Below are 144179 nucleotides of genomic sequence, written 5' to 3' on the forward strand. Positions count from 1 at the left end.
TATAGGACAGATAGATTATTTTGGCTCAGTTCAAGTCAGTCTTATTTCGATACCAGTGAAATACAGTCGTGTTCAACAAACGTACCCCTGAGTTTTCGATAGTTTCGCGAGTGAGAGAAAGACCGTAGAGTTTGTTCGAAAGTGGTGTCCCTCCCCACGTGTTCACTGGTAAAACGTGGTCGCCGTCGTTCCTAAGTGGTTTGCTGCTTCTGTTCCTGCTGTTGCTGGTGGCCGTTTTCTCTCGACCGTGTTCTTCTGTCGACGTAGCCAGGTTTGCCTACAAGATAAATACACCCTGAACATGTTTTATGTTGTCGAGCATACACGCAAAGCATGGTAAATTCAAAAATATTTGAGGTAAATTCAAATAAATTGTCAATTTGTTCAAGCCACAAAAATAAAACTGTTTGAATCAAATCGAACGTCACATTTAAAGCTAATGCAATCCATGTTTGAAACAAAAATGCATTTTTGACAGGTTATGTTAGAACTACAGTAGACGTTCGTTCGGTGCAAACGGTTTAACTGCTATGCTTTTTAACTGCAAGTCCGCTAAGTGCAACAATTTTTGCAGTTATCGCACCGCTATCTGTCAAAAACAAAACGTCAACAGCAGGCCCCTGACACGGCCTATATCAATGCATTGGAATCGTGGTAGACAGGATGTCCTGGGCGCTAATCAAGGGGAATGACATATCCTTTTCTAACTTTGGAGATGAACCAGCCGCGGGCTGAAAATCTCCTTAATAAAGCTAATAATAATAATAATTTTCTAACCGGAATATCCGCATTTATCCGTTTCTAGCCGTCGCTAACCGCGTCTAACTTCTGCTCACTTAGCAGCTCGCTTAGCAACGGTTAGCGACGGTTAGAAACGGATAAATGCGGATATTCCGGTTAGAAAAGGATATGTCATTCCCCTTGGCGCTAATAAATAGCGCCCACTGTCGAATGCGAAAACATCAACAATATTTTGTTTAACGTTTATTTTGGTTTGTTGATCAGTTTTTGGAATCATTTTTTCCACCTCTTATGATCACAAAACACTTCAAACTCGCATTAATATTAATGTACGGTAAGAGGAGCATGCGATTAGTTGAATAAAGCAACCCAACAAACACGCATTGTGAATGTGATTTCGTGTGTGGCTCACAACATCAAACAAAAGCTGCGTTTGTTGATTGCACGCTTGTTTCAATTTGCACGAATATGAGTATAAGGCAGTTAGATGTTGGCTACGATAAATTTCATTCATGCCAGGGGCCAGGTCAACAGAGATGCGATGTTTTTCGGATGCGTTACAGCTGAGTTTCGATGTTTTTCAGTGCATTCTGGCTGCGTCCAACAGCAATTGACAACTGTTTGACGGATGTCAGTCGTTGCAGTTAGCGAATTTCATTCGGTAACTGAAACTTAAACATGTTGCACTTATCGAACGTCTACCGTAAATGAAATTTTGTTTTTGTTTTTTTTTATGGCAGGTTGGCCCTACGGAAATATTTGCTTTCCCATTACATTTACAAAGTCATTTCCTTCGTTTGGAAAACCCACATCCCACGTGGCTTTTCCAATGCCAACATCATGTAAATAACATATGCTCACGAATACAACGGGATTTCGGGGAAACTTTTGATGAAACTTGACTTTTTTACAGGATGCAATCTTGTTTGGTGTTGCAGCTGGAGCTAGTGAGTTTTGTTTATGTTCTCGACGATGGAACGGGGAGCTCCTCAATGGGTATTGTAGAAATCAATATGCAAGTGAGTTAGTTTTAAAAATTCAAATTTTAGTTTTAAATATTTTAACAGTTTACCGAATAAACATGGATATTTTTGTTTCAAACGAACGACATTTGTCTCCGTGTAAGGTACTGCAAGCACCTGATCTAACCTCACTTTGTCTGACAGTTCAGCGAGCTTGTTTACAACAACCCCCCCTACAACTTGACAGATGAGCTCAGTTCCGCGTACCTACTTGCAAATCGCAGATGTCGCTATTGTACGTAAACAACGGGCCCATCCTTCACTGACGCAACAATTTTTGTTCATGCGAAAACATCTTTTTGTTTCGTGGTGAGTGGATGCCAACAAGCAGCTAGCGTTTGGTATCAAAAGGACGTATTCAACAGAAGCGCAAAAATTAGTGTTTATTAAATTCAAATCATTTTGATTTGTTGCTGTAAGAAATGTAACAAATGCACTTGTTTAAACGGTATTGCATATTAATTTGTACTTGCGCATGCTAGATTAAACCGAGGATCAAACTAAAAAAAAATTACCTGATTTTTTTAACTTCCATTTTGCATTTGCCACCAGATATGCAGCTGTAAAATGTTAGCATAAGTAGTAATTTATTATTTGCATGTGCTTAATAACCGCTCCAGAAGAAAACATGAGTTTCTGATTAATAGTATGAAAGTCGACTATTTTGCCCGTTTTATAGATATAATTTTCACTTCTAGTAAACAAATTCATCATACCGCACTTAAATTGCAGTTTCCTGCGCCAGAGAAGCAGAAACGACACATTAAGATTCTTGTTTTGTATTTTAATTTGTTTTGTGTGGTTTGTTATTCTTGATTTTCATTATTTTCAAAAGTAGCGCTTGCCGCTTTGAATCTGACAGTACCACCCGGACCAAAATTTCTAGGTACGCTGACGTTGTTCGGCAGCTGTCAAGAAGCTCCCGGGTAGGTTTACAAGGTGTTAGAGTTTTTAACGAGCGACGAAAATTAAATTTACGTTTTCCGTCCCGAAACCATTATGATTCGAAAACATCGATTATATTCAACTCTACTAGTACAAAAGCAATCGTCTTATTACCGTTTTACTGAAATTGTATCGAAAAACAGTTTTGCCGGATCTTCGCCAGAGGCTAAGTCCATGTAAACAAGCTCGCTGAACTGTCAGTGCATGGCTTTGTGACCAAGGGGAATGACATATCCTTTTCTAACCGGAATATCCGCATTTATCCGTTTCTAACCGTCGCTAACCGTTGCTAAGCGAGCTGCTAAGTGAGCAGAAGTTAGACGCGGTTAGCGACGGCTAGAAACGGATAAATGCGGATATTCCGGTTAGAAAAGGATATGTCATTCCCCTTGTTTGTGACGTCATCTTGCAGTATCCTATTGTTATATTGTTTATACTTGAGAATTATTACTTATTATTATTGTTTATATTATGTTTCCAGTTCAAAACCGAATTAGCGACATTTTTTCCTTGACTTCCGCTGCTTTTGTCTTGCGTTAAACACAATGTCGGAAGTGGGGCGCTGTATAGAGCACCAGGTGTACAATACAGCGCCCCACTTCCGACATTGTGTTTAACGCAAGGCAAAAGCAGCGGAAGTCAAAGAAAAAATGTCGCTAATTCGGTTTTGAACTGGAAACATAATACTTGAGAATGTAAATAGCAGCGGGGCAGCACGGACGTCAACCACGAATAGATGAGCCGTAGTCCACATGAATTTGACATGTTTAGGATACTCACACTTTTGGGCACTCTGACAGATCTGGGATGTACACGACATTTGCGAATTAGTCATTACCATAAGTTATTACTTGAGTAAAACGTGTAAAACTAGCAAGAGGTTATCAAAATTTTAGCGTGCAATCGTTCCAAATTACACGACAACGCGGAGATAGCAAATAAATCAGTAAGAAATTGTGTAATGCATAAATTTTCAGCACAAACAATTTTGAACGTGTTTTTGTTGTGAGCTACGGGGATTTTGCCTTTCGCTGGCCCCCTGTCAAATATTAATGAGCCATTTTACGAAGTGACAACAATATTGATGATGATATTGATTTTCACGGGTTATTGGACGCTACCTCCTGTCAAAATTCATTCATAAAATCGGCTCGTAAAATGGACTATTGGTTTCAGGTATTCCTATTACAGTAGATGTTCGCTCGGTGCAAACGGTTTAACTGCAATGCTTTTTAACTGCAAGTCCGCTAAGTGCAACAATTTTGCAGTTATCGCACCGCTATCTGTCAAAAACGAGACGTCAACAGAGTTGCGATGTTTTTCAGATGCACTAAAGCTGCATCGCGATGTTTTTGAGTGCATTCTGGCTGCGTCCAACAGCAATCGACAACTGTTTGGCGGCTGTCAGTCGTTGCAGTTAGCGAATTTCATTCGGTAACTGATACGTAAACATGTTGCACTTATCGAACGTCTACTGTACCAAAGTGTCAAAATAGTGTGCTACGGTAAGCAAAATTCCACAAACACTAGATTCGAACTTTTGCCCCAGTGGTGGGGCAAGAGTTCGAATAAGACGCACACATACCTACATAAAGTGTTGTAACACAAAATTGAAAAGACATTTGACGTTGCTTTGTTCAGCAAAAGTTTAGCTCATGGATGGCCGAATCACAACACGGTATTCAATTATTTTTATCTGTTTCGATTTTATGAGAAAAACTGCATTTTCAACTAGAGTCGAACAATTGCCCCACCTTACTCTATGTCGCGATGGCCGGTTTGTTGAGCTTCAGGAGGAGATACCTGCGCCGGCTGGTCAGTAAGCGGCTGAAGATCAGCATTTTGTTGAGGTAGATGGCTCATCTAGGAAACCGAAGGAACATGCAGAAGCAGGTAACCCAGGGCAGCCCCAGAACCAGAAAGATTCTGAGGAAGAAGCTTACTTCGACTGGGATGATAGGACAGGACCAGCCCGACCAAACGGAAGTGACAGGACGATATCAGTCAGAAGCGGAGCATCCGCAGCGTGTTGCCAAAGCTATTGGAGGACTACGTCGTGAACGCGGTGATGCCGGCACAGGAGCAGCCAGCGACCTACGAGGAAGCAGTGTCTGGAGCCGAGCAGGGCTTATGGAAACAGGCGATGACGGAGGAATATCACTCGCTGATGAAAAACCGACCAAACGTGGAAGCTTGTGGAACTACCTGCTGGACGTACACCAATCAGCTGTAAGTAAGCGTATAACAAAAAGCACAAGGGGCTGTTCTCAGAGGTTCGGAGCAGATTATGATGCCGTCTTCGCACCGGTGGCGACTCAGACAACTTTGAGGTTTCGCCTATCGGTCGCCGGTCAAAGGAAGATGCATGTGCACCTCCTCGATTGTGGCTCCGGAGGAGATCCAGAATGTCGAAGAAGAGTTGCAGAAGAAGATTTCGTTGATGTCACTTGGTGAAATTAACCAATTTCTGGGTGTGAGAGTGAGGCGAGACGAAGAAGGATACTGCAGCCTAGATCAGAACGTGTTGTTGCGCAACGGTTTGGCTCACAAGACGCCAAAGGTTTGAGTATCCTTCTCGATCCTGGATATTACCGCAGCCGGGAGAACAGCCGGCCTCTGGAATCGAACGAGCTCTGCCAAAGCCTGGTGAGAGCTCTTCTTTATATAGCGGTGAATACAAGGCCGGACGTAGCCACAAGCGTGTCCAGGCAGATCATCAGTCCCACAGAGACCGACTGGGTCGAACTCAAACGGGTCGTACGATACTTGTTGAAGATCGCCAACTATAAGTTAAAGTTGTCGGCTGCCAGGGATGATCAACTGGATCTCCTCGAGTATTGCGACGCGGATTGGAGTGGGTACTCGTCGTACCGGAAGTCGAATTCCACCTTTTTATTTCAACTGGCTCTATCGGAAGAGTGCCGTGAACTGTTCTGACAATAACTGGCAGAAGTAGGCGATTGGCAAATGAAGCCAACCAGCATTCTAGAAGACAACCATGGGTGCATCGAGTTCGTGGAGACCGATCGGAAGTCAAGAAGGTCGAAGCAAGCGAGGTCGATTTCTTGTTCCCAGCGAGAATCGATTGCCCGTTTCCAAGATGAGCCCATCCTGTCGGTGTAACGCCGTCACTGCATCGCGAATAATCGGTCCCGCCTCCGCGTGTTTAAAGGTTTTCTTGTATCACCGGAGCGCATTGTCCGGAGGATTCATGTTTTCTTAAGGTGAAACGAGAGCGCATAACTCACATTTTCAAAACCACGGATCACATCATCAAAAAAATCGCCCGAGCTTTAACCGCTAGCTCTCAGTGAAACCATCGCCAGAGACGTCGCCAACCAATCATCAATCGGGAGTCTGACGTTTCTCCGATTTCACTAACACAAGCTCCAGTAGAGGTGCCTAGTTCGTACAGTTAAGTTCGACGAATAACTTAACTGTTACCGAAGGACACGCTATCACTTACCGTCGTTTTCGTTGTGGATCATACCGATCGTACCACCGGTATGGAGGACCAGTACTTCGGCAGGAGACTGTCTCTGTTGGGCCATTTTAACGCACTTCTATTATCACGTTCACTGTTTTGGGTTATTTAATTGGGATGTTTTTTTTTTTGGTAAAATCTTTCTCCGTAGATTATTAACCGTTCAGTTTGAAGTCTAGCGATTGAATAAATGAAGGTTGCAGTGAAAGTCGATTTAATATATCATAGAATAGAAGGATGAATCATAATTAATATGTAGAGTTCGCCTAGATTTGCCCGAATTCCTTCTATAGCACGTAATGCATTTTTGTTTACCGCGAGTGTTGCAGTTCTGGGAATCTTTTTCTTTCTATCTTTCAGTTTCGTCGATGCAGAGTGGGAAAACCCAATCTGCTCGTCTGATACAGACCAAACCGTATTCGATCTTGATATTCGTCAGGAGCTAGCCAACCAATCAGCGAGGTTTGCTAGTTGATTTTTTCTTGTGTGCGAGAGAGTCACGTATGGGTTTGCGCCTCTGATTTTATTAAACATTTTATTAACTGTTCATCTCGAATTTATCCACCTATGGTGAACAGAACCCTTCTTACACTCATTTAAATTATTGATTTGGTCATTCAACAAAATATTGTGGGTTTAACACTAAAGCTGAGTTGATTGGTATATGAGATTCGGCCATCCGAGCCTCGGATCGAAAGTCGTTCTTTCGAGTGATATGTTCACCCGTCTTATGAGTGTAAGAAGGATAAAAACAATGTAAAAAGATGTTGAAGTGTGAATAGGAAGACCATATAATCGGAAGACGGAAATATGTGAAGACAGGTTGGAAAGATAGAAAATATAAATAAATGATGATAAGAAGACAAGAAGATTGGGACAAAATTTAAAAGAGGAAAACAGAACAAGTACAGTAAACTTAAAAAGAAAAAGGATAGGGAAATAAGTAGATAACACCTGATGAGACGATTGGAAAACACAAAAACAAAAGGATATAATAACTCACCATCATCGGTTCGCTTAACCGATCTTTTCCGAATGGATTTCCTCCATCTTGCTTCAGAAGTATCAATTCTCCAGCGCAGTCGGTCAGTGGCTGATCCATAATCAGGTGCCGTCGATTGCCAGCCTGGCGTATAACTGAGCTACAAACTTGCACTTATTGCTATTTTAAACTAGAGGAAAAAATAGGTATAAATCGCAGCAAATGTTCATTTACCAGCAGGCTAATCGGTGTCGGTACTGCGGTTTCCAACGGATTTAGATTTCGGTGAAAGGGGTTCGATTCTGAGAATGGGGCTGCTTATCAGCCACCATTCTCAGAATCGAACCTCTTTCACCGAAATCTATTTCCGTTAGAAACCGCAGCACCGACACCGATTATCAGTAAAAACACGTCTGCCATTATCGCGATTTTTCTATTCTAGCGAGCGATATAATCTTTCGAAGAGATTCGCTAAATTTAAATTCAGCAACTTAAATTAAAAAAAAAAAAGGCGCAAAAGACATCGACACGATTCGATGTGAAATCGCAGCTTTATCTACGATCCCGCACTTATGCTAACTGCAAAAGGGGTCCAATGGGGTGGGAAATGCGCAATACATTAGATCTCCTTTGCATCAGTAGTGGTAAATAGTTTTGCACAAAGCTGAAATGGGATTTCATAACTATTTTTCATATATGGGTAAAACAAAATTGGCGATCCATCATACCTTAGAAGCTGTCATCTATACTTGGGCCGATGTGTGCCGGACGTACTGGAGCTGTTTTGTTTGTGCTATTTGTGGGGTGTGAACAAAGATTAGTGACATTCCCCTTGGGTGTCCTTCCCCTAGCAAGCGTTGTCGATGACAGCAAGCATCATGATGAGGTGAGCATATAAATAGACACTACAGATTCCATAGACTCGCGGAGACCACTAATGCAGTTGCATTTAGTTGGTAATGAGGTACAAAAGTAACCATTATTGTAGCACTTAAAGATCAGTAGGTCGGCTCTAGAGGCACGTTCTCCTCCATTCGGGAAATTTGTGCCATAAGCACTTAAAGATACTCGATGTACTACAGCGTGAACCTATACAGTAGACGTTCGATAAGTGCAACATGTTTACGTTTCAGTTACCGAATGAAATTCGCTAACTGCAACGACTGACAGCCGTCAAACAGTTGTCAATAAAAAGAAAATCGCGTTAAGTACTGTTCCTTTGAATTCCACTAAGAATTTGCATCCAGCCAGAATGCACTAAAAACATCGCAATGCAGCTATAGTGCATCCGAAAAACATCGCAACTCTGTTGACGTTTTGGTTTTGACAGATAGCGGTGCGATAACTGAAAAATTGTTGCACTTTGCGGACTTGCAGCGAAAAAGCACTGCAGTTAAACCGTTTGCACCGAGCGAACGTCTACAGTATTAGAAGATTGTTCGAATCGTTCAAATGCTATAGATGATTCTAATCATATGTTACATAAGTGCGTCATTTTGAGACTCGTTTCCCCAAAATGCCATACAAATGATCGCACAGATTAAGTTCGTTAAATTTTATCTGCACAAGCTTTTGTTGCTTGAAAAGTTCTTCAAATATTCGGATCACTCATGTTGAAGTTCAAGCACAAACAGACGTATACTTGGGACAAATTGCGATGAAAATCATCGTCATGAAAACAAAATCGCCCAATGCCAATCAGGCTGTGTTACGCAAACCACTCAGTAGGTGGCGGTAGTGAGCAAACGTCAAACAGGAGCAAAAACGATGCGAGCGCCGTGACCGAGCGATTTGCGAGGTACAAAATATTTGAACTAACGGTTAAAAAGAGTGACGATGAGAAGTGAGTAGAGTAAGACGTCTGTTTGTCTGTGGTTCAAGTAACGTCTAATTGCAGTAATGGTTGAAGCTTAGGCTCCCATGCCCTACCAGCCAGATAACTGGGTTTAGCAAACCAAGCAATACATGTGGCAACACTTTAAGCGGCATGATGTAACTTTGCCGAGCACTCTTTTTTTTTCCTTCTAAACCATAGGGGGATAAATCTGCTCATCAGACACCCTAACAGGAAGGTTAGGGTAGTGTGGGGATGAGGCCGTCTTCTACAATGCCGGTAGAAGCCAGGACTACTCTCTCCTCGACCCACTAAAACACATTCCTATGGTCGCCAAACCCTACGTCTCTCCGGAACCACCAAGAAGGTATTGCTTCAGAGAGGGGCTAGTGCATATCGCACCCTCAAGGTTAGCTGCCGTAGCCTAGCAGCAACGAACATCGATGACTCGCTCTGGAGAGTCCATCACGATAGCATGCTGGCGCTTAGCCAGTTTCCCGAGTGGTCCTCGCCACTCCCTTTGTCCTCGGAAGGCGGGCAGGGTCAACCCCGCCCGCGCCCTACTGCTGAGCGAACATCAAGAACTGATGCCCACATGCAACCCGATCTGACCTGCTGAAGGCAAGGGTATCACTACCCTTCAGGCTTTATCAGCTGCATCCGTAGGTTGCAGACAGCAGGGTCTCACCTACCCCGACCCTTGCCGGGGACCCCTTTCCAACCGCGGGCTCAGATCCAACCCAGTAGACTGACGCCACGACAGCACCGCTACCGGGACTTCCTCTCCGCGGCCACTTAATCGCTGTAAGGGTCGATCTCGACCGCAGGGCACCGGTATGACCTACGAAGCCGACTTCGAACCCCTGGACCACCTCTTGTACTGCATCTGGACTAGCCATTCTCCGAGTCCACGCGCCACCTCCTTTGTAGCTCCCAGACGATATGGGTGATAGCCGTTGAAACGGCATTCCAGCTAATCTCATCCCTACACATTCTCTGGACCAAGTTGTCCGGAGTTGTGTCCTCCCCGCATGTGGCAAGCATGCGGTCACGCATTGTGCGAAAACGCGGGCACACGAACAAAACGTGTTCCGCCGTTTCCTCTAAACCATTGCACACTGGGCATTCGGGAGAATCCGCATGCCCGAAACGGTGTAGATACTGTCGGAAGCAACCATGACCTGTAAGGACCTGTGTCAGGTGGAATGAAACTTCCCCATGGCGCCTATTAATCCAACTATCTACCCTCGGTATCAACCTATGAGTCCACCTTCCTTTGGTGGAACTGTCCCACGCGCGCTGCCATTTGACCATAGAGGCCATCCTGACAGTCTTGCGTATGCCTCTTGTGCCGCGCATTTCGAAGCACTCCATATCCTCACTGATAAGAATGCTGATGGGCACCATACCAGTAATGACACAGAGAGCGTCGTGTGACACGGTACGGTACGCGCTTGCAACCCTCAGACACATAAGCCTGTAAGTACTTTCCAGCTTCCGTCGGTAGCATTCAGTACTTAGCGCGGTACCCCACGCCGGGCCGCCATACCTAAGTATGGACGTAGCAACACTAGCCAGAAGCTTGCGCTTACTGGCGTACACCGCTGAGCTATTGGACATCATCCGGGACAGTGCCGCAATAGCTGTGGAGGCTCTTTTACAGGCATAATCGACGTGGCTACCGAAGGTAAGCTTATCGTCGATCATCACGCCCAAGTGCTTGACAGAACGCTTCGACAGGATAGTGCACTCTCCTACACTGATCTCCGTCTGCTGCGCCGACTGCATGTTGTTAACAACCGTCACCTCTGTCTTGTGGTGAGCCAGCTCCAGTTTTCTGGACCGCATCCACGCCTCCACAACCTTGATCGAGTGGTTGGTAGTCAACTTTACCTCCTCGATCGTTTCACCGTAGATTTCGAGCGTAATATCGTCGGCAAATCCGACTCCCACTGGGTACTCTAACCTCAACACCTCGTCGTACATGACATTCCATAACACCGGACCCAGGATGGAACCTTGCGGGACTCTTGAGGTTATGTGAAAGCACTTCCGACCCACCTCTGTGTCGTATACTAGTACGCGATTCTGGAAGTAGCTTCCGAGAATCTTGTACAAGTACTCCGGTATCCCCAGACGTAGGAGCGCATCGGCAATAGCAGCCCAACTGGCGCTATTAAATGCATTCCTTACATCCAGAGTCACTACCCCGCAGAAGCGAATTCCCCTCCTCTTAGGCTCGAGTGCTTTCTCGGCGGTTTTGGTAACCGACAAGATAGCGTCTACGGTGGACCTCCCCTTCCGGAAGCCATACTGGTTGCTCGAGAGACCATTTACGCCCTCAGTGAACTTCAACATTCTCTTGAGGATGATCTTTTCGAGCACCTTCCCCGCCGTGTCAATCAAGCATATTGGTCTATATGCCGACGGGTCTCCGGGTGGTTTCCCCGCCTTTGGCAATAGTACCAGGCTCTGCCTCTTCCAAGCTTCTGGGAAAACTCCCTCGTCCAGGCATATCTGCATAGCAGACCTGAACATCTCGGGAGCTTCTGCAATAGCTACTTTTAAGGCCAGGTTCGGAACTCCGTCCGGTCCTGGGGCCTTACCTACGCTAAGGGACTTAGCTATCCCCGCAAGTTCCACATCGGTGACCCTTTCCTCATCGCCAGCCCCATTCCCCGGCTGTCCTACGAAAGGAGGCCAAGGAATAGGATCATGACGCGGAAAAAGTCCTCCAATGATCCCCTCCAACATCTCTGGAGATTGCTCTGTAGGAGCCATCACACCTCTCGTCTTGGCCATAACGATCCTGTAGGCATCACCCCACGGGTTCGTATTGGCACTCTGACAGAGACCCTCAAAGCAGGCCTTTTTGCTTGCTCTTATCTCGGTCTTGAGCGCGGCTTTTGCAGCGGCGAACACCACCCGCCGTTCGTTTCGCTCTTCCTCTGATCGTGCTCGCTGCATCCGCCGCCTAGCCCGTAGGCAGGCGCGGCGCAGGTCCGCAATCGCGTCGGTCCACCAGTAAGCCGGTGGCCTCCCATTTCTAGGGTGGACTCGCCTAGGCATGGTCGCATCACACGCACGTGAGAGCACCGCTACCAGCTCGTCGCCGTCCAAACCGAGTAAGTTTCGCTCACGGCGGAGCGCTTCCCTAAATACCTCTTCGTCGAAGTATGATGTCTTCCACCTACGAGGGCTTGGCCTTGGCCTAGCCGCCTCTTCTTCTATCCGCTGTCTGCTGTTGTTGTAGTCGATACTGTAGCGAACCGCCAGGTGGTCGCTGTGAGTGTAGCCATCATCTACTCTCCAGTTCGAACTACTTGTTAGGCCAGGACTACAAAAGGTCACGTCAATAATTGACTCCGCTCCATTTCGACTATAGGTACTCTTGGTACCGACGTTAGCCAAGTCGACATCTAAGATGGCCAGTGTTTCTAGCAGGATCTGACCCCGCTGGTTCGTGAAACGGCTTCCCCATTCCACAGCCCAGGCATTAAAGTCACCCGCTATTACCACCGGCCTTCGCCCTGTTAGCACGGTCGTTAAGCAGTCCAGCATTTGCGTGAACCGCTCGATCGGCCACCGCGGAGGCGCATAACAGCTACAGAAGAAGACCCCGTTTACTTTGGCGACCACGAAGCCCTCATAGGTAGTAGACACCAACTCCTGCACGGGGTATTTACCCGTCGTCCATATCGCCGCCATTTTCCTGGTCCCATCCGAGGCCCAGTTGCCGTTGCCGGCGGGTACTCGGTATGGGTCCGAAATGATGGCGATATCCGTCTCCCACTCAGAAACCGCCTGACAAAGCAGTTGCTGAGCCGCATCACAGTGGTTCAGGTTCAGCTGCGTTACCTGCACTGTGATTTGTTGCTCACTGCGGCTTTCTTAAAGGCCGGGCACCCTGGACCACCCATCGCATGTCTGTTTTTCGAGGTTTTCCCGGTACAGATCATGCATATGGGCGGACTCGTGCAGCTTTGGGCCTTATGACCTTCAGCGCCGCATCGCCTACACAGTTTGCGCCTGTCGGGGCCTTTGCAGTCCCACGACTTGTGTCCTGGTTCCAGACACCTAAAGCAAACCTCTGGTGGCTCGTGGAATGTCAAAGGACATACGCACCAGCCCACCTTTATCCGCCCTACTTTAACGGACTTTTTAACGTCCGCCACAGGTAGCTGAACCAGAGCTATCTGTGTCCCTGCTGGCCCCTTCCGCAGCCACGGTGCTCCCCAGACCGTTATTATAAAATAAAAATCTCCATCCAATCGGTGCCCACCATTCGTTTTCTATGGCTATCCTGCATGTCTGGACAAAATTTGAAAAAAATCGTAGGGCTCATTTTTGAGTTACGCCCTTTTAAAGGGCGTAAAGCCCAAAATTCAAAGAAAAAATCGAAACATTTAGTACTTAATCATTTTTTAACGATTTTGATGAAATAGTTTCTTGAAGAATTGTATTGCATTGAGTGTTAGATTAGGCTGTCCCAAAAAAAAATCGATGTTCGAAAAGTCAAGGTGCTCAACCCTTAAATGAAAGATATGCATATTTGAAGCATTTTTGTAGAACATTTCGATTTTCTAAAAAATCATTTAGAGGTTCCGCTAGGGCGATTTTTAAAAAATGGCCTTTTTTCATGAAAAGTCTCAAAAAAAATAATTTTTTCGTAATATTTTTTGAACTTCTGATTTTTTTCAGTATTTTTGTATTTTTCTATGGACCTCTAGGCATTCTTGAAGGGGATAAGTTTTTGAAATATTGTATTTATATTGACGGCAGAACCGTTTTTGTGTTGATAAAAAAACTATTTTTTGCGAATTTTTCATCTAAATTTAAGAAAAAAATACATGCACGATTTTTTATTTTCAACTTTGAAAATTTTATCTGATAGTACTATTTGCATGCGTCATTTCTCTAAAAAAAGATTTAAAATATCTTGTCTAGAAGCTGAGATATTAGGATTTTAGTAAATAGACAATATTTCAAATTTTTGCAAAACTTTGTTAAGTTAAGTCAAGACTGATTTTAAAAAACTTAGAAAATAATAGGCTTTTGAGGAAATACGCGATCTTATGATTGCTAAACGTTTATTTCTTTGATGAATTGAGCTAATATTTTGACACGAAATTGCAAATATGCTGAATTTTGCATATACGAAAAACAAATCTGTGTCTGATCATAAGCTTAGGCACGATAGGGCAACCAAAATGTGTCAAAGTGATCGGTCAACGGTAGTCTTTTGATTTACACGTGTGTTGCTGTTCGAACAGTTTTGAACTTACGCCCACACATGTGATCAGAAATGATTTGTATTTCTTATACGCAAAACTCTTCATCGTGTCGGTTTCGTATCAAAATTTGAGTTTAATTCATCAAAGGAAATATAGTTAAACCATCTCAAAGTTGGCAATTTTGTATGACAATCGGCGTTTGTCCGATTAACTATGCACCCCCGTTGCCAAGTTTCATACCAAATTTTACATAACATTTCAAGTTCAAGTCTTCAGTAGAAATCATGACTTAACTATTGTTAGCCGCAACAGCTCCTCGTACGGAACACCCTGTAGCGAGCCAATGTGAACCACTACCTAGACCCAACGAACTGTCACGAACGACGGTCGATGGTCGGTACTGTCATGAATGAGGGTCGACGATGACAAACGAAATTGAAGTCAAAGTAATAAGTAATCGTGAATTGGAAACTCTTGTTTTGCTAAATAGTGGATTATTGTGAATTATCAAGGTAGCCTTATGAGAGTATAATAGAGTGTAGATGTTATTTCATTCATGTCTTAATTTGTAGTATTCGAAATACAGTTTGAATTTCTCTGTGCGAATTGATTGTGAGTGAACTATATAGGAGACTAAAATGTAAGTCATAAGATTAGGGAGCTAATAATATCCAACTAATAAAAACATTACTTACAGCTTGAGCTGAACACACTCGAAACAACGAGTTTCTGCTTCGAGACCTCCGAAATATCTCTTCGCAACAACTATGTTTTTTTATTGATTTTATCAATGTACATAATCTCTGCATGGAATGGTCGTTCCTATTTCATAAAAAAATGGGCGCAGTAGTCGGAAAATCCACGACGTAATCTCGTACTAAATGCGCTGCTACCAGTAATCACGATACCCGTCATATTTGTAGTTATTCAGATAAAAGCTCTTCATAAATCTACTGCCCAGAATAAAAGATCCATGTTTAAACTAGCTTGACCATACAATAAGAAAATCAGTTTTTTAACTTCTTTTAATATACGAACATTGGAGTGTCACAAAAACCTTACAATATTCCAAATATACAAAGTTTTGCAAAATTTTAAATATTGTCTATTTACTAAAATCCTAATATCTCAGCTTCAAGGCAAAATATTTTAAATCTTTTTTTAGAGAAATGACGCATACAAATAGTACTATCAGATGAAATTTTTAAAATTGGAAATAAAAAATCGTGCATATATTTTTTTCTCAAATTTTGATGAAAAATTCTCAAAAAATGATCTTTTTATCAACATAAAAACGGTTCTACCATCAATATAAATACAATATTCCAAAAACTTATCCCCTTCAAAAATGCCTAGAGTTCCATAGAAAAATACAAAAATATTGAAAAAATTCAGAAGTTGAAATAATATTACGAAAAAATGATTTTTTTGAGATTTTTCATGTAAAAAGGACATTTTTCAAAAATCGCCCTAGCGGAACCTCTAAATGATTTTTTAGAAAATCGAAATGTTCTACAAAAATGCTTCAAATATGCATATCTTTCATTTGAGGGTTGAGCACCTTGACTTTTCGAACATCGATTTTTTTTTGGGACAGTCTAGTGTTAGATTTGTTTAGCATAGTTTTTTGTTGAAATAATTGAAGTAAATATGACGTTTTTGTGAGTTGACATAAATAAAAGTGTATTTATATGAAAATATTTCAATAATATTTGTAACTTCTCAGGTTCAAATACGGTAACAAAAACGTGATTGTATATAAACAAAAAAATAAAGTAAATGAAAGGAAAGCTCTTAAAAAGAGAAATTTAGCATAACATGTGAAAAGGGCCTAAGTACTTTTTGTAAACAAACACGTTTTGATCGCTGTAGGGCCCAACTGTACTCACGAATATCTGCACCCTTTACCGAGAGCCCGAAGATTGCACTTTCTGAAACAAGTTTGTTTACAAAAAGCACTCAGGCCCTTTTCACATGTTATGCTAGAAACTATATTATGTGTGTTTGAATAAATGGAAGAAGAGCTGTTGTTTTAAGCCCATACTAGTTTTATTCGCACAAGACAAAAAAAAACTAATCGATTCGGTATGAAACATGAACACCAATATGTGATGATTTATAAATTTTTAATGATAATTACATCTAATCAGATATGTATTTATTGTATTTGAAAACGTAATATTTTGAATAAGAATGTAGTGTATTACAAAAAATAATACCTACACTGAATGCCGCTTTACGGTGATAAAGACCACAAAAATGTGTTTAAATTTACTATCGGCGCCGAACCCAATCGCGCGCTATTCGTACGGGCGGTTGCACAGGTGCTGCGGTGACTTTCGCTCACTGTTGAAAACAACTCAAGGCTACTCGACTATGTTTTAACAAAATAGCAAGGTTGGTTTTAAGTACTATGATACCTTACGTAGATTATGGACAGCGCCTAAGTTGAAATGAGCCCCGCAAATATATAGATATTACTTTAAAAAAATGAGATATAAACAGACTTGCTTCAGCATTATCGTTTATCTAAGTCTCTTCAATTGCATCTCATGTCCACATAGTTTTTAAAAAATAAGACAACACGCTGCCAGGAAGTGATAATCATGTTTTCCAACAGTAAATTTACACACGTTTTTGTAGTCTTTATCACCGTAAAACGGCATTCAGTGTAGGTATTATTATTTATAATACACCACATTCTTATTCAAAATATAAGGTTTTCAAATACAATACATATCTGATAAGATGTAATTATTTTTAAAAATTTATACCGTGAGGTCGTCATTCACCGCTCATTTTGGGTCAATCATACAAAAATGATCAAATGTTATTAAAGTATCGTAACAAAAGTGAATGTAACATGCTGTCACATCAAAAAACTTTAATTTCACTAAGTTTTTATATGGGTGTACCTGAAATCACGTTCTCAAAAAATATTTCTCACACTGCGCTGCAGGACAACATGGGAACTGTTCAGGGCAAACAGCAGAAGAAATATCCAACAGGTGAAACCCGTTGAAGATTCCATTTTGACAAAAAAGGATTAACTGAACGTCATGAATCATCAATACTTTGGTGAATAAAAGTTATTTTGTTTTTATAAATGAATAGTTTCTATGATTCCATGAAAAAATAATCCAGTGAGCGGTGAATGGATCCATTATGAGCGGTGAATGGATGCATGAGCGGTAATAGGAGTCAAGAGATAATACATTTGAATTTTTATTTTTTCGAATGTAAACATATTTTACAATCGTTTTATATTTTTTCTATAATAACAACATAATTGTTGAGTTGTTAACGTAAATTAAAGTGCAATATTCGCAAACGTCGATTTTTAATGTCATATACTTTACGAAAATGCCGTTAACCGTTATGTGGCCGGCAAACTTTTTGCTTTTTTCTACACCGTGTATTATAAATGGGTGCTGCACGCTATGTCTGAACTAGCAGATTATAAAAATTGAATGTACATCGGGTTTCTTTCCACAGAATGTCAGAATTCATGCTATATTATCATATGCAGAAGGTTTTAAAATATTTCATCGGGGAAAATTTGATTTTTTCAACTTCTTAACTGTTTTTCATACTAATTTGCATGAAATTCACGTTTTCGGCCAATTTCTCTCCCATACAAAATGTATGGACAAATTTTTCATCGACAGAATATTTTGAAACCTTCTGCAAATGAAAATATAGCTTGAATAGTGATGTTTGGTGGAGAGAAACCCGATGTACATTCAAGTTTTATAATCTGGTGGTTCGGGCATGGCGTGTGCTGGGTACCCGGGTACCCTGCCGGCCACATAAGGGTTAAATGAGCGATGAATGGCGACCTCACGGTAAATGTTCATGATTTCATACAGAATTAATTCGTTTTTTTGTCTTGTGCGATAAAAACTAGTATGTAAAGGGCTTAAAACAACAGCTCTTCTTCCATTTATTCAAACACACATTATATCGTTTCTAGCATAACATGTGAAAAGGGCCTAAGTGCTTTTTGTAAACATATTTCACATTGGCGTAGCTAGTTTTTTCTTTTCTCTCACTCACTCTCCTAAACAACCTCGAGAAAGAGAAGGATCAAAGAGGGAGCACATGCCCCCTCTTGCATCCCGCTCTTTCTCATGTTTATTTAGGAGAGTGAGTAAGAAAAAAAGAAAAAGCTAGCTACGCCAATGATATTTCCGAAAGTGCAATCTTCGGGCTAACGGTAAAGGGTGCAGATATTCGTGGATACAGTTGGGCCCTACAGCGATCGAAACGTGTTTGTTTACAAAAAGCACTTAGGCCCTTTTCACATGTTATGCTAAGTTTCTCTTTTTAAGAGCTTTCCTTTCATTTACTTTATTTTTTGTTTATATACATTCACGTTTTTCTTACCGTATTTGAACCTGAGAAGTTACAAATATTATTGAAATATTTTCATATAAATACACTTTTATTTATGTCAACTCACAAAAACGTCAAATTTACTTCAATTATTTCAACAAAAACTATGCTAAACAAATCTAATACTCAATGCAATACAATTCTTCAAGAAAATGTTTCATCAAAATCGTTAAAAAATGGTTGAGTATTAAATATTTCGGTTTTTTCTTTGAATATTGGGCTTTACGCCCTTTAAAAGGGCGTAACTCAAAAATGGGCCCTACGATTTTTTTCAAATTTTATCCAGACATGCAGGATAGTCATAGAAAACGAACGGTGGGCACCGATTGGATGGAGATTTTTATTTTATAATAACGGTCTGGGGAGCACCGTGGCAGCTTGACGGCTGTGGCGGCCACCTGAACATCGCACTTTTGCCGCAGTGCCGTGACGAGCTCTTCCGCTTCGGTGATCTCGTCTAGGTCTTTGACCTTCAGAGTCGCCTCATGCGTAAGCGCCCTCACCTCCACTCCATCACCAAGGACCTCTTCTGCCAGCCTCTTGTAGGCGGCGCCCTTGTGATCCTTCTCGCGCTTAAGCTCCAGGATCATTTTGCCCGTACGAGTACGTCTGATACTGCGTACGTCGGCTCCAAGACCCTCAAGCTTGGCGTCGCACCTCATCGCCTTCAAGACGTCCGAGTATTTCGACTGTTCGGTCTTGATGACGATAGCGTCACCTTTTTCGCGCCTGGCACCTGCCTTCCTACGCCTTGGCTTGGCGACCTGCACTTCTGCCTGCGGATTCACCTTCTTCTTCCTTAGTCCAAGGAGGGTCTTCTCCTTGGATCGCCCTGCTCTGTGGCTGCTGAGGGCCCACCATTGGTCGCAACCCCTTGTTCCCATCATCCCGGGACGGGCCGACCTTTTCAGGCCCACCCTTCCCAGCTTTCCGGGAACCCTGGCTGGGGTCCGACTTTCCGGCCATAATACCGACTTTAGGGGTTATTATACGCCTGGCCTTGCGGGCACCGCCAGACAGCTCCTCACCTGACGGCTGCCTCGCCCGCTTCTGCGAATGCTTGTCACGTTTGTCACGAGCATTCGCTTCCACACTCTTAGGACTACCCGCGAAGGAGAAGGCCTCCGTTTGTGTAAACTTAGACGCTTTCTCCTTTGCGGGTTCCGCCGCTGCTGCAGCCAGCAACGCAACCGCGTGCTCCTGCTTGGCATCATCGACAGACGCTCTAAGCCGAAGCAAGGCCGTTTTCAGGTCCTTGCTTATATTCGACTTAGTTGTCGCGAAGTCGATAATTTTGCCAAGCTGCTGCTCAGCTACCTCCAATGCGGGCCGTCCTTTTTCTGCTACTTGGCTGATGGCCCTCAGCAACCATGCTCCGTCCATAACCTCCGCCGGCTGGCTTGCCGTGGAGTGGACCGGGGCTCCCACGCTTGAGCTGCTTAAGCAGCTTCCAGCACCTGACTCCTCGCTTCTCCTTGTTGGAGACCGCATCAACCCGCTTCTTGCGAAGGGGTTGATCGCACCACTACTACCTGTTGCACTTGTTTTAGAAATTTGTTTACTCATATTTGATTCCCACGAGTCGCACGAGAAAGAATGTCCACCACGCCAGAGCTCTGCATTAACGCGGTAAGGGACAGCTTACTGTGGGGGGTGCCCAGGTGCCCCACAGGCTCCGTTAAAGATCGAGCATCTTTTTCACCCCCTCGATCACTCATTCCTCGGCACGGGTCGCTTGACACCTTGAATTGGGGTTAGTAGTCCTATTCTTAGCCGGCAACTACGCGGCTGACTCGCAAGCGGGGGGGTGCGTCAGGCCCCAGGACATCCGTCCCTGCTGCCGAGCACTCTGACAGGTTAAAAATGTCCTTCGAATCATGAAATGCTTTCTGTCTGTCTGTCTGTCTGTCTGTCTGTCTGTCTGTCTGTCTGTCTGTCTGTCTGTCTGTCTGTCTGTCTGTCTGTCTGTCTGTCTGTCTGTCTGTCTGTCTGTCTGTCTGTCTGTCTGTCTGTCTGTCTGTCTGTCTGTCTGTCTGTCTGTCTGTCTGTCTGTCTGTCTGTCTGTCTGTCTGTCTGTCTGTCTGTCTGTCTGTCTGTCTGTCTGTCTGTCTGTCTGTCTGTCTGTCTGTCTGTCTGTCTGTCTGTCTGTCTGTCTGTCTGTCTGTCTGTCTGTCTGTCTGTCTGTCTGTCTGTCTGTCTGTCTGTCTGTCTGTCTGTCTGTCTGTCTGTCTGTCTGTCTGTCTGTCTGTCTGTCTGTCTGTCTGTCTGTCTGTCTGTCTGTCTGTCTGTCTGTCTGTCTGTCTGTCTGTCTGTCTGTCTGTCTGTCTGTCTGTCTGTCTGTCTGTCTGTCTGTCTGTCTGTCTGTCTGTCTGTCTGTCTGTCTGTCTGTCTGTCTGTCTGTCTGTCTGTCTGTCTGTCTGTCTGTCTGTCTGTCTGTCTGTCTGTCTGTCTGTCTGTCTGTCTGTCTGTCTGTCTGTCTGTCTGTCTGTCTGTCTGTCTGTCTGTCTGTCTGTCTGTCTGTCTGTCTGTCTGTCTGTCTGTCTGTCTGTCTGTCTGTCTGTCTGTCTGTCTGTCTGTCTGTCTGTCTGTCTGTCTGTCTGTCTGTCTGTCTGTCTGTCTGTCTGTCTGTCTGTCTGTCTGTCTGTCTGTCTGTCTGTCTGTCTGTCTGTCTGTCTGTCTGTCTGTCTGTCTGTCTGTCTGTCTGTCTGTCTGTCTGTCTGTCTGTCTGTCTGTCTGTCTGTCTGTCTGTCTGTCTGTCTGTCTGTCTGTCTGTCTGTCTGTCTGTCTGTCTGTCTGTCTGTCTGTCTGTCTGTCTGTCTGTCTGTCTGTCTGTCTGTCTGTCTGTCTGTCTGTCTGTCTGTCTGTCTGTCTGTCTGTCTGTCTGTCTGTCTGTCTGTCTGTCTGTCTGTCTGTCTGTCTGTCTGTCTGTCTGTCTGTCTGTCTGTCTGTCTGTCTGTCTGTCTGTCTGTCTGTCTGTCTGTCTGTCTGTCTGTCTGTCTGTCTGTCTGTCTGTCTGTCTGTCTGTCTGTCTGTCTGTCTGTCTGTCTGTCTGTCTGTCTGTCTGTCTGTCTGTCTGTCTGTCTGTCTGTCTGTCTGTCTGTCTGTCTGTCTGTCTGTCTGTCTGTCTGTCTGTCTGTCTGTCTGTCTGTCTGTCTGTCTGTCTGTCTGTCTGTCTGTCTGTCTGTCTGTCTGTCTGTCTGTCTGTCTGTCTGTCTGTCTGTCTGTCTGTCTGTCTGTCTGTCTGTCTGTCTGTCTGTCTGTCTGTCTGTCTGTCTGTCTGTCTGTCTGTCTGTCTGTCTGTCTGTCTGTCTGTCTGTCTGTCTGTCTGTCTGTCTGTCTGTCTGTCTGTCTGTCTGTCTGTCTGTCTGACGAGATTCTTGGAGCCACAAAATATGATGCAAGAGTGCATTTTTACTCATTCTTTGACGTGTTCCTTGGCCGTCGTTAAAAATACATAATTTTTATTTTAAAATCTTTTGTCCTGCCCCTGGCTTATAACAGTGAGTGATTCTTTTTCACTTTGTGTGGATCATTTTTGAATCCCCAGTGCGAAAAATGTTGAGTTCCATCACGTCAAGGCCGACCTCAAATGACAAACTAGAACTATTTACAATTCACTCATTTCGAATTTTCTCATTATTCCTTCGTTTCTCGAGTTCGAGTAAAGTACAATTGTACGTTTACAATAAATACCGTGCTTGATCATATTATTCAATGAGAGCGCGAGATCTCGTCTTTAAATAAATACCCTATTCGTTCGGCTTTTCAGTTGGGCTAACTTGGCGCACCGTTTTGACGAATAGTGGTGCGATAACTGCAAATGTGTTCTATTTACCGAGACTATTTACCGAAGTTAAACGGTTTGCACCGACCGAACATTTGCTGTACTTCCAATCCGAGGGAAGGCGTAAACAGATTTTTTTTTCTCAGAAATACCGACGGCGTCGACGAGGCTTGAACCTAGACTGGCTAGGATAAACTTACCACTACATCACCAACACCGCTCAAAGTTTGCTTCGATCATCGATTCATCATATACTAATAAGCTGGACGGCGTAGCGCCATCAAAGGTTTCACGATTTGTGGAATCTATCAAAAACGTGTCAGCTATCTTTAGTAGTCCCAAATAAGCACAGTCTATCTGCGACGTCTCTTTTCTCTTTTTCTCCCGATTGCTGTGATTAATTTTTGTAGTTGTTCAAACTTATGCGTGACTTTTGTGGCAATAATAAAACGTGTTTGCGTAGCCAGCTAAGTTGAAATTTGATTTTGAGAATGCAAAAACTTCCCTGATTGCTACGAAATGCATCATACAGTTTAATCCATGGGGTCATCCACCTGCTATGAATCATTTTTTTTAATCTGTATTAACGAGATTTTTAGCTCTATTATGAATCATTTCTAAAAACTGATCAGGCAACATTGTTGGAAACACACTCTAATAATGAAGCCAAATGAAATCAAACTTTTGTAATCTAGGTACTGTTTACGTCTATTACCGAAGTCAATCAAAACAACATACGATTCGCAGACAGATTAAACGTTTGACGTAATAGCAACAACAACCGAGGGGTGATCTATGAAATAGGCTCTCCGCTCTTGATTTCACGTTTCCGATAGTGATGGGTGGTGGCAATCGGGTCACGGACACGTGCTTCTGGCGCTAGTCCTCCTCGGGGGAGATAACGAGTGATGCGCCGCCACTGCACTGCGCGGAATGAGTGATCATTTTCACGCGAAAAGAAAATTGTAAACATTGGCCATTGATCGGATGCGAGAGGAATACTTTTGAACCTACTCAGTATGTGGCTTGGGTTAGATTTGTTGCTACGCCAGATCTTCGGAGATTCGAAGACCTGTTCTAGTCGTTAGCTGTGCCTTGATCATGAGTAACCTAAACTAAATCTCCCGTATTTCTTCCCGTTTTCTTCTTCCAGTTCGTCTGCATGGGTGGCACTCCGAAGCGTATGGAAAACTTTGCACACTTCATCATGGACGAAATAGGCTACAAACTGCCCGCCGGCACTCAGCTCCAGGACATTAGCGCCTTCTCCTATCGGTATTCCATGTACAAGGTAAGTAGTGATCGTGGTGACGTGATCGATCAATCGATCATGACCACCAGTACCTCCGCCTCTTTTTCCATCTTTGCAGGTCGGACCAGTGCTGTCGATCAGCCACGGAATGGGAGTGCCTTCGCTCGGCATCTTGCTGCACGAGATGATCAAGCTGATGTACCACGCCAAGTGCAAGGATCCGATCTTCATCCGGATTGGGACGTGCGGTGGAATCGGTGTTGAAGGTGGTACCGTAGTCATTACCGAGGATGCCGTCGATGGACTGCTCAGGAGTACCCATGAACTTGTAAGTGAGGGTTGTTTAAGTGGTTTGAAGATCAACAGTAATTGATCGGGGGTTCTTTTTTCGTAGGCCATTTTGGGTAAGATCGTTCACCGTCCAGCGATCCTCGATAAGCGGTTAGTTCGGGAGCTGAAATCCCTGGCGTCTCAGGATGATCCATACGACACGATCGTCGGCAAGACGATGTGCACAGCGGACTTCTATGAAGGTGAGAAAAAAAAATACAAACTTTTTTATCCAAGGTTGGAAAGTGTGCGATTTGTGCATCCCTAAAATGAAATTTTAACTGAAAAAGCCTAGCAAAAGCCTAGAAAAAGCCAAGCCAGAGCCAAGCAAATACTACCAAAGCCTAGCCTAAGTAAAGTCAAAGCCTAGCCAAACCCTAGCCAAATCCTAGCCAAAGTCTCGCCAAAGTCAAGCCAAAGCCTAGCTAAAGTCTAGCCAAAGTCTAGCCAATGTCTAGCTAAAACAGTCAAAGCCTAGTCAAAGACTAGCCAAAGCCTGGCCAAATCCTAGCCAAATTCTAGTCAAAGTCTAGCAAATACTAACCAAAGCATAGCCTAAGTATAGCCAAAGCCTAGCCAAAGCCTAGCCAAAGCTTAGCCAAAGCCTAGCCAAAGTCAAGCCAAAGCCTAGCCAAAGCCTAGCCAAAGTCTAGTCAATATCTAGCTAAAGCAGTCAAAGCCTAGCCAAAGCTTGGCCAAATCCTAGCCAAATTCTAGTCAAAGTCTAGCAAATACTAACCAAAACATAGCCTAAGTATAGCCAAAGCCTGGCCAAAGCCTAGCTAAAGTCTAACCAAAGTCTAGCCAAAGTCAAACCAAAACCTAGCCAAAGTCAAGCCAAAGCCTAGCCAAAGTCTAGCCAAAGCCTAGCCAAAGTCTAAAACAGTCAAAGCCTAGCCAAACCCTAGCCAAATCCTAGCCAAAGTCTCGCCAAAGTCAAGCCAAAGCCTAGCTAAAGTCTAGCCAATGTCTAGCTAAAGCAGTCAAAGCCTAGTCAAAGACTAGCCAAAGCCTGGCCAAAATCTAGCCAAATTCTAGTCAAAGTCTAGCAAATACTAACCAAAGCATAGCCTAAGTATAGCCAAAGCCTAGCCAAAGCTTAGCCAAAGTCAAGCCAAAGTTAAGCCAAAGCCTAGCCAAAGTCAAGCCAAAGCCTAGCCAAAGTCTATCAAAAGCCTAGCCAAAGTCTAGTCAATGTCTAGCTAAAGCAGTCAAAGTCTAGCCAAAGCATGGCCAAATCCTAGCCAAATTCTAGTCAAAGTCTAGCAAATACTAACCAAAACTTAGCCTAAGTATAGCCAAAGCCTAGCAAAAGTCTAGCCAAAATTTAGCTAAATCCTAGCCAAAGCCTAGCATACCCCTAGCCAAAGCCTAGCCAAGGTTTAGCCAAAGCCTAGCCAAAGCCTAGCCAAAGTCCAGCCAAAGTCTAGCCAAAGCCTAACCAAAGCCTAGCCAAAGCATAGCCTAAGCCTAGCCAAAGCCTAGCCAAAATCTAGCCAAAGTCTAGCCAAAATCTAGCCATAGTCTAGTCAAAATCTAGCCAATGCCTAGCCAAAGCCTAGCCAAAGTCTAGCCAAAGTCTAGCCAAAGTCTAGCCAAAGCCTAGCCAAAGCCTGGCCAAAGCCCTGCCAAACTGTTTTCAAAAAATTGACAAAAGCCAACTTTTTAAGAATGAGTTGTTAGGGGTTAGAGTCGTGTAGATTAACACCTATACTGATCGCTGATCATTCCCTTCCTCCCCGTAGGTCAAGGCCGCCTGGACGGCGCCTTCTGCGAGTACACCGAACAGGACAAGATGGACTACCTGGAGAAGCTGCACGACTTTGGCGTGGTGAACATCGAGATGGAGTGTACGATCTTCGCCGCACTCACGCATTACGCCGGCATCAAGGCCGCGATCGTGTGCGTCACTCTGCTCGATCGGCTCAAGGGCGACCAGGTCATGTCGCCGAAGGAGGTGATGAACGAGTGGCAGCAGCGACCGCAGATCCTGGTTTCCCGGCTGATCCGCAAACACCTGGCCCAGGCGGGCCACCTGAAGAATCTGTCGTCGATCCCGAGTGCGATCAAGTCGCCGCGGCGCTTCAAGCTGGTCCAGCAGGAGTCGGAAGCGCACGAGTAAGCCGGAGCGATCGTAGGCCAAGATCGCAACGCGTACTTAGGGGCAAGTATGACTTATATGTATAATTTTCGTGACGAGGATGAGGAGGTAGAGTAATGATCGCGGAAACGTGGTGATCTGTGTGCATAGGACAAGTTAGACAAGTTTTAGACACAAGTTAGACGCAAACACACATTCCATTATCGAATAGCGACTTCGCGACGGTAGTCCGTACTATCTGAAAGGGAACGGAGACGGAGGCAAAGTGATATAGCAAAGCTGGTGTTTTTTTTTTTGGTTGTAATGATCCTTCTAAAGAGGAGGTTCCACTACCTATCAGTACATGACATTTTAAGGGCTAAACGTTATGTTGTAGTTGCGCGGACATGGTTGCAACGGATTTTGGCAGGTAAACTACCAAAAATGTTTCTTTTTGGTAATTTTCGGATTTTTCATGGATCGTCGTTTCGTGCTTCACACTAAACTTCACAGTTCTGTGAATTTCATATATTTTACGTGAATCAGATATTTATCGTGACTTTAAATGGTTCCTATGAGATGGAATCTCGATGCTTTCATTTGAAACATGTGTTCAATCATAAGTGTTGTATTTGTTTCTTGTTTTATAAGCATAATAGCACAGTCTATGGTTATGAGCTAAAATTTCTTGCTGCTTCGATCGAAACTGTTGCAATTTGAGCATCCCTGAAATGAACTTTTCCATTTGAAAAGTTCATATCTAGGGATGCTCAATTTGTATAAGTTACAAAAGTGTCGAAGAAATTTCTGAAGTTTAATTTTGTTCCACAAAATCAAGAGCGAATATCAAACAAATCTAAACTGACACATTCGTTGTTTTTCTTTCCAAATTTACATTCCCAATGCTAAAAAATTCATTGTTAAAAATTCCCACAACAAAATGACGAAAATGCCGTTCGAAATGACAATATTTTTATTTGCGATACGTGAGTAATCTCGCAGCCCGCACGTTTCATTGGCTTGCAACGGCGATCAAAGTAGGCGCTGTTAATGAACACTTTCGCTGTACGGCCATTCCGAGCGATACCTTTGGTTTGCTCCAACGACAACTTATGCTGATACAATAAAACGAAAAAAAAAGTCAAAGAAACAAGAATAAGAACCAAAAAAATACTTAGACAACGATTAAATAAAATGGACGCGCGTTGCGTGAAGCAAGCATATACACTATAATATGAATAACCATATTGTTTTCCCGTTGTTCCGTTGATCCGTTAGCAGAAGCGGTAAACATTAAGTAGCTGTGTAATATTGATGATCCCCGCATCGCGGTACGCTGCGGTGCAGATGCAATGCTAGAAAGTAACGAATATACATATTAATAGCCTTCGATTCTATTTAAACAAAGGAAAATGTTGCAAACACTTAAAGACAAACGGTACTACCATAAGACAACTGGCGTTGACGCCTGCGTCTTAATATTGTTGCATGTAATCAAACATCCGTACTAGAGAAGCTCTTCTGTTCGGACTCGGACATCTTCAAAACAATAGAGATCGTGGCTCTGAAAAAAAGCATTTAATTGTTACCATATCATTTTATTTCAAGCAGTCACAGATGACGTTAGAACAAACATGAACATGGAAATTTGATATTTCGATTCGTATTTGAGTTTTTGAACGTTTTTCTCTATGAAAGCAAGTTATACAAGTTCTAATCTATTTGATAAACAAAATACTGCAAGTACATCGTTGTCGTTACTATTGAATCATAAAGCAAGAACAAACTATCCTGAATGTAGAACCCTGACTAGAGAATCCCTCTTACTCACACCAAACCACCATTAGATGGTAAAGTAGGTTCTCTTTCTCTCTCTCAAACACACTCAAACAACCTAGCGCATTGCACACATACAGATCAAACTACCTACACTAAATAACGCACTTTTTCCGACAATGTTTGATTGTACACTAGGCCGTCCCTTATTTTGCAAAATTTAGAAATGTTATAAGTTCGTTAGTGGAAAATGATCGTTTTAGCTAAAAAATGATCGTGTCAAAATTTGAAGTCCGTATCTCAAGGCTAAGTGGTCCCTCAAGGGGCCTAAAGTTGTCAAAAATTGTATGGGACCAAAAAAACATGAAATTTTTTTCGACAAAAAAATACGCTATTCTACTAAAACCGGTGATTTTAGGACCCTAAAGGGCCAAAAATGTGCTTAGATTTGCGATATCTCTACGCGTTTCCAAGATATTGACACAAAACAACTGCAAAATCAGCATTTTTGACCATTTTTTATAGATTCCGAAGGAAACTTACCTTATTTTGTTCAATAACTCAAAAACGAGCAGAGATATCGCAAATCTAAGCACATTTTTGGCCCTTTAGGGTCCTAAAATCACCGGTTTTAGTAGAATAGCGTATTTTTTTGTCGAAAAAAAATTCATGTTTTTTTGGTCCCATACAATTTTTGACAACTTTAGGCCCCTTGAGGGACCACTTAGCCTTGAGATACGGACTTCAAATTTTGACACGATCATTTTTTAGCTAAAACGATCATTTTCCACTAACGAACTTATAACATTTCTAAATTTTGCAAAATAAGGGACGGCCTATTGTACACACACACACACTTCTTACCTATACATAGAACAATCTAATCCTAAACAATAGCGAATTGCAAATCGCGGACATAGTTTCCGCGATTGCAATCGGTGATAAAATCATCAGAGAGAGACATTGTGAGTAGGCCGTCACGTTGAAAAGTTCAGAGAGAGATATTGTCAAAACGTGTCGTTGTGTGTACAAACCGAATCCAGAGTAAAAATGGAAGCACGCTGCGTGGAAGGCAACAGTTTATTATTATTATATATTATACGATAAAATATACCTATTGAATAATTTGAGCGAAGTGGAGCTGGCGCACCACCATTTTGTGTCTAAAATGTTCCGAAAGTCCTTTCACGTTATGATTTGTTGGAAGCTCAAAATCTTCAACCACTTTAGAATATCCCCGTTCTCCGTAATCTTAGCACCAACACTACTAAATCTGCCAGTGTCCCTACCTGCAAATCTTGGTACTTCGTCTTGGTCGAGTTTATTGTTAAGCCATTTTTCTGTATTCCTCTTCCGGAGAACCCAAAGTGATAGCCTAATAAAATTAACCGGAAAACCATGTACTGGCATTATCTACCAAAGCCTTGGCCAAATTTCACATTCAGCACTGGTTTGTATGCGAATTTGTACGTAAACTTGGCTAGAATCATCCGCAGGGTTGATCGTATCAACCCGGATAAAAGCTCTTTAGGTCCATACTGACTGTAGGAATCTCATGTCATCTTTCAGACATATTTAGTGTCATCTTTCAGGCACATCTCATGTAATCTTTCAGACTTATCAAAAATCATCGTTTAGACACATCGAAAGTGCCCTTTCAGACTTATCTAATGCCATCTTTCAGACATATCTAGTATCATCTTTCAGACACATCAAAAGTCATCTTTCAGACACATCAAAAGTCGTCTTTCAAAGTTATCCAATGCCATTTTTCAGGCATATCTAGTGTCATCTTCTAGACATATCTCATGTCATCTTTCAGGCACATCTCATGTCATCTTTCGGACATATCTAGTGTCATCTTTCAGACACATCGAAAGTCGCCTTTCAGACTTATCCAATGCCATCTTTCAGGCTATCTAGTATCATCTTTCCTGAGAGGATTTCCGGTGAAATCCTGAGAGGATTTTCGGTAAAATCCTGAGAGGATTTCCAGTGCAATCATGAGAGAATTCCCAGTGAAATCCTGAGAAGATTTCCAGCGAAATCCTGAGAGGATTTCCGGTGAAATCCTGAGAGGATTTCCGGTGAAATCCTGAGAGGATTTCCGGTGAAATCCTGAGAGGATTTCCGGTGAAATCATGAGAGGATTTCCGGTGGAATCCTGAGAGGATTTCCGGTGGAATCCTGAGAGGATTTCCGGTGGAATCCTGAGAGGATTTCCGGTGGAATCCTGAGAGGATTTCCGGTGGAATCCTGAGAGGATTTCCGGTGGAATCCTGAGAGGATTTCCGGTGGAATCCTGAGAGGATTTCCGGTGAAATCCTGAGAGGATTTCCGGTGAAATCCTGAGAGGATTTCCGGTGAAATCCTGAGAGGATTTCCGGTGAAATCCTGAGAGAATTTCCGGTGAAATCCTGAGAGGATTTCCGGTGAAATCCTGAGAGGATTTCCGGTGAAATCCTGAGAGGATTTCCGGTGAAATCCTGAGAGGATTTCCGGTGAAATCCTGAGAGGATTTCCGGTGAAATCCTGAGAGGATTTCCGGTGAAATCCTGAGAGGATTTCCGGTGAAATCCTGAGAGGATTTCCGGTGAAATCCTGAGAGGATTTCCGGTGAAATCCTGAGAGGATTTCCGGTGAAATCCTGAGAGGATTTCCGGTGAAATCCTGAGAGGATTTCCGGTGAAATCCTGAGAGGATTTCCGGTGAAATCCTGAGAGGATTTCCGGTGAAATCCTGAGAGGATTTCCGGTGAAATCCTGAGAGGATTTCCGGTGAAATCCTGAGAGGATTTCCGGTGAAATCCTGAGAGGATTTCCGGTGAAATCCTGAGAGGATTTCCGGTGAAATCCTGAGAGGATTTCCGGTGAAATCCTGAGAGGATTTCCGGTGAAATCCTGAGAAGAGTTCCGGTGAAATCCTGAGAAAATTTCCGGTGAAATCCTGAGAGGATTTCCGGTGAAATCCTGAGAGGCTTTCCGGTGAAATCTTGAGAGGATTTCCGGTGAAATCCTGAGAGGATTTCCGGTGAAATCCTGAGAGGCTTTCCGGTGAAATCTTGAGAGGATTTCCGGTGAAATCCTGAGAGGATTTCCGGTGAAATCCTGAGAGGATTTCCGGTGAAATCCTGAGAGGATTTCCGGTGAAATCCTGAGAGGATTTCCGGTGAAATCCTGAGAGGATTTCCGGTGAAATCCTGAGAGGATTTCCGGTGAAATCCTGAGAAGAGTTCCGGTGAAATCCTGAGAAGATTTCCGGTGAAATCCTGAGAGGATTTCCGGTGAAATCCTGAGAGGATTTCCGGTGAAATCCTGAGAGGCTTTCCGGTGAAATCTTGAGAGGATTTCCGGTGAAACCCTGAGAGGATTTCCGGTGAAATCCTGAGAGGATTTCCGGTGAAATCCTGAGAGGATTTCCGGTGAAATCCTGAGAGGATTTCCGGTGAAATCCTGAGAGGATTTCCGGTGAAATCCTGAGAAGAGTTCCGGTGAAATCCTGAGAAGATTTCCGGTGAAATCCTGAGAGGATTTCCGGTGAAATCCTGAGAGGATTTCCGGTGAAATCCTGAGAGGATTTCCGGTGAAATCCTGAGAGGATTTCCGGTGAAATCCTGAGAGGATTTCCGGTGAAATCCTGAGAGGATTTCCGGTGAAATCCTGAGAGGATTTCCGGTGAAATCCTGAGAGGATTTCCGGTGAAATCCTGAGAGGATTTCCGGTGAAATCCTGAGAGGATTTCCAGCGAAATACTGAGAGGATTTCCAGCGAAATCCTGAGAGGATTTCCAGCGAAATCCTGAGAGGATTTCCAGCGAAATCCTGAGAGGATTTCCAGCGAAATCCTGAGAGGATTTCCAGCGAAATCCTGAGAGGATTTCCAGCGAAATCCTGAGAGGATTTCCAGCGAAATCCTGAGAGGATTTCCAGCGAAATCCTGAGAGGATTTCCAGCGAAATCCTGAGAGGATTTCCAGCGAAATCCTGAGAGGATTTCCAGCGAAATCCTGAGAGGATTTCCAGCGAAATCCTGAGAGGATTTCCAGCGAAATCCTGAGAGGATTTCCAGCGAAATCCTGAGAGGATTTCCGGTGAAATCCTGAGAGGATTTCCGGTGAAATCCTGAGAAGAGTTCCGGTGAAATCCTGAGAGGATTTCCGGTGAAATCCTGAGAGGATTTCCGGTGAAATCCTGAGAGGATTTCCGGTGAAATCCTGAGAGGATTTCCGGTGAAATCCTGAGAAGAGTTCCGGTGAAATCCTGAGAAGATTTCCGGTGAAATCCTGAGAGGATTTCCGGTGAAATCCTGAGAGGATTTCCGGTGAAATCCTGAGAGGCTTTCCGGTGAAATCTTGAGAGGATTTCCGGTGAAATCCTGAGAGGATTTCCGGTGAAATCCTGAGAGGATTTCCGGTGAAATCCTGAGAGGATTTCCGGTGAAATCCTGAGAGGATTTCCGGTGAAATCCTGAGAGGATTTCCGGTGAAATCCTGAGAGGATTTCCGGTGAAATCCTGAGAGGCTTTCCGGTGAAATCCTGAGAAGAGTTCCGGTGAAATCCTGAGAAGATTTCCGGTGAAATCCTGAGAGGATTTCCGGTGAAATCCTGAGAGGCTTTCCGGTGAAATCTTGAGAGGATTTCCGGTGAAATCCTGAGAGGATTTCCGGTGAAATCCTGAGAGGATTTCCGGTGAAATCCTGAGAAGAGTTCCGGTGAAATCCTGAGAAGATTTCCGGTGAAATCCTGAGAAGATTTCCGGTGAAATCCTGAGAGGATTTCCGGTGAAATCCTGAGAGGATTTCCGGTGAAATCCTGAGAGGATTTCCGGTGAAATCCTGAGAGGATTTCCGGTGAAATCCTGAGAGGATTTCCGGTGAAATCCTGAGAAGAGTTCCGGTGAAATCCTGAGAAGATTTCCGGTGAAATCCTGAGAAGATTTCCGGTGAAATCCTGAGAGGATTTCCGGTGAAATCCTGAGAGGATTTCCGGTGAAATCCTGAGAGGATTTCCGGTGAAATCCTGAGAGGCTTTCCGGTGAAATCTTGAGAGGATTTCCGGTGAAACCCTGAGAGGAGTTCCGGTGAAATCCTGAGAAGATTTCCGGTGAAATCCTGAGAGGATTTCCGGTGAAATCCTGAGAGGATTTCCGGTGAAATCCTGAGAGGATTTCCGGTGAAATCCTGAGAGGATTTCCGGTGAAATCCTGAGAGGATTTCCGGTGAAATCCTGAGAGGATTTCCGGTGAAATCCTGAGAGGATTTCCGGTGAAATCCTGAGAGGATTTCCGGTGAAATCCTGAGAGGATTTCCGGTGAAATCCTGAGAGGATTTCCGGTGAAATCCTGAGAGGATTTCCGGTGAAATCCTGAGAGGATTTCCGGTGAAATCCTGAGAGGATTTCCGGTGAAATCCTGAGAGGATTTCCGGTGAAATCCTGAGAGGATTTCCGGTGAAATCCTGAGAGGATTTCCGGTGAAATCCTGAGAGGATTTCCGGTGAAATCCTGAGAAGAGTTCCGGTGAAATCCTGAGAAGATTTCCGGTGAAATCCTGAGAAGATTTCCGGTGAAATCCTGAGAGGATTTCCGGTGAAATCCTGAGAGGATTTCCGGTGAAATCCTGAGAGGATTTCCGGTGAAATCCTGAGAGGATTTCCGGTGAAATCCTGAGAGGATTTCCGGTGAAATCCTGAGAGGATTTCCGGTGAAATCCTGAGAGGATTTCCGGTGAAATCCTGAGAAGAGTTCCGGTGAAATCCTGAGAGGATTTCCGGTGAAATCCTGAGAGGATTTCCGGTGAAATCCTGAGAGGATTTCCGGTGAAATCCTGAGAGGATTTCCGGTGAAATCCTGAGAGGATTTCCGGTGAAATCCTGAGAGGATTTCCGGTGAAATCCTGAGAGGATTTCCGGTGAAATCCTGAGAAGAGTTCCGGTGAAATCCTGAGAAGATTTCCGGTGAAATCCTGAGAGGATTTCCGGTGAAATCCTGAGAGGATTTCCGGTGAAATCCTGAGAGGATTTCCGGTGAAATCCTTAGAGGATTTCCGGTGAAATCCTGAGAGGATTTCCGGTGAAATCCTGAGAGGATTTCCGGTGAAATCCTGAGAGGATTTCCGGTGAAATCCTGAGAGGATTTCCGGTGAAATCCTGAGAGGATTTCCGGTGAAATCCTGAGAGGATTTCCGGTGAAATCCTGAGAGGATTTCCGGTGAAATCCTGAGAGGATTTCCGGTGAAATCCTGAGAGGATTTCCGGTGAAATCCTGAGAGGATTTCCGGTGAAATCCTGAGAGGATTTCCGGTGAAATCCTGAGAGGATTTCCGGTGAAATCCTGAGAGGATTTCCGGTGAAATCATGAGAGGATTTCCGGTGAAATTCTGAGAGGATTTCCGGTGAAATCCTGAGGATTTCCGGTGAAATCCTGAGAGGATTTCCGTTGAAATCCTGAGAGGATTTCCGGTGAAATCCTGAGAGGATTTCCGGTGAAATCCTGAGAGGATTTCCGGTGAAATCCTGAGAGGATTTCCGGTGAAATCCTGAGAGAATTTCCGGTGAAATCCTGAGAGGATTTCCGGTGAAATCCTGAGAGGATTTCCGGTGAAATCCTGAGAGGATTTCCGGTGAAATCCTGAGAGGATTTCCGGTGAAATCCTGAGAGGATTTCCGGTGAAATCCTGAGAGGATTTCCGGTGAAATCCTGAGAGGATTTCCGGTGAAATCCTGAGAGGATTTCCGGTGAAATCCTGAGAGGATTTCCGGTGAAATCCTGAGAGGATTTCCGGTGAAATCCTGAGAGGATTTCCGGTGAAATCCTGAGAGGATTTCCGGTGAAATCCTGAGAGGATTTCCGGTGAAATCCTGAGAGGATTTCCGGTGAAATCCTGAGAGGATTTCCGGTGAAATCCTGAGAGGATTTCCGGTGAAATCCTGAGAGGATTTCCGGTGAAATCCTGAGAGGATTTCCGGTGAAATCCTGAGAGGATTTCCGGTGAAATCCTGAGAGGATTTCCGGTGAAATCCTGAGAGGATTTCCGGTGAAATCCTGAGAGGATTTCCGGTGAAATCCTGAGAGGATTTCCGGTGAAATCCTGAGAGGATTTCCGGTGAAATCCTGAGAGGATTTCCGGTGAAATCCTGAGAGGATTTCCGGTGAAATCCTGAGAGGATTTCCGGTGAAATCCTGAGAGGATTTCCGGTGAGAGGATTTCCGGTGAAATCCTGAGAGGATTTCCGGTGAAATCCTGAGAGGATTTCCGGTGAAATCCTGAGAGGATTTCCGGTGAAATCCTGAGAGGATTTCCGGTGAAATCCTGAGAGGATTTCCGGTGAAATCCTGAGAGGATTTCCGGTGAAATCCTGAGAGGATTTCCGGTGAAATCCTGAGAGGATTTCCGGTGAAATCCTGAGAGGATTTCCGGTGAAATCCTGAGAGGATTTCCGGTGAAATCCTGAGAGGATTTCCGGTGAAATCCTGAGAGGATTTCCGGTGAAATCCTGAGAGGATTTCCGGTGAAATCCTGAGAGGATTTCCGGTGAAATCCTGAGAGGATTTCCGGTGAAATCCTGAGAGGATTTCCGGTGAAATCCTGAGAGGATTTCCGGTGAAATCCTGAGAGGATTTCCGGTGAAATCCTGAGAGGATTTCCGGTGAAATCCTGAGAGGATTTCCGGTGAAATCCTGAGAGGATTTCCGGTGAATTCCTGAGAGGATTTCCGGTGAAATCCTAAGAGGATTTCCGGTGAAATCCAGAGCGGATTTCTAGTGAAATCCTGAGAGGATTTCCGGCGAAACCCTGAGAGGATTTCCGGCGAAATCCTGAGAGAATTTCCGGTGAAATCCTGAGAGGATTTCCGGTGAAATCCTGAGAGGATTTCCGGTGAAATCCTGAGAGGATTTCCGGTGAAATCCTGAGAGGATTTCCGGTGAAATCCTGAGAGGATTTCCGGTGAAGTCCTGAGAGGATTTCCGGTGAAATCCTGAGAGGATTTCCGGTGAAATCCTGAGAGGATTTCCGGTGAAATCCTGAGAGGATTTCCGGTGAAATCCTGAGAGGATTTCCGGCGAAACCCTGAGAGGATTTCCGGCGAAATCCTGAGAGAATTTCCGGTGAAATCCTGAGAGGATTTCCGGTGAAATCCTGAGAGGATTTCCGGTGAAATCCTGAGAGGATTTCCGGTGAAATCCTGAGAGGATTTCCGGTGAAATCCTGAGAGGATTTCCGGTGAAATCCTGAGAGGATTTCCGGTGAAATCCTGAGAGGATTTCCGGTGAAATCCTGAGAGGATTTCCGGTGAAATCCTGAGAGGATTTCCGGTGAAATCCTGAGAGGATTTCCGGTGAAATCCTGAGAGGATTTCCGGTGAAATCCTGAGAGGATTTCCGGTGAAATCCTGAGAGGATTTCCGGCGAAACCCTGAGAGGATTTCCGGCGAAATCCTGAGAGAATTTCCGGTGAAATCCTGAGAGGATTTCCGGTGAAATCCTGAGAGGATTTCCGGTGAAATCCTGAGAGGATTTCCGGTGAAATCCTGAGAGGATTTCCGGCGAAACCCTGAGAGGATTTCCGGCGAAATCCTGAGAGAATTTCCGGTGAAATCCTGAGAGGATTTCCGGTGAAATCCTGAGAGGATTTCCGGTGAAATCCTGAGAGGATTTCCGGTGAAATCCTGAGAGGATTTCCGGTGAAATCCTGAGAGGATTTCCGGTGAAATCCTGAGAGGATTTCCGGTGAAATCCTGAGAGGATTTCCGGTGAAATCCTGAGAGGATTTCCGGTGAAATCCTGAGAGGATTTCCGGTGAAATCCTGAGAGGATTTCCGGCGAAACCCTGAGAGGATTTCCGGCGAAATCCTGAGAGAATTTCCGGTGAAATCCTGAGAGGATTTCCGGTGAAATCCTGAGAGGATTTCCGGTGAAATCCTGAGAGGATTTCCGGTGAAATCCTGAGAGGATTTCCGGTGAAATCCTGAGAGGATTTCCGGTGAAATCCTGAGAGGATTTCCGGTGAAATCCTGAGAGGATTTTGTTAGCATATGCAATATCGAACATACCCGCAATACCCAATGATGTCAATCATGGTAGGCCATGCCTTTTGAATTGTACCACGTAGTGAATATAATCTTTCTTTTTCGTTTCAACCGTCAAGCGAAGTAGTTCGTTCTTCGGCTCTCTCCCCATTTTCCAATAGGTTATGGGCCAGAGTTTTAGCCATTTTTTTTTCTCGAAAAGTAATTCGCGAAATTTGTCCGAACGATGAACCCACCAGGAAGTTCCCAGCAGGTTGGTGATGGTGCTGCTGCTCAGTGGATGCACCATGGGGTGCACAGTTCAACGAGTCTGCCGTCGATCGAGCATCTAGTGGGGCGAGAAAATTGGCCCACGTGGAAGTTTGCGGTCCAGACGTTTCTCGAACTGGAAGACCTGTGGGAAGCAGTCAAGCCGACACCGAATGCGGACGGAACGGATCCTGCCGTCGACCCGTTGAAGGACAGAAGAGCGCGGGGGAAAATTATTCTGCTGCTTGACCCAGTCAACTACGTCCACGTGCGTGAAGCGAAAACAGCCAAGGAAGCGTGGTCCAAGCTGGAATCGGCGTTTGAAGACACGGGGCTCACGCGAAAAGTTGGTTTGCTGCGAAAATTAATTACGGCGTCCCTAGCAACCAACGGGTCCATGGAAACGTACGTCAACACGATCGTAGCAACCGCCCATCAGTTGCGTGGCATCGGGTTCGACATCAGCGAGGAATGGATCGGCACTCTCCTACTGGCGGGCCTGCCAGAAGAGTATCGGCCGATGATAATGGCACTGGAGAATTCCGGAACAGCAATTACCGGTGACATCGTCAAAACGAAGTTGCTGCAGGAAGTTCGTGTGTCGTCGTCGTCGTCAGCGGCGGGTGCTGCGTTTTCAAGCAACAAGCACCACGGCCGAAAGCCGAAGCAAGCCGACCCACCGCCTCAAGGTAAGGGACCCAAGTGCCGACGATGCCAGAAGTACGGCCACATCGCCCGAGAAAGTCCTCAGAAGGAGCCCAGGAATGGTAACGCGTGGTGCACGGTTCTTTCTGCGTTTCCGAAGATGATAGCAACTGGTACTTCGATTCTGGTGCATCGAACCATTTCTCAAGAACGGAAAGTTCGCTGGAAAACGTCCGGCGGCATGGTGGCACGGTGATCGCTGCCAACCGAGGTTCGATGGAAGTTGTTGCGAAGGGAAGCATGAAGCTGAGACCTGAATGCTGTCCAGAAGACCCTCCGATCGAGGTGCACGAAGTCCACGTGATTCCGGAACTGTCGGCAAACCTGCTATCCGTGAATCAAATCGTGCAACGAGGGCACACCGTCACGTTCACCACCGACGGTGTCACAGTGAAAAATCCAGAGGGACACATCATTGCTACCGGAAGTAGAACGAATGGTCTATTCAAGCTGGACCAAATCCCGTCTACGAAAGCACTGGCATGCGCGCCGGTGGTCACCGCTGATCTGTGGCACAGAAGGATGGGTCACATCAATTTTAACAGTCTGCAGCGCCTGAGGGGCGGCCTGGTGTCGGGCCTCGAATTCAGCGACGTAGTCAAGAAGGATGAGAACTGCAGGATTTGCGCGTTAGGTAAGCTTTCTCGTTTGCCTTTCAGCAATGTCGGTTCAAGAGCGACAGAGCTTTTGGAACTGGTACACTCCGACATCTGTGGACCAATGGAGACGGACTCGTTGGGTGGTAGCCGGTATTATCTCACCTTCATCGATGACAAGTCGCGGAGAATCAGCGTGTACTTCCTAGCCGAGAAGTCGGCGGAAAGCGTGTTCAAGGCCTTCGAAGATTTCCGGCGCTCAGCTGAAAGACAGACTGGTAAGAAATTAAAAGTGCTACGAACAGACAACGGGAAAGAGTTTACCAACAAGCTTTTGAGTGACCATCTGAAGCGATTGGGAGTCCGCCACCAAACTTCGGTCGACTACACGCCCGAGCAAAATGGACTGGCGGAGCGTGTAAACCGCACCGCACCATTGTGGAGCGTGCGCGGTGTATGCTCTTTGAAGCAAACCTACCGAAGAGTTTATGGGCAGAAGCGGCAGCAACGGCTGTGTACCTAGTGAATCGTTCTCCGACGAAGGGGCACGATAAGACACCGGAGGAAATGTGGAGCGGTAAGAAGCCAAGTCTGGCACACGTCCGTGTTTTTGGGTCGTCGGTGATGGCCCACATACCGAAGCAGAAGCGTAAGAAGTGGGATGCAAAGGCGCACGAATGTATTCTCACTGGGTTCGATGAAGACACCAAAGCGTACCGCCTGTGGGACCCGAAAGCGAAGCAAGTAATCAAGCGTCGAGATGTGAGTTTCATCCGTGAAGGAGGAGCGGCACAGGCCGCGAGCAATGTCAAGCCAACAGAAGCACGGACGACGATTCGACTGGACCTGGAAGGCGAATTCCCGTGGGAACCGGCTGCCTGCGAAAGGGAACCTACCGTGCAAGGTAGCACCGAGCAAGCAACGGCAACACCATTCGACGAAGACGATTCCGACAGCGAATACAGCGATACCGTGGGTCCTATTCCAGATGACACTGTGACAACTCCTGCGCTCCCGTCGCGCACATCTTCAAATCCGCCCGAGTCACCGGCGTTGAGGCGAAGCGGCAGGGAGCGCTTCCTTACAGGCAAGTTAAAAGATTATTTTTTCAAAACCACTGGACTGCCCTCCACCCGTTTTACAGGCGAACCTGACGACAGCACGGCAACCGCCGAGCACGATGATGGTCCTGAAGCTCAAGCAAGTCGCTTGCAGCAGGGATTCGTCGTCACAAACCGGACGAAGACCAACGATCCACGTACCCCATCCGAGGCGTTAAATGGTCAACAAGGCGACCTGTGGCGAGCTGCGATGGACGATGAGTATCAATCCCACATCGAGAACGGTACATGGGAACTGGTCGAGTTGCCACCGAACCGCAAAGCCATAGGGTGCAAATGGCTGATCAAGACGAAGGAGGATACCATGGGGAACGTCGTCCGTCACAAGGCCAGGCTGGTGGCCCAGGGATTCTCGCAGAAGTTTGGCGTCGACTTTGACGAGGTTTTCGCTCCTGTCGCCAAACAGGCCACATTTCGTTCGCTCTTGACCATCGCAAGCCGGCGCCGAATGCTGGTGAAACATGTGGATGTCAAGACTGCGTACCTTCATGGGAAGCTGGACGAGCCCATCTACATGAAGCAGCCGGAAGGATACTCCACGGGAGACCCCAACACAGTTTGCCGTTTGCGGAGAAGCATATACGGGCTAAAGCAATCGGCTCGTGTATGGAACCTACGGATTGACGAGGTGCTCCGGGAAATGGGGTTCAAGCCTTCGGAAGCGGATCCATGCCTGTACGTCCGGCGAAAAGGCAAATCGATATCGTATATCCTGCTCTACGTCGACGACATGCTGATTGCCACTCGGAACGAGGAAGAATTCGCCATGATTTTCGGAGAGCTGCGGAAGAAGTTCGAGGCTGCCAATCTGGGGGACGTGAAACAGTTCCTTGGCATTGAAGTCGAACGAGATTCCGACGGATTCAAATTGAACCAGCGCAGCTACATCACGAAGCTTGTAGAACGACACGGTCTGAAGGACGCCAAACCGTCGAAGATACCGTTGGATCCAGCCTACCTACAGCAGAAGGAGGAGGAGAATCGGCTGCCGAGCAACGCGCAGTATCTCAGCCTGATTGGAGGTCTGTTGTACGTGGCTGTCCATTCACGTCCGGACATAGCGGTCAGCACATCGATTCTGACACAGAAGTCGAGCTGCCCCACGCAGTTGGATTGGCAGGAGGCCAAAAAAGTTCTCAGGTACCTGAAGGCTACATGCGACCATAAGTTGCACCTTGGGTCGTCGAACTCGGGTTTGGAGCTGTTTGCGGATGCTGACTGGGCCGGCAACCACCGTGACCGGAAATCCAACACCGGTTTCCTGATTCGTCTCGGAGGCGGTATCATAAGCTGGGCATCCAGGAAGCAAACCTGCGTTGCGCTATCCTCCACAGAAGCGGAGTTCGTGGCGTTGGCAGAGGCTTGCCAGGAGCTCACTTGGATGAAGAAGCTGCTAGTGGATTTCGGCGAGGACGTCTCGGAACCAGTACCAACCTACGAAGACAACCAAAGTTGTATAAAGCTAGTTTGTAGTGATCGAATTGAAAAACGATCGAAGCACATTGAAACTAAATATTTCTATGTTAGGGACCTGCAAGAGAAGAAACAGATTAGTTTGCAATATTGTCCAACTGAAAATATGCTTGCAGTTAGTATATCTAAACCTTTGCAACAGTGTAGGATTAGAATATTGAACAAGCAGTTAGGGCTATTGCCAAGTCAGTTCGAGGAGGAGTGTTAGCATATGCAATATCGAACATACCCGCAATACCCAATGATGTCAATCATGGTAGGCCATGCCTTTTTGAATTGTACCACGTAGTGAATAAAATCTTTCTTTTTCGTTTCAACCGTCAAGCGAAGTAGTTCGTTCTTCGGCTCTCTCCCCATTTTCCAATAGATTTCCGGTGAAATCCTGAGAGGATTTCCGGTGAAATCCTGAGAGGATTTCCGGTGAAATCCTGAGAGGATTTCCGGTGAAATCCTGAGAGGATTTCCGGTGAAATCCTGAGAGGATTTCCGGTGAAATCCTGAGAGGATTTCCGGTGAAATCCTGAGAGGATTTCTGGTGAAATCCTGAGAGGATTTCTGGTGAAATCCTGAGAGGATTTCCGGTGAAATCCTGAGAGGATTTCTGGTGAAATCCTGAGAGGATTTCCGGTGAAATCCTGAGAGGATTTCCGATGAAATCCTGAGAGGATTTCCGATGAAATCCTGAGAGGATTTCCGATGAAATCCTGAGAGAATTTCCGATGAAATCCTGAGAGGATTTCCGGTGAAATCCTGAGAGAATTTCCGGTGAAATCCTGAGAGGATTTCCGGTGAAATCCTGAGAGGATTTCCGGTGAAATCCTGAGAGGATTTCCGGTGAAATCCTGAGAGGATTTCCGATGAAATCCTGAGAGAATTTCCGATGAAATCCTGAGAGGATTTCCGGTGAAATCCTGAGAGAATTTCCGGTGAAATCCTGAGAGGATTTCCGGTGAAATCCTGAGAGGATTTCCGGTGAAATCCTGAGAGGATTTCCGGTGAAATCCTGAGAGGATTTCCGGTGAAATCCTGAGAGGATTTCCGGTGAAATCCTGAGAGGATTTCCGGTGAAATCCTGAGAGGATTTCCGGTGAAATCCTGAGAGGATTTCCGGTGAAATCCTGAGAGGATTTCCGGTGAAATCCTGAGAGGATTTCCGGTGAAATCCTGAGAGGATTTCCGGTGAAATCCTGAGAGGATTTCCGGTGAAATCCTGAGAGGATTTCCGGTGAAATCCTGAGAGGATTTCCGGTGAAATCCTGAGAGGATTTCCGGTGAAATCCTGAGAGGATTTCCGGTGAAATCCTGAGAGGATTTCCGGTGAAATCCTGAGAGGATTTCCGGTGAAATCCTGAGAGGATTTCCGGTGAAATCCTGAGAGGATTTCCGGTGAAATCCTGAGAGGATTTCCGGTGAAATCCTGAGAGGATTTCCGGTGAAATCCTGAGAGGATTTCCGGTGAAATCCTGAGAGGATTTCCGGTGAAATCCTGAGAGGATTTCCGATGAAATCCTGAGAGGATTTCCGATGAAATCCTGAGAGGATTTCCGGTGAAATCCTGAGACAATTTCCGGTGAAATCATGAGAGGATTTCCGGTGAAATCCTGAGAGGATTTCCGGTGAAATCCTGAGAGGATTTCCGGTGAAATCCTGAGAGAATTTCCATGAGAGACGAACTAGCTAAGGGCTGAAAGTCTCTTTAATAAAGTCAAATCAATCAATCAATCAGATAATTTCCAGTGAATTCCTGAGAGGATTGCCTGTGAAATCCTGGGAGCTTCACAAATGATAAAGTTTTAAATTTTGACATTTTGGATGAAGATTCCGATTATGAAATCGACAATGATTTTTCATAAGGGCCTAACTGACTTGATCGGTTTCTCTTCGTCGACTCTCTCTTTCGCTAATAAATAACTTGATCAAAACGAACAAAATCATTATTCTTTTTGTTTCTATGGCAAGATGTAGTCATCTCCTTCGCATTTCAATCAAAAAGTTTTGGGAAAACTCAATACACATTCTGTAATGACACAAAGAGAGCATCGATGAAGAGAATTCGAAAATATCAGTTAGGCCCTAATGAGGAATCAGTGTCGAAATATACTCGATACCCCTAAAGAACTTAATTCATAAAATAATCCACTGCACGAATTTATTCTGGCCTGCTTACTCTCACACGAAATTTGACGTTTGAGCGGTGTCGGCACCTCTCAAATGTCAAATTTCCTGTGAGAGTAAGCAGGCCAGCATAAATTCGTGCAGTGGACCATCTCTTAACCCGGGATTTCCTTGGGAATTTCTTCTGTGAAATTCCCATGGAAATTCCATTCAGTGTACAACTAGATTCCTTCCCCTCACATGTCCAAATCGAGCGTCGATAAAGCAGAACCTTGAACTGTCATTTCACACGCTCGTCGTTGTTTGTTTTTGTTTATTCTCGTCTCTCGGGCGCACAGTGCGGTTTGCTCATTTCGCGAAAGTATTTTCGCAACATTATTCCGGATTTTCCTCAGAATAAATCTAGAAAACATCATTTTAACACGGGGCAACGATGACCGGCCAACCAGAGGAACTACCGACAACGGAAATTGCCCAGTTTGTGCACGACATTCGACTGAGGTAAGTTGTTCAGGAAATCCCGAACGTACGTCCTTGCCACGAAGGCTATTGACCTTTCGCTCCGTATGTGTAATGTTTACAGCAAAATCGTCGGTTCCCACAAGCTTACATCCCGGACGCTAGCGCTGCTGAAGAACCTCATCAGCAAATCGGAATGGACCACTGCCGAGTGAGTATTCTTGCCGTTTGTCGTATGAAATATCCATCTAATCAAGCCGGGTTCGTTTTAGGTGTCTCATGAAGACCATCCGCCGACAGGGACACTTTCTGGTGTCGGCCCTCCCCCAGGATATCGTAATCGCCAACACGGTGCGTCGGATTTTGAAAATCGTCCGTGAAGAGTACGATTCCGCCCAGCTGCGGATTCACTTTGACGATGCTCAGACTTCCCTGTCGTTGCACAAGCTGGTCACGCAAACCAGCGAACAGAAACGGGGCGACTATTCGAAGCCCCAGGAAGGGTTGCGGGACGCGCTGTTGGAGCATCTGAGCGAGATCGAGACTGAACTGGAAACGTGTTCGGAAAACCTTTCCTCCCAGGCGACGGAACACATCCACTCGTCGGAACTGATCATGACCATAGGGCATTCGAAGTCTGTCGAAAAGTTTCTGAAGAAGGCCGCGGAGAACCGGACGATCGAGGTGATTGTGGCGGAATGTGCCCCGGCATGCAAGGGACACCAGCTGGGGGTGAATCTGGGCAAGGCCAAGATTCAGACGACCGTTATTCCGGATTCGGCCATCTTCGCGATGATGTCCCGGGTGAACAAGGTCATTATCGGAACGCACAGCGTGCTGGCCAATGGAGGGCTGCGAGCGATTTGTGGGGCGTATTCGTTGGCACTGGCCGCCAAGCATTTCTCGGTGCCGGTGATCGTGCTGGCTCCGACCTACAAACTGACGCCGGTGCATTTGTCCAACTACGATCAGGATGATTTCAACATTCTGGGCAATGCGGAGGCGGTTATTCCTTACAGTTCGCCGGCGGCTCGGTTTGCCAAGGCGTACAATCCGGCGTTCGATTACGTGCCGCCGGAGCTGGTGACGCTGTTTGTGACCAATACGTAAGTACACATTATATCTACTTGACTTTAACATTTGGCGTAGCGAGGATTTTTTTTGAAAGCAGGAATCTTCCCAGAAACCCTGGAGGAATTCCTAGAAGAATTCCTAGAGGAATATCTGTTATACATATCCGTAGATTTCCGGAAAAAAAAATCCTGGGGGAATTTCTGGACGAATCTTTGAAGGAATCCCAATAGTAATTTCTGGGAATCTAATGGAATTCCTGGAGGAATCCTTGAATTTTGTCTGGAGAAATCGCTGAAGATATTTTTGGAAAAATCCCTAAAGGAATTCCTGGATGAATCCCTGGAAGAATCCCAGGAGAAATTCAAGGAGGAATCCCTGGAGGTATCCGTAGATTTATCCCTGAAGGTATCCGGAGGAATTTCTCGAAGAATTCCTGGACGAATCTCTAGAAGAATCTTTGGAGAAATTCCTGAGAGATCTCTAGATGAATTCCTGGAGGAATCCTAGGTGGCATTTCCGGAGGAATTCGTTTAGAAATTCTTTGAGAATTTCCTGAAGGAGTCCCTGTAGGAATTTCTGGAGGAGTTTCAGGGAAATATCGGTAGGATTTCCCAATGGAATTTTAAGGGGAATTTCTGGAAAAATTCATTGACGAATTTCTGGGGGAGGAATTTATGATAATATCTCTGAAGGAATCCCTAGAAAAATCTTTGGGAAATATCCAGAGAAAGTCCGACACTTATCTCTTGAGGAATTCCTGGAGAAATATCTGGAAAAATTCTTGAAGGGATTCTTAGAGGAATTTCTGGTGAAATCCCTAGTGGTATTCCTGACGGAATGTTATGAGGAATTGCTGGACATGTTCCAGGAGGAATGACTGTATAAATCTCTAATGGAATCCTTGTAAAACTTCTGGACGAATCTCAAAAGGCATCCCAGTTGAAATTTCTGAGAAATCTCTTGAGGAATTCCCGAAGGAATCCCTGAAGGAATCCCAGGAGGAATCTCTGGTGGAATTTCTGGAGGAATCCCTGGTGGAACTCCCTGAGAATTTCCAGGATAAATTTCTTGAGGAATTTCAGGATTTCCCGGAGGAATCTCTGGATGAATTTCTGGAGGAATTCTAGAAATTCCTAGAGTTTGGAGGAATTTATAGACGCATCTCTGAAAGAACCCCTGGATTTTTTTTGGGAAATCTTTAAAGAAATTCCTGCAGTTATCTCTGTAGCAATTCCTGGACGAATTTCCAGAGGAATTCTTCGACGCATTTTTAGATGAATTCCTGTAGGAATTCCTAGACGAATCTCTGTAGGAATCCCTGGGAAAAAAATTGGGGAATCTCTAGAATGCCAGGAGGAATTTCTGGAGGTATCTCTGGAGGAATTCCTTTAGAAATTTTCTAGGGATTGCTCCAGAAATTTCTCTAGGGATTTCTCAAGGAATCCAGAAATCCTGGAGGAACCATGGAGATTGTCTGAAGAAATCGCTGGAGGAAACCCTTGATGAATAGCTGGTTGAATTCCTGGAGAAATACTTACTCTCAATCTTGGGCACCCACGGTGGTGCCTGGAGAAATACCTTGAGAAATTCCTAAAGAAATTCATGGGTAAATTCTTGAAGGAATTTCTGGAGAAATCCCTGGAGGAATTCTTGGAAGAATTCGTAAAGAAATCTCTACTATACATATCCCTAGAAAAATTCCTGGAGGAATTTCTGGACGAGTCTGAAGGAATCCCTATAGAAATTTCTGTGAAACCTCTAGATGAATTCCTGAAGGAATCACTGGAGATTGTCTGGAGAAATTCTTGGAAAAATCCCTGATGCAATTCCTGGACGAATTCCCGGAGAAACTCCTGGACGAATTTCTGGATGAATACTTGGGAGAATTCCTGGACGAAACTCTAGATTCGAAATTCCCTAGAGAAATCCCTGTAGGAATTCCTGGAGACACTCTACAGAGAAAATCCTGGAAGAATCTCTGATGGAATGTCTTGAGGATTTCCTGGAGGAATTTCTGGAGGAATCCTTTGAGGAATTGCAGAGGGGAATCCTTGAACATATATCGACACGTTACTACACAACTCGGCGCTCAATTAATCTCTGCGATTGTGCATCGGCCGAAGGCATATTACAATGCTATCGGCGAGCACGCAGAACGGCGAGAGCATGAGAGACTAATCCAGTGGTTATCTACAAATTTCTTGGAAATATCGGGAGGATTTCCCGGAGGAAGCTCTGGAGGAATTACTCTAGCAATCCTTTGAGGAAATCCTGGAGTAATTCCTGGAGAAATCCCAGGAGGTATTCCGGGAGGAAATCCTGAAGGAATCCCTAGAGGAATAACGAAGGAAACCCTAGAAGAATTCTTGGAGGATTTTTTGGAGAAATCTTACAGGGAATTTCTATAGGAATCCCTGAGGGAGTTACTGGACAAATCTCTAAAGCAATCCCTGAAATAAAATTCTGAGACTTCTATAGAGGAATTCCTGGAAGTATTGCTGGACGAATCTGTGGAAGAATCCATTGAAAATTTTCTGGGAAATCTCTACAGGAGTTCTGGGAGAAATCCAGGAAGAATTTCTGGAGGTAGCCTTGGAAGAATTCCTTGGAAATTTCCTAGAGAAATCCATGTCGGAATTCCAGGAAGATTCTTTGGAGGATTTTCTGAACGAATTTCTGGAAAATATAAGAATTTCCCGGATGAATCAGTGGAAGAATTTAAGCACGAATCTCTGAAGGAATCCTTAAAAAATTTGGGGAACCTCTAGAAGAATTCGTGGAGGTATCTTTGAGGTACTTCATGGAGAAATCCTTGGAAGAATCCCTGGAGGTTTTCTGGAGGACTGGAGAAATTTTTGGAGGGATCCCTGGAGGAATTCGTGGAGCATTTTCTTTAGAAAACCTAAATGAAATTTCTACAGTTACTGGACGAATCTCTTAAGCAATCCCTGAAACAAATTCTGGGACTATACGAATCTCTGAGGGAATCCCTGGAAAAAATCTAGGAAATCTCCAGAGGAATTGCTTGAGGAATCTCTGGAAGAATTCTTGATGGAATTCCTGCAGGTGTTTTGATGGAATCCCTGGAGGAATGCCTGGATAAATCTCTGAAGCAATATTTGTAGGAATTCCTGGGGGAATTCCTGGAGGAATATCTGGAGAAATCCTTGGAAGAGGATTCTCAGGAGGAATGGATGGAGGAATCCCTGGAGGTTTTCTGTGTGAATCTCTGGAGGAATTCCTTGAGAAATTTGTGGAGCAATTCCTGGAAGAATCCATGAGGAATAACTGGACGAATCTGTGGAGGAATCGCTGAAGATATTTCTAGAAAAATTGCTTGAGGAATCTCTGGAGGAATTTTATTGGAATTGTTTTTTTTTGGGCTTTTTTTAGAAACTTTCCAAGGATTCCTCTAGAAATTTCCCGAGAATTTCTCAAGAAATTTCTCCGTTCATTTCTTTAGAAATTGCTTCATGGACTGCACTAGGAATCTATTCAAAAATTTCTAAAAAAAACCCTCAAAGATTTCTCCAGAAATATGCCCAACGATTCTTCCAAGAATTCTCCCGTAGTTTACTTCAGAATTGTTTTTTTTTCTAAGGATTTCCCAGGAATCCTTCCATGCTTTTTTGCCAGAAATTTCCTGAAACAGTTCCTCAATATAGTTGTTATACAAATAAAACTCAAAAAAAAAATTTGAATTTAATTCAAGAGTTTCTTTGAAAATTTGAGGAGCTCTTGCTATGCCTCCGGCGGGCAATCTTCCGGATTTTTTGTTAGCTGGTCAATCCGGTGTCTGTCGCCGTGGGCTACGAGATTGATGATAATAGATGCCATTACCAATGGAAAATAGCAACCACCAAGGCAAAATATGAGTTAATTTTGAAAACGAAAAATTGAATTTTTGATGTAAACAAACGATTTTCATCTTATCTCACTTAGCGCCTCTACAATTGGGGGTCATCCAAATTCACCTATTAATTTGAGGAGCTCTTGCTATGCCTCTGGCGGGCGATCTTCCGGATTTTTTGTTAGCTGGCCAATCCGGTATCTGTCGGCATGGGCATGAAGAATAATGATAATAGAAGCCATTGCAAATGGAAAATAGCAACTTCTAGAGCAAAAAATGAGTAAAATTTGACGACAAAAAATTGACTTTTTTATGTAAACAAACGATTTTCTCCTTATCTCACCAAGCGCCTCTATTATTGGGGGTCATCTGGATTAGCCTATACCGTTCAAACAACGCCTTCCTACAAACAATAAAAATGTTCATTTGACTCACACTTTGACAGTTCTCTCTGCTCGATTGGCTCACAATGGCCGCCTCCGCACATCTCTATAATGTAGGATTACTAGTCGGGAAGGTCGGGAGCACAACAATGTGTAACTTGCCATCAGCTCACGGCGTGAAAGCCGTACATATAATTTTCACACATTCTCCCGGATTTGCAGCGATGCTCCACAGTAGAAATCCTCTACATAGAGATAAGCGGAAGTTATATATGTCGATTCGGCAACGCTGTTCATTTTGTTTACATCAGCTGCCAACACTTGCTGCAAAGCTAGATGTTCAAACTTTGTGCGTGACTTCGTAGTGGTTCAAGTTGTTTTGTTTACATTTTCTAATTATAATAGATTTTTTTCAAAATTTTGAAAAAAATAGCGGAGCAATCGATGAAATCTGAAATTTATTGTAAAGTGTTAAGCTAAACATATCGGCAGAACTGAAGCAAGAAGCAGCAATGAAAGTTTTTTCGAGAAGTGCAGCAACAAAAGTTTCGTCATAAGCTTGAGCTTTTGAAAGCAGAATTAATTAAATTCTATCTTTTTACTAAACTTACATATACCGTCAATTTCTCGATATTAAAAATAAATAATTTTAATTTATTTAGCTCGGATTGCAATACCGTTCAATCGACGCCTTCTTACTAACGATCAGCCTGTTCATTTGGCTCACACTTTGACAGTTCTTTCTGCACGATTGGCTTACCAATGGCCGCCTCCGCAGATCTCTATAATGTAGGATTACTACTCCACAGTGAGTAACAGTTACACATGCGATGTATGGAGCAGTTTAAGCGTGCAGACTATGTTACGCAAACCACTCAGTAGGTGGCAGGTCCAAGGGGTTGGCCATTCAGCACACTTCGTTTGTGCCATTATTTTTGAGCGTGTGCCAATGTGTGCCAAAACTGTGCCGGATAATTTTCAGTGTGTGGCCAAGTGTGCCGAACGTGCCCAGTGGGGTTTTTTCTTTGAATGTTTTTGCGCTAATGAAGTACCCTGTCAATTTTTGTCGAATGTTGTTGATCTGATTGGTGTTTACAAACAAAATCCAACCCAGCATACTTGATAAAAATGTGAATAAACGGTTTTTTTCAATCGTGAGTATTTTGACAGGTTGATTCTATAGAGCAACGTTGGATTTTATTGTTGTGCCCATGTGTGCCGAATTGTGCCGGCATGTGTGCCGAGATGTGCCGGCATGTGTGCCGGGCACAATGTGCCGAGTGACCAACCCCTTGGGCAGGTCCCAGGGTGGCAGTAGTGAGCAAACGTCAAACAGGAGCAAAAACGATGCGAGCGCCGTGACCGAGCGATTTGCGAACTACAAAATCAGGGTGGCCACCCAACCGGGAAAACCGGGAATCGCAAACAACCGGGAAAAAAACCGGGAAAATACCGGGAATTTGCTTAGAACATGAACTTCCCTTGGTGATGGAAGTCCAGGATAATCTGTATTATTGCATCTACAATATACACTCCCGTTAATATAAGATAATAAGTCAAAGAAACTTTGAACATGATTTAAAAGAAACTTTTTCAAAAAATTTTGTATGTAAACTTGAGCCGACCTACTGAATGTAAACTTAACTCAAAGTTGCCAAATTTTCTAAAAAATGAATATAAACTTACGGCAGTGTCGCTGGAAGTTGGGTCGACCAAATTTTAAGATGAGAGCGGTAATATTGTGCGTTTAGCACCAAATTGATTTCCGAAAAAACTTCATTGACTTCCGCTGCCTTTCCTTTGCGTTAAACATAACGTCGGAAGTATGTAGTGCGCTGTACAGTAAATCTGGTTTTCTATACAGCGCACTACTTCCGATGTTATGTTTAACGCATAGGAAAGGCAGCGGAAGTCAATGAAGTTTTTTCGGAAATCAATTTAGTGCTAAACGCACAATATGACCCATTTTCTATTAGCTTTCAACTGCTTTTTACAGAACATAGCTAAAAAATCTAGAAAAAAAGTTATTAAGTAAATTAATCCTTGATGTCATCGGCCAAAAGTTTGGGGTCACTTTCGCAAAACATGGAAAAGTGATTTGTTGATATCTTCGTCATCTTTCATTCAATTTTAATTCTTCTTGGCTTATTTGAAACAAAATGAATGATACTTACTGCATAGACATTGAACCACACATATTTGTTGAAATTTACATACTAAAACTTAACGTAAAATTGCCTCATTTTTTGAAGCGTGGTAAAATGTGCTAACTTTACATAATATTTTTATATACAAAAATCGTTAAATACGTTAAGTTGAAGACATCAAACGTAAATTTAGTTAATTATCTTTGAAATGAGCCAAAAATAATTAAAATTGAATTATAGATGACGAAGATATCACCAAATCACTTTTCCATGTTTTACGAAAGTGACCCCAAACTTTTGGTCGATGACATCAAGGATTAATTTACTTAATAACTTTTTTTCTAGATTTTTTAGCTAAGTTCTGTAAAAAGCAGTTGAAAGCTAATAGAAAATGGGTCATATTACCGCTCTCATCTTAAAATTTGGTCGACCCAACTTCCAGCGACACTGCCGTAAGTTTATATTCATTTTTTAGAAAATTTGGCAACTTTGGGTTAAGTTTACATACAAAATTTTTTGAAAAAGTTTCTTTTAAATCATGTTTAAAGTTTCTTTGACTTAGGGAATCGCACCACTTGGGCGGTGGCTTCTATATTCGTCTGTTTTCCACTATAACTCAGTCAAATTTGAACCAATTGACACAACTTTTGGAATGTGGTGAGATAGGTATAGTATCTACAGTTGACGTTCGCTCGGTGCAAACGCTTTAACTGCAATGCTTTTTAACTGCAAGTCCGCTAAGTGCAACAATTTTGCAGTTATCGCACCGCTATCCGTCAAAATGAAATGTCATCAACGATGCGATGTTTTCTGCATGCACTTTTGTTGCAATGCGATGTTTTTCGAATGCACATTGGTTGCATTCTGCAGCAACTGACAGTTATGTGACGTCTGTCAGTTGTTGCAGTTATCGAATTTTATTCGGTAAGTGAAACGTAAACATGTTGCAGTTATCGAACGTCTACTGTACCCGTGTACAACATTTCAAGTCAATTGGTTCAAAATTGACTGAGTTATAGTGGAAAACAGACGAATATAGAAGCCACCGCCCAAGTGGCGCGATACCCTATTATCTTTTGAATGACACCTAGGGTTTTGAAATCGGACGCAAATTGGCGGAGATATGGGCCTAAAAAAATGACATGTTTTTGGTGGGGGTGGCCCCAAACTTTTGAACGGGAGTGTAAGAATTATTGTGATTTTTCTAAAACAGGATCTATCAATACTAGATCCTAGATACTAGATACGGAGATCGAAACCTAACCCTTGAATAATATCACAACACGTTGAAAAAAAACGCATTTTGTACTCAGCATAAGCGTGGTGGCCAACTGCGTGACCGATGGAAGGTTAATCAAAAGATTGACTTTTGATACTTCATAGAAAGTTTTGAGATCTTTGCATTTTATTCTAGATGTGTATAAGAGAGTTACAATTATTGTAATAACAAACAGTACAAAAGGGAAATATATCCTTCTAGGCATTTTATTCGTACAGTAGACGTTCGCTCGGTGCAAACGCTTTAACTGCAAGTCCGCTAAGGGCCGATTTCTTCACCTCGGCTTAACCGATAAGCCAGGTTTACCCATACAGTTAAACCTGGCTTAACGCTTAAGCCAGGGTGAAGAAATCGCCCCTAAGTGCAATAATTTTGCAGTTATCGCACCGCTATCCGTCAAAATGAAATATCAACAGCGATACGATGTTTTTCGCATGCAATTTTGTTGCAGTGCGATGTTTTCCGTATGCACATTGGTTGCATTCTGCTGCAACTGACAGTTATGTGACGTTTGTCAGTTGTTGCAGTTATCGAATTTCATTCGGTAAGTGAAACGTAAACATGTTGCACTAATCGAACGTCTACTGTATTCTATCTGTCAAGAATTCTAACAGAGAACATTATCAAGGATTCCTCCAATAATTATTTCAAAGTGTTTACAAACAATTTACGCAGATTACCATTACTAATTTGACCAAGATTTTTCCAATAAACCTCTAGAGATTTTCGCGGGATTGCTTCGGTGGACTCTAGAGAAGTATATTCAAAAATGCAATATGATTTTTCTCCAACGATTTCACTTGGCATTTCCATTACAAATTTCTACCATAATTCTATAAGATTCTAACAGTATTTCAGCCAGATTTTTCCTCCACCGACAACTTTGATATCAGTAAGATTTTTTTCCAGCTTCTCTAGAATATTTGCTCAGAGACGGAACTTCCACAATTATAGTTTTTAAAAATTAGCTTGAAGTATTGTTGGAAAAAGTCAAATTTATTTTCTCGGTAAAAAGTAAATCAAATCATCACTTTATTTTAAACTTCCAATAAAGCTAGTTTAATATGTATAAAATTTCAAAAATATTTCCTTAAACAATATATCAATTTTTCAGGATTAAAGAAAATGACAGTTTCATTATAAAATTTAGCCTTTATCAAATTATTTGTTTCTATTATAAATGCTTCAACTAGAAGGGACAGTCACCTTTGAACTTTCGCTCTGTTCGAGCAACGCTCCCCGCTTAAGTGTTTCTCTGTATCACTTAACAAATTCAGAAAAGTGAGAAAATTGAAAATAGTAATGAAAGTGTTCCGATTTTACCATATAAATCAGTTTCTACAAAACCGGAAAAAAGTTGTTGAAGAACCGGGAAAAACCGGGAAATAATCGGGATTTTTTTTTTACCAAGTTGAGTGGCCACCCTGAAAATATTTGAACTAACCGTTAAAAAGGGTAACGATGAGAAGTGAGTAGGGTGAGACGTCTGTTTGTCTGTGATTTACTGTCGCTCTTGTACAACCAAAAACCTGCGCTGTCATGACTCTTCTGCGACATGTGTACTGCTTGGGGACGTGTCCGTAGGCCGAGTTGTTAGAACCAAACTTTGCGCTACAGTGAGGATCTTGATGTCATCTTTTGGAATGTTATCTACGACAGCATTCAGTTAGGCTAATCGACTCCATACCCAGTGGAATTTATTTATACTTTAATCCTTCTTCTTTTCTTCCCACCCACAGTGGAGGTAATGCCCCGTCGTACGTCTATCGATTGCTGAGCGAACTTTATCACCCAGACGATAACGAGCTTTAGGATAATGCGAAGCAGGACGACGTCCGTCCAAAAGGTAAATCGAGAGATAACAAATGACACGCCAGGCACATCAAATTCTGAAGGTAAAGTTTATTCACATAACAAACAACTTATCTATACGCTAGGGTTTTCTGTTATACAATAAATTACGTATGTATATTATTGAAAAGCCGATTCTGCTGGGGCGTCTCTCGCTGGGGCTCTGAAACCACCCCGAAATCCTTTTATTCGATCGCCTTGGCCGATTTCTTATTCCACAGCTTGGACGCCTTGTAGCTGGTGATGTTGTAAAACTTGGACAGCCCCTTCAGGCGCTGGTTCAGGCTCTCGGTGGACGCTTTCGTCTTCGATTCGCGCCCGTTCCCATCCGTCGTCAGGTTGGAAGTAGAAGAGGACGACTCGGCGCCAGCACCGTTTCCCATGTAGATGGGTTGCATCTTGATACTCTCCTGGCGTTCCACCAGCCGACAGCGGACCAAGTGTTGCTCCTGCTGGTGCTGCTGCTGCTGCTGTTCCTGGTGTTCGGTGTTTTCGTCCAGTCGGATTTGCACCCGCGGAGGTTTCGGAAGCGAGTTGACTCGGTTCAGAGCGGGGGTCTTTCCATGGGAGTCCTGGTCTTCCTCCGGAAGGTCGGCTTCGGTTGCATCGCGAAGGGTTGATGAGTTCGACGAAGAAGAGGACGACGACGAATCGATTGTGACCTGATCGGCGTCGGAAGCAGAACCAGTGCTGACTCCACCTCGTACGATGATGGCCGTTTCCGGAACGGCTTTCATGTTGACATTTTCGATTTTGGTCACGTTGTAGTCGATTGGCAGCAACTGGTGGGTCGACGGAGTTGGATTGATCAGTTTATGGGATTGACTGATCAGCACCAGACTGCGGCTGCGACAGGGTGTGACCTCGACGATTCGAATCCGGTAGTAGAGGACCTGCGGAGAAGAGAATAGATTAGAATGACGTCGAGATTCAGGAATGGAACATAGTGTCACAGTGCCATTAGTAATGCTACGCTCCCTAATGAAGTCTCTCGTCACACAACAAATCGGTTGTTCCTAAGATTCAAGTTCACCAATAGACTATGATTTAACGCGTCCATCACTCCGAATCTCTATTGACTGTGACAAAATCGAAGCGGTTAAAGAATGTGTGTACTTGGGCTCACTGACTCCGCAATAAAGTCCGAACAAAGTCCGCAATCACACGAAGTTAACTATCTCCAAAACGCTGATTTGGATAGTCCTCTATGGGTTTGAAACATGGACCCTACGTGCAGAGGACCAACGCGCCCTTGGAGTTTTCGAATGGAAGGTGTTGCGTACCATCTACAGCGGAGTGCAGATGGAAGACGGGACTTGGAATAGGCGAATGATCCACGAGCTTCATCAACTGCTGAGAGAACCAACCATCATCCATACCGCGAAAATCGGGAGGCTACGGTGGGCGGGTCACGTCATCAGGATGTCGGATAGCAACCCGACTAAAATGGTTCTCGAGAATCATCCGACCGGTACAAGAAGACGTGGAGCGCAGCGAGCTAGGTGGGTCGACCAAGTGGAGAACGATTTGCGGACCCTTGATAGAGTGCGGAACTAAAACGCGACTGAGATGACTCCTACGTAAAGCAGAAGACACTCAGGCCTTAGTCTGACCGGTAAGGCAATAGACTAGCGAGAACAGTGAACTAGAAAATCCGGTAGCAGCGATGTCAAGCTGTTCAGCACTGTACAGAGGAAATGCCAATGCAGGACCCGTAACTTCCAGAAATAAAAGCACACCCAACATATAGAAAAGCTCAAGAAGAAACCGCAGAATGCAATTGCCCGAGGAAGAAGCTCCCGTTGGAGCTAATCCTGGAATTGAAAGACAGAAAACGCAGGGCAGAAATAGCAAAAATAGCAATCACCAAAGTCGTGTTGTGCTTGCCGACGTTCTGTGGTTGATCGACATCAGTCACTCAAGTATTAGGCGGCCGACGACAGCGTATCATGTGGATGAGAGGGATAAACATTAACGTAATGAACGCTGCTACTTTGTTTGCACGAGGATAGATCAGGGATCAGGGATGACGATCAACGAAAGATTCGATCGCTTTGCGAACTAGCTTGACTTGAATAGACTGTACACACGTCAGCATTTAACATGTCTCATAATATGATCATCACTGCAGAAATAGGGAACAAACATCAACCCGGAAGAGCAGAAGATTTGAGAGAGGAGAGAACATGATCGAGCATAATGTCGTGAAGGCGTTCTGTCTGGGCTGGATGCATCGAACGTTAGTGGTTCAACTACGAAATGAACTAGCGCAGCACATGACCACAGCAATCACGTAGTTCCGTGGGACAGACCCTATGTCCTGGCACCGAATACCAAAGCTGCGGAATTCCTAAATATCAGATAACAAGTGTGGCAAGTAAGCATACCAAACTAAGATGTTTTGCCACAGTACTTGAAGGCCGTACAGAGCCTTGAGAATCTACAGAATACTGTGTATTCAGTTGTGGTGGCTGTTGTCAAGGCGCTGGGATTGCGGACGCGTTCGCAAGGAGACAGTGAAGGTCCAACACACTTCAGGAAACAGAAGGCCGACTAAATACAATTTTTGGAATTTTACAAAAATAAAAGAAATTAATTATTATACAGTATCAACACATCACAAAACATGGAACCTTACAAATGCACAATATACAGACATCACAAATCGACGCAACACAGCATATAACATAAATGTGCCCTGTTATCCAGATGGATAACTCCTTCCGATCACAGGATGACGAGGTTTCATTTATTGATTTGGGTCCGTCAGTCATCCTGCAATTGTATTTTTGTTGGCAGTATGCCTTTTAGTTCACAGCATTTGTCGCTGTGTTCATAGCTTGGTTCTGTCTAGGAAAACTAATCCTAATCGGGCATCCCGTTTCAGGGTTCGATACTTGAGCTCAACAACTTGAAGTCCGTGGCAGGGAAGGATTACATCTCTAGTACTTGACCGCTGCCCGAAGTAGCCTGAAAGTTGGCAATCAATATTGGATTGCATTTCATATTTTGTCAGAACCCTATAAATGTGTATTAAGCTCGGAGAATATTTACAACTTAAAATGAAACATTTAACACATTTAAGAACGCACAAATACAAAATTTATAACACATTTAACAATTATTCTGTCTTATAATTGTAACAAATATTTATACCCGTAACAAACCACATAGACATAGCGGACCAAGTTTCGCCGATTAGCACATTACAAGTAGGAGAATCCATCAACGAGACCGGTTCGTCATGTTGCTGAAATTGTGAAGCCTGTAGGACTCCGAGATCTTATATAGAAGTCAACATTACTGAGACCCTCCGCTCGCACCCATGTACAGTGGTTGAGTGCTCTTGTGGAATGATTACGGTGTTATGGAGAATATTCGAAGCAGGATTCGCTGCTCCTTGTTGTTGTTCAACATAAACGAAAGAGAGTTCTACAACTGCATTCAAAAGAACAAGCCTGATTTTGGCGAATGCCTTCCGGAGATTGGCGACGTCACAGTTCTGGGCCAATCTATGGGAGAACCCGAGCAGGGAATGAGAACTAATTGAAAACAAATTGAGTTATTTAGATATCACGAATTTTGATAACAAAGTGAGTTTTCATGTTGTATGACTTAAGTGTTAACATAACAAAAATGATAACAAAATAATGTACTGGAATATCTTATTGAAATCAGAATGAGTTCTCATTGATAACTAATTGATATCTCATTTTGTTATCTACATTTTACGACTTGATATCATACGCAGTTCTCAGGGAGTTATCAAATCTAAAGGGTAATAACTAAAAATTAATAACAAATTTAGTATTCATTTTGATATTTTATTAGGCATTAATTTACATGAATAAGTAAAAATTTAAATTAGATTTTATTTTAAATTTAGAAGAATCTCGTGATTGAAAACTTGTTTTGTTTGATAATTGAAATAAATAAACAACAATTGATACGATATTATCAGAATATGGCTACTATTAATGGCGTAGTATTATCGATTGTAACATTAACAATTCATCAACAGTCATTTCTAACTTGGAGCTTAAACGAAGAAAAGTTGTTTGGAAATCGGATATGATATCCTCATAGATATGCAGCATAACTATACCATGATTCAACTAAAAGATTAATGATGAACATTGAAGTGACAAAGAAAAGTAAATTTGGAGTCAAAGGACAACTGCCCTTAATATTTTTGTATAGGTAATTATATTTCAGCTTTTCCTTCTCATTATATGCACTGCAGCAAAACAAATGTGGGAAATGTTCACGACATACCAGAGCCACAGGCATCGGGACTCAAATTGAATGACATCGAGCAACGAATTGAGTCGCATTCGGCTTCTCAGCTTTTTCCCTCGTTACCCGAGGAAAATTATGACATTGAAAAAATAAGGCATCCGATAGGAAAAATATTTTACTACAATAATTCTACCGGGTATGGCATAATGTCGTTTGGCATAATGGCTAAATGGCATAATCTGGCATAATAGTCGATTGACAAAATGGCCGTTTGGCATAACACTAAGTGAAATGGCATTCATCATTTTCGTGTATGATAAATATCTGTGTTATTTTCAAAACTTCAAACATAACGAGATTCATCATTTCGGAATGGAGCTACAATGAATGCTTTTTCGCGCGAGAATACTTTATAAAGGTAAAATATGTGACCTTCAACAGTAGCATGACCGTGAATTACTTCTGTTGGTCATATCTAACTTCATTTACCATTAATCCTCCTCTTCTTGGCGTAACGTCCTCACTGGGACAAAGCCTGCTTCTCAGCTTAGTGTTCTATGAGCACTTCCACAGTTATTAACTGAGAGCTTCCTCTGCCAATGACCATTTTGCATGCGTATATCGTGTGGCAGGCACGAAGATACTCTATGCCCAAGGAAGTCAAGGAAATTTCCTTTACGAAAAGATCCTGGACTGACCGGGAATCGAACCCGTCACCCTCAGCATGGTCATGCTGAATACCCGTGCGTTTACCGCCTCGGCTATATGGGCCCTATTTACCATTAATATAGACTTTAAAAATTTAAAAATATTTGGCAATATGATATCTGATGATAACTGATATCTGGGAACTTTTGTATTCTGGGTAGTTTTTTTCTCCTCGTCATGGAAGGCTTTTTGAAACCTGTTGAATTCAAATTTGGCCTTAAATCTTTCCCAACCAAGCTATACAACCAAGTTTCAGGCAACTTGGCCGATGAATACCCCCTCATAACGAAGATAACAAACCTGTCGATAATATCCAGTCACCCTAAAAATACTTGCTAAAGTTCTAGCCAATTTAAATCAATAGCATGACCATTACCCAGAATCAGCAAATTATAAATTTTGTATCAATATGTAAGTAAAATTCTCTAGTAGATTTAACAAATATTTTGTGAATATAATTAACATTAATAAAGCATATTACCTTTTTAGGATTTTTGAAATCAAATCTTGTTATCATTGAGTTTTTGAAATGATAACAAAATGATATCTCAATTTGATATTAAATAAAAAGAATTCGGAAAGAAAATTTATTTTGATTTCATTTTGTTATCAATAACAAAATGAGTTATCAATTTGTTATAGGTTTGTTCTCATTCCCTGCTCGGGAACCCAGTCCAACACAGTGACGACGAGTTGTGGCTCTGGCTGATCAAAGAGCGACAGTGCAATGCAGTTGGAGACATGACCGCGGTCATGGTAACCCGCTAAGAACATACGGTATATCAGGGACTGGGCTGTATCAGGACCCGATTGTGTGCACCATTTCGATACAAAAGACACGACAATCCACGGCAGGACGGCGGAATGCTTCAACATGGTGCTAGAAGACCACGTAGCTACCAGAATTCATCGTTTATTTTTTGTCAAAGAGCCAAACCACATCTGATTCTGCTAAGTATAGACCAATAACATGCCTTTCGAGTCTGTCCAAAGTGCTTTCGTCCGTAACAGAGAGGAGGTTACTGTTGAAAACAATATTGTAGATTAAGTACAATTTGCCATGCATCTTATAGTCGAAGTGATCGAAGTGATCGAAGCTTACGAAACTGTTTCAATGCACTGGTATACAACCTATAATTATGCTGCACACGGTAGAATATTGCATGGTAACTTGAAGCAATGCAATAAGCAGGCAGCCAGTTGATGTCATATAGATGTTACGACCGAGGAACAAAACAGGTGTCACAAGACCATGCAAGGGTCAAAGATCAGGCCATCATAGATGCAGTCATTGTGGGTCCACCGATAAACAACCGAAAGAGCAAGCAGAGCATGCCGTACATCGAAAACAAGAAGGCGTACAACTCAGTATCTACCGCACTCGTTGCTTCCACGTACAAGGTAGACGTGAATGTCATTAGGCTAATGCAACATGCGATGGGGATATGGAGTACTTCCCTGCAAATTAGTAACGGAACAGCTGTTTTATGGTTTAGAACTCACAGCAGAACCCCCCCAGTGGAGCATTCGACGTCAGGACCTACATATCGTGGCGCTAACATCGACTCTGATCACTACCTGGTGATGGTTAAACTGCGCCCAAAATTCACCGTTATCAACAATGTACAGTACTGGTGGCCGCCCCGGTACGGTCTAGAGCGACTGAAGCAACCGGATGTCGCCTCAGCATACGTGAAGAATCTTGAGGCAGCGTTAACGGGCGAGGGTGTGCTCGATGTGGTCCCTCTGGAGGATTGCTGGAGAACAGTCAAAGCAGCCATCAACGACCATCCTGTTGGGACCAGGAAATTCTTGCTACTTTACGGTTTCGGTTAATTGTTGAACAGAGATGGCAAATGCTGGATTTCCACAAATTAACGTACGGGATTGTTATTCTGGAACTGCTTGTCGCTGGAGCACAAAATCTTGCATGAGAATACTCAACGACATTGGTTCATCGTCGGAGCGAATCTTCAACTGGACAATATGCGACCGGAGTACCTTTCGCCGGCCGATTTGATGATCCAAGAGGATATTGTAACTCACATTTCCGATTCTTCCGAGGACAACACCTAGCATCCACTTCCAGAGATCCTTGCTTGAATACACTTCGGCGTACACTAACGATCCAGCTTCGAATTCCCGGTTGAGTTTCGGTTTCAGACTTGCAGACTGAAAAGTTGGTCGTATGAGATCCAGAGTAGTCCTCATAGAACGTCCAAGCAGCCTTTCATCGAGTGATTCTCCGTCCAGAACAGCAGATGGTGTTGATCTGTAGATGTGTAGGAACGTTTGGAGAGCAGTCAAAGTTGACGTCTCTTCTACCAATAATTTTCTTCAAGGAACGCTTGAGGATATCTACAAATCGTTCCGCCTGCCCGTTGAATTGCGGCTGATATGGCGCTTTGCTCAAATTTTGCAGAATTTTTGGCTGCAAGAGTCCACCACAACCAGATGAAACCGTTGACATAGACCAATTGCTCTCGGCCAGCGTTCAGCTTGAGGTGGGAACTTGGCAGCGCTGGCACAGCTTGAACATCGGCGTAGGCAATCAGCAGGTATTGATTCTTGGCCGAAAAATAATTCCTCGGGAAATCGCTTTTGATCTCTCCATTCCAAGATGACCTTGATTAATTTGCTTCAGGATGCGCTTTTGAAGGCATTCATCATCACACAGTCGCCAACCATGGAATACGATTCTCGGTAGGTGTAGAATGGTTTTTGTTGTATGATATTACCTTTGGAACACTGGATCTTTCGATGTATCGGGGCTGCCCAAACCGAAAAGGCGATGAGTGTTACGATGTTCAAGCATTGGAATCTTTTTAGTTCCTCTTCGACTTCTTGGGTGACATGGAATGGTACTGGTCGCTTTAGCCGGAAAACTTGCTGCACATCTGGTCTCACGGTTAGATTGATTCTCGTTTTCGTGCAGTCCATCCTGAAAGACTTCCGAAAGCCGTGTAACGCAGTGCTGATCGTCGTTGCGAATTCTCCTGGAAGTTCCAGAGGTTCTCCAAACGCTGTAGTTGCTTCCATTCGAGTGGATTTGATAGCAGGCTTACCAATCTTATCCCAGGTATTTTGTGAGATCAATGTGATATCCGAGCCACAGTCAAGCTGCAACTCTGCTTCGATGCCGATGAAGATGATCGTCACGTAAAACCTTCGGCTCAGCATGTGCTCCACAGGTTGGATGGTCCTCATTTGGATTTTCTTTTCCTTTTTGCTGATCTTCTTGTCGACAGTGGACGTTGATGCTGAAGATTTCGACGAACAGTTGCAGTAACCTTCCTTATGGCCCATTCTTTCACACTGCTTGCACATAAGGTGACGCAGGGCATTATCGGCAGGTTTGTTCTCTTGGTCATGGGAGGTTTTTGTAGACCAAATTTCTATGATTTGGGCACATAACTCACCTTGGTTGGGTAGGATATGAGGTCAACTATGAGTTCTATGTAGAAAACAAAACTGCCGAAAATACGTAAATTCCCCTACATATGTTTCGAGAACTGGCAATCTTTCACAAAGTGCATGACTTCACTCTGCCAGCACGGAGATGGAGAAAGCTTACGATCTGGTATTGCCGACTTTGACTGCTTCTGGCCTTGCTTCTTAAACTGACGAACCGCTGAAGATGGATGCTCAGACGGTAGAATTCGATCACCAATCCTTCGATATTGGTATCGGATGTATCAGACTCGGGCTGTGATAGAAATCAGATCCTCGTGTCCTTCGCAGATTTCAGACCGCAGATGAAAACAAGGCTTTTGAATTGGTTGATGAAGAGTTTCTGTATAATCGCGTGAGTGGCTCAGCAGGAGATAATTCAAAAAATGACGAGGAGCAACAGAATTGCTCCAAGAACTCCTTCATGGAACCTCCCGAGTATTCCTCTACCGTGCCATGCCCTAATACCGTGTGCCTCCTAATACCGTGTATGTGACAAAAAACTCAAATATTTTACTAAATGTATTATTTTTTTAACTGAGTTACTAGTCGAATCATTAGCATATCGAACCTTCTCAAGTTAGGCATGATGAATTTGGCAGATATTTACAAAAACAAGCAATTAAAAATATTTACACAATGTGAGTGCAAAGTAACAATACACGGTATTAGGGCATGGTTCTTTTAGTGTTCCAAATACCGTGTTTCGGCTAAAACTTGCAAACTGAAAATATTATTGACACTTTTTACTTTATGAATCAATTGCACAAACCTCTAGGCAACGTTTGACGCATAGGTTCTTTTAAGTATGAACTTAGTATGATTGATATAGTGATGATTTAAAAGACCGCCAATGTATGCGGGTTACATACACCGTGTCCAATAAGTTCTCATACAAAATCAAATTCAATTCATTTCACATCTGTAATTAGGATTTTCAAAGTAAATTTATTTATTGAAAGGCCAACTAACATACATCAAATACAGCATATGTTTCGGTAATAACTGTCCTTTATCCTTCTCTACTGATCGCTTATGTGTCGTAAGTCAATTTCAGCTGGCACGCACCCCATTTCGTTGGTATTTCGCCGTATTTTAACGAGTAATGGTTTTAAGTTGAAACAAATTAGGTTCCTGTCATCCCCATTGCTAGTAGCAACTATGACCAAAAGAGAAAAAAATTGAGATCTTGTATTGGTAAAGTACGGAGCCGTTTTATTTTGTACAAAATGAAACGTAAATTAAACAAAAATGTCTATTTGCCTGTTTCAATGAGATTTTTTGCGTTAAAGAAGCATGGGTGCATTTTTGCTAGTTGATTCACACCATTCTCACTAATAAAACATGCTTGTATTCCTATTGTGGTAAACTTTGTTCAAAATTTACGTTTTATGATGTTTATCTTTGATATAACAGTTATTTTCATAAAAATCAGCCCAAGTTGAGCTTACTTGCAAATTTCTTACCATATCATCACTAAAACTGTATTGTTTTAGCATTAGTATATCCATTTGGTACATATCTTGGGATACAAACACAAAATTTATCCTTATGGACTCTATTTCGCTACCGTAGAATGTAAAACTTTACGGATATTTTTCTTGCGTGCCGGAGAAAACGGATTTCAGGAAACGGAAGTGTACTGCTAGGCATATAAAAACAAATAGAAAATAGAGTTATTCTAAACCGTATGCTTTATTTAATCAGTATTATGTGGCCTTTCAATACATGCATTTATTTAGAAAATATGAATCACATATGTGAAATAAAATGATATTTTCTAAATTTGTATTTTGTATGAGAACTTATTGGACACGGTGTACACGGTATTAGGAACAATGCTATGTTTTACAATTTTGATTTTAACAATGGATTAAACATTTGGAATTCCATTAATCATATTTATTATACATAATACACACAATAAGCAATAATATAGCGTTTGAAAAATCAAGAAACATAGATTATTTATTTTTACAGGGCTCTTTGAAGTGAAGAGCATCCTTAAGGTCACGGTATTAGGGCATGGCACGGTAGTAACTATTTTGCTTAACCCTTTGAAGCCAAATTTCTTTCAAGCGTTATTATAAAGTTTTCCCTACGTATTTCAGTGGTTTTAGTGCCCTACAGCATAAAACAGGGTAGAATATGGTGCAGAATATTTTTTCTGGATATCCTAGGTCATCCAAACTGTTCCTGAGTTTAGATCCTAAAGTCTACGAGTGTGAAAGTAACTTCTATTATACAAAGCTACGATATGTAATCTATCATGTCCAGTAAGATTTATGAAAGTTCAAAAGACAGTAGGTATCAGATCTGTCGGGATATACCAGGTCATCCAAACTGTTCTTGAGTTTAGATCCTAAAGTCTACGAGTGTAAAAGTAACTTCTTTCATTATACAAAGCTACGATATGTAACACAGCGTAACAAAAAATTACTTTTTGTCTGTCTCAAGAGCAAACTTATGTGTCTCCGAAGGATTTTGGGCCGCTGAATCCGAATCCGGGCTCAGATTTGCTCTAACACGTCACAATTTTGAGCTATACCTCAATTTATAGGGCAAAATATGCGATTTTGGGCTTTTTTGACAGCAAGCCATGAGGCAAGGAAATATTTTTTTAACCAATCAAAAGGTTAATTGGTCAATTAACATCTAAATTAACGACTCATGCAAAATATTTCGTTTTACCTAATCAAATTTAATAGTTTTAAGCGATTTATGTTAGGTACGATATTTCCCATACAAGTCACCCTCCAAAAGTTGCATGCAAGTTTTCATACTAACTTAAAATGCTAAAATCTGTCAAATTTGATTAGGTTAAACGAAATATTTTGCATGAATCGTTAATTTAGATGTTAATTGACCAATTAACCTTTTGATTGGTTAAAAATAATATTTCCTTGCCTCATGGCTTGCTGTCAAAAAAGCCCAAAATAGCATATTTTGCTCTATAAATTGAGGTATAGCTCAAAATTGTGACGTGTTTGAGCAAATCTGAGCCCGGATTCGGATTCGGCGGCCCAAAATCCTTCGGAGACACATAAGTTTGCTCTTGAGACAAAAAAATGTTGCGCTGTGTAATCTATCATGTTCATGCAAATCTTCGTGGGCTTCGTGGCCGTGCGGTTAGCGGCGTCAGTCGTTTAGACGTATTGTGAGTGCCACGGAGTGAGATTCCCGCTCCAACCGAAGGAAACTTTTCGTCAAAACGAAAAATCCTCCGCTAGTTCAGTGGGTGTTCCGTGTTGTCCGTTGCCTAATGTTAGTGAATGTACAGTCTGTGTAACCTCTGGTTGAAGACGGTGTAGTGTCTTTTTAAATGTTCAATGAACATCATCAGATCAGCTGGGGTCATCAAAATTATTATGATGTTTAAAATCTTGCATCTACAGCAATTGAAGTTTCTGTTTTGGCTATATAGAGTTATGTTGTATAATCTATTATACTTACTGGAACTCACAGAATACAATCAGACACTATGACGTAGCTTCGGGATATTCAGAATCGTACACACTGCCCTGCAATGTACACGAGTCTACAGCCAGGTACAGAACAATGCCTGCTAGTCTTTGAAAAGTGTTAGTAAATATGGTTCATTATGTATCATTATTCAGTGTAGCAGACTAGCATTGCACTCTCTCTCTCTTTTTGGCGTAACGTCCTCACTGGGACAAAGCCTGCTTCTCAGCTTAGTGCTCTATGAGCACTTCCGCAGTTATTAACTGAGAGCTTCCTCTGCCAATGACCATTTTGCATGCGTATATCGTGTGGCAGGCACGAAGATACTCTATGCCCAAGGAAGTCAAGGAAATTTCCTTTACGAAAAGATCCTGGACCGACCGGGAATCGAACCCGTCACCCTCAGCATGGTCATGCTGAATACCCGTGCGTTTACCGCCTCGGCTATATGGGCCCAGACTAGCATTGCAAATGTAGGTAGAAAGATGTGTAGTCCATGAAAGATTGCATGACCTAAATTATCACAAAACTATCATGAAGTGACCCTTGAGAGTTAAGAGGTTCATGGATCCTATTAATTGGTTGTGTAACGTTACTACCTAAAACGTTGTTTTATGAACTAAACTCTGTAACAGTAAGGATTATCCATAATATCCCAGAAATATATAACAACGCTTATTATTCCTCGAACTACTTTGCTAAATACAGTGGATCAAGTAACACTACTTGTCGGGGCCCGTGGCGCAGTGGTCCACACGTTCGTTTCATAAGCGGATGGTCATGGGTTCGAACCCAGCCCCGGCAATTGCAATTTTTCGTCAGCTGCTCTTCCCCCCGAGAGCAGCTGGCACCTGACCCTCTTCGGAGCATATAGCTCTAACGGACCCAGAATTTAGATATCGGCGAACCGCAACTCATAATGGACCCCCAATCGGACTGGAAAAGGAACAGCAGCCACACATCAGCAGCATCGTGCTCATCATTCTACCATGGACAGGGTAGAAGAATGAAAGAAGCACAAAGGCAGCCAGTTCAATACAGTAGAATAAAATAGAATACATTTAGGCGCTGACGCTCACGTAGTACCCTAGTGGACAAAAGAGCTGTAAATTAGCTTAAGTGATTAAGAATAAAAAAAAAAGTAACACTACTTAACGTAGTGGCAAAAGCTTTCATTATAAGTGGAGACCTGAAGCTATGGTCTACGAAGTAGTTTGGTTGATCTGGAATAAATCAAAACTATCTATGACTCATGAAATGACAGGGGGATTACAGATTACAGTTGGATGTGTAATGTTCAGTTTATTGTGAGAATAACTACTGTTACTGTCAAGAGCTAAACTTCAGGACAGTTTGGATGACTTTTAACATCCCTATGGTTCATAATTGTACACAATAGACTTTAAGTTGGTTCATTAACCGCGGTTAAATATGCAACGTTACTCAGTATAGCAGATATGGCTACTGTTACGCGTGTAGACCTGAAGTTCTGAACTTCAAGGTAGTTTGGCTGAGGTCTGTGTCATTTGGCATAAAGACATTTGGCATAACGGTCATTTGGCATAATGGACACTTGGCATAATAAAGAAGGGTGCATTTCGATTATGCCGAATGTCCATTATGCCAAATGACCGTTATGCCAAATGTCTTTATGCCAAGTGACCTTATGCCAAACGACCTTATGCCAAATGACTTTATGCCAAATGTCCCGCTCCCTTTGGCTGACATAGAATATCCCTATAGTGTCTATGAAGGTCATTGTAGATTTCAATAGCTTCACGGATTCCAAAAGATTATGCAATGCTATTATTTATGGCAAAAACACAAAGTTATTCTTGTAGATTTGAAGGACTTTACATCAGCATACTTGAGACCCATCAGCATACTTGAGCTAGCCACCCCACCCATTCCAGTTGCAATCAGCGAGTCAATAAGATCTATTTCCAATTCGAATAAGTGTTCTTTTTTCGGTAGAAGTTAAGGTGATTCCTCTCAAGTAAAATTGTTATAGTGCATGCTAAAAAACGTTATCCAATAAAATCGATGGTGAGCCGTATAGTTTGAGTGTTCCAAATATTAAGAAGAACGATCTAGAAGATTACAATCCCACCGGGGATCACTCTAATGTGCTGCTGCTGCTAATTTGTTCATCCGTTGTGTGCTGCTGTAAAAGTGCTTCAACCGATTCAGGACACCTCCACCCCCACGAATTCTGGTGTAAGGCGACGAAAACCACACAGCGTAGGGTAAGCGCCACCATAGAAATTGGAATTCGCATGCGGCCCTCGCATGGGGATTCGCATGCGGCCCTCGACCAGGTTTTGTGCGGCCCGCGAACTGATTCTTAAATGCATTAGGAAGTGGCCCACTCATAGATTCCAGAATGAAAATCAGAAATTTCACCATATTTTAAGACTTTCATGAGATTGAATATTAATTACTGAATTTTGCCAATGTCATGGAAAGTTTTTAAAGAAATATGATTAAGTTGTATAAAGTGTAAAAGAAATAGAGTTAAGAAACTAACTCTATTGTAAAAGACTACATTTTCGAATTTTGTTCCGAAAATTTTCAAAACTGTTGTTAACCTTCGAGCGGTCACGCTGTTGTATTTTGTACAACACATTAAAAATTCTCGCTTTTTGTACTCCGTATTAGCGTGGTGCTCAAATATGTAATTGGCTCAGGAAAAATGTAACAAGTTCTCTGTCATGGATTTTCGACTTGTGGCAGAACTCGTCATTAGTAATTAGTCCAATTTCTCGAAAATAAAATTCGAATAATTCCCATTTTGTTTTTTTTTATCGGCAAAAAAATATAGTCAGCACTTTTACCAGAAAAATTCAATAAAAAAAAATACAGAATTTTTGCCTACAACTTCTTTTAAAGTGTTGCCTAAACTTTCGAAATTTCGCTAAAAGCTTTAGGGGGGGTATGATACTCTTCATTCCCCTAGCAATACTTTTGGGAGTTTCTCTTAAAATATCTATTCTAATTCGGCTACAAATACTTGCAGAATTTGTACATATAGCCGAGGCGGTAAACGCACGGGTATTCAGCATGACCATGCCGAGGGTGACGGGTTCGATTCCCGGTCGGTTCAGGATCTTTTCGTAAAGGAAATTTCCTTGACTTCCTTGGGCATAGAGTATCTTCGTGCCTGCCACACGATATACGAATGCAAAATGGTCATTGGCAGAGGAAGCTCTCAGTTAATAACTGTGGAAGTGCTCATAGAACACTAAGCTGAGAAGCAGGCTTTGTCCCAGTGGGACGTTACGCCAAGAAGAGGAGAGGACTTGCAGAATTTGCTCAGAAAATCATGTCTGCAGGTTTTTCTTCATTGACTTCCTAAGAAATTACGCAAGAAAAACTTTAAAAAAATATCAAGGATTCCTACAATAACCCCGAAAACCCTGAAATTTCTGCAAATCATTCTGAAATTTCTCAAAATCCACGAAAAGTCCTAAATAACATCATGAATCTTGGAAATTGTTGAAAATAAACTCTTTAATGACTTGCGGCCCGCAGTCTTTTTTCAAAATTCAATTTTGGCCCGCATAGACAGTTAGGCTGAGGATCACTGTTTTAGAACAACTGGTATGCCAATTACTTCGTTTCTCCAAACTTCATGGAGTTCAGGATGTTCTTGGTTGTCAGTAAAGCCTCAAATACAAATATTCCCATTTTTCCCTAATAAAGGACTCAATTTGCTACAATTTGCCCCCAAGACAATGTTTGAATTTATACTGCAAATTTTCCCTGGATTCATCCAAGTATTAATGTTAAATTTTCATTTCTATTTGAGTGCTTTTTTTTCTTAATAAATCTCTAGGATTCCTCTTCCAAGAATTTCAACAGATTTTTTTTTCAAAAATTGCTCTAAAAATCTGTGATCATAAAACTTATAACTAAAAGTCAAAATATTTCCATGACGCAAAAATCCTAGTCCGACCGGGATTCGAACCCATCCCCATCAGTATGAAATTGCTGAGTTTCCGCACAAACGGTCAGATCTATTATAAGCTTTAAAATGTGTCTGTTTGCATTCGGCGTTGCATCTACCCACATACCCCAGATTGATAAGGAGCTTCAATCACACGAAACACTTTGCTATCACGACAACAAATCAAGCCGCCGTTTATGGCTCTCACTGACTGACAATCGAAAAATAGATTCTTCTGTCGTTATCTCCCATCGAGAGGATTACTCATTTCACCGTATCATGCGACACATTTGTTTTGAGTGGGTGGGGGGTACCTCGACGGCTGAGATAACGTTTATCCGCAAAGAAAGCTTTCTAAGCTTATCGACACCTTAGCCACTAAACCACACTCACCTTATCCTTCGTCATGAACCGTATCGCTTCCTCCAGCGGAATTTTGGCGCAGTTTCCATCCTTCAGGAAGTCCGCGTCGTTCTCCGAATGGCACGGGAACCGTTGCACCAATAGCTTGGAACTATCAATCGGCGAGTAGAGCTCCAGTTCGAACGCGAACCGCTGGCTGGTCTTCGCCTCCTTGGATGCGCAAATGACCGTCCAAATGGTGCGCCTACTGTTCTGATCGTAGATCTGGTACACGTTGAAGTACTCGCCGTACGCCCGAATCACGTAGTACGCGATGACCGACTGCAGCGCAATGCACCGCTGGCTGTCCGCAGCGTAGTTCCACGTCAGCACAATGTCCGGCAGGTTGTACACCTTGTCCTGGTGCTCGGTTACGCAATGACCGATCCAGTCCTTCTCGCAACCGTGCCACGAGCAGTTCTCCCACACCTTGCCCATGAAGCAGTCGATTTGCTGGGGAATGGGAATATTAGGAATTAATCTCGAATGGACAAACTGCATCGCAGACTCACCTTATATCCACAGCGATCTTTGTGCCACCAGAGCAGCTCCAACGGCAACCGCACCGTACAACCCCTGGCAGCATGAGTGCACGGAAAGTGCACCTTAGCCGCAATCGCCTCCAACGTGTAGTTCCTCATTTCGGTGAGCTTCTTCCGGCACAGCGGACAAGCACCAATCCGACCGGAACAGCGCGCACAGATGCTGTGCCCCGTTTCGCACAAGGTGATCGGTCCGTACAACGCTTGGGCACATCCTGGACATTTCAGTTCACTGATGATGCTGTCGTAGTGATGGAGCGTGATGCTGAAGTGGGCATCACTGTAGATGACCGATTTCCGCTTATCCCCCAGCAGCGAAGTCGTCGAATCCTGGCGAGCGGTGGCGGTGTTCTGCTCCTTGGAGGTCGTTGTGAACGTCGTCGAAGTCCGATCGGAACTGCTGCTGACCGGGGAGGACTTCTCGTACCGCTCCAAGGCCCGAACCGTCACCAGGGTGGGCTCGGCAGCGCTGGACGACCGCTCTTGCTCGATGGAGGACATTCCGGTGCTGTTCTGCCGATCCGATTGAAAGCGATTGCTGTCTGTGATTCTTTCCTTTGGAAAGACAATCGTCTTGGCAGGTATGCTATCTTATCAAAGAAGGCTCTGCCGGTCGGTATCAGTTGAACGGATTTTGCGGACTTTTTAATTTTACACGGTGACTACGATGAGAAAAGATAACGAGCGGGCGGGCGTTTAACCTCTGCTGGCTCGTCCGTCGCCTACTTCGGTCGATGGGAACGACAAGAAGCTGGTAGTTTGATCGATTTCATGACACTAACCGTGTGACTGACTGCAGTGTCCGGGGTTGCTTCCGCAATGCGAGCTGTGATGCGCGGATAAGCTCGTTCAGTGTTTGACAAGGGTTACCACTGAGTGGGTATTGTACACCAGACAATAGAACAAAAGCACACATCATGGCACGTGGTAGAACGGGTCAGTAGGTAATGGCGAATAATAGGATTTACATTCGATAATACTTTCATTACTACCTACCTGTCTCTACAATATATACATTGTAGCCGTTTCAAGTACATATGCATTTTCCTCTTTGCGATAATAGAACACATTTGTAGTTTTTTTTTGCTGGATTTTGTCTTTGCTATAAGCCTTGAACCTTGAATAACTTGCAAGCGCAACAGACAGATCAAAGTAGTCCTGTTGGAGGTTGATTAGATATTTCTAACGTAACTACAAAATTACCTAGGGTAATTTCTGATCAAATTCTGCATTTTATGACGTGTGGTATACCTATATGCCTAGATACTTTCCAGCTTACCATGGTACTACCGGTATTTAGCCCCGTGCCACAAGCCGGGCCACCATACCTTAGTATGTACGAGGCGACACGAGCCAGAAGCATGCGCTCACTGGCATACAGCTCAGAGCTATTGGACATCAACCGGGACAGTGCCGCTATAGCTGTGGAGGCTCTTTTGCTGGCATAATCGACGTGGCTACCGAAGGTAAGCTTATCGTCGATCATCACCCCCAATTGTTTGACGGAGCGCTTCGAAGTGATAGTGCAATCGCCTACACTGATCACCGCTTGCTGCTCCGACTTTCGGTTGTTCACAACCGTTTTGTGGTGAGTCAATTCCGGTTTCCTGGATCTCATCTACGCCTCCACAACCTTGTTCAAGTGGGTAGTAGTCAACTGCATTATTCTTCGATCGATTCACCGTAGACTTCCAGCGTAATATCATCAGCGAAGCCGACGATCTCCACTCCCACTGGGAGCTCTTACCTCAACACCTCTTCGTACATCACATTCCATAATACCGGACCCAGGATGGAACCTTGCGGGACTCCTGAGTTTATGTAAAAGCCCTTTCGACCCACCTGTGTCATAAACTAATACTCGATTCTGGAGGCAACTTTCGAGAATCCTGTACAGAACGCGTTCCTTACATCCAGATTCACTTCTGCGCAGTATCGAATCTCCCTTCTCTTACGCTGGAGCGCTATTTCAGAGGTTTTTGTAACCGACAGGATAGCGTCTACGATCGACCTCCCCTTCCGGAAACTGAACTGGTTGCTCGAGAGGCCATTTACATCCAGGGTATGCCTCAACATTCTGTTGAGGATGATCTTTTCGAGCACCTTCTTCGTCGTGTCTATCAAGTATATTGGTCTATGTGCCGACGGGTCTCCGGGTGGTTTCCCCGCCTTTGGCAATAGTACCAGGCTCTGCCTCTTCCAAGCTTCTGGGAAAACTCCCTCGTCCAAGCAATTCTGCATAGCAGACATGAACACCTCGGGAACCTCTGCACCAGCTACTTTTAAGGCCAAGTTCGGAACTCCGTCTGGACCTGGGGCCTTACCTACGCAAAGGGACTTCGCTATCCCCGCAAGTTCTGGTACCGACATTCGCCAAATCGACATCTAGTATGGCCAGTGTCTCTAACAGGATCTGACCCCGCTGATTAGTGAACCAACTTCCCCATTCCACGGCCCAGGCATTGAAGTCACCCGCTTTTACCACCGGCCTACCAGGGCGATGTTAGCACGGTCGTCATACAGTCTAGCATCTGTGTGAACTACTCGATCGACCACCGCGGAGGCGTATAACAGCTACAGAAGAAGACCCCGTTTACTTTGGCAACCACGAAGCCCTCATTGCTAGTAGACACGTAGCCACCAACTCCTCGACGAGGTATTTACCCGTCGTTCATATCGCCGCCATTTTTTCTGGACCCAATTGCCGTTGCGGGTACTCGGTATGGGTCCGCTATGATGGCGATATCCGTCTTCCACTTAGAAACCGCCTGACAAAACAATTGCTGAGCTGCGTCATAGTGGGTCAGATTCAGCTGCGTTACCTACACTGTTATTTGTTGTTTACTGCAGCTTTCTTGAAGGCCGGGCACCTTGGACCACCCGTCGGATGTCTGTTATTCGCGGATTTCCCGGTACAGATCATGCAGATGGGTGGACTTGTGCAGCTTTGGGCCTTATGACCTTCAGCGCCACATCGCCTGCACAGTTTGCGCCTGTCGGGGCCTTTGCAGCCCTGGTTCCAGACACCTGAAGCAAACCTCTGCTGGCTCGTGGAATGTCAGGTGACATACGCACCAACCCACCTTAATATTGCCTACTTTAACGGACTTTTTAACGTCCGCCACAGGTAGCTGAACCAAAGCTATTTGTGTCCCTGCTGGCCCTTTCCGTAGCTTAACGGCTGCGGCGACCACCTGCACATCGCACTGTTGCCGAAGTGCCGTGACGAGCTCGTCCACTCATGTGTCAGACCCAGACAACCAATTTGCACGTATAATGAAGTTAATGTTCATGTTTTACGTACTTTTATGCGGTAAAGTTACATCGCATAAGATGCAGTAAAAGTGCCTTATGCGTGCAAAAGTGGAGGCGCTATACGTGCATTGACGGAAAAATAATAACACTATATGACTTCAGGCGACATCTTATGCGATGCACGGTGTGCACTATTGCGACGTAATTTACCATCTTATGCGACTTAATAATATTCGAAAAAAACAATTCTTGTCACCTCAGTATCGAACTAAGAACCTTTGGATTTTCGAGCCACACTTCACAATTAACACCAAACACCACTTATGAAACACACTGATTAATTGTCATGACATTCTAACTCACCTCCGTGCAAGGGGCCAGACACGTACAATTCTTGGCTTAGTATATTATAGTATTCTGAAATATATTAGTGCATCGCAGCAAACTCTGCGGCTGATTTTTTCGATAAACAATGTTTGTTTTATGATTCATCTGTCACAGCTTTGATTTCAGCCAGTATGATTACTTTGATGGTAATACATTAATATACAATAATATATTAATATACCGCAAATATACTAATATACTTCTAATACACTCATTATGCTAATACGTGTCTGGCCCCTTACCTCATAATGACGAATCGTGATTTCCCGCACAGTTATCACTATCCCTTTGTTGCTAGCACTACCAATTGTTATCTATCAGGTCAACAAAACAAAAATGATGACTTTGTAACTAGTTTTGTAACCATAATGATGACTGTTAACTTTCTTGTAGCTTTTTAGCACTCCAACAGCACCTCTTTCATTGCTATCACATATCACATCGCAATATACCAACGTTAACGATTCTAGCTTATGCGAGTTTGCATGCACATTTGAACGAATTTATTTTTACTTTTATGCGATTTAGTTTGTACACCAATGCGAGTTTAACTGACATAATAAGAAAAGTACCAAGCGAAGTCGTATAATCATCGCAGTGCGCAATTATGCGAATTAAATTGACACTTTGCGAGTCCGCTCGAACTCTTTTTCGAATAAATAAAGTTCGTCGCAATAAAACATCAGAATATCGTCTACTACGATGTAGTTATACACCATAAAAGTTAATTTGCACTCTTATATGATTTTACCAGATACATCGCCATAAGTTCAAAAAATAACATCATATGCGATGAAAATTGTCCCTCAGCCGTATATGTATGCGATAGTGAGTAAAAATAGAACTTTATACGATGTACAACGTACATCCTTATGCGATTTCTGGTTGTCTGTGGAGCCCTCACCTGCACACCCTCACCAAGGACCTCTTCTACCAGCCTCTTATAGGCGGCGCCCTTGTGCTCCTTCTGGCGCTTCAACTCCAGGATCATCTCGCCCGTACGAGTACGTCTAATACTGCGTACGTCGGCTCCAAGACCCTCAAGCTTGGCGTCGCTTCGCATCGTCTTCAAGACATCCGAGTACTTGAACTGTTCCGTCTTGATGACGATCGCGTCGCCTTTCTCGCGCCTGGCACCTGCCCTCCTACGCCTTGGCTTGGCGTCCTGCGCTACTACCTGCGGATTCGCCTTCTTCTTCCTCTTCCGCTCTACCTTCGTCCAAGGGGGGTCCTCCCCTTGGATCGCCCTGCTCTGTGGCTGTTGAGGGCCCACCAGTGGTCGCAACCCCTTGTTCCAGGACGGGCCAGCCTTTTCAGGCCCACCCTTCCCAGCTTTCCGGGAACGCTGGCTGGGGTCCGACCTTCCGGCATTATTACCGACTTTCGGGGTAATGATTCGCCTGGCCTTGCGGGCACCGCCAGACAGCTCCTCGCCTGACGGTTGCCTCGCCCGCTTCTGCGATTGCTTGCCCCGTTTGTCGCGAGCAGTCGCTTCCGCCTTATTCGGACTTCCTGCGAAGGAGAAGGCCTCCGTTTGGGTAAACTTCGTCACTTTCTCAATTGCAGGCTCCGCTGCTGCTGCAGTCAGCAACGCGAGTGCCGCGTGCTCCTGCTTGGCATCGTCGATCGACGCCCTAAGTCGAAGCAAGGCCGCTTTGAGGTCCTTGCTTATGTTCGACTTAGTGGACGCAAAGTCGATGATTTTGTCAAGCTGCTGCTCAGCCACCTCTATTGCGGACCGTCCTTTGGATTCTTGGTTGACGGTCCTCAACAACCACGCTCCGTCCATAACCTCCACCAGCTGGCTTGCCGGGAAGTGGACTGGAGCACCCACGCTTGAGCTGCGTACGCAACTCCCAGCGCCTATCTCCTCACTTCTCCTTGTCGGAGATCTCATCAACCCGCTTCTTGCGAAGGGGTTGATCCCACCACTATTTCCACCTAGATTCTGATTTTGTTTATTTGACTTCATGATTAAATCCCACGAGTAGCACGGGGAAGAATGTCCACCACGCCAGAGCTCTGCATAAACGCGGTAAGGGACAGCTTACTGTGGGGGGTGCCCAGGTACCCCACAGGCTCCGTTAATGATCGAGCATCTTTTTCACCCCCTCGATCACTCATTCCTCAGCACGGGTCGCTCGACACCCTGAATTGGGGTTAGTAGTCCTATTCTTAGCCGGCGATTACGCGGCTGACTCGCAAGCGGGGAGGGGGGGGGGTGCGTCAGGTCCCAGGACTTTCGTCCCTGCTACCCCCTCAACAACCCAGTTTGGCTATGCCGATGTGTTATCACGCCTGTGTCGTGACCCAATGTGGTATGGTTGAATGGACGTTCAGGAGTTTTCAATGAGAGAAAGCAAGATTCTTTATATACAATCAAATTTTTTAATCAGTACGTTTTTCATCCGTCTTCTACACAGATCGAAAAAAGAGTGTAAATTTCTGTTACATATGATGCACATGTTTGGAGCGTGGGATATCACAGAAGTTTACATGACATATCATGTAAAACTCATGAAATATTATGTAAACTTCCATTATATTTCATGTAAATCAGCATGACTGAGTGTTTACATGACATATCACGCAAATTTACATGAAGTATCATGTAAATCATCATACACTTAAGTTTACATGACTAATATGAAGTTCACATGACGTGTAATTCTCATTATTTTTATCTGTGTACAAGTTCCGTCACAAAACTAACTGTTTTGCTACTGAAAATCATCGCCTACTAAAATTTTTTAAATGAACAATTCTAACAATCAATATTATTGCAGCCTATCTCATTAGCGTGGGACACAAAAAGACATTTTACTCCTGTACACTTTTTGAGTTCCATGTTGGCCCCATATCAACTGTGCAAAATTTCAGCTCGATCGGAGAAACTATATTTTAGCGCCAGCCTTTTTAAGTTTTCATACGATTTACAATGGGGAAAATCACTTTTTCAAAGAAAAATCGCCACAGGTTGCCCCTAAGCCCCTAAAAATATATCGATGAATGATTTCTGTTGGAAATTTTACGAGGAAAAATCTCTCTGAAGACCGCAAAGCGATCAAAGGCATGTGGAAAAAGCTATTGACTGAAAACCGAATGGCATGCCAACGATGTTTAACATGTAAGGAATAACAATAAATAATAAAATCTCGTCATTTTGTCGATCGGGAGAGGCCTAATAACTTTTTCCACGAACGTTGCATCGGTTTACTGTCTTCGGAGGTCTGATTCTGTTGGATGAGTAACCTGCGATCCAATTAAGTATTTCAGCTACCAGCTTAGCAACCATTGTTTTGTATAGTAAACAGTAGAAATAAATTTTCATTCCTTGTTTAGACTTTGACCAGAACGCAAGTGTTTTATTTCCACTTACAAGTGGTTATGGGCCCAGGATTGGTCATAGCCTGAAAGTTTGAAGAAGTTCTTTTACGTTTTCGAAGCCAGACGTTATCGTGATGATTCCAAGAGACACGGTCCAGCGAAGCGAAGTTCGAGGCGGTACGAGTGGAAGTACAAGCACAGACAAACAGACGTAACACTCTTCAAAATGGCTTGGCACATGCATTTAACGATCACTTCAAATTTCATTTGATTTCCACGATCCTTTCACCAGAGGCGCTAGTGTTCGATCGCTTTGACGTTTGCCAGTGTACATGTTGCTGAATGATGCAAACAAAAATTACAGGCGATTTGTGTAGTAGTGTGCGTGTTAGACAAACGTCAAATCGAAATTCATCGTGGCCGACAGTGTCTTGCGCGGTTCTACCAACAGGTGGCAGTGTGCTCATGGAAAAGATACCGGACAAAAACTTTTGATGAATTTCCTTTAAGAGTTACGTCTGTTTGTCTGTGGTACAAGGACGGCAAACACTGGTGGAGGATTACCGGCTGGTGGGGATGCGTTACGGCCCGGCGGATTTGTAAGTGCCTATGGAAACCCTGTAAATCTGTCGAACATGGAGAAGCTACGTGGACGTGAAGACTACGCATCTTGGGCTTTTGCGATGAAGATGACCTTGATAAGAGAAGGTTCCTGGCGAGCGGTGAAACCACTGGAAGGACAGGAGATAGATCCGGAAATGAGCGAACGAGCATTAGCGGCGATCTGCCTGAGCTTGGAGAAGAACAATTATAGCCTGGTGAAGAACGTTGAAACCGCAAGAGAAGCATGGGAGAAGCTCCAGAAGGCGTTCCAGGATAACGGTTTGATTCGTCGTTTCGGTTTGTTGGACAAACTGACGTCCGTGAAGCTCGAAGAGATTGGATCCGTTGAAGACTACGTTGACGAACTGGTGACGACCGCGCAAAATCTGAGCGAAATCGGATTCGAGGTAAACGACCAGTGGTTGGCGTCGCTTTTGTTAAAGGGATTACCGGAGTACTACAACCCGATGATCATGGGATTACAAACTTCTGGCACCGATCTGACTGCTGACGTTGTAAAAGCGAAGATACTTCAAGATGTGAAATGGCCACTAAAGAGTTCTGGAGCGGAAGGAGCGTTATACACCAAGCAAAAGTCAAGGCATCCGAAAAATGAAAAGAAGAACGAGAATTCTTTCACGTGCAAGAGGCCTGGACACTTCGCTGCAAACTGTCCACAGAAGCAACCTACGAAGAACAAAGGTAAGGCTCTTTGTGCAATGCTAGCCGTGGGCCGAGGAAAGGAAGAAGATTGGTACTTCGATTCGGCCGCAAGTAGTCACATGACCAGAAACGATGAAGGTTTCAAGAAACAGGAGAATCTGGTGAATTCTATCGATACTGCGAACAATCAATCTATCAAGTCGGTGGCGAAAGGACTTGTCGAATTGGACCTGAAGGAAGGAAAAATAGAAGTTCAAGATGTGGTACTTGTTCCTGACCTGGCAACGAATTTATTATCAATCAGCAAAATTTGCAAGAAAGGATTGAAGGTTATTTTCACGGCAACAAAATGTGAAGTTCTGGACGACGATGATGACGTTATTGCTTCGGGGACGGAAGAAGATGGTCTGTATCGGCTAGGCTGACCATCCGTCCCGTATTTAACGGGACAGCAAAATTTTCAAACACTCGTCACTAGAGCATAGTTAACGTTTTTGGTTCAATTATTCGTTCTTTCTAGCTGAAATAGCATTATTAACAACATGCAGTTGTGTTTCTGGACATTGATTTGCTTTTTGTTGTGTTTCCGAAATGTGTCCCGTATTTAAACGGGACAAATCTGGTCAGCCTAGTATCGGCTCAACCAGAAGGCAAACAAATCGTTTTTGATGGTGGACTCCAGCATCTGGCACAAGCGCTTAGGACACCTGAACCAGCAGAGTATGATGAAGCTTTCGTCGATGGCAGATGGGATTGTTCTGAAGAAGGATGCGGTTCAAAATTGTGTGGCTTGTCTGCAAGGTAAGCATGCCCGGGACACTTTTCATGTCAGCGCAACAAGAGCGGAAGGATTATTGGATTTGGTGCATTCGGACGTCTGTGGGCCTGTTGAACTTCCATCACTAGGAGGAAACCGATTCTTTGCCACTTTCATCGATGATGCAAGCCGAAAAGTCTTCGTTTACTGCCTGGAATCCAAAGGTCAAGTCCCTGAGGTGTACGAGCAATTCAAGTCTTACGTGGAACGGCAAACAGGGCGGAAATTGAAAGTTCTTCGCACGGATAATGGAACCGAGTACGTCAATTCAAGAATGCGGAAGAGCATGCAGCGAGACGGCGTAGTTCAAGATGTATGCTGAACGATGCTCAACTACCGAAGAAATTTTGGGCAGAAGCTATTTCTACCGCGGCATACCTAGTAAATCGCAGTCCGACCAGATCCCTCGACATGCTCACGCCGGAGCAGGGATGAGAACCCGAATAATAAATACAGTAGAAATACCGAACGTTGTATTGTAACAGTACTATTTAGAACCATATTTTTACAATAGACACCACTGTAAAAATAAAAAATACAAAAACAATTAGATGTAATGTAAACACCATACCGTGAATTGTAAATAAGATTTTTACAATATATTATACAGGTTGTTAAGTATCGTAACAATATAAAAAAATATTTTTCTCCATATATATTTTTTTGCAAAACCATACATTTTATTGTTAATGAATTGTTCAAAATACTGATACGTGGGTTCAAATATACCGTACATTGTATGGTACATGAATGGTTTCAAACAATAAAATGTACCGTAAATAAATTGTTTTTAATTGTAATTTCACAACTGGGTATACATTTAATCAAATGGTTTTGGAATGGTTTTCTTTTGTTATGTTGTATTGTTTTACATTACATAAACCATATATTGTTATATTATCTTGCCATTTTCCTCCTGTTAATGGCATCTTAGGCTTATTAGATTTATTAGAATGCGCTTTGGGAATTCTCCAGTGCGTTTTGGATAACCGTTCATATATAGGATCGCCCACGTCTAAGTCTGAGTAGTCTCTGATTGCATTAACAGTTGAAGCTTAGGCTCCCATGCCCCACCAGCCAGATAATCGGGTTTTCCAAACTTAGCATTATTTGTGGCAACACTTTGAGCGGCATGATGGAACTATGCCGAGCGCGCTAAGTGTTATTAGACCACTAATGTAGTTGCATGAAGTGGGTGACGAGGTACATAAGTATCATTACAGCGTGCTTATTGCAATATTGAGGCACCAGTTTGACTAAAGTTTGAAATACATAACAACTCATGAGATAACTGTCAAGTTCGATTCAAATATAAGTTAGGTTAAGGCCGCACGGGACGACATGTAATTTTTGCTATCTTTCCTCTCTTTCTAACAATTTTGCCTCGCGATTTTGAAGATGGAAATATCAATTTCCACTGCACTGACGCAGCTGAAACTTTAATCGATTGTGCACCGCAAGTGAGCAAATGAACGATCAAATTTCTAGTCAATAATATGAAGTAGAAGTAGAGATTTGCATCTTAGTAACAACAGAGCAATGCCGGACGATTCAACCATCGTCCCGTCCGGCCTTAAAAAGCGAACCCGCAGACGAACCTATATTAAAAGTCATTTCAGTGTTCAGTCCAGTCCATATGTTAAAGATGGCTCTACGTCAAAGATAAAGTTTGTCAATCGCATTTGATTCGATTGAGGTCGAAGGCAAGTTCACATGAGAGAAGGGGAGAAAACTCCCCTAAATAAAATGCAAATACAGAAAGAATAGTGTTGAACTCATCCACTGATTTACGGTAATCTGACCTGCATCTTTCCGGGTTGGCCTACAATCGTATTTCTCCCGTCGCAATCTACACACCTAGCCCCGGGATGAACCAGCCTACGGCAGAAAATCTTAGACTATCCCCACCAGTGCGTAGTAAGTCGGTGAGTAGTAGAGGTGTGCAAATCGGTTCTATTTCTGATACCCACCCGTTTTCGCACCGTGCGTTTACATCATCGTTGGTAAAATACTACCTCATCTCCCCACCGCTGGTAGGTAGTAGTACTTCATATCGTAAACAAAGTACAGATAAGCAAATAAATGACAACATCATTTTTTGTTCCTCATAATATCATATTCGATTGTACGAAAGTTCTAGAATACAATTCCTCAAGTCTTTCGTTCAATTTTTTAAACCCTTGGAGAAATTTCAAGAGTAATCCCTAAAGAAATTCTTTGAGGAATCTCTGATGGTATTCCAGGAGGGATCTTTGAAGGAATTGTTGAAGAAACAGGGAAGAAATTCAGGGGACAATCCCGCAATGCATTCCCGGGAAAATCCCGAAATAAATTTCCGGGGAAATCCCAAAAGAAATGCCCGGGTAAATCCCAGAAACTCGGAAGGAATTCCCGGGGAACCTCGGAAGGAATTCCCGGGGAATCTCGGAAGGAATTCCCGGCGAATCTCGGAAGGAATTCTCGGGGAATCTCGGAAGGAATTCCCGGGGAATCTCGGAAGGAATTCCCAGGGAATCTCGGAAGGAATTCCCGGGGAATCTCGGAAGGAATTCCCGGGGAATCTCGGAAGGAATTCCCGGGGAATCTCGGAAGGAATTCCCGGGGAATCTCGGAAGGAATTCCCGGGGAATCTCGGAAGGAATTCCCGGGGAATCTCGGAAGGAATTCCCGGGGAATCTCGGAAGGAATTCCCGGGGAATCTGGGAAGGAATTCCCGGGGAATCTCGGAAGGAATTCCCGGGGAATCTCGAAAGGAATTCCCGGGGAATCTCGGAAGGAATTCCCGGGGAATCTCGGAAGGAATTCTCGGGGAATCTCGGAAGGAATTCCCGGGGAATCTCGGAAGGAATTCCCGGGGAATCTCGGAAGGAATAACCGGGGAATCTCGGAAGGAATTCCCGAGGAATCTCGGAAAGAATTACCGGAGGAATCACGGCAGAAATTCCCGGAGAAATCTCGGTAGGAATCCCGGAAGAAACTCCTGAATGAATCCCCGAGGACATTCTCGGAGGAATCTCTGAGGGAATTCCAGGAGTTCTGCTAGATTCCTAGAAGACTCCTCGGGGAAATTCCTGGAGGATTCTTCCAACGAATTCTTTGAGGATTTTCCGAAAAATAAATACTAGAAGATACTCCGAAGGTATTCCTGACGAAATTTCTAGAAAAATCCTTGAAAAATCTTCAGGTGGAACCCCAGATAGAAATTCTGACGGACGGATATAAACGGACGGATAAAGCTTTCCTCGTGAAATGACTAGGAAATTTCAGAGGGAACTCCTGAAGAATTCTCTGAAAGAACTCCCATTGTAGTCCAAGAATGAACTCCTAAAAGATACCCTGAAGAAATTGGTGGAAGAATCTCACGAACGAGTGTTGATTGGAGCCATGCAGGCAGTAAATTAGCTGACGCTTTTATTAATTGAAAGTCACCTATTTTTTATTCCACTCGGGGCACTGTTTCAAAAATTATCAAAGATAATCACTTTATTATATTTTACTTGTAGAAAACTGTCTTGTTTTGTATGTTAGTCAGATTGAAATCATGAAGAAAGTGATATCAACCGCGATAGCAACGGTTGGGTCTGGTTGCTAAATATATGAATCCCCTGTTCACCGGTAAGGTAGGTTGTCATTTTAAAACCGATTTGGCAACGCTTGGTGGGGTACGTGCGATATGAAGGCGGTTGCCAATTTGGGTTTACTCACGCATTGGTGGGCATCGTCTAAAGAGATAAAAAAAAAATCTACACACCTAGCCTGCCATATCTCTTGGACCCCTGCTTGGACCTGCAGTTCTTAGGACATCTGGTTTACCACTGATTTAAACATGTTATTGACTTTAAATTGATGTTTCAACCTATTCACTTTTTTCTCTTTCCTTTCCTTTGCATCAAAAAAGTGACAAACATCAACAAAACAAAGCACGGAAAAAATCTTAAACTGAATAAATCTGGTGTTCGATTTGAATAGGTCGAATCTGCATATAGGAATCACAGCAAACATACGACCTATTCAAATCGAACACCAGAAATAATTAAAAATTCACGGAAAAATAATGTTTCGGAAAAGTGAATGGTTCAAACGTAAGAAAAACAGTATAATATATTGTTACATATCAATCCAATGTAAATTTATAGTATAGCAAACCATATCATTACAATACACTTTATTGTAGCTGGTACACTGTATGGTGCAGGAATGGTTTTCACCATACACTCTATGGTTAGTTTTTATCCGGGAAATGTACTGAAAAAAACGATTACCGGCTGTACATTTGACATTTTTCCACACGAACATCATCGGCCCAGCCAAATTCAAACTGTTCGAAAAATAAATGTCATAAAATTTTTTTTTCCTGCAGCCTTCTTCCTCGAAACGGTATCCAAGCGCGAGAGCGCCAGTACTCGAGCACAACGACGACAAAAATGTCTGTCTCTCCCGTTTTCGCATTTTTCTGCGTTTCAAACCGCTTCCAGACAAACTTCTTTACATGCATCACAAAGCTAGGAGTGTGCTCTAGCTATTTGTGCAAATCGATTTAAATTATTTATTAAAACAAGTGAGTTATTAGCAGTTGAAAATATTTGACATTTTTCGCAATCACCCGCCTCAGCATGACTGCTTATAAATGTTTTCGTGGGGATGCGAAAACCATCAAGCGTCTGCTTGACTGCCGTCGGCGCGGCGTCTGATGACATTGGTGCTGCCGTTGTTTTATTTTTATTTTACTGTCGGTATCGATGAACGGAAAAGAGAAAAAAGTATTTTTGCCATCCCTGCGCCGGAGGAAGCATGGTCCAAACGAAAACTCAATCTGCAGCATTTGAAGGTGTTTGGTTCTCGAGCGATGTTCCATGTTCCGAAGCAGAAGAGACGAAAATTCGACGTCAAGTCTAACGAAGGTGTTTTCGTCGGCTATGCAGACAATTCAAAAGGGTATCGCATTTTCAATCCTGATTCTGGAGACGTAATCATTAGTAGAGATGTCGTGATCTTGGATGAAGGACGACCGGCGAATTTGTTGAAGAAGCAACCAAACATTGTAGAATTCATGGAACTCATCAATTGGTATGTAATCAAAAATGAAAACGTACAGTCCGGTAGTTCATCGGGAGCTTCGGAGAGAGAAAATGCACGACCCAACGAAGACACTTCGGATCAAGCCAATATCCAAGAGATTGCAGATTGTCCCACGAACAACGTAGTGCCTGCTGTAGCGCTCCCACCGCAACTTACAAGACCAGCTGAAGAGCAGCAAGAGTCGAGGCGCAGCGGTCGGGAGCGCCTATTCCCTGGCAAGTATTCTGATTTTGTTTGCTTTAGTTCAACTGCTGTACCGTATTTCCCCGAACAGTTTGACCACGACGATGTTGACGAGGAAACTGTTGATGAAGGCGATCCAAAGAGTTACACTGAGGCCTTGAATCGGCCGGACCGCCAGCTCTGGATTGAGGCGATGCAACGTGAACTTCGAGCGCAGGACGAGGGGGTCGACAGTAATGAATTTGCTTCAGTTACCGTGCGATAAGCCGTAATTTTGTTTGATTTTCTGAATTATTCATAACTGTTTCCATTATACTGAACATCGGTTCGATTTTATCGGATTTTTCTCATTTTCTGCCATTTTCCAAGATAAAATCGATTTTATGCTATTTATTTTCAGCAAAATGGTAAAAATGGAACATATCTGAAAAATCGAATAAAATGAAAAAAATCGTTTGAAAATCGTCGAAAATCGGCGCTGAAAACGGCTAACATCTCTTAAAATGTTACGACGTCACGACGCCACGTCGAAAATTTTGACAACCCTTCCCGGTAAACAATCAGCAGCGTCGACCGAGGCGTCGGCCATCAGCTGGTCGCTCAGCAGTTGGAATTGCTGGAATTAGCGAATGGTACAACGAATAACCTCAGAAATATGGGAAATGCATGCTATTGAGAAGATATATTTGCTACATAATGGCATACTGAGGATTAAAACAATGCGTAGACTATGTAAACAACAGCCATATCCGTGATCAGCTGTTGTTTATAAACAAGTTCCATCCGGAAGAACAGAGCGAACAAAACAAAAACGAGAAAATTTGACATTTTTGTTCAGGGATGTGCATCGATTTTGTTCGATTTTATGTGGATGAGCCAACATTATAATCGATTTTATCGGATATTTCGGATATGGTTGATTTTGATCGATTTTCTGTTAATTTCTTCAGTTTTGTTGAAATTATGAAAAAAATATGTGATTCCTTGTAGGTTTTGGCCAAAAATCTAGGATATCGGGAAGAGTCGTCCCCCTCGGCGCAGGACGAGAATGGCACTTGGGTTCTGACGGAATTACCACCTGGAAGGAAGGCTATCCGCAATAAATGGGTTTACAAGATCAAGCGTGGTGCTGATGGTGAAACGGAACAATACAAGGCGCGGCCGAGGGGGACGACTCTTCCCGATATCCTAGATTTTTGGCCAAAACCTACAAGGAATCACATATTTTTTTCATAATTTCAACAAAACTGAAGAAATTAACAGAAAATCGATCAAAATCAACCATATCCGAAATATCCGATAAAATCGATTATAATGTTGGCTCATCCACATAAAATCGAACAAAATCGATGCACATCCCTGAACAAAAATGTCAAATTTTCTCGTTTTTGTTTTGTTCGCTCTGTTCTTCCGGATGGAACTTGTTTATAAACAACAGCTGATCACGGATATGGCTGTTGTTTACATAGTCTACGCATTGTTTTAATCCTCAGTATGCCATTATGTAGCAAATATATCTTCTCAATAGCATGCATTTCCCATATTTCTGAGGTTATTCGTTGTACCATTCGCTAATTCCAGCAATTCCAACTGCTGAGCGACCAGCTGATGGCCGACGCCTCGGTCGACGCTGCTGATTGTTTACCGGGAAGGGTTGTCAAAATTTTCGACGTGGCGTCGTGACGTCGTAACATTTTAAGAGATGTTAGCCGTTTTCAGCGCCGATTTTCGACGATTTTCAAACGATTTTTTTCATTTTATTCGATTTTTCAGATATGTTCCATTTTTACCATTTTGCTGAAAATAAATAGCATAAAATCGATTTTATCTTGGAAAATGGCAGAAAATGAGAAAAATCCGATAAAATCGAACCGATGTTCAGTATAATGGAAACAGTTATGAATAATTCAGAAAATCAAACAAAATTACGGCTTATCGCACGGTAACTGAAGCAAATTCATTACTGTCGACCCCCTCGGGCGCGGCTTGTTATAAAAGGATGTTCCCAGCGGGCCGGCATCGACTATAATGAAGTTTATTCTCCGGTAGTGCGATATTCGACCGTACGTTTTCTGATGGCATTGGCAGTACAGCACGATTTGGACATCGAACAGCTTGATGCAGTCACAGCATTTCTACAAGGGAAGCTCAAGGATGAAGAAATATACATGGAACAACCTGAAGGCTACGTCGTCGATCCGACCAAGGTGTGCAAATTGCAAAAAGCTTTGTACGGATTGAAGCAATCAAGCAGGGTATGGAACACCCAGCTGGATGAAGCGCTCAAGGCTTTCGGACTAACCCGTTCCAAATTGGATCCTTGCCTGTATTTCATCCTCAAGGAAGATGGAAAAATGCTGTTTGTGACGATCTATGTTGACGATTTTCTGGTGTTCACAAAGGATGAAGAACTCAAAAAGAAATTGAAATGTTATTTGAATTCAAGATTCAAGATGAAAAATATCGGAGAAGCGAAATTTTGTCTTGGACTACAAATAACGCATGATCGTACGAATGGTAAATTGTTTCTCGACCAGCAAGCGTATATCAAGGATGTTCTGAAGAGGTTCAACATGGAGAACTCGAAACCTGTTGCAACTCCAATGGACTCGAATGTGAAGCTTGATAAGTCCAGGGGTCCCAAGACACCAGAGGAAATGGCTGAGATGAAGAATGTTCCATTCAAAGAAGCAGTTGGTTCGTTGTTGTATGCAGCCCAGGCAACAAGACCGGACATCGCCTTCGCTGTTAATTTGGTGAGTCAATTCTCAATTAATCCAGGAAGGCAGCATTGGGAAGCCGTGAAGCGCATTATGCGCTACTTGCGTGGCACTTTGGACGCGAAACTAATGTACACGAGAGGAGGTAATTCTCAACTGACTGGCTATACAGATGCGGATTGGGGAGGAGATCCTGATACGCGCAAATCAACAACTGAATATGTCTTCAGAAAGATGGGAGGAGCCGTTTCGTGGAGTGTTAAGCGGCAACCGAGTGTGGCGTTATCATCATGTGACGCGGAGTTTATCGCATTATCTCGAACAACTCAAGAAGCATTATGGTGGCAGCAACTGATTGAACAGATTGATGGGAAGCAAGCAATACCAATATTTTGTGATAATCAATCCGCAATATGTATGACCCGAAACGATGGTTGTAATCCCCGGACAAAGCATGTATCTATCCGGTATCAATTTGTGAAGGACGTTGTGGGAAAAGGTGACATCAAGCTCCATTACATTCCAACAGATGAACACCCGGCTGATGGATTTACGAAGGCTTTGGCGAGGCAGAAGCATTCCCAATTTATGAAGTTGACCGGGATCGTCGGTTAAGGAGGAGTGTTGGATGAGTAACCTGCGATCCAAGTAGTTAAGTATTTCAGCTACAAGCTTAGCAACCATTGTTTTGTATAGTAAACAGTAGAAATAAATTTTCATTCCTTGTTTAGACTTTGACCAGAACGCAAGTGTTTTATTTCCACTTACTAGTGATTCCTAGTGAAGTTTTCTACAGAAATCATTCATCGACTTATTTTTAGGGATCTAGGGGTGACTTCTAGCGATTTTTCTTTGCAGGAGTAAAATTTCCCCATAGTAAATCGTATGAAAAACTAAGAATGGCGGGCGCAAAAATATAGTTTTTCCGATCGATCTGAAATTTTGCACAGTTGATATGGGACCAAAGTGGAACTCAAAAAGTATACAGGAGCTTGAGTTTTTCCATTTTTTGTATTTTTCCATATAAACCGTGTACCAGGCTATTGGTTATGCGCTGGGGGTGACCAATCGATAAACTTTTCAGCGCGAATCGTCATTCAATTCCCCAAATTTGTATTGTTGAAAATTCGAGATGTGGCTTCGTCATATGTATCTTCAAATTAAACGTTTTCGAACAACATCACAATGCTCTGTCAAGTAATAGTCATTTATGTAACGAGTTGCAAAAAGTTGATTTTTGCAACGAGTTGCATATCAAGTTTTTTGCAATTTCTCATCGTAACAGGCTGTTTTACCTCACGCAAATTTGTCAGGAAAAGGCCTACTTTCCCACACCAAATTAGCAGTGCTTTTCAGTTTTGGTCAACTTCTTGTTGCTTTCTGGATGCAGGTTTGAAAAATTGTGACAACTGCACAGTATAACCTGCTATGATCAGGCTTCCCTAAACATGGTTATGAACATCAGTGTGCAGTTTGATGGGAAAGTTTTGTTAAAAACTATCCTTAAGTAGTACCTAATTTATGAAATTGCAAAAAAACGTTGTACGCACCTCGGTGCAGAACTCGATTTTTACAGCACTCGCCGTAATTCTCCAACTCGGCAAGCCTCGTTGGATAAATGTACAACTCGTGCTGTAAAAATCTTCATTCTGCACCTTGTTGCGTAAACTACCTACTATTATGCAATGATTTTTTCATTACACAGCTCATTTGAGTTGCATAATGTTCATAATGCAACTCTAATGAGTTGCATAATGAACTTTATCCAACTATTTTTTTTTATGTCTTTATTATCGAGACTTTCAGCCCAAGGCTGGTTTGTCTCCATCCAACTGTTTTATGCAACTCATTTCAGTTGCATTATGAACCGGTACGGAAAAGCAGGTCGTTATGATACTGAAATGAGTAGTATAAAATAGAAATAATGATACTAAATTACAAAAAAAACTATTTCTTTTCATTGGTTAGTTTAAAAATTAGCCTAATGTTTTATTTGTCCACCTTACATCGTTTCCCCGAAAGTTTCCTGATTATGACATCGAGAGTTCCAATGAAATGAGCCATGGGATTCCCTAATATAATCTGCAATTTAACTCTACCGATCATCCCGTTAATAAAGTGGGGAAATCCTTCGCCGTCAAATGCAATAAATCAATTTGATTTGGTTTTCTTTGTTCCTTCCCTGTAGTTTAACATCCCAATTGTAATAGAGCTTGCTTCTCAGCTTTAGCGTTCTAATACAACTTTCAAAGCCATTAAGGACAAACGTCTTGAAATCCCGCTCCAACAGTGCATCAGAACTTCAGACGCACAAATCTCAAGAAGCAAGCTTCAAACAACAGTGAGTTTCATTATTCCGTTCTTGCTCACTTGTAATAAGCTTAAAATAGGAAGATCAGGTCCGCTGGTTGCGTTTATGGAGAGATTTGTTCCCTCGAAATCGTGAGTAGGTCCTAAAGTCGGTCATTTTGGGATTTTATCAAGTCTGTCCTTAACTGAGAGGTTTTTTTTTTCACAAGTTTAGGTTTCTTCTTTATTTTGCTGCTCACGTGCAGACTGCTTATTGAACATTATTGTAGAACTTAAGAAGAAAGCTTTATTCCACATGGGACGTAGAAAATAAGAATAAGATATCCAGCATTCCATAATGGGAATCCCCATCGAAAGTACGTGCTCGTTGCGTCTTTCAGTCTGGCTTTGCATGTAACGCATTTGGTTTGCGCATAAATATAAATTCATCAAAGCGAGCCTTCTTCTAACAAATGCAAATGATGGGAACGTCCACAAATAACGTTACGCAAAATGTGCCAATTTTTAACCCACCATTCCCCTCACCATAATGTTACATGCTTTTGTATGGATTATCATACTTTGCTAAGCCCACCTCTCTCTCTTAAGCTGTGATATTGTTTATGGACACCCACATTAATGCAAAAGAAACACCGCCATCGGTCACACACCCCCTGATCTCTGCATAAATATAATATCAATTGAAGGCGCGCGCTGACGAAGTTGGTGATTTCCCTTTAGAACGTACCTAATACCTAGGCGATCATTAGGGATAGTATTGGCCCCCTTTTTCATTACTCGTTCATTGTTTTTCAGAAATAGATTCAATTTATTATAATATTATTTACGAAGTTATTCATCCGTTGCTAAGATGATGATTCTGGATTCATGTAACAGGTTCATGTACCCGAGCAGGGAATGAGAACTAATTGAATACAAATTGAGTTATTTAGATATCACGAATTTTGATAACAAAGTGAGTTTTCATTTTGTATGACTTAAGTGTTAACATAACAAAAATGATAGCAAAATAATGTACTGGAATATCTAATTGAAATCAGAATGAGTTCTCATTGATAACAAATTGATATCTCATTTTGTTATCTACATTTTACGACTTGATATCATACGCAGTTCTCAGGGAGTTATCAAATCTAAAGGGTAATAACTAAAAATTAATAACAAATTTAGTATTCATTTTGATATTTTATTAGGCATTAATTTACATGAATAAGTAAAAATTTAAATGAGATATTATTTTAAATTTAGAAGAATCTCGTGATTGAAAACTTGTTTTGTTTGATACGATATCATCAGAATATGGCACCTATTAATGGCGTAGTATTATCGATTGTAACATTAACATTTCATCAACAGTCATTTCTAACTTGGAGCCTAAACGAAGAAAAATTGTATGGAAATCGGATATGATATCCAGCATGCAGATATGCAGCATAACTATACCATGATTCAACTAAAAGATTAATGATAGACATTGAAGTGACAAAGAAAAGTAAATTTGGAGTCAAAGGACAACTTCCGTAACTCGCGCGGTTGACTACCTGGGTCAGCACCACGCTAATGCTGAGTACAAAAAGCAAGATTTTTTCAACGTGTTGTACAAAATACAACAGCGCGATCGCTCGAGGGTTAATATTTTTGTATACAGTGTATCAAACAATTGTCCGTACAGCAATTTTTTGGTCAAAATAATTTTGCATTCAATTGATCATAACTTTTTTATATATCAATCAAATACGCTGAAATTTTGATCAATCATGCACCATATATCAAAGCTCCATTGGTAAAATTTTGAGCGAGATCGAATAAGTTTTCTGAAAGTTCTACAACTTTTAGTAAAACTTATAAAATTTTTGTACGCTTTTTTAAAACATTATATCTCAATATGTACTCGATGAAACTTTTTCATTTTTTTCTGTGATACAGCTTATACCTAAGGCTTTCATATGCAGCTTCGTTTGAGGTTTTATATTCACTACAAAAAATATGAAAAATCTTTATATGTACAGAGTGTCATTAGGAAATTTATCATATTTTGATCAATAAAAGTGCCAAATGTTTTCAACGTTTTTAAATTCTCTTAATGTAATATTTTTATACAGGACCTACTAAACTACATGTGAAGAGTAGGTCCTATGTATTTTTCGTTCAGTTAAGGACAAACGTCATGAAATCCCGCTTCAACATTGCATCGAAACTTCAGATGCACAAATGTCAAGAAGCAAGCTTCAAACAACAATGTATTTAATTATTCTGGTCTTGCTCACTTGTAATTAGCTTAAAATCAAAAGCTCAGGTGCACTGGTTTTGTTTACGAAGAGATTTGTGCCCTCGAAATCGTGAGTAGGTGCCAAAGTCGGCCATTGTGGCGGCCATTTTGGGATTCTAACAAGTCTGTCGTTAATGCACTTTTATTGGTGGAAAACGTTTGGCAGATTATGTGTGCAAAATATGGTAAATTTTTAAACATCGTCAACTACATAAGCACATTTTTCATATTTTTAGTAGTGAATATAAATCCTCGAAAGTAGCTGCATATGAAAGCCTTAGATATCAGCTGTAACACACAAAAAATTGAAAAAAAAATCATCGAGTACATACTGAGATATAATGTTTTAAAAATGTGTTCAAAAATCTTATAAGTTTTTCTAAAAGTTCTACAACTTTCAGAAAACTTATTCGATCTCGCTCAAAATTTTACCAATGGAGTTTGAATATATGATTCATGATTGGTAAAAATTTCAGCGTTTTTGATTAACGAATAAAAAAGTTATGAACATTTGAATGAAAAAATATTTTGGCCAAAAAATTGCTGTACGGACAATTGTTTGATACACTGTAGATAGGGTGCGGGCACCGGTTTTGGCCAGTCTAAGGGAAATCATTTTTATAAAAATAACCAATAATCCTATGAAAAAAAACCAATGCGTCAAAAGAAAGGTTTCAATCTATATTTTGAAGGAAAAATGCAGAAATCATGCTAATACTTGATTTTTGTATTAAAAGTGGCACTGGTCAAAATAGAAGCTCTGCCGCAGTTTTGGCCATATTCTTAAGTTTGGTTTCTATTTTGGCCAATCACGTGCATTTCTTATGGGAGTGCCCAAATTAGAAGCACCCTGGCCAAAATAGATATATGGGAGCAGATTTTTTAAGGAAATATATTTTTTTCTTCCAGTTTTTAATCAAAATGTGTGGTTTTCACAGCTGTAATCATCATATTGTATTAGGATCTACTAGTAAAAAATAAATTTACGCCGATTTCGATCGCAACAGGCTCAATACCGCACTATGGCCAAAACTCCGGACTGGCCAAAACTGAAGCTTCTACCCTAATTATATTTCAGCTTTTCCTTATGATTATATGCACTGCAGCAAAACAAATGTGGGAGATGTTCACAACATCCCAGAGCCACTGGCATCGGGACTCATATTGAATGATATCGGGCAACGAATTGAGTCGCATTCGGCTTCTCAGCTTTTTCCCTCGTTACCCGGGGAAAATGATGACAGTGAAAAAATAAGGCATCCGATAGGAAAAATATTTTACTACAATAATTCTATCGGGCATGGCATAATGTCGTTTGGCATAGTCTTTTGGCATAATGGTCAAATGGCATAATCTGGCATAATAGTCGATTGGTAAAATGGCCGTTTGGCATAACAATAAGTGAAATGGCATTCATCATTTTGATGTATGATGAATCTTTAGGAAGGAAAAGCTATAGCTTACTACTATTTAAACAGTCATTGTAACACCACAACAACATCCCTCACAGTGCTTTTTGTCTCTTTAGAGGAACATTACGTTCATTAGAGTACAAAAAGTGCAGTGCTTCTGTACACCCTATAATTGAATAATCTTTAATAAAATTGAATTGAATTGAATTAAATATCTGTGTTATTTTCAAAACTTCAAACATCACGAGATTCATCATTTTGATACGGAACTACAATGAATCCTTTTTCGCGCGAGAATACTTTATAAAGGTAAAATTGTGGAGATGCAATGCACCTAGCTCCGCATCGACGCACCCCTCGGATTCTCTCCACAGCTCAGAGATCTGTCAGTTAACCCACGCGGTGGGTGTAGAGCAAAATCATTATCCCAATCGAAAGCCAACGCGTAAAGACGTGTCCGATAACTCTGTAACCTAAAAACAGTTAATAAAGTTCTTTTCTATTGTATTCCGCATAAATCTCTTGTTTCGCGTGTGATTTTCCGCTGCACCGAATTTTCCCCACGAACGCGTTATTCTGCTGCACGCCGGACTCTGCCCAGTCCGTCAGGTTATGGGCCCAGAAGCAGTGGCGGAAAAAGTCGGTTCGCGAGTGCATACTTCCCGTCGGAAAAGTTCCGTGGAGTTCCGCCCCGGGGTGAGGGCGACGAAAAAGGAAGGTAGAAACTGAAGAGAAAAGTGCGAGTGACTACTCCTCCAGGAGGAGGAAGGAAGAAGAGAAGAACAGAAAAAGAAGTGTTCCGAGCGAGAGCCTCAGCGCCACTTGAAGAGGGAAAGTAGTGATTCGTTTTTCAATCGTTCCCTAGTGTACAGCCGAGCACATTTTGCTCGAAGAAAAGTGAACCACCCGGGCAACCTAACCTCGGAGTGTTTTTTGTTGACGTTCTCACTGATCGGAAAAGTGACCCGCGAGTGTTGCCAAAATGTCTGATGCCAGGTTCGCCGTTCCGAAGCTTTCCGGAACAAACTGGCAGACATGGAAAATCCGACTCGAAATGTTGTTGTGCCGCGAAAACTTGTGGGGTGTTGTGACCAAGAATTTGCCGGACGAAGACGACCGCGATGACGATTGGGTGAACGATGACCGTAAAGCGAAGGCCACGATTGTGCTGCTCCTAGAGGACAGCCAGCTGCCTCTCGTTAAAAAGTGCGTGCACGCCCGGGATGCTTTCGTCGCGCTCCGTAGCTATCACAAGAAAACGTCGCGATCGGTACGCGTTTCGCTCCTCAAGAAACTGTGCGCGATTAACTTGAGTGAGGGCGGAAATCTCGAGCAACACCTGCTCGAAGTGGACAATTTGTTCGACGGATTGGAGGCCGCGGGGACGACCCTCGATAAAGATACCAAAGTGTGCATGCTCCTGCGGAGCCTCCCGCGATCGTTCGACAGTTTGGTGTCCGCGTTAGACAGTCGTCCGGATGATGAAATCACCGTGGAAGTGGTGAAGACGAAACTGTCGGATGAATACGGTCGCCGTTTGGAACGTGATGCGGGCGCGAGTGGTTCGAAGCAGGAAAAGGCAATGCGCTCGGAAGTGAAAAAGGAAATGCGCAAGTGCCACTTCTGCAACATGCCCGGACATCTCCGGCGGAACTGCCGGAAGTACAAGGAGCAGCTGAAGAAAGAAGAAAGTGGGCCAAAAGGCCGAAAAGAAGAAGCCCGAAAAGCCAAAACGGCACACAGTGATGTGAAGCACGTCGCGTTTACGGTCGATGGGGATTCTCGTTCATGGCTCATCGACAGTGGGGCTAGTGCCCATATGACGAGTGACAGAGCGTTCTTCTCGGAACTGACCGAGTTCGCGGGCGGCTGGATTACGATGGCCGACGGACAGAAGACGCAAATACTCGGAGAAGGACGCGGAGTGCTTTACGGATTCGACGAAGATGACAATATCGTTCGGATCGACATGAGTGACGTAAAATTCGTGCCGGGCCTTGCGACTAGCCTCGTGTCGGTGAGTAAGCTAGCGCAGAAGAACATGAGTGTGTGTTTCGGCAAGGAAGATTGCAAGATCGTCGACTCGAACGGCGAAACGGTCGTAACTGGAGTTCGCTGCGGAGGATTGTACCAACTTCGGGTAGCTGGTGCAGCAACGAAGGCGATCGACAGCCAGCACCGGGAGAACTGCCAACACCAGTGGCATCGCCGGCTCGGTCATCGCGATTGGGCTGCCGGAGGTCGTCGAGCGGAAATCCAACCGTGTACTGGACATCGTGCACACGGATCTCTGCGGTCCCATGAAGAACGAGACTCCGAGTGGCAACCGCTACGTTATGCACGTTATCGACGACTACAGTCGCTTTACCGTGACGTACCTGCTCAAGCACAAATCCGAGGCGGCCGCTAACCTGAAGGACTATGTGCGTTGGGTGGAGAACACGTTAGGCCGCAAACCCGCTGTGGTCCGCTCGGATGGAGGAGGAGAATTCGACAATAAGGAGCTGCGAAAGTTCTACCGTGAAGAGGGAATAAAGGCGCAGTTCACCACACCCTACTCTCCTCAACAGAACGGCGTAGCCGAGCGAAAGAACAGGACGATTACCGAGATGGCCACCTGTATGCTGATCGACGCCGGATTGGAAAAGCGCTACTGGGGAGAAGCAGTGCTGACAGCCACTTATCTCCAGAATCGGCTGCTGTCAAGATCGATCGGAAGGACGCCCTACGAGCTATGGTGGAGGCGAAAGCCGGATCTGTCACACCTGCGCGTGTTTGGCAGTGAAGCGTGCGAAGATGGACAGCAAGGCGCGCAAACTTGTGTTCGTCGGGTACTCCATGGAACACAAGGGGTACCGATTCCTGGATCGAGAGACAGACTTGATAACCGTCAGCAGGGATGCACGATTCTTGGAGTTGGGCAACGGATCGTCGTGCGTCGAGATTCCGGTGAAGGAAGAAGGCAATCCCAAGCCCCGGCGAAGTGCATCGAAGCAGGATGAGCGAGAATGCATATTGCAGGACGAGTCGTCGAAGGACCAGGATCCGTTGAAGGACGGGTCCGATTGCGAAGACCTCTACGAAGATGCCGAGTCAATCGGTGAAGATCAGGAAGTCGTCCGGCGGTCAACGCGCTCCACCCGCGGTGTGCAACCGCTGCGGCTCGGGGACTACGTACTGGAAAGTGTAATCGAAAAAGCGTCCTGTGCATTTGAGGAACCCAGCAACTACGGAGATGCCATGAAGGATCCACAGTGGCGTTGCGCCATGAAGGAGGAGCTCGAAGCCCACAAACGCAATGGAACTTGGGAGCCGGCAACCCTGCCAGAAGGAAAGAAGGTTGTCGGATCCAAGTGGGTCTTCAAACTGAAGTGTAACGAGAATGGGGAACCGGTGAAGCACAAGGCCAGGATAGTAGCTCAGGGCTACAGTCAGCGTGAAGGAGTTGATTTCAGCGACGTGTACGCGCCAGTGTCAAGCCATGTGTCACTGCGTGCGTTTCTCGCTGTTGCTGCCACCATAAAGTTCTACGTCCACCATTTCGATGTGAAGGCTGCCTACCTCCACGGCTCCCTCGACGAAGAAATCTATATGAGGCAGCCTCCAGGGTTCGAGAAGAAAGGTCCGAAGCAATTGGTGTGCAGGTTGAAACGAAGCATATATGGCCTTCGGCAATCCGCAAGGTGCTGGAACCGGCGGCTGAACGAAGTCCTTTCGAAGCTCGGATTCAAGGCGTCGGCGGCTGATCCCTGCCTCTACGTCCGGAGCGACGGCGGCGAAGCGTACCTGCTGGTCTACGTCGACGACCTGTTAATAGCGTCAGCCTCGGAGAGTGAAATCGAGAAGGTGTTCCAAAGCTTGAAGGTGGAGTTCGACCTAACATCGTTGGGGCCAGTGTCCCACTTCCTTGGACTGGATGTGAAACGAGAGGAAGCAGCGTTCAAGATTCGTTTGAAAGCTTACATCGAGAAGCTCGTCAGCAGTCACGGAATGGGAGAAGCAAAAGGGGCAAGGTCGCCAATGGATCCAGGTTACCTGAAAACCGAAGAAAACAGCGAAGCTCTTGAGGATGCCACCCAATATCGGAGTCTTGTAGGAGGTCTGTTGTATCTGGCAGTGGTTGCTCGTCCGGATATCGCCAACGCCGCGGCTATTCTCGGTAGGAAGTTTTGTGGTCCGACTCAACGTGATTGGACGGCCGCAAAGCGAACGTTGCGGTATCTGAAGCAGACAAGCGGTCATTATCTCGTGGTAGGTGGTGATCCAGATCAACAGCTGAACGGATACTCTGACGCCGACTGGGCCGGTGACCCGGCGGATCGGCAATCGACATCAGGGATGGTGTTCTTCTTCGGCGGATCGGCGATTTCGTGGGCGAGCCGCAAGCAAGGAAGTGTCACGCTCTCGTCCATGGAGGCCGAATATGTGGCCTTAAGCGAGGCCTGCCAAGAGGCCGTCTGGCTACGGAAGCTTCTCAGCGACCTCGGCCAACCTCAAACGCAACCGACGGTAATTCGCGAAGACAATCAAGGCTGTTTGTCCTTCGTGAAGTGTGAAAGGGCGAGCCGGAAATCGAAGCACATCGATACTCGCCAGAAATTTGTCCAACAGTTGTGCAACAAGAAGGTCGTCGAACTCGTGTATTGCCCGACGGAAAGTATGACAGCCGATGTGATGACCAAACCGTTGGGTCCAACCAAGCACATGCAGTTCTGCGAAGCACTCGGCTTACGGCAGGAGACCGGAAGCTATGTGCATTGAGGAGGAGTGTGGAGATGCAATGCACCTAGCTCCGCATCGACGCACCCCTCGGATTCTCTCCACAGCTCAGAGATCTGTCAGTTAACCCACGCGGTGGGTGTAGAGCAAAATCATTATCCCAATCGAAAGCCAACGCGTAAAGACGTGTCCGATAACTCTGTAACCTAAAAACAGTTAATTAAGTTCTTTTCTATTGTATTCCGCATAAATCTCTTGTTTCGCGTGTGATTTTCCGCTGCACCGAATTTTCCCCACGAACGCGTTATTCTGCTGCACGCCGGACTCTGCCCAGTCCGTCAAAAATATGTGACCTTCAACAGTAGAATGACCGTGAATTACTTCGGTTGGCCATATCTAACTTTATCTGCCTTTAATATAGAATTTAAAAATTTAATAATATTTGGCAATATGTTTAGATTGAAATAACTGATATCTGGGAACTTTTGTATTCTGGATAGTTTTGTTCTCTTCGTCATGGAAGGCTTTTCAAAACCTGTTGAATTCAAAGTTGGCCTCAAATCTTTCCCAACCAAGCTATACAACCAAGTTTCAGGCAACTTGGCCGATGAATACCCCCTCATAACGAAGAGAACAAACCTGGCGATAATATCCAGTCACCCTAAAAAGACTTACTAAAGTTTAAGCCAATTTAAATCAATAGCATGACCATTACCCAGAATCAGCAAATTATAAATTTTGTGTCAATATGTAAGTAAAATACTCTGGTAGATTTAACAAATATTTTGTGAATATAATTAATATTAATAAAGCATATTAAACCTTTTTTTTATTTGGATTTTTGAAATCAAATCTTGTAATCATTGAGAACCAACGAAATATACCCAAGAGGAATCTCTGATTAAATTCCGGGAGAAATTCCTAAAAAAAATCTAAGAGGACCGAAAGAATTCCAAGATGAATCCCCGAAAAAATTCCAGGAGAACTCAGAAAGGAGGAATCCCCGAAGGAATTCTAGGAGGACTCACCGAAGGAAACCCCGAAGAAATTCTAGGAGGAATTCCATGGGGAATCTCCGAAGAATTTGGAAGTCCAAAGGAATTCCAAGAGGAAACTTTGAAGAAATTACAGGAGGAATCCCAGAAGCAACTCTAGGAAGAATCTCTGAAGGAATTCTAGGAGGAATATCCGAAGGAATTCAAGGAAGAATTCTAGGAGAAATCTCCGAAGGATTTCAAACCGAAATCCTCGTTGGATTTCCAAGAGGAATCCCCATAGGAACTCCAGGAGTAATTTCTGAAGAAATTCCCGAAGGAACTTTAGAAGCAATCTCCAAATTAATTCCAGGAGGAATCCTGAATGAATTTTAGAAGAAATTATCGAAGGAATTCCAGGATTGCTGGAGGAACTGCTGGAGGAATTCCATGAGGAAATCCAGGAGGACTGCTGGAGGAATTCCACGAGGAAATCCAGGAGGAATTTCCAAAGGAGTTCTAAGAGAAATTATCAAAGAAATTCCAGGAGGAAACCCTGGAGGAATTCCAGGGGAACTCCACGACGGAGTATCAAATGAAAACTCTGAAAGAAATTCTGGTGGAATCCATGATGTAAGTCTAGGACGAATCCTCGAAGGAATTCCTGAAGAAATCTCTAAAGGAATTTCAGGAAGATTTCTTGAAGGAACTCTAGGAGAGACCCCGAAGAAATTGTACGAGACATCCCCGGAAGAATTCCAAGAAGGAGGTTTAAGTTGTATCTTCGAAGGAAATCCAGGAGGAATCCCCAAAGGCAGTCCAGGAGGAATCCACGACGGAATATCAAGGGAATCATTGAAAGAATTTCAGAAGGAATCCATGAAGGAAGTCTAGGAAGAAACCCTGAAGGAAATCTAGGAAGAATCCCCGTAGGAATTCCAAGAGGAATCTTCGAAATAATTCCAGGAGGAATTTCCGATTGATTTCTTTGAAGAATCTCCAAATAAATTCCAAGAGGAATTCCCGTAGGAATTTCAGGAGGAATGCTCGGAGGTAGTCAAGAGGAATGCTCGGTAGGTGGTGCATTCGTGAGTCCTCCTGGAAAAATCTCAGAAAGAATCCCAAGAGCGATCCCTTGAAGAACTCGTGGATGAATTCCTAAATGAACTTCTCGAGGAATCCCCTAAGGTTATCCTGAAGTATTCTGAATGAACTTCGAAAGGAATCCCGGAAGAAATTCAGGAGGAACCTCTGAAGAAACATCTTTATGAATCCCGGAAACTCCTGGAGGAATCTATGAAGGAACTCTTGGACTTATTTCTGTAAGAACTCCTGTACGAATGTCTAAAAGAACCTAATAAAATAGCTGTATTCGAATTTTGCCAAGACTAGATTTCCAATGTCAAGACTAGATAAGCCATTTCAAAGTTAAATTCTATCGCAGTCGAATCCAAAAATCGTTAATTGCTGTTCGACAGAACAACACTGGACGAAAAATTAGCAATGTTTGAGTCCCTGAGGAAGGTACCAAATGTAACCGAAACGTCGGGCAAGATATAATAATAGCTGTATTTGAAATTTATCAAGACTGGAAAAGGCATTACAACGTAAAATTTCTAAAGGAACTTCAAAAGGAATCCCTGCAGGAACTCCTGGACTAATGTCTAGGACCTTCTTCCTGAAAGAACATCTAACGGAACTCTTGATGGATCTCCAGGAGGCATCTATGAATCCTCCTGAAAGAATCTCTGAAGGGACTTCTGAAAGAATACCTGAGCGAACTTCTGTTGAAATAGCTTAAAGAACCTCTGAAGGAATTCCTAATGAACACCTGGAGGCATTCCTGAATCCTCCTGGAATTGTTGAGGAGATCCCTGAAGTAACTCCTGAAGAGGTCACCGAAGGAACTTCTGGAGCATTCCTTGAAAGAACTACTATACTGCATGAATCCTTGAAAATGTTCATGAATTAATGGAGGAACTTCTGTAGGAATATCTGAAGGAACTCCTAGATAAATCCCCAAAAGAACTTCTGAAAGAATTTCTGAAAAATTTTCATGAGGCATACCGAAAGGAATCCCTGAAGGAATTTCAGGAGGGATTGTTGAAAAATTTCCAGGAAAGATAAGGAACCCTTGATGGAACTCCTGGGGTGATTTCTGTAGAACACAGAACGCCAGGAGAAACCCGTTGTTGGAATTCTAGAGGAATTCCTGAGAGATCTCCTAGAGGAATCTCTGAAGAAACTCCTGGATTAATTCTGGAAGAAACTCCTGTATGTATTCCTGAAGGAATTTCCGGAGAAATCCCTGGAGAAACTCTCTGACTAATCTCTGAAGGACCTTCTATTGGATCCTCTGATGAATCTTCTGGATGAATCTCGGATGTGTTTCTAGAAGAAATCCCTGAAACCTCCTGAAAAAAATCTGATCGTACTCCTGTCGAGATCTTCCTGAGAGATCTTCTGGAAAAAATGCATGTTAAAACTCCTAGAGGCATCCCTGAATCTCTGAAGGAACCACTGGAGACATCTTTGAAGAAACTCCTGAAGAGATCTCTGAAGGAACTTCTGAAGAATTCTTTGATTGGAATATTAGAGAAATCTTCGAAAGAGTTTAGTATTTTATCTCAACTTAATGTAAACAAAATTTTGTTCGTGCACTGATCACCGGCGTGAAAAATGAAAATCGGCGGCGTGACAAACATCGGCGTATGGCGCGCCGCCGATATCACGGTCGGCGTCGGCGTGGGGCAAAAAGTGTCGGCGGCGGCGGCGTGGCGCGGCGGCGCACAGGTCTAATATCTGGGAACTTTTGTATTCTGGATAGTTTTGTTCTCTTCGTCATGGAAGGCTTTTCAAAACCTGTTGAATACAAAGTTGGCCTCAAATCTTTCCCAACCAAGCTATACAACCAAGTTTCAGGCAACTTGGCCGATGAATACCCCTCATAACGAAGAGAACAAACCTGGCGATAATATCCAGTCACCCTAAAAAGACTTACTAAAGTTTAAGCCAATTTAAATCAATAGCATGACCATTACCCAGAATCAGCAAATTATAAATTTTGTGTCAATATGTAAGTAAAATACTCTGGTAGATTTAACAAATATTTTGTGAATATAATTAATATTAATAAAGCATATTAAACCTTTTTTTTATTTGGATTTTTGAAATCAAATCTTGTAATCATTGAGTTTTTGAAATGATAACAAAATTATATCTCAATTTGATATTAAATAAAAACAATTCGGAAAGAAAACTTATTTTGATTTCATTTTGTTATAAATAACAAAATGAGTTATCAATTTGTTATAGGTTTGTTATCATTCCCTGCTCGGGATAGATCAACTTTCACTTTCGAGAATTCAGTGATCTTGCGTTTAAATGACTAATGGAAAAAGTCATTTTATGATTTATTAACGACACTTTGCCACTGGTGTTTGCATTCGTATCCAACAAATGAAGGTGAAAGTTATTTCTTGTTCTAGGAATCGCGTTGAATCCAAACATAGATTTGTTCAAAGCCTACAAAACCTGATTCTAGTCACTGCTATTGTACGGATAATAGCAGATAAGGGGCTCTTCATAAACCACGTGGAATTTTTGGGGGAATGAAGGGGTCTGGCCAAAGTCTACGCTCCATACAAATTTCAAATTTTTTGTATGGACAAAAATCTACGAGGGGAAAGGGTTTTTGATTAGAGATAGCTACGTGGTTTATGAACAGCCCCTTACATATATACGTGCTCTACTACTGCCTATGTAGATCGACATCTTATGCAATCGTATTCTGGCTCCTCCGTCCGCCTAGAAGTATATCGCTCGTAAATTCAATTCGGCTGACATAAGACAGATTACGGGTTGCAAATGTTCCTATGGTGAACTGACCGATCGTGGCCTTATAATCGGTCACTTGTACATATGTGTTGGTGCATCCAATTCAGCCGGTAGCCGCTAACAAAACCACAACGTTTATGTTTTTCAATTTCTGGGAATCCCCAAATTGCTTCAAACGGCAACAGGAGCTGCATCCTCATTATCTGTATAAAACGGGAGCCGGTTTCGGAGCCGGGTGGTAGTCTTGTTTCGATCTTCGTTGGAGATCATGACGGCGGTGTCAGTTATGTTATCAGTAGTCGCGCTGCTTCTGTTCGGCCAAAGTCATGGCCAACAGAAGGAAACTTTCAAACTTTGCGTTCCGCACCAGATCATGGATGCCTGCCAGGAACTGATGGCCAAACCGGATGCGGCCATCCAGGTGCAGTGCATAGCCGGACGTGATCGCATGGAGTGTCTGGAGAAGGTCAACACCCGAGAAGCGGACTTTGTGGCCGTCGATCCGGAAGATATGTACGTGGCCTATCATATGGCCAATCAGGACTTTAGCGTGTTCACCGAGTTCCGCACGCTGGAAGAACCGAAGGCCGAGTTCCGTTACGAGGGCATCATTCTGGTGAGAAAGAGTGACAACTTCCGCAGTTTGGCTGATTTGAGGGGCAAGAAGTCCTGTCATACGGGATATGGCCGGAACGTTGGGTATAAGATCCCCATCACCAAACTGAAGGCAGCTGGACTGTTCAAGTTGGCCACCGATCCGGAGTTGTCTCCGTTGGAGAAGGAACTGAAGGGGCTGTCCGAACTGTTCGGAAGTTCGTGCTTGGTTGGAAAATACTCTCCCAACGATGAAGTTAACCGATTGCTGAAGAAACGCTACTCGAACTTGTGTTCGCTGTGTGAACGACCGGAAGTGTGTGACTATCCGGACAAGTACTCCGGATATGATGGCGCGATTCGGTGTCTGGTGGAGAACAATGGCGACGTGGCGTTCACTAAGGTCATCTTCGTGAACAAGTACTTCGGTCTGCCGGTGGGAGGTGCTCCGGCTCAACCGGCCTTGAACCCAAATGCGCGTACCGAAGACTTCGTCTATCTGTGTGAGGATGGCTCAACTCGTCCGATCACTGGGCCGGCTTGCTCGTGGGCTCAACGACCTTGGCAAGGATACATGGGCAATGGAGACATCAACGCCCGATTCCAGCGGCTGCAGCAGCGTCTCCAACAATTCTACCAGGATGCCAAGAACTCGGCCAACACCGATAAAGCCCTCAAGATGTGGGTCGATCGTAAGAATGTTCTGGTTGATCGCGAAGTTCCAGTTCAACCGGGAGATCATTTGAACCGAGCCCAGTACAAGGACGTGATCGAGCGCGATGGTCCATTCGAGAACAAGATCAAGCTGTGCGTTACTTCCCTGATCGAGTTGAACAAGTGCGAAGTCATGCAGAAGGCTGCCTATTCCCGGGATGTTCGTCCTGCGTTCGAATGCGTCATGAAGGCCAAGGATAGCTGCGTCGAAGCCGTACGCCGTGGAGAAGCTGATGTCGTAGTGTTGAAGGGCGAAGATCAACAGGCATCTTCTACAACCAATCTTAAGGCAATTCTGTTCGAAAAGTACGAGGATGGTGACGTGATGGTTGCGGTCGCCGACAACGATATCAGCCGTGATCAAGTGCTGAAGGCTCCACTGTAAGTTCTTTGAATCATTTCTCACCAACTACAAACCCTAACCAAATCTCCAATCTTTTCAGGGAATTCGACTCGACGGATCCGCGTGCCTATTCGGCGGCTCTCTTCTTCAACGACAAGCGCCAGCTCAAATCCTGCCCGAACAAGCTGACCTCGACAGCTGGAGCCCCGATCCAGATCGTATCCGCTCAGGATCTGACCCGACTGGGAGCGAACAAGAAGCTGATCTGCCCAAGCCTAGAACTCCAACCCATCGGAAACTATCAGACGTGCAATGTTGACTACACCCTACCGACGGGAATCTTCGTACGGAAGGACATCACCGGTCAGTTGGAGGATAACGTTGCCCATGCATTCGTGGCCCTATCGGACAAGTTCGGACACGGAGCCAAGACCGAGGTGGTGTTCGAGATGTTTGGCGAGTTCAAACCGGGAGCGAAGAACGTGCTGTTCCACGATCGTGCCGCCAAGTTTGGCGTGGCGGGCAACAAGATCGGCGATGTGGACCCGAGTAACTACCAGCGATTGATGTGCTTGCAACGATAAACAGTAGACGTACTATTCAAACATGTTTGATCATTAATGTGCACTCGTTACTCTGATAGATCACAGGTGATACTCCGCAGATTAAAGCGTAAAATGTCTAATTCGAAGGTAATAATAGAACTTGTTATTGCTTTAGGATTAAGAAAAAATGAATCTTCATAAATATAGGAATATTTAGCAACAATCATTGAATTAAAAATTGTTCTCTGAAGAGCTCTTCTCTCATCACTCTTTCCATTAAAGAAAAATAATAATAATGTTCCTGTGAATATTACGAGACTCACTATAACAATCCGTTTCCGACATTCTTAGCAAACTACAGTAGAATCACTTGGCATGATACGGGACCTCGCAATACAGGCGACTGGCTCCACCAAAGCTCCACTCCTCAATGAGCCAGCAACACTCACCTCGTCATGATGATTGCACTGCGAACCCTGCATTACTCTTTAAATAGTAAAAAGTACCCTTTTTTCACAAATATATGAAGCTGTCAAAATAAAGGTACTTTAAAAAAATGAATAAAGAGTAAATTTTGCGCTTTTCGAAGTATCTGGCACATTCCCATTAATGGGTGAAAATTGTGTTGGCAAAGTTCTGTTATAAAAAGGACCAGTACCCCGGCCGGAAAGATGACGAGGAACAAAATCTCCAAAGTATTTATATTATCAGTTTTTGAACGAGTATATATTAACTAATGATATTCTTTTTGCAGGGATCGCTTCGAGTGAACAGAGGATCAACTACACTGCAGAAAACTATGTTACGCGAAAATTCATCCAGTTTGCATCCATGTCATCTTGGACGGAAAAAGGCAACAAGAGAAAACGTACAAGTGTATCAAAATGTTCTAAGACATAACAGTGTTAAATTACTATTTTATATTTTGCTAAATAAAGTTGGTAACATGCAAATTTAATCACATTAGTGCTATCATTTTATTTAATATTATTTTGAATTTCTAGTTGCTGAGAATCCGCCATAGAAATAAAAAAATGGGTAAAATTCACCCTTCCTACCAGACGGCTCCATTTGGAAAAAGAGTAAAATTTACTCGTCGATCTGACGTACAACCCTTTTACTCTTTAATGGGTAAAGGCTCTTTACTCTTTTTATGAGTTCACCTAGTTACTCTCAAAGAGGGTACTTTTTTACCCTTTTAAGAGTACTTTGGTCTTACAGTGTGCTGTCACCGATGCTTACTAGGGGAAGGACGTGCAAGGGGAATAGCACTAATCATTATTCACATCCCACAGTTCCGAATCCGCGGAAACTTCCCAACTAAGCCTTCTTGATAAACTTAACTAAATGTACTTACTGGGATACTTGAGGGTCTGCAATTTACTCCGTTGAATCTACGCAGAATGAAGCATCTTTCTCCACTGGACTCGATCCTAGGCCAATAATCGCTTCGAATCATCCTGGTCATTAGGTGTCCTTAAGCTGCTTCGAATCTGAAATATAAAATGGTATTAACATCTCCCTTCAAATAAGCTTTTGTATCATGCGATAAATTTACCTGAATTTTCCTGGAATATAACGGTAATTAGCAGTAAACATTAAAACATAAATGTAGAACACCAACAAAATAAAAAAAATATCAAATTAGGATCGTGGCTGATTACTTAAGATGGGTCAAAATTTGATTTGGTAGATCTTACTCCGTAACGTACTATTCTAAGGTGATCTACACACGTAACGGGGACAACGTTACTAGACTTCCACGGTACACAAATGAAATTAATCCACTATTTCAAAGATTCAGTAGCCACTCTTTCACCCCAACCGTCTGCAGCCACGAGCCAAAATACTCGTCCAGGCCCATTTGTAGTCATAGGATGCATGACTACTTCTTCTTCTTCTTCTGTATGGCTCGACGTTCTCACTGGAACTTGGCCTGCCTCTCTCCAGCTTAGTGTTCTTTGAGCATTTCCACAGTTAATAATAATTGGAGGGCTTTCTTTGCCAGCCATTGCATGAATTAGTATATTGTGAGGCATGCACAATGATACACTACGCCCAGGGAGTCGAGAAAATTTTCCCGACCGGAACGGGAATCGAACCCGCCGTCTCCGGATTGGTGATCCATAGCCTTAACCACTAGGCTAACTGGAGGATGCATGACTACTAAGAGTTTAAACATCTTCAGAGACTGGCCTGTTGTGTTGTTCATGTACAATATATATTTGGCATTGTGTGGGATTCTAATCGCACTAACAGCACTTTCCTCCATTAGCTTTATTCTCCTCAGGCGCCACTATACAATAGAAGGGTGCTACGTTCTGTAGTGTGCGTGTCCGATCAGACTAAGGCCTGGGTGGCCTCTGCTGTACATAGTAGCCGTCTCCATCCCACTCGGTCAATGGCTGTTTGTCTCCAGTTCCGCACTCTGCGTAGGGTCCGCAGATCGTTTTCCACATGGTCGACCCACCTAGCTCGCTGCGCACCACGTCTTCTTGTACCGGTCGGATGACTCTCGAGAACCGTTTTTGTCTTCCATCTGCACTCCGCCGTAGATGGTACGCAACAACTTCCGTTCGAAAACTCCAAGGGCGTGTTGGTCCTCTGCACGTAGGGTCCATGTTTCGTGCCCATAGAGGACTACCGGTCTAATCAGCGTTTTGTAGATAGTTAACTTCGTGTTACGGCGAACTTTATTCGATCGTAGAGTTCTGCGGAGTCCAAAGTAAGCTCAATTTACTGCCACAATGCGCCTCTGAATTTCTCTGCTGGTGTCGTTGTCGGCGGTCACCAGTGAGCCCAAGTACACGAAGTCTTGAACCGCCTCGATTTCATCACCGTCGATATAAATTCGGGGTGGCGGGCGCGGAGATTCCTCCCTGGAACCCTTTGCCATCATGTACTTTGTCTTCGAAACATTAATGACTAATCCGATTCGCCTGGCTTCACTTTTTAGTCGGATGTACGTTTCCGCCATCGTCTCAAATTCGCGAGCTATAATATCAATATCAGCGAAACCAAGCAGCTGAACGGACTGCGTGTAAATCGTCCCACTCGTGTTTATCCCCGCTCTCCTTATTACACCCTCTAACGCAATGTTGAACAACAAGCACGAAAGACCTTGCCGTAGCCCTCTGCGAAATTCGAAGGGACTCGAGAGTGTCCCTGATACTCGAACTACGCACATCACTCGATCCATCGTCGCCTTGATCAATCGTATCAGTTTATCCGGGAATCCGTATTCGTGCATAATCTGCCATAGCTGCCAAAACTGATCGATTGTATCATACGCCGATTTGAAATCGATGAACTAGTGATGTGTGGGCACGTTGTATTCGCAGCATTTCTGCAACACCTGGCGGATGGCGAACATCTGGTCCGTTGTAGCGCGTTCACCCATAAATCCAGCCTGATATTGCCCCACGAACTCTCTTGCAATCGGCGATGGATGGCGGCATACAATTTGAGAGAGTATCTTGTAGGCGGCGCTCAGTAGTGCGATCGCGCGATAGTTCCCGCAATCCAACTTGTCGCCCGTTTTGTAGATGGGACACACAATACCTCCGGTAATACTTCCTCCTTCCAAATCTTGGTAATGACCCAGTGTAGTGCTCTCACCAGTGCTTCTCCATCGTATTTTATAAGCTTGGTAGTTGATCTGCTCCAGCGGCTTTATTACTTTTCAACCGGCCAACCTCATCAGTCTCTTGGGGGTTAGGAGCTGGAAATCTTTTGTCATGCACACGTACTACTAGATGTGTTACCACGTCACCTTCGGTGTTTGCAACGTCGTCATTGAGGTGCTTATCGTAATGTTGCCGCCACCTTTCGACCATCTCACGCTCGCTCGTGAGAAGATTCCCGTGATTGTCTCGGCACGTGTCGGCTTGTGGCACAAAGCCTTTGCGCAAGCGGTTCAGCTTCTCGTACAACTTCCGTGTGTCCTTAGCGCGGTACAGCTCGTCCATCGCTTCGCGATCTCGTTCTTCCTGCTGGCGCTTATTTCTCCGAAAGACAGAGTTCTGCCTGCTCCGCACCTGTCTATGACGTGCCTCATTCGCTCTCGTACGGTGTTGCAGCATTCTCGCCCATGCCGCATTCTTCTCGTTTTTCAACTGTTCACATTCGCCGTCGTATCAGTCGTTTCTATTATTCGGAATCGCGAAGTGTTGAGGTGGGAGCTTCGGAATGAATGCGACACGGATAAGTTTCGGTGTAACTTTATTAACGACCACACTGGTCGGAGTCTAGTCAAGAACTGACTGTTAGGAAAACATAACATTCCATGGTTGTCAAGAGTGTAACTAACCCCTCAGGGCAGAGGCGATTGCCTACTATGTCAACACTCCCTCTCAATCGACCGACCGGCGAACTCCGCGATCAGCGAGAACTTCCCTTCGTCACTGGATTTGTTGTTGGATTCCTGAGGTTGGTTGGTCCACTCATCCAGGCACAACTATTCGACAGTTGAACCTTCCGTTGTGCTTCCAGTCCCACTGGATCCGCAAAACTTCCAACGATCAACTCGCGATTCACCTTGCCCTCGTCAGTCTTGCTTCCCCCTCTGGCTCGAACTTGGCTTTATCGGCTTCTGCTACCGGAGCCACTCCGGTGAGAACTTCCGCGACGCCCTACGCTTCGTGAAACAGCCGAGGTAACTTCCGATCTTTCTCCAACATGACACGTCCAGTTGATGCTTCCGGTGCCACACCGGTGATCACTTCTGTCAGCCGCTTGGAGATAACTTTCGGTCCTTCACCAACACGACTCGTTCAGTTGATGCTTCCGGTGCCACACCGGTGATCACCTCTGATACGCCAGCCGCTTGGAGATTCCATTCTTCAAAACTTGCTCTTGTCGGTTGCTTCTTCCGAGACCACATCGGTGAGCACCTCCGACAAACCTCTTGCATCCGAGAATATCCGCATTCCGCACATGGTCACTCCACTGCACCGCTTCCACGTCCTTCGCGCTGGGCCCATAACCTGTTGAGGTGGGTGCTTCGGAATGAATGCGACACGGATAATGTTGCGGGAACACAGAGGAGGTTACACACTATTTTTATTTCGCTGGAAATCAGCAAAAATTTGCTGGTTTTTGACATGCTGTAAATTCAGCTTTACATCCAGCAAAATATTGTTTGCTGGATCTTCAGTATCGTGTATTGACAGCTTATTTTGCTGGTTGACCAGCAATGTTGTCCGCGTTCGACTCCAGCTGGAATTTTTTGATTTTTTTTTCCAAATATTTACAAATTTTCCAGTTTTATAAATAAATGGTATCGTTGGTAATTTACAGCTAGCAAACAATGCTCAAAGGCTTGGAATATCCATAAAAGATGCGGTGCCTTACATTTTGTGCTGCAAAGTGCTTTTTTGTTGGAATTCCTTTGAATTCTTGGCGATTTACTACATGTTAACCCTTATGTGGCCGGCAGGGTACCCGGGTACCCAGCACCCATTTAAAATACACGGTGTAGAAAACAGCAAAAAGTTTGCCGGCCACATAACGGTTAAGAAGATGAGTGCGCAACATAATTCCCGGGGAACTACAAGTGTTTGACACATGATTTGCTGGTAATCAGCAATTGCAATCATTGCTGACTCATCAGTTACCATTACTGATGTTTCAGTAAAATAAAAATTGCTGGTTGCATCTCAGCAATTCATATTGCTGGATGAGAAATCGAAAATTTGGTGTGTAGGGTCGAATTCTTTCTAGCAGCTCGCAAACTCCAAGTTGTGGGTGCGAATCAGCTTTAAGCTGTGGATTATTTATTCACATTAGTTCTAGGAATAGTATTAAAAGTAATAACTTACAAAATTCGGTTTAACGCATGTTTGAGTACAGGGTTTGGCCTCTATGCTCTCGTTGTTTATGTTCCATCACTGTTCTACAAAGTTCACATTAGATTAAGCATATTTAGATTTAGAAAACAACTGTGATAATCTTCAGAAACTTACTGTGATAATAACTAGGTTTAATTCAATTGGACTTGACTACGTATTATAACAATTCACTTGGTTTCTACATAAAGCACTCAGCTAAACTGACTGTTTACAAGTAAATCACACACTTCTACTTTGTCATTGCGTTGGATGACAGTTTAGACTAATGCCGTTTTTCTTTTTGAACCTGGGTTGGAACTGGATTGGCGGAAAATGTGTAAACAAACAAACGTCAAACAAACTCAAACAAACTTTAGTACAAGCGAAACCGAAGTCGGGTTGGGGTTCAAACTGTGATCTCATCCAGTTCCAACCCAGGTTGGAACTGGATCAAAAAGAAAAACGGCATAAGAAAAAGGCAGTTCGTGTGTGTATTGATTCTGTCAGTCTGTTCCAGTGGAAAAGCGGGCAGTATTGCCAGCAACAGATAAGTTTCGGTGTAACTTTATTAACGACCACACTGGTCGGAGTCTAGTAAAGAACTGACTGTTAGGAAAAAATAACATTCCATGGTTGTCAAGAGTGTAACTAACCCCTCAGGGCAGAGGCGATTGCCTACTATGTCAACACGAAGCCTAGTGCTGCAGCCGAGTATGTGACAGCTGTAAATCCGATTGTGGACCTTCGTATCATTTCATATGTAGCTGACCAGTTTATGCGAAAATGTAGAATTAGCAAATGTTAACCCTCGAGCGATCGCGCTGTTGTATTTTGTACAACACGTTGAAAAAATCTCGCTTATTGTACTCATCATTAGCGTGGTGCTGATGCAGGTAGTCAACCGCGCGAGTTACGGAAGGTTAAAATACACGTAAATAAAAATTAAAAAAAAAAGTTTGCACAACTGCGTTTCCGAGTACAGGTCGGACTCGATTATCCGGAGACTCAATCAGTCAAAACGATTTATAACACCAAATGCTTATAAAACCAAAAAGCTCTTAGAGCTCAACAAGAGAGCTCTATGTACATACACTGGCCTAGTAACTGGACACTGCCCGAGTAGGTATCACTTGAAAAATATTGGCCAGATTCAGAGTGATATCGGTCGTTTCTGTAATACGGAACGTGAAACCTCGGAACATCTGCTTTGCAGTTGTGGTGCTTTATACATGCGCAGGCAAAGATTTCTAAATAGTGGTTGCTTGCAACCCAGTGAGATCTGGTCTGCAGAACCTGGGAAGGTCTTGGGGTTTATTAATTCCATTGCACCTGACTGGGAGACGACGCGTCGTGGCAGAAGCTGATTACTTGACACATGGTAATTTGCTGGCTAGATGCGAATATCAAAACGGGACATGCCACAAAAGTTCAGCTTATTGGACGCAGTGGCTTAATTTCCCCAACAGGGGAGGAAAAAAAAAAATCCGGAGACTCGATTATCCGGAATTCGATTATCCGGAATTTTAGACTCGATTATCCGGAGTATTTTTAAAGCGATATTTTTTTTTATTTCAATGATAAAATTTAACATAAATAAGTATTATAACATTGTGTTGACACAATTGTGCTGCCCCCGAAGCTAGTTTTTAGGACACATTAGGCTCTCACGAATTTTAATAATTTTCGCTCAACTCCTACATCATTGATGCCAAAGAAGCAAATAACCAGCAAAAGCAGCTACTTCTTTTTGGATTCCAATCAAAATATGGAGATGAACTTGAGAATCAGAGAGCACTTTTTAAAATTAGACAGGCCTATTCTACCTATGGACTTATCCACCGATGAACCAAATTCATCGCGGTCCGAGAATTTTGACACTAGAGCGGGGTCTGTTCCAATCAGAATCGTCCAATTCTGATTGGAACGGCCCCGCTCTAGTGTCAAAATTCTCGGACCGCGATGAACTCGGTTCATCGGTGGATAAGTCCATACTCCTTCAGGAGTTTGACCAACATGTTTGTTAGGTTGGCATCACTGCTCCCAGTATCGTGAGTATTATAGACACACGGAAGAGGCTGTTTCTAGATTAGAACACTCTGAAAATTAACCCTGAATTCATCATACAACAGCCCCATTCACTTCAAAAGTTTTTTCTCGTCCCTCAACATTTTTCTTCAATTTACACAAATCACTCCCCTTCCCCTCAACCATGCCATCTTTAGGGAACATCCATTAAGTACGTTACGCTAAAATTGGAAATTTTTATACGGATTTTTCCGTGACGTAATTAATGGATGGCCTCTTACTGTTTTTGTTTTGTTTCACGAACCCAGAACCTTTTTATTTAGTTCAAAATTGACAGAAAAGTGCCCCGATCTTATCAACCTAAACCACTATCAGGATCCTACTGAATACAGCATATAAAGGGAATGTCCATACATTACGTCACATTTTGAGAGGGGCGGGGACATGCAGCAAATTGTGATGACCCATTAAAACTTCAGAAAACTTACATAGAAAGTGTGACTAGGGGAAACAGCAAAAAAGTTTTTTTACGTAATTTATGGACGATCCCTTATTCGAATTTCTGGTTACGCCACTGATTCATGAAAATAAAATTACATAAACATATATTTTCAAACGTTTTTGAATCTTGATTTTATTTTTATATGCGATTCGATTATCCGGAAAATTCGATTATCCGGAGTGAAATAAAAATCGATACTCCGGATAATCGAGTCCGACCTGTATTAGGTAAACTCTTAATAAGTGAAACTGACTTCAGAAACCTGAATCTACACGATGTTCTGTTGTTCTTAACCCGCTGTGATAAAGAGCTAGAGGCTCTCTTTACGCTTTATGTGTTTATTGCAGTGCTCTTTTCAGTGCGCTGTTTGAACCCATTGTGGTACGCTTATGCGTTAGTACCCTCTTGCAGGATACCTTATTATACGCCAATCCTTATTTCCTTCCTCAGGTAGATGATGGAATGGGCTTTTATAATGGTGATGGCACAAATGTCCCAAATGGAGGATACCGTGCCTCTGGAGCCGGCCTTCTGATACCTGCAACACTTCGATGAAGAATCGAATAGTTTTCGGTGTTGAATCTATTCTACACCGACGAAGATTTCCCCGGTAGTGGAAGGCCTTCCGAAACCGTTCCTTCCCGGACAGGTGCCCTAATGATCAAGCTCCAGTGCTTTTTCGCGGTATACTCGATCTAGTCCCCGGCGATGGACCTAGCCTACTCCATCCAGCGTCAGGGTCAGGAAAGACCCCGACGGTGGAAGTTTCAGTCCGATAATTCCAGTTGGTGGTAGACTTTCGGTTCACCGGTTCTCCGACGACCTAAAACTGGTGCCACGTTACGGACGGCTCGGTCATGTCCCCGGTGGTGGATTAATCCTTTAAGCCTTGTCTGATCGCGGCTCTACGCCATCTGGTTTTCCCGCCACTTCCTCTGCAGCTTGGACAGCATTCTCGTTACTGCTGTATCGACAGCGTTCTACGTGTCTTCTTCGCGGCAAATCGCTTTGACAACATTGTCGGCTGTAACGTTCCGTAGGAAAACGTGAATTTCCTCGCCCTTTCCTTCCTCGTCTGATGGTCGCCCTTTCCTTCCTCGCCACCTAGTTGATGGTCGGCCAAACTTATTCCTTTTAGCATTGGGCGAATATGTTTCCGTGACTATGATTTCAATCGAAAAACGTTAAGTCTGTTTGTCTGTGCTTGTTCCTCTCTCTTCTTGGCGTAACGTCCTCCTGGGACAAAGCTTGCTTCTCAGCTTAGTGTTCTATGAGCACTTCCACAGTTATTAACTGAGAGCTTCCTCTGCCAATGACCATTTTGCATGTGTATATCGTGTGGCAGGCACGAAGATACTCTATGCCCAAGGAAGTCAAGGAAATTTCCTTTACGAAAAGATCCTGGACCGACCGGGAATCGAACCCGTCACCCTCAGCATGGTCATGCTGAATACCCGTGCGTTTACCGCCTCGGCTATATGGGCCCTAAGCAACTGATGACATTGTCAGTTGTGGAATACGATCAAACTGAGAGCGGAAATAGCCGATAAATCTCTTACAGAAGTCACGGAACAACTGTGCTTGTTCCGTGACTTCTGTAAGAGATTTATCGGCTATTTCCGCTCTCAGTTTGATCGTATTCCACAACTGACAATGTCATCAGTTGCTTAGTCTTCAGATAAACGTTGTGCTTGTCTTCGACGAGCACGAGCTGTACGATCACCTTTCTCCGAACTCCCATCAAGTAAGACTCATGAGCTGAAATACTGTTCGGACTCTTTGTGAGCACTCATTGATTCGGGAACGCCAGCTCCCGCTGGCTTCCTTATAGCCCTCTCTATATCATGTCCGCGATCTCTCCAACTACTTTGGTATTATTTGATGTCTTCATTCTATTGGGTCCCATCTCCGCATCGCGGTAACCATCCGTGGTACCTAGTCACTCTTGTGATCTTATGGTTGTCTATGAAACAGGGAGGCCAAGCGAGAGTTGAACAAGTTCTTTCATGGGATTTGTGTTAGAGCCAGATCAACGTAAATCGGAAATGTTACATTATAGCCTATCACCCATCACTTGATGGACAGATGATGAATGTATCCGGAGGCAAACGTTAGTTCACTCGCCGTTTCAAGTTGGTGTCACCCTTCCTTACTCAGGAAGAAGAATATCAGCTCATCGTCGCCATTCGATTCGTATTCCGTAGTTGTCGTGTGCGTTGATCAGTATGCCTTAATCAACATGTTACTGGCATCCATCCTGCTGATGTGCTGGTTAGCACTCAGGGTGTTTGGGCCTCGGTTTGGGCTAAGGCACTTTGGAAGCGGTACCAGGTCGATTGTACGGAGTTGCTTGCCGATACATATGCGGTTGTTATGAGTACCCAACAGAGCCTACTGGTGAATACCCGCAACATCCTAGGCATCCGCTGCTAGAGCCAAAGGTAGTAATCCACACGGATGTATGAATGATTTTCACTTAGGAAAAATGCCCAAGCTTGTATGTACGATGATCGACTCAGCTCCGTCCAACATCTACAAGAACAGAAGAATACCTCGTTGATCTCAGAGACCAACCATGGACTGGGTATTTACCCGTTGTTTTAGTTGCCGCCATTTTGGACATGCCTGCAACCAATTTATAGTTTCATGCTGCCTTGTGCCTTGTGGTATTCCAAGCTTCCAAATCGCCTGCAAAGTTTGCTTCTGTCTGGGCCTTTGCAGTTCCAAGATATGTGCCCTGTCGGACCTTTCCGTACCCAAATAGCCGCGGTACTACCTGTAACTTGTACCTTGTACCGTGAGGAGCAATTCCGAATCTGTGATCTCTTCCAGGATTTCGAGTCCCTTCATCGGTAAGAGTCCTCACCTAAACAGCTTCGCCAAGGACCTTTTACACCCGATACTTGTAGGCGGCGCACTTATGCGTTTTATCCCTATTGAGCTCAAGGATTATTTCTCCGGTACGGGTTCGTCGGATACTGCGCGTAAGTCGGATCCAAGAATCTTGAACTTGACATCGCTCCTCATCGCCTTCAGGACCTCGGAGTACTTAAAATCGTCTGTCTTGATCACGAAGGGGTCGCCCTAGTCACGCTTGGTACCTTGGTTTAGCGACCCGACTCTCCAGCACCTCTTTCTTGTTCCTCCGCCTATTCACTAGCATCAAACAGGCGTCTTTCCTCTGATCCGATCTAGCCTGTGGTGGTTGGTCTGATGACCTACGCAAGGTCGCAACTCCCTGCTCCCTTCAACTCGGAACGAATCGGCCTCTTAAACTTTCCGGGACGCCTGTCCGGGATTTTCGTAACCTTGCGAGCGCCGCCTGGTAGCTCATCTCCTTGTTAAGACCGACATTTATACTTCGGACTGTAATTCATCGTAGTGTTATATGCGACTGCTTCTGGAGAGCGCTCAATATAGAATGCCGATTCAATCGTTCATCAGACCTCCTGCTTGGATGTCATAGGAAACATCGCAATCGCTACTTCCAGGTAACAATTTGATGCTGAATAATCTTTTTTTCTGTTATTCTGTTATAATCAACGCACCCCCGGGCCGTGGCCAATCTGCGTTGAATCGCTGGGCGATACGTCTACCAGTAGACTTGTATCTGCCCTATGCTAAACCGATTAGCATAGCAAGTCCTTTCCACTGATGAGTAGGCTCGAATGTCCCGCTCCTCCCTATAACCCTTAGGGGGAAATAAGGAGTTTTCAGTTTCAAGTTTTGCATAGATCATGACACCAACTCTTTCTACCATAATGCTTTGAAAATTCTGAAATATCAGAAAACTAATATGATGGACATAATTGAAATACAAGTTTTTATACAAAATTTAAAGATCAGTTGTTTAAAGGTGAATTGAAGAAATGTAAAATACGGCAGGAAAATATTCCGCGCCGACACGAAAGTCATGAACAAGCAAACACATGAATATTCTATTTGCATAGTAGTAGAAAGAGTTGCATGCCTGTTTATAAAAGTTAGTACTTAACTTGATTGCTCCGGATAATTCCCGTTTGTATTGGGGAGCTTCGTATGTGTGCCAGGATAGGTTGTCTTCAAAAATATGGCGTTTTCTGGAATAAAGACAAAAATAAAAGGAAATGCTGGGCCGCACAGCTCCGCGGCCCACATATATTAGTATAGTGTTTATAACAATGTAATTTGCAATTTCTTATTCAGTATAAATAATAACTACTAGGTTCTACTTTATATGCTACAAGATAGATGCAGTTTTTTTCCCTTCCACCGTTTTTTAGAAATTAAAGTGTACGAACTTAGTCAACTATTGTTAGGTCATGCGACAGTGCCTAAATTCATGCTGGAAGCATGGCAAAATCAAGCGTGTGAATAGACAACAGTGTGATTATTTGGAGTCAGATAGGGTCACGTTGGATAGGATGGAGCCAGATAAGAAAAGGAAATATTTGAGACGAATATTTATTCAATTGAGGGGCCCAGAATCAAAGGGGTGTAAAGTGACCATTTGTCGATTTTGAGCTGAGCATTTCAAAAAATTCTTCAGGTTTAAACCTGTCAGGAACTTTTATTAGACTATTTTTACGATGAATAGAAAAATTACAATAAATCGTTGAGAATTGGGTCGATTTTGAGACTCCATACATTTTGTATGGGATGAAAAATTGGTGAAAAACTTTAAACTACATTTACTCGAAAGTGGGATTACTTACATCCGTTTGCTACTAACCCTCTCAATCATTATTCTAATTATTAGTTTACTACGCCGCCTGACAATAAACAATAATCCAAGCTTACCAGTTTGGCACCTTGCCAGGGGAACTTGGCCTTGTATCTAAAGCTCAGGGATTAACTCCATGCCGTCAATAAGGCAAATTGTCAACTATATTCTTTTGTGATACTTTGACGGAATATTATTTGGAGTAATCTTCTGAGACACACAATCCGGGCAAATTGGATTGTCAGATAATCAGTGCCCTTTCAGCACCAGGTGTCACATCACGATCATTAATATACAGGAGTATAAAAACTACAAGATGTGATGGCCGGAAGAATACAGTGTCGAACAAAACAGCAAGACCACCAGCCGGCTAGTGTTCCTACTGCTTCGTCCGACACTGTAGGTAAGCTAACTCCCCCAATTTGATGCTGAATAATCTTTTTTTTTAACCATTTTAAAGCAGCCTTCATTTGAACAAAAGCTGAGCACAAGATGTACAATCTTTTATTCAGCCCCTAAACATCTAATCTTAGTGTTTTAAGCTGGTTTGAGGTTCATTGAAAAGCTGATTTAAGGCTTAATATGCACATAGTCAGCAAAATTTATTGAATTTGGTTGAAAATTTAAAAAAAAAATCAAACTTATTTTCGCAAATGGTGGCTTTCCATTTCCAGAAGAGATGCTTCGGAATGTATAAATTAATCTATGAGAAAACTCTGAACTCCTGATTTATAGTCACTCACCTTATCACCTACACCACACACAAATGTATACATATCCTCTCGAAAACGAGAGCAATGCTTGTTGTATCTGAATAACCAAGAACTTGAGTTGAACTAAAGCTGTATTGAGGCTGAAGAAGCCACGTGGACTCTGTGAAAACACTGCTTGGGTCAGCTGTCAAAAATTATTTGGTTAAAGGTTGAACAACAGATGAATAATTCTGCATATTGGTGTACGTTTCAAAGGTGGTTACAGAGATGAATAATATTCTATTCAACTTGATATTGAGCTGTCTATGTATTGCTGATTAAAGAGGTTGAACAAGCAATACTTCAGACCAATATTCAGCTGTCATTGTATTCAGCCACTGCCACCATTAACCAGCCAATGTTCAGCTAATACACTCACTGTTCAGCATTCTTGTTACTTGGGCTGTTCGTTAAACGGCTCAAACAACTATACAGTGTATGTGCATTACACTCTAACATGAAACACACCACTCCTGACGACTGCCTCGCAGGCTTCGGCGATTGCTTGTCATAACCGAAGGCGTCCGGCATACTCTTTGGGCTACTCGCGAATGTAAAAGCACCTGTTTGGATAGCCTTCGGCACCCAAAGCTTTACGGGCTCTGCTGCTGCTACAGCTGCTATGAGTTTATCATGGTCTTGCTTGGCCGCCATCATCGACTTCCGAAGTTTTCCAGTCGTGATTTTGACGCATATTAATGGTTTCCTTTGTGGTCGGTTCAAGCATTTGTAGGGTTCCGATTACGCTCGTATATCATGTAAGGTTGGAATTTGACTATTCTTTTGCTAGGTAGATGGATTTAGTCTGCAAGATTTGTAAGTATGGCTATCTAAAACAGAAAAACAATTTTAGTTCGCTTTAAACATAACTTTCAAGTGCAAAGGATGTGATATTCACTAACCAAAAATGGCAAAAGACGGCGGCATTTCATTTTCTTTTCAGCACGAATGCTTTTGCTCCATTCCGGGGTACCCCTATATCATAGGGACCCACCATAGTTTTATTTATGTCACTGATTTCTTTGTTTTCAGATTTACTCTCAGTACGATACAGTATAGGTAATTCTAAATGTTTTTTTTTTTTAATATGCATTTGTTTTGTTGTTTCCTTCTCTCAAGTTTCAAAGAATTAACACTTACAATCATCGTTTCCCTTCACTTCGTCTTCCGTCCGTCGTCCTTTCTGGCTCTTCCTCTCTTCTATCTAGTTATCTTCCTGCTTCTGTGCTCACAAAATCCCGCTTTCTCTTTCGATTGCTCATACCTCAATCACTGGTTCTTCTATTTTTGTTTTGCCAGACAGGGGGGAGGGACAGTTTCCAGGTTCCAAAAGACTGACACTAACAGCTCTAGTTGTAGTTGTAGTGTGGGACCAAAAGGGCGAAACCAAGACAAACCGAACAATCCTTAATGGGGATGGAAAGTTAAATTTCCGGCGCAGATCATTCTGCGTATTTGCAAACCGTCGCGTCGTTTTGTCTCAGTTTCCAACCTACACCGTTCTCTAATCAATCGAACAAACAAATAAAAGTTCAGGTAGCATTTTTCCATGTGTGTTTTATGTGTACTTTTATTCCGAATTCAATGACCTCAATTTTTCGTCTAATCTCCATTATAGAAAGAATTCAAACAAAGCTGTTTCAAAAAGTCCAAGGACCGACACGCCTAGTGAGAGTAACAAACTATGATCAAGAAGTTGGGAACTAGCCAAAATACGCAACTCGCTCTACACTGAAACAAATTTTCGCGGGGTGGTGGAATCCTACCAGCTAAAAAAGGGTGTTAAATGTTGGTTTTCTAACTTTATGAATCCAAATTCAAGTATTCCTAAAAAAGAGTGGCAGCAAACAGACAAATGCCTCCGGTGAGTGTGTCCAAAAATGCTCTAAAATGTTGTTAAGTGGTGTGAATTTCGCCTACTTTGTCTGAAGCTGCGAGATAGCCTACTATGATGATAAATTTATATTAGAACTTTAGTTTTTTTTAGTTTTTGGTGACACATTTATTCCGAACAAAGAGAAAATATAGTTTATGTTAAAGTAAGAATCATCAAGTGAATAACTGTGCATTTATCTCATCCGATTAATCGTTAATTTTTGTTATATGTTGGTTTGAATATTTTTGTTTGTTGTTTGCATATTATAAGTTTGTTTTGTATGAGTTTTAAATGTATGCTTAATTTTACAATAAATTTACCTTGCTTTTTTGCTTTGCTTAAATCTGCTACGTTTTTCCTCGATTTCATGTTCATCTTCTTCCACTTCCCCCTTTACGTTCGTTTCCTGCAGCAGTGCTCTTGGCTGATCCTCGCGAGTTCCTTGAATTGTTTTCAGCTCCTCCTCTGATGGGGTAGATGATGTTGTCGGTCGCACGTTATAAAGTGTGACCGTGCCTTAACTGCTAGACAAAAGCAAAAAGGAGCGAACATCCGCGGCTGAATCTGCCAGGGCTGTGACGCTCTTTCTAACTCTCGACAGGTAGATGGTTTGAGTGTTGCTTCAAATCTCACTCGGTCTGCTCTCTGACGCGTTGTTTATATCAAAATACAGTTAGGTAGGATGCGCTCGGCTGTGAAATGTTTATCCTTATATGTAGAGATGTAGATGGTTTGTGTAGATTAACAGTAGATTAGCGTTTGACTTTCATTCTCCTGCGAAAAACTGCAATTCTGCTTCTTCTCTGACTCTGTTTGGCGGCAATGCTAGCAACTTTCAATAACTTTTCCACTGCGTACTCCCCGCTCCCACCTCACGCGCAAACAAAATAGAACATTGCTGCCTTTGTTTATTCTCTTTCATCTTAGCGAAACCCAAAAAAAAAACAAGGGGGCGCCAGCGAGCGGCGCGAGCGATTGTCTCTCTCAAAATCCAGATACGCTCGCTCACACGGCTGCGACATGGACCCCCCACACAATGCAGATGGCGCTACTTCAAAGGGTGGCACCACTCGCTTCTTAAAAGTCACGGGCAAGCAGGTTGACTGGCTTGATGCGGCCACCGTCACCCTCGGAGACGAACCGTTTGCGGCCTCTGGAAATAGAAGGGAAAGAACAGGGAAAATGGTTAAACACGGTAGCTTAGTTGGATTAATCGAAAATTCATTTTGAAAAATAGAATGAAACGAGCTCACCAATTGCAGATTGGCGAGCTCGTTTTTTTTTTACTTTTGTTTCACATAATAGTGGAATTGACACGGCGTTGTTAGCAATATTTGAAATAAAGCTTGAAAGTGTTCTTCTATCTGACCATGTGCTTAGAAATGTCATGAATTTACTTTGAAATGTCATGAATTTTACTGTTTCCATTTTGAGTCGAAAAATGCAATTCCAATAAAAAATTTTCTCAATTAGCCCTGCTTACGCCTCTGTTTACTTTTCGCGACGAACAACGTATTCCAAGTAAAGAATATTCTCAATGTAGCGGGCCTTACGCCATTGGTTACTTTAGGCATTGAACAACTCAAGGAATGTTCTGCGATGGCGGGGTGGATCTTATGTTCTTCTCTGTATGATAACCTCATTGCTCTTATGTGTTTCGAAGTTCTAAGAAATTATTTGAGTAACTACAATAGAATAAGAATACATGTCATAGTTTTGTCTGATGGAAGATAAAAGTATCGATTATTACTGTAGACTCAAAAACTGTAGAGAAGACTTCAGCATTTTAACAAGTTTAAATGCCTCAGTGGAAAAGCCGTCCGGAGTATACAACTCTACGTAACAATCATCATTTCCTTTCTCTTCTCCACATTGACCCGCCATTTGGCATAGCAGGCGCAATTCTCGGCTGAGAATAGAAGATCACCAATACTCACATACTCTAGAGCGCAACTCTGTTTGGCCCAAACAGAGTTGCGCTCTGTCACTATCAATGAAAAGTCACAGTGCCGCTAGTCATCACCGTACGCTTTCTGATTCTTCCACAACAACAGTCTGGTGCTAGCGACTGAAGACTGGTGAAGACTGAATCCCACATACGTCATTCACCATCCTCGTTTTGTGACCATCACCACTGATATGGATATGATTGTCATGACTCTTTCCTTCATCTGTTGCTGTAGGACACAGAGGCACGAACATCGATGTGTGACACGATACTTTTGGATTAGCACTAGCACGCACACTCAAGAACAGCCAGCACTATACAAAGAGGCGAATGATGGAATCCACAAAATGAGTGGCACGATTTGTATCACTTGGAGAGTTTGATACCAGAAATCGGATCAAACGATTATCTCGTGATGGTCGCGAAATTTTGCAGCACTGATAAGCAAATCAAGCTGATAGTTTACGTTGCTTCCATAAAAACTAGATTGACTGTGATGCTAAACATTAACGATGCGATAGGCCACATCAGATAGGCTAGTTGATCAATGATAGTGATCTAGAGTCAATATCAAGCTGATGTCTGTCATCATAGTTCTGATTTTGATCGGCCTATAGTGATAGTGACGCTGATCCAATATCAGTAGTCAGCTGACATGACTGATATTGCGCAGCTCTGAACCCAAACAGCTATCTCATAAGTTTTTTTGTGTGAGTAATGCTGATCTGGCGATACTGCGGCCAATATAGCTTAAGCAAAGCTCAATTCCAGAAATAAATAAGAAGTGTAAGATGTGTTAGCTCATTCTCTTTTGATTGAAAGTATTAAATCATCAGTATTTTAGTATTCCATGCACATTAATTTGAGGTTAGTCATTGGTGAGCTCATTTCATTCTTTTATTATATGTGTCGACGCTACTATATCATATAGCAGTTGAAATTGCTGCAAAATGAAACCACATCAGGAATTTTCGTTTGAATCTAGGCATGAGATATGTCATGGAATTTCATGGGAAAAAATATCACGACATTTTTTAATTTCCAACCACTTCCGGTGAGAATTTCCGTTCGTTTGCATAATGGTGACTACTAATGAAAAATGAATAATGTTGTCGATAAACATTTCTCACAAGGGCCAATTACAAAGTGACATTTTTTATGACAATTTCCATCCCTGGTTTCATCCGTCCATAAGTCAACTTTAAACTGAAAAAACTTCGATAAGGAATCTGGAAAAACTTTGAGAAAAATCCTTGACATGATATGGATAGGCGGAGAAGACTCTCGTGAAAGGAATTTGGGGAAATTCCTGGAAGAAATCTAGAAAAATTCCTGGAAGCATACTGAGCCGAATTCTGAACAGAATCGGAGAACCACTTTTGGAAGGAATTTGGAAAGACTCTTGGAAACAAAATGAGATGATTCCTGGGCGGAATCTGAAAGGACATTTGGATGGAATCTTAAATAAAAAAAAGGAATCAAGTTAAATCTGGGAGGACTCCTGAAAGAAATCTGAGAGAACGCTTAAATGACATCTGGAAGGCGCCTGGAAAGAATATCAGAAACCAGCTGGAAAAAATCTGAGAAGACTCCTCTAAGGAATCTGGAAAAACTCCTAGGAGCACGGTTGAAGGAAAGCTAGGAAACCTCCCAAAAACATAAGAGAAAACTTCTGCTAAAAATCTGGGAACACTGCAGTGTGCCGCACAGTTGTCCCATTGTTACTTTTTAGTTACGGTTTTGACTTTTCATTACCTGGTCTATTTTGGCGAATACTTTCAGAAACCACTAACATTCCCTCCCTTCCTCGATGACCGTAAGGACGTGGCCGGCGCCGTTATTGACCTTAATAAAGTTGAGAGCTCTCGAACTGTGTACATTGAGAATAGTAAGCTAGTCCCAAGCCCTATTCATTGGTTCCTTGTACAATTTCGATTGCTCTGGTCAATCACGGAGTAGCAACTACGAATTGTGCGGTCATCTATGCTCATGCTCATGCTCATACTTTCAGAAACCACTCCCGGTTAGTATACTTTGTTCGGAAACTCTATAAAAACAACATCAAGCCAATTGATTCAATGTTCAGGTTTTCCATCATCTTAGATTTTTCAGCATAAGTTGTTCCATGTTGGTTTTTCTTATCAAAGGTGGTCCTGTGTTCAGTTTACACAAAAAGTTGTGTCACAAAAGATGGAAAGTGAGAAGTGAGCAATATGGAATGAGAAGTTTGAGAAAACTACGCGGAGTAATCTGTGAAGCGTGCAGAATGTGGGGCGGTGGGTAGTGAAAATTGCGCAATATCGAGTAGCAAGTGAGCAGTTTGGCTGGGAAAATAATGAAGAGTGAGCTGTGATTAGTGAGGTGTAAGCAGTGAATAATGAAGAGTATAAAGAGAGAAGTGTTAGGCAGTGGACCGAAGAATGAGCAGTGAGTAGTAGGAGTGAGTAGTGATTACTAAATATTGAACAGTTACAAGTGGAGAGCCAGATGTGAGCAATAAAGAGTGAGTAGTGAGAAGTGATTAGAGAGAAATGAGCAGTAAAAAGTGAGAAAGGAAAAGAAGAACCCGGTCAACCAGGGAGATTTTCGATGTCGATCAATATCGATTTGTTTTGAAACGATGGCGATCGCTCCTCCTCTTCTCTCCTCTTCTTGGCGTAACGTCCTCACTGGGACAAAGCCTGCTTCTCAGCTTAGTGTTCTATGAGCACTTCCACAGTTATTAACTGAGAGCTTCCTCTGCCAATGACCATTTTGCATGCGTATATCGTGTGGCAGGCACGAAAATACTCTATGCCCAAGGAAGTCAAGGAAATTTCCTTTACGAAAAGATCCTGGACCGACCGGGAATCGAACCCGTCACCCTCAGCATGGTCATGCTGAATACCCGTGCGTTTACCGCCTCGGCTATATGGCGATCGCTATCGACAGGTAAAGAACTATGAAGAAAATCCAAATCAGATTGATAGGGAATTGACTGCTATCCCAGCAAACAGTGACATTTGTTAGCTGACTCTCAGCAAAACGTTTTCCGTATCTCAGCAATGAACTGTAAAAATTGATGGGATCTCTTCAAAACACACGGAGAACCAATGTTTACAACACCTTTCCATGGTACTTATTGAATGAAGTAACATTTACACAAATTTTAAAACTGCTCGTACTCTCACATTTTTGTGAAATCTCAACATGTTTTGGTATTCCAAGGAGATTTGTAAACCAAACGAGGTTCCCCCAAGCCGAATCTATTACCAAATATACGTTCATTTGGTTGCACGAGCTGACATTCAATCTGTGTCACTCACTCGATGAGTGACGCCATGGGATTTGGCCGATTTTGTGTAACCCTTACACATTTTAGTGCAGAAAAAGTTAAGCGTGTAGTTGCTGCTTACTCGGCTGTGCAAATAATCTCGGCAAAAGAATGGAAACATATCCCGGCAATTTGAATCAAGTGTGTAGGAAGTGAGCAGAGAGGAATGCACAGTACAGAGCGTAAAGCAGTGTGAAGTGAGCAGTTAAGAAAAAGAAGTAAGCAGTGAAGAGTAGAAAGTGAGAAATGAGCAGTGAATAGTGAGAAGTAAACAGTAAGGTATAGGCAGTGAAGAAATAATGAGGGTGAAGAGAGGAATGAAGAGTGAATAATGATGAGTGAGCCGTGAAGAGTGAGGGATTAGAAGTGAGTGAAAGTGAGGAGTGGGAAGTAGGTAGTGTGGAGTGAGGACTTAGCAGTGAAGATTGAGAATTGAGCAGTGAGGATTCAGCAATGAAAAGTATGGAGCAGTGAGAAGTGAGGAGTGATTAATGAAAAATGAGAAGTAAACTGTAAGGAATAGACAGTGAAAAGTGAAGTGCGAGGGGTGAGAAGTGAGAAATGAAAAATGAGGGATGAGGAGCGAGTAATAAGTATGCAGGAATGGGCATTGAAAAGAGAATGCATATTAAAGTGAATCAGTCTAGAGCGAGGAGTTCAAATCAATAAGGCGTGAGAAGTGAGTAGTAAGCAGTGAGGAATGAGAAATGAAAAATGAAATACGAGGAGTGCGAAGCATTGAGGATTGAAAAGTAAGAAGCGAGAAGTGAGCAATCAGGGTGTTCATGAATTGCAACGATTACGTACACAAGCAAAGAAAAAAAACTGAAAATTTATTTCAGATTTATGTGTGTTTCTATTTAACATGGATTCAAAATAATACTTCAAGAACTTCAAAAAAATGCTCCGGGAAGGCCAAGAATCTCTGTGAGAATCCTGGATATTCTCCTGGAATTCTGAAATCATCTGTGAAATTCAACATGGGACAGCTTATACTGGAAATTTCGCGTTACATTGGACAGCTTATGCCGGGAAAGACTCCTGGAAAAATATATATAATCTGGGAAGATTCCTAGGCGGAATATGGGCGTACACCTGGAAGGAATCTGAGAGTATTTGGAAACACTTTTGGAAGGCGCCCGGAAACACTCCTGGGAAGGTGTCTGGCACGATTTTTAGGAGTAATTTGTGAAGACTTTTGAACACAATTTGGAAACGAATCTGGAAAGTTCTTATGAAGGGAACTGGGGAAACTCCCTGGTGGAATCTGGAAGACCTCCATGCAGAATCTGGTAGAATTCCTGAAGACTCTGGGGATGAATCTGAGAAGACTCCTGGAAGTAATCTAGGAGAACTCCTGGAAGAGTTCTGGGAAGACGCTTGGAAGAAATTTAGGAAAGTTATGGGAAAGAGTCATGAGATTTACGGAGAGCATCTGGAACTACTATTGGAGGGAGTCTGGAAACATTCCTGGACGGGATCTGGGATGATTTTAGTGAAGACGTCCGGCAAGACTTCTAAACAGAATCTGGGACCATTTTTTGAAGGACTCAGGCAAGACTCCTGGTAGGAATCATGCAAGACTCAAAGAAGGAATCTGGGTAGACTTCTGGTCTTGATGAGAGAATGTGGGTACATTTTTGGAGGGAGTCTGGAAAGATTTTTTGAAGACATTAATGATGATTTTTGAACATAATCTGAGAAGTTTCTAGGAAGGAATCTGGCAAAAATTCTGTATGAAAAAACCTGGGACGACTTCTGGTAGGAATCTGGGCAGACTCCTTGAAGGAATCTGAGAATGCTTGTGGAGAATTCGGAAATAGATTTGGAAGTAGCCTGGGAAAGACTTCTGAACACAACCTGGGAAGACTTCATGGTAGAATCTGAAAAAATCCTAGGCGGAATGTGGACAAACCCCTGAACAAAACATCATCGTAAGACACCTGGAAGGAATCTGAGAAAATCTGGGAACACTTTTGTAAATCCGGGAGCTCTCTTCTTGAAAGTGCCTGGGAAGATTTTTGGGAGACATTTGTAAAGACTTCTGAACATAATTTGGAGAGGAATCTTTAAAGTTTCTAGAAAGGAATCTAGGAAAACTCCCTGGTGGAATCTGGAAGAATTCCTGAGCGGAATCTGGAAAGACTACGGCAAAAAATCTGGGAGGATTTCTGGAAGAAATCTGAGAAGACTCTTGAATGGAATCTGGGAAGACTTGTGCAGAGAATCTGTAAATACTTTTGGCGGGAGTCTGGGAACACTCCTGAAAGGAATCTGGAACAATTTATGTGAAGACGTTTGGGAAGACTTTCGAATGGAATCTGAGAACAGCCTAGAAAGGAATCAGGAAAAAAATCCTGGTAGGAATCAAGGTAGGTTTCTGAAAGCGATTTGGGAAATATCCCGCAAGGAATATAAGAGAATTCAAGCAAGCTTCTTAGAAGGAATCTCGGAAGACTCCTGAAAAAAAAAAACAGGGAAGGCTTGTAATCTCCACAAGTAACATTTTGATGGTCTATTAGTATTGAATAGGTTTTGAGAACCGTCATAAAACATAATGCCTTTTAATTTGGTTTTATGCTGGTTTTAAAACCCTCTTCTAGTCTATTTGACTAAAAAAATGTTACTTGGGATTACCTGAAATAAACTTGTGGAAGGAGGTCGCAAACACGTCTGGAAAGTATCTTGGACGATTTTTGAAAGACATTTTTGAACATAATTTTGAAATAAATCTGGAAAAATTCTAGAAAATATTCTGGGAAAACTCCCTGGTAGAATCTGGAAGAGTTCTATGCAGAGTTTGGGAGAATTTCTGAACGGAATCTGGGAAGACTCCTGGAAGTTATCTGGGAGGATCCCTGACAGATTTAGGCAGGACTTCAAGGAGGTATCTGAGAACTCCTTCAAAAAATCAGGGAAGGCTTGCAGAAGACTTTACGAAATAATAATCAGGGAAGATTCTGTTTGGTTCTTTACATTAGTGGGTCTTGAAAATTCGTCTTAACCCGATCCGGTTGGTCCGAAGGTTAGCTATATATGCTTAGTCAAACCAACATGTTTGAAACTGATATGTTGTCATGACTACAATATTGACTTAACCAGATTTTCGTACAACTAAATAGCGTAGTTGTACAAAAAGCAAAATAAACAACAGTTTATATATTTTTATTATTATTCCTGCTTCATTCGTTACAGCCGGCCGGCCGGCCGCATTGCAACAAGTTTGTTGCACAAATTCTTCCACGTTGCCGCATTTTCTCAGTATTTTTTGCTCTGCGATTCTCTGACCATCCCAGGCGCAAGTAAGCATGCGATACCGGTGCAAACCGGTCGGTGTCCCAGCACGATTGATGGCGTAATATACACATATAGTCACCTACTACTACAGCCTACAGAGGTAAAAACTAAACTAAAAAGGAGTGAATACCGGTTTAGTCAACGCAGAACAGATTGTTTACCTACCGGCACGGTTTGCAATCAACCGCGAAGGAACACTGTGCTGTTCTGCGAAGTTGACGACTCTTTTGAGATGGGTTATGGACCCACACCACACTCTTTCGCGATGTGGGTTAAGAATTCTGTGCCCACGTACATATGTAACTGTCGTCGCCGTTCTCCGATAATAATCCCTGCCTGCCTGCACAAGAGGGCAAGTACAAGGTGATAACATAGCCTGATGTGAAGAAAATAAACAGCATACAGCACTAGCAGGCGTGGAAACCGGTTCCGGTGCAGAAATCGATTTTCTGTCTTTCTCGAGTCATTTTCTACGTCGATCTTCACTCAACTCCCAACCCAACTCAACAGCAGCAAGCATGCCATGACATGCGGTCACGTTGTCCAACAAATGCATCGAGTTGAGATGAAACAAAGCAACCAGTTTCTGGCGCGATGCACACCTATATAAATTCTGCGGGAAGGGTTAAAATTGCATAACAGTCATCCTCGAACCGGCATAAATTTTCAAAACAAAGTAGGCTGACTCAAAAAAAAGCTGTTTGGTCGCGAAAGAAGTTGACTCAATGCGACCATAGAATGTGTGATAGTCACATTTGCCTTATAAACAGGACGATGTTGTTTACGATTTTTTCGTCTGCTTCTTTTAATTCGCATTCGAATTCGAATGTGCGATTTCAATTGTCGATTCCTCTTTGAAGCCGGTTTGTTTTTCAACTATTTTTTTTGGCCGTTTGCGCGGTTCTTATTTTGGGATTGTTTACTTTCGGTTCGGTACGCTGTGAATTATAGGTGTTTTTGCGAGCGAGCAGAGCAACTCCCTGAATTTTAATGACGATCAAAACACGTTGCCACGGTTTCTGAATCTGCTGGCAGAGAAGAAGTTAGACTATATGAATCAATTGGAACTATCGTGATCTATTCGTTGCTGTTTATATAGACCACTCTGATAACTATGTGCTTTTTCCTATAGTCTGCATAGTTTTGAATCACTGTAATACCTGTTTGGACCAACTCAAAGTCCATTTTGCCTCTCTAATGTCTATTAGATGAATTCTAGTACTCGGTTGGGCGTTCCTAACATCTTTTACAAAAATACAACAAGGGCACCATGTTACAAAAATAAAAGAAAATAAATTATTACAAAGCATCAATATAACACGATACACATATTAGAATAACTAGCCACAGAAGTCCAATGTCGCGACTGTTCGTATGACTAACATCTAGTTTGCCACGTCTTTACAGCGTCAGTAGCGGTCCTAGAAGTGTCAAAATAATTTTGTTTACCAAAACAAAACATCCTATACAAGATGGACACATATAAACAACCAAAAGTGACTACAGCGCCATTAGAGTTCTAGTGTATTTCTATTATACACATAGAACCATACAAATGCACATACAAGAGCACTGCCAATTGACACAACACAAAACATAAATGTACCCAGTTATCCAGATGGATAATTTCTTCCGATCACAGGATGACAGTTTCATGTATTGGTTTGGGAAATTAATTAAAGTATCAACACATCACAAAACATGGAACCTTAGAAATGTACAAGTAAGCGACATTACAAATTAACACAACACGACACAAAACAAATGTGCCCTGTTATCTAGATGGATAACATCTTTCGATCACAGGTTGACGAGGTTTCATGTATTGGTTTGGGTCCATCACTCATCCTGGAATTGTATTTTATTTGGCAATTTGCCTTTTAGTTCACAGAATTTGTTGCTGTGTTCATAGCTTGGTTTTTGTCTAGGAAAACTAGTCTTAATCGGGCACCCGGTTTCGGGTTTCATCACTAGAGTTCTATGACTTGAAGTCTGTGCCAGGGGAAGGTTTCCGTCTCTAGTACTTAATCGCGGCCCGAAGTGGCCTGAATGTTGGCAATCGAAATAGGATTGCACTTCATGGACCTCTATTCTGCCAGAACCCTATAAATGTTAATTAATACAAGTGGAATATTTACAAGTTAAAATTCAACATGTAACACAAAGAACGCACGAATATTAAACTTTGAGCACATTAAACAATTATTCTGTCTTAATTATGTAACAAATACTTATTCCCGTAACACATCGGCTTAGATCTTGTTTCTGTGCTAATAACTAATAACATTCTGAGCCACTCTAGTGAACCGTTTTGGACCACCTAAATACTCATCATGTCCACCATAATGTTAAAGGCTGAACCACTACACTTTGTCTGTTTGGTATTTAATTACGTAATGTCTATCTAATTTATCCTAATGTTAATTTGTTCACTTGACGAGTTGGATGTTACATTTAATCATCCCAATATTAATTTAAGCCACTTAAATGTTACCGTCAAGCATATGTTAGGAGAACTCACGTATTTTCGGCAGTGTTGTTCTCTTCTTAATGTTATTTTAAAACCTGTCTCTCAATGTTGGCTTCAAATCAAATCTTTCCCAACCAAGCTGAATTATACGACCAAGTTTCAGGCAATTTGGTCGAAATAAAACCTCCATGACGAAGAGAACAAACCTGCCGTTAATACGTGTGGTAGTTTGGTACTAATCAAGTAGGCTGAGGAATTCAATATAGCACCAGGCCAACTGTCAAGAAGAAAACACGAAACCCGCCACAATACCCAAAAGTCACTCTACATTTGATAAATTACATATTCTAGGTTAGGAAATTCGGCTTATCAGTCCTGGACTTTCTAGAACGAAAACGTTTACGATTCGTCCCTACGTTTCGGTAATGATTGTTACCATTTTCAGGGGAACTACTAGCTACCAACCGTTACCGAACCGTAGGGACGAATCGTAAACGTTTTCGGGACGTTTTCAAGGACTGATAAGCCGAATTTCCTAACCTAGAACATAGATCTAACCGTGGATCTAACAGGCAAACTCTCGCACATCCCTTTAATTACATATTTCATGAAAACTGGCAACACTTCTAAAGTTAAGAACTGTAGCAGGTAATGGTAGGCCATGACATAGGGCATATCAATAGTTTTTGACGTTACACGGGTTCAGATTGTAATAAACTCTTGTAGCGAAAAGACGTCGCCTTATCACTGCAGCAAGAACAAGTTTAACGTATCTCTCTACACGCTACTAACATTTTTATATCTATAAGCTGCAGCCTCATGCCCTCATGAGGAGTGTGAACTCTAGGATTCCCCCAGGAACTTTTCCATCGGGATCTACTTCCAGGAATCCACCGGGACACGTTCTTTCGTCACTCTTTCAAGAACTGCTTCCGGAATTTATTCATGAACTCCTACCTAGATTCATCCAGGAACTCCTGGGATTCATCCAAAAACGTCTCCTTCCAGGACTATTTCAAGAACTACTTCCGAGATTGTTTCAAGAACTTCCTCCTGGATACCTTCGGGAATTCTTTCTGGGACTTCTCCGGGAACTCCTTCTGAGATTCCTCTATGAACCTCTTTCGGGAACTCCTGCTATAGGATTCCTGCGGTAACACCTTCCGGGATTCTTTCAGAAACTGCTTCTGGACTTTTCTCAGGAACTCCTTCCAGGATTCCTATAAGAACTGGTTTCTGAATTCCTCCAGTTCCTTCTAGATTTTTTGCAGATCCTTTTTTCTGAATTCCTCCCGAAGTCCATTCTGGAATTCTCCCACATGTTCCATTGGATGGGATTACGGAATGCCTCCAAGCGTTTTTGTGGCATAGTTTGTGGAATACTCAAGAAGTTCTCCATAAAGTTCCTGCAGGAGTTCCATGAGAAAAACCTCCGACAAATCCTTAAGGAATTCCTCCATCGCCTTCGTAAGGAATTCTGCCAGGGTTTCCTCTAATAGCTCCTTCCGGGATTTCATTTATCCTGGTATTCTTACTGGAACTCCCATTCTGAAGACAATTCAAAACAATCTGGGATGGAAATCTATGATAAAATCGCAGAAACAATTCCTGGAGGATTAGAGACGAACCAGCCAAGGGCTGAAAGTCTCTCTAATAAAGACAAATCAAATCAATCAATTCCTGGAGGATTGCTGGATAAATCTTGGAAGGAATGCCTAGCTACAAGTACCAGTGCGAATCTCAGCGGAAATCTTGGAAACATATCAAAGGAAACTTCTGAGGCAAGGCCAAGAAAAATCACAGATGGACCTCTCCGAGAAATCACAGAAGGAACTCCATGAGGAACTCCAAGACTAGAGGAATCCTCAAATAAATTTCTGGAGACACGACGGGAGGTATGCCTGAAGAATTCCTGGGCAAATTGCTGGGAGGAATCCCCGAAGGGAATGATGGAGGAATCCTGAATTTCTAGAGACATTTCTTCAGAAGGCATTTCTAGAGGAATCTTGGAACTCTTCCAGAAATCTTGCCCAGAGGCTACTTCATGGAGAAGGGAATGTTACCAGCAACTCATAAATCAACACACTCACGCGAACCGCACATTTCCTTAGCAACCGCGGCTCGCAGTGCCCTATTGTCTATCTCTATGGAAATCGAATCCAGAGAACACACTAAAATTGTTCTACATAAATTTGAACCAGATTAACGTCAATAATAGTTAATTCGACTGTTTCGGCTTTATGGGGCACGATCGGTGAAGTACAAGATTTGTAATAATGAGCAAAACCTAATAGCCTGTAAAGTCCCCTAAAAGCCCACGGAACTCTTTTAAACCCCCTCTGAAATGCCCCCTCTTCCATCTTTCTCTGTCTTGTGTATGTTTAGGAGAATGAGCAAAAAAAAAGCTGGCTCCGGCAATGATCTATACTTGAAACGCATCAATCTCCCTTGAAAACCGTCTGAAGCTCTCCTGAAAGCCTGTGAAACTCCCCAAACCTCCCAGAAACCCCGGTTAATGCATTGAGACGCCTCTGAAACCTTCCATCTGGTAGCTACCTTTCTACGCCCGATTGTCTCATGTTATATGGGACTCCCACATAACATGGGACAATCGGGCGTAAAACGGCAGTGTAAGCCTGTAAAATCATCCAACACCCCAGAAACGACTTGAAACGTCTTTGAAATCCAGCTAAAATCCACTTGCAGCTCACCCAAAAGCCTGTGAAACATCCATAAACCCACGAGAATTCCTCAGAGATCCGCAGAAATGCCGAGAAACGGGTCTAACACGGGTTCAACGGGAGGAACGGGTTCACACTCCTTTAAAGATCCCTTGAACAACTCCGCTAACCACTGAAGCCTCGTGAAATGCTCTGAAACCCCCTTGAGATCCCACTGAGATGTTGTTAAACCCGTTGAAACCACTTTGAAACTCCTCTGGAAAACCGCTGAAGCGCCCGAAATCCTCTTTGAATCCTCAGGGGGTTTTCAGGGGGCTTCTAGGGACGTTTTAGAAGGTAACAGGACGTTTCAGTGAGGGGGATTTCGGAGACATTTCAGGAAATTTCATAGGATTCTCGGCGGATTTCAGGGACGTTACAGAGGCGTTACATTGGCGTTTTCGGAGGGTTTTAAGTGCGTTACATGGGGTCCGAGAGGGCTTTAGGGGGATTTCGGAGGCATTTCAAGAAACCTCAGAGGATTTTCGGTAAGTTTATGAGATGTTACAGAGGCATTTCATAGGTGTTTTCGGGAGGTTTGAAGAGATTAAGTGCGTTACATGGGGTCCGATGCAGATGAGGGGTATTTTTTGGGTGCATCAAGAAGCTTTAGAGGCGTTTTCGGGGGGTTTTGGAGGGTATCAGGTACGTTACAGGACGTCCGACAGGTTTTCAGGGAGTTCCGGATGATTTTCAGCGAGTTTAAGAAGCAATACAGAGGACTTCAGAAGCGTTTTCGGGGGTTCTGGAGGGTCTTTTCAGGTGCGTTACCTTCTGGAACCCACAGTAACGAAACTCCTGAAAACGGCTATGTAACGCTTCAGTAACGTCTCTGAAAACCGCTTAAAAATCTTCGAAGCTTCGAAACTCCCTTGGATCTCATGTAACGCACTCAAAACCCGCCGAAACCCACGAAAGCACCTCTGTAACGTTTCGAAGACCCGCATTAAATTCTCTGACGCTTCTTGAAATGCCCCCTAAAACCCCCTCGAACCCCATGTAACGCACTTGAAACCCTCCGAAACCCCCAAAAACGCCTATGTGACGCCTTGATAACGTCTCCGAAACCTGCCGAATAACCTCTGAAACTTCCTGAAATTCTTCCGAAATTCCCCTCGAACCCTCGAACCCCCTCGAAATATTCAGGGACCCCCTAAACACATCTGAAACCACTCTGAAACACCCTGTAACCACTTGAAACGCCCCAAGAAGCTCAGCTGAGACATCCTGGAACACCCTGAAACCCCTGAAAGCTATTGACATCTACCGTGACTTGTTTTTTTTTACGTTTTTTTAATAACGTGTTTTTACGACTTCTGTGGTCACAATGCAAATCAGTTGCCAGGAATTACTCTGTATAAAAGTAATGTTAAGTTCTCCTAGCGACTCCCGAGTTCTTGAGATACTTTAATTTGAGCACCAAAAGCCAAGCAGAAGGTGAACTACAGAAATGGTTCATAATTCAGACGTCGACTTTCAATATTTTGATATTTCTCAAAGATTTACGGCATTTTTTCGGCCATTAGATGCCAGCCCATGGTATAGGTCGCTCAGTTTCTCTCGATTTTGTTCTCCGCTGAGTACAAGGATGAATATCAATTGGTCAAAATATGTATTTTGATTCAAATATGAGAGGTTGAATCATATCACATCATTTACCAAGGTGAGTTCAGATTCCCGTCATGTGACAGTCGGGAAGATGGGAGAGTGAGATGACCAAAATTTAGTCTTTGTCTTTAGTCTTTTTTGAGCAGGTGAAGATAAGCGTAGAAACTCGGCAACTTTGAACTTTTTGACGTTTTTTAAGGCAGAAGTCTCATTACATAAAAGAACTACAATATTTCAGAAAATCTTTATCATCTTATGCAACATCGTATACGATTACTGGTTGTCTGGGCTTGCAGGACATTTTCCCTAAATCGATCAAAAACGATCAACGATCAAATCTGACTATACATGTCAATGGTTGCTCCACCGTGATTGATCTGAGCTGGTACCAATTGCACTGAGATCCAAGTGAATAAGGGCTGGGACACTCCACTTATTCTCAAAGTGCAATTCTAGCAGCTCATACATTTTGGATCAATAACGGCGCCGGCCACGTCCTTATAGTCGGTTGGGAAGGAAAAGAAATGTTAGAGTGTGCTGGTTGTTGCTACTAAAGACCGAGATCACCTCTGCATCCCCACAACCAGCACGGACTGGGGCAGTGAAGAGAATTGTCAGACAAAAGAGGCACAAAACAAGCAACAAAGAAGGTGCGACGATTACTCTTTATCCCTACTGGTAACAGATAATGACATGATCTCGAAATTTTTTGTTGCAGACAAAACGGAAGCTGAATTTGTTGCGTACTTTTTAACTCGTGAATAATCAATTATTGCTAACCCAAAGTCGAAACTGTTTGATGATAGAGCTTCACCAGAGTTGCAGTGTTTACCGACTCGAAGTTACCGTTCGAAAATCGCACTGCAAGGCTTAAAAATCTCTAAACTCGTGGTGTACGATGTTAATCCCATTATTTTCAAGTTGGGACAAACTTATGTCGCAAGGGTTTGTTTGTCGCAACAAATACAGGTTGCGACATTGTCATTATTGTTGCGCGATGGTTGAATTTTGATTCACTGGACTGGGGTATTTGTTAGACGGAAAGGATGGGAGATCTGGGAGTCACTGTTGGGTCGGTGATGCGATCCATGGATAGGGAGTTATTTATAGTGTTCGTAAGGTGATAGATTGTGTGGTGAATGAGGTGAATAAGGTCAAGCGGCACAGCACGCTTTGGTTGCATAACTTGTAGGCGTTATATACACTGTGCTGTGAGTGGAAATTGGAAGGGAGGGAAACGACTTTTTTTTCCAATTCGTTTCTGGTTATGGCTATGAACATATGAATATACATGAGTTGTATATGTAGAGAAGAGATAGAGAAAGAGAAAGTGGATAGAAAGATACAAAGTAGGATGAAAGGGGACGAGCCAGGGATTGAACCCATGACCTTCTGCATACGAATCAGAAGCGGTAGCCACTAGACCACCAAGCCCGTCTTGCAGGACATTTTCCCTAAATCATTGAAAAACTGATGTTCCGGTCTGACTTAACGCCATATTACAATTGAGTGTAATGAATTTTTGTACCTTTTTGCACTGATTACACTCAATCGAAGATGGAATTTGGGAACCTCTGCCCCGAAAACACTCCATCCAATTGGATACCTACTCTCCGCTTCGCACAGATGATTGAAAAAAAAACTCATGCTCCACGACCGCACTAGGCCAGGAGAACGGCGTGATGCGGCCAGCTCAGCCAGCTAGGTGAACAAACAATACGGAACACCGCGATGATGACCGGAGAAAAGCATAAAAAAGGCAACACGCCGAGAACACGTGGTGGTTGGCCCTGGGAAACCATTTATGTTTCGGTTGTTTTTGAATGGAAATTTCCAATACCTTTTTTGTTGCTAGCGCTAGTCGCGTACTAGCTAGTAGGCCCTGCGTGTTCCTAATTTGATGTGCGTAGAGAGAAAGAGACCGGTGGCGGTGGTTGATGAGGAGGTGCAGCACGGTCTACTACGATAGAATCTATTCATATGTTTTATATAGGTTAGGTATCTGTTGTTGATTTTTTTTTCGTTTCGTTTAGTTTAGTTTGGGGGGTTGTTGTAACAGCGATGTTTACGTGACTATTTGTGCGTAGGCAATGGAGTCGACCGAAACCTCCCCTCCGCTCTAGCGGTACCGCAGCGCGATGCGCGCTCTCATTGTGCGTATAGGGGGAATCGGGGTGCGATTGATTTGAGGAATAAGTAAAGTTTTGATGGAACAACAAGATGGTCAGAACAATCGAAGTTGCACAGAGAACCAATGAATGTGAAAGCTTGGAATTAGCTAACCATTCTCAATGTGCACAATTCAAGAGTTTAATATTTTGAAATCAATAACGGCGCCGGCCACGTTCTTACGGTTATCGGCAAAGGGAAGGAATTCTGATCATAAAATTTATAACTGACAAATACAAAACAGAAACTGCATCGCCACAATAAAGAGTTGTACACTATAAAATGTTTGTTTATTTTTAAACTCCATCAAATTGAAAAACCATTCACTCATTTTCTATGATGCCTCTACTACTGTCACGACTAACTTTGTTTGTCATCTTTGTAGGATCCTAGTCTTGATCGCAGTAGCCTTGAGATATGTAATTGACATATGCTTCATTGTAATAAATCATTATTGTTCCAACCACCGACACGAAGAGTCTACATTTGACGACGAGGATAAATTTGCATCGACAGCAAGCAGGAAGAAAAGACGAAAGGATTACCCGGGTCTGAAAAACATACTCAAGTCAAGATTGTCTTTTCAAAGCGAAATTGCTTGGTTTGTAAGTATAAGTAAAATTGATTGCTCTTAGGGATGATGCCAGTAATCCTAAAGGTTGGCCCGGATTCTCAGGGATGAAGTTTACTATGAGTAAATCCCAGAATCTTAGGGATGAAACCAATACGAAAAGGTCTGGTCCCGGAGCAAGTAAAATGATCTCGGATGCTCTCAGGGATGATTGCAACCATTCTGAAAATGGGCCCCGGATTCTTAGGGATGCATTTTATAGGTTAAGAGAGTCCCTTCACTGAGTGAAAACTTCCGTCAACTATAAAACCCGAAATCATAGGGATGATGCCTATTCGAGAAGGTGTGCACCCAGAGCAACGGAATTAACGTGAGTCCCAGAGGCGATCCTTGAGGGATGAAGCTCACAGGTTATGCGGAACCCATGATATGGGATGATAGTACGCTAAATAAAATGGACCCAGAGGCGATCCTCGAGGGATGAATCCACTGATCGGCGGAACCCAATTAAATTGGGATGAGAGTACGCAGTTCTACCTGAGGTAGAATGAAAGGCGGAACCTTGTTGTTGGGATGGAGTACACTGATCTATGATAGTGGAACCCAGACAAAAGGATGAAGTACGCCATGCCAAATTTGAAAATCCGGTTATAGGATCCGTTGGATTATTCTCAAAGGTTACTTATGAGAATTTTCATTGGAAAATCACAAGAGGTACAGTGTATCAAACAATTGTCCGTACAGCAATTTTTTGATCAAAATAATTTTTCATTCAAATGTTCATAACTTTTTTATACGTCAATCAATTACGCTGAAGTTTTGACCAATCAAGAGTCATATATTAAAGCTCCATTGGTAAAATTTTGAGCGCGATCGAATAAGTTTTCTGAAAGTTATAGAACTTTTAGAAAAACTTATAAGATTTTTGAACACATTCTTAAAACATTATATCTCAGTATATCTTCGACGAAACTTTTTCAATTTTTTTATGTTACAACTGTTACCTAAGGCTTTCATATGCAGCTACTTTAAAAGTTTTAAATTCACTACAAAAAATATGAAAAATGTGCTTATGTAGTTGACGATGTTTAAAAAATTACCATATTTTGCACATATAATCTGCCAAACGTTTTCCACCAATAAAACTGCATTAACTGATCGAAAAATACATAGGACCTACTCTTCATATGTAGTTTAGTAGGTCCTGTATAAAAATATTACATTAAGAGAGTTTAAAAACGTTGAAAATACTTGGCACTTTTATTGAACAAAACATGATAAATTTCCAAATAACTCTCTGAACATATACAGATTTTTCATATTTTTTTGTAGTGAATATAAAATTTTAAACGAAGCTACATATGAAAGCCTTAGGTATAAGTTGTATCACAAAAAAAAAATTGAAAAAGTTTCATCGAGTACATATTGAGATATAATGTTTTAAAAATGTGTTAAAAAATCTTATAAGTTTTACTAAAAGTTCTATAACTTTCAGAAAACTCATTCGATCTCGCTCAAAATTTTACCAGTGGAGCTTTGATATATGGTTTATGATTGATCAAAATTTCAGCGTATTTGATTGATGTATAAAAAAGTTATGATCACTTGAATGAAAAACTATTTTGGCCAAAAAATTGCTGTACGGACAATTGTTTGATACACTGTACTTTTAGGGATGGCTTTCTTATGTTTAATTTTCAAAAAAAAAAAAAAAATGAAAATAAAAGAATGTATTATGAGAAATTTTGTTTGTAAAATTGTAAACAGTAGAAACCCGAAGTACATAGCGTGATCAATGCATTGAAAATCTCTTTTTGATTGATTAAACTGTATACTATTTTTTCTGTTGAAGGCACAATGGCGAAGTCAAAACCAAAGCAAATGAACTTATCGTAGATGTTACAATCATCAAAGAGAAAACCCACTATATAGACTCTATCTATGGTTCAACACAAGAAGAATAGCATGTCCCCACAATACAATCAATATTCATAGCAGATTGGACTTCATCAAAGGACTGCGAGAAAAACAGTAACGATGCTTTCCATTGGCAGAAAATGGAGTATAAGGTGAGTTATTTACATATATTTGTTTCTTCAGTTTGGAAATCATGGATAGTGTGAGACAAATTAAGTCAATCGACGTCAACTGGAAATAATTGGAAAAAATATTTCATATGCTGGAATGCAGTAAATTTATTGATTTTAACTTCAAAAGAAACCTTAACAATTTAATTTGACTTAAACAAAGTGAAATGGTTTCATATGACATTATAATTGAAATTATTATAGTGAAACTAGGAGCGTTCATTGGAAAGAACACGCCACTACATATATGTTTGATAGTAAAATTAAATAAGAACAATCCGCTGTTTTTCAACTCAAAAACACTAATTATTTAGAGGTGTGAGAATGAAAAGCTACAAATTGAAAAATGAAATTATTCTACCCACTTTTTTATTGTTTGCCTTCATTAGAGTAACAGATGGATTGAACACACTAAATACTACAATTTATTTGTTAAATGAAATTTATTTCTCATTCCGCCATATTGAAAACTTAAAAGGCAGCTGGCGAGATTATTTTGGTAGCACCGGGCAGCAAGCCCATAATAGTGGCATTTGTTTTTCACAGGTGCTTGTCATCTAAATGAAAATTTACAGACCTACAGGATAGGAAAACCTGATATTAGAAACACTCCATAATTTCACACTTCAGAGTTTGAACTACTCAAGCCCACTAATGCTATACAATATTTCGATATCAGCGTACAGATTTCATCGGGCATCATTCTTTGTCGTAGGTGATTATCAGAATCTGCGTCGGAACAAACTTCGCTCTACCGCAGTTTCCAAGGTTATTTCAGGACAAAATATATTAGATTGTTCCCAGGTTATTCTAGGAAATGTACAACTGTAATTTTAGTTAAAATACCATGCAATTGTACAAATTGAAAACGATGTATTTTTCATGTTTTGTTTTATGATTTATAAGACGGGACACACAGGAATCGAGATCTGCAGCGGGAGATAATTTTTCACAAATTACATTCAATAATCTCTTGGAAACGGTGTGTGTAGAATAGTGTCACTTTCTCCGAAACCCTCAGTATACCCGCATCCACTTATTGCTTTGATCAGGTCACCTCCTATATACAACCAAACCAATGCTGGAATTATTTCATCCAATCATTCATACAAATTTTGAATAATCAGGTTTGAGATGTCATCACTATATATGTGGAACTATGTGGATCACAAACGAGATAAATGATTAGGTATTCTAAGTTTCGTAATGAAATGGAAAATTGTACGATTCAACTGATGCAAATCAGTTTGAAGCAAACCTACCTAAAATAAAAATTTAAAGCTTGTTAAGTCTTACTAAGTTTTTGATAAATCTATTCTGAGCATTGACAGATAGTGAAGCTGGTGAAGAATTAAAATCAACGCATGAATAATCAAGAAAAAAAGAGAAGAAAAAAAGGATACACCATACTTTCAAATATTAAGGTGTTACACTGGTTTCAAGATCTTAGTCAAGAGAGTATATCACTGGTTCTATTTCTGTATCATAAAGGTTTATGTTTAGTTCACTCTTACATTGCATTTAATGTTTCAGATGTTGACTGACATTCAAATACCACGGCAAGGACGATCGGTAGCCCAAAAGATGCAACACAGTAATCATACTTGAAGGCTTGAAGTTTCTGACGCGTTACAAACTCTAACCGGCGGGCAGCCATCTGTACATGGAAAATCGCATTTTATAATGTTTAATTAAGTTCAAGTGAAAACTATAAAAGGGGGGGAAGATGTAGGATCCTAGCCTTGATCGCAGTAGCCTTGAGATATGTAATTGACATATGCTTCATTGTAATAAATCATTATTGTTTCAACCACCGACACGAAGATTCTACAATCTTCAACACGAGAACTTCAACAAACTCTAAACAAAGTTCTATTCTATTCAAACCATCATCGATAAGTTATGATTTCAGGTTCATAATAACTGATTATTAATTGAAAAGTACGCAACAAATTAAGCTTCTATTTTATCGCTGACAAACATTTTCGGGGTATTGTCATTATTTGGACAAATTGAGACAAACGTTTATTCTCTGCGGTCTCTTTGTCGTTTGTTGTGTGTCTTATTTATCCGACAATTCTCTTCTCTGCCAGGGTGTCTACTCAATTATGAAAATGAAATTCCCTGATATTTCCAGGATTTTTCCAGGTTTTTGAAAATAATTCCAGGTTCAAGAAACACGAACAAATCGACTAAACTAAACGTGATATCAGATTTCTAGAAATTCGTGGAAGCGCAATTTTTTGGAAAATTTCTAGTTCCAACTATAATGACATTTAAGGACAACACCCCACCAGCATTTAGGATGGAAACACGAGATGATTTCCTGATGGAATTCTTAAAACAATCCTGGCGATACTTTAGGAGAATTTTCTGCATAGTTTGATGAAAATTTTGTTTAGCAAGGAAAACAACAAGAAATTACACTTTATTTTATAAAAGTTAAGCTTGGCCTTTCCAGCAGATAATCTTCAGAGTAGTTCCTGTGCAAACTTTCTTAAATATTGTCAGAAATTTAAAAAATTGCAGCTAACGCTTTTGAACAAATCCTCCAAGAAACCCTTCACGCATAACTTCAGTAATTGCGCACGAATAACTTCGTTGATTTTGCAAAAGAATCGCTGAAG

At 42.8% G+C, this 144179-nt stretch overlaps 6 protein-coding genes across 11 annotated transcripts in view; 3 read left to right on the forward strand and 3 right to left on the reverse strand.

Moving 5' to 3' along the window:
* The window catches only part of LOC134284828 (L-asparaginase-like), a 19311-nt gene extending 11879 nt beyond the window's left edge, over positions 1-7432 (reverse strand). Inside the window, exon 1 of one of the 2 annotated variants that reach the window (XM_062844152.1) lies at positions 6175-7432. In XM_062844152.1, coding sequence (XP_062700136.1) covers positions 6175-6259 — 85 coding nt within the window. In that variant the 5' untranslated portion in view covers positions 6260-7432. The remainder of the gene's footprint in view (positions 1-6174) is intronic. The other variant, XM_062844153.1, reaches the window with a different exon arrangement.
* LOC109433624 (uridine phosphorylase 1) overlaps positions 1-28994 on the forward strand; it is a 115239-nt gene extending 86245 nt beyond the window's left edge. For all 3 annotated transcript variants that reach the window (XM_019710064.3, XM_062844155.1, XM_019710063.3), the window contains exons 4-7: positions 23575-23712; positions 23792-24001; positions 24068-24206; positions 25749-28994. In XM_019710064.3, the coding sequence (XP_019565609.1) occupies positions 23575-23712; positions 23792-24001; positions 24068-24206; positions 25749-26125 (864 nt within the window). In that variant the 3' untranslated portion in view covers positions 26126-28994. The remainder of the gene's footprint in view (positions 1-23574; positions 23713-23791; positions 24002-24067; positions 24207-25748) is intronic.
* Positions 28995-43438: 14444 nt separating this feature from the next.
* LOC109408933 (translation initiation factor eIF-2B subunit beta) lies at positions 43439-54319 on the forward strand. The gene is made up of 4 exons (XM_019682330.3): positions 43439-43642; positions 43725-43811; positions 43873-44706; positions 54073-54319. The coding sequence occupies exons 1-4, from the start codon at positions 43575-43577 to the stop codon at positions 54143-54145; spliced, it is 1062 nt and encodes a 353-aa protein (XP_019537875.3). The 5' UTR covers positions 43439-43574; the 3' UTR covers positions 54146-54319.
* LOC109408932 (uncharacterized) lies at positions 54216-113219 on the reverse strand. 2 transcript variants are annotated; one of them, XM_062844147.1, is made up of 4 exons: positions 107042-113219; positions 70904-71446; positions 70383-70844; positions 54216-55077 (listed from the first exon to the last, which is right to left on the reverse strand). In XM_062844147.1, the coding sequence occupies exons 1-4, from the start codon at positions 107150-107152 to the stop codon at positions 54370-54372; spliced, it is 1824 nt and encodes a 607-aa protein (XP_062700131.1). In that variant the 5' UTR covers positions 107153-113219; the 3' UTR covers positions 54216-54369. The 2 variants fall into 2 exon arrangements, with proteins under 2 accessions (XP_062700131.1, XP_019537874.3); XM_019682329.3 differs by lacking the exon at positions 107042-113219 and having other exon boundaries at positions 70904-72115.
* LOC109433636 (transferrin) lies at positions 103707-105907 on the forward strand. The gene is made up of 2 exons (XM_019710093.3): positions 103707-105177; positions 105240-105907. The coding sequence occupies exons 1-2, from the start codon at positions 103757-103759 to the stop codon at positions 105721-105723; spliced, it is 1905 nt and encodes a 634-aa protein (XP_019565638.3). The 5' UTR covers positions 103707-103756; the 3' UTR covers positions 105724-105907.
* A 7205-nt stretch (positions 113220-120424) lies between the features above and the next one.
* Positions 120425-144179, reverse strand: part of LOC109408930 (programmed cell death protein 4) — a 76011-nt gene continuing 52256 nt past the window's right edge. For both annotated transcript variants that reach the window (XM_019682326.3, XM_019682325.3), the window contains exon 5: positions 120425-122522. In XM_019682326.3, coding sequence (XP_019537871.2) covers positions 122447-122522 — 76 coding nt within the window. In that variant the 3' untranslated portion in view covers positions 120425-122446. The remainder of the gene's footprint in view (positions 122523-144179) is intronic.

Source organism: Aedes albopictus, chromosome 1 (genome assembly GCF_035046485.1).
Source record: "Aedes albopictus strain Foshan chromosome 1, AalbF5, whole genome shotgun sequence".
Classification (NCBI taxonomy): domain Eukaryota; kingdom Metazoa; phylum Arthropoda; class Insecta; order Diptera; family Culicidae; genus Aedes; species Aedes albopictus.

Coding starts and splice junctions, on each gene's coding strand:
- LOC109408933 (XM_019682330.3), top strand. CDS start 43,575: ATGACCGGCCAACCAGAGGAACTACCGACAACGGAAATTGCCCAGTTT. Junction 43,643..43,724: donor GTGCACGACATTCGACTGAG/GTAAGTTGTTCA, acceptor TAATGTTTACAG/CAAAATCGTCGGTTCCCACA. Junction 43,812..43,872: donor TCGGAATGGACCACTGCCGA/GTGAGTATTCTT, acceptor GGTTCGTTTTAG/GTGTCTCATGAAGACCATCC.
- LOC109433636 (XM_019710093.3), top strand. CDS start 103,757: ATGACGGCGGTGTCAGTTATGTTATCAGTAGTCGCGCTGCTTCTGTTC. Junction 105,178..105,239: donor CAAGTGCTGAAGGCTCCACT/GTAAGTTCTTTG, acceptor CAATCTTTTCAG/GGAATTCGACTCGACGGATC.
- LOC109408932 (XM_062844147.1), bottom strand. CDS start 107,152: ATGACCAGGATGATTCGAAGCGATTATTGGCCTAGGATCGAGTCCAGT. Junction 71,447..107,041: donor GCAGACCCTCAAGTATCCCA/GTAAGTACATTT, acceptor TCGGATCGGCAG/AACAGCACCGGAATGTCCTC. Junction 55,078..70,382: donor GGTTCATGACGAAGGATAAG/GTGAGTGTGGTT, acceptor TCTTCTCCGCAG/GTCCTCTACTACCGGATTCG.